The following is a 144,179-nucleotide window of genomic DNA, read 5'->3' on the forward strand; positions in this document are numbered from 1 at the left end:
CACGGCACAGGGGTGGAACATCCACAGGGCGGGGGGTCCTCAAACTGCGTTGTTTGGAAGTGAAAACCAAACAACAGAAAGGATGCTTGTAAGGACTAAGAAGGGAAGGTGATCCATTTAAGGCTGCAGTTCTATAAGAGACCTCAGTGTATGCTGAACTAGATATGAGCAGGAGATCTGGCCATTTTTCTAAGTCTTTACACAACTCGAAGTCAAATACACAGTTTGCTAAACTATCCCAAGTCTATCATGGTTGGAGTCACACACCTAGAAAAACTGAAGAGAGATTTTTAAAATATGCAATCCATTTTAGGGAGCCAAGAGTATTTTCATTATGTAGTTTTTATTTTAGACGAACATTATTGTAAAAAAAAGTTCACCTGGAATAAAATCCATTAAAAAAAAAAACACCACAGCAACAGTATCAGTACACAGTTAATGAATTGGCTTAAACAAGATTAACCACATAACAGGTCCACTTTATCTGCAGCTTTTCACATTAAGCCGTTGGAATAAAAATAAGATATGCTGAAACATACACAGTAGGATAATTCTATAGAAAAACTAGATATTTCTCATTAGGGGCATGATTTTAGTCAAATTGTTTACGGTATTTTCCATTAAAGGAACTGCATTGTCAGCTGCAAACAAAATAAAACCCATTTGTAAGGCCATAGGAATGAATTCTAATAATTAAATTCACATTTTTAAAAATGATAAGAAAATGAATCAAGAAGTTCTATTAGTTCTTGGCAATAAGAAATGCAATTGCATATGGCACAAGCATTTCAAAAAAATGAAGTAAAATTTGAAAATCTCTCTAAAATAATTGTTTGCTAATTTTCATTTCTGTAAATTTCAGTCATTTAGATGTTTTTCAGAGTGAGTATGACACCCATTGATTTTATTAGTCTAAAAAAAAGACTGATTCTACTGTAAAATTGTGCTAGCATTTGAAATTTTATTAGCATATCCGGTCTCTTCAGGTCCCTCTAGGACAAGGAATTTCATTTTTAGACATTCCTTGCCCTGCCCCCACTTCTTTAGATATTAACAACAAGGAAAAAGGAATATCCTGTTAAAAGAAAATTCTAAAAAACCCGATGGTAGAAATGACTGCGTAAAATGGGGGTTATGTAAACCAACATAATGAAGTGCTATTTCAAAATTTTAAGCTTAGAAGCTCATCTTTAAAGATTAAGAACTAAATTTATAAAGAAATCTAAGTCATGAACTAGAAAAGAAAGTCTGCTTAAATGTATCACTTTCTGTTCACAGGAAAACCTTTATGTAAGCCTTAATACAGATTCTCAGCATTAGAACCTGTAAAATGGAGTTATAATCTCTTATTTAGAAATTTCTGCAAACATTTATCTATATTGCACAGCTAAATTTATTAATGGAGACAGGGAGATAATACTTTTGTTTGCACTATGGGATATGACATGTACGTTCTATTCTAAACTAAACTACTTCCTACCTTTCCCAATGATGCCTTTAGCTCAAAACAAAACATATAATTTAAATTGTGTTGGATGCTTAAAGGCTGGCTCACTGTTTTTCTACCAGGTATTAGAATACTAGTTAGCTAAATGAGGTATAATTAAAAAATAGTCCTTCAAAGTATAGTCTTTTGAAAATTTATAACAAAGACTGCACAAAATGTTCATGTAAATAGTAAGAAACCCTGCAGCACCTCCTAACTGATGCACAGGTGGGTTATTTTCTCATAATTCTGTCTGAAGTAAAATATAGCTAAAATAAGTTCCCAGCGAAACATTTTACAATCAACTGATTTACATGCTACTTAGTCCCAGCACATTTCCATTGTCTGAGACCCTCAGACTCTATTTGAAAAGGTCTAGTCCAATCACTGGCAAAAATTACCACACTGATAATAAAGTGCAGCCACTGAACCACTAATACTGCTGCAAAAGTCTTCATGTACCTTATCCATAAGACGACAAAAATGTTCACACAAAACTAGATTTCTTCAGTTTCAGCAGGGAACAGACAATTATCTGTCACTAAATTCATCTACAAATAGAAAAAATAATGCACTATATGTACATTATTAAGCAAAGTGGAATATTTATTGAGTCATTTTACCATGCAGAAAGTGTACTTCCTATGGTCTTAGCTCAAATTATATACAATTTAGCAAGACTAAATGTAAGAAAATAGCAAGGACGATTTATTTCTATATAACAGAGCATATATCCCCAATTTGCTGCTACTTCAAAGAGCACTTTTAGACTCATCTAACTTTTACAGGCTCTTTCAAAGGGAAATTCATGGAGACTAGTTATTAATCCATAAAAGACAAAAGAAGAGAGAAAGAACAAAACAAAAGTAAAGCATTCTATTAAAAAGAAAAAAAAAAAAGCTCACCACAGAATATGTCAGTTTTGGTTTGCAGACAACCCCTGAGATAGAAACCAAAGTGTTAAGACACCAAATAGTCAGAGGTAAATTACTAAGAGAATTACATTCATACATGGTGTCATAGCACTTGACTTTTAGAAACTACTTTGTTACCATCCAGAAGCTTAACTGCTTGGATCTTTTTTCAGAAAATTAGTAAATACAAGATATTTCTAAGAAATTATTTTTTCTTTCCAAAAATGTATCTAATTTTAAGAGAGCAGACTTACAACCAACTTTCAATCAAGGAATCACTTGATTATACTGGACACCAACAGGTGCCTTTGAGCCTATAGGTAAGTACAAAAAAAAAAAAAATCAAATCAAGGCAGCCGAAATTTATCAACAACAAGTTTAGTGTACCCACCAAAAATAGCTCTGGTATATTGGCTGCAGCTAAACTGTGCATACGTTTTCAAAAAGTAGTAAAGGTTGACTGGTCCAAGCATTCCAATGATACATCTTAATTTGAAGCAGAATTCTCTGTGGTAACAAGGAATCCATTTCCACTTTCATTTCCCATTCTTAACTATCAAGCAAGATGGTAACCTTTGTGAGACAAAACAGGCCTAACAGGAAGAATAATTATTAACAGAATTAAGTTCCCTAATCACCTTTATATCACTCCCTTTTGTGTTATGACACTGAAGGCTAGAATAACAGCAATGACATAATGATCTGAATTTGGCACATAAGTTAACACTAAATACCTTTTTTTCTTATGTGATGGTTTCATTTACAAAAGGTATGCCAGTACCAGTGTTTGATGAGAAAGGCAGCTAAGCTTTTGGTTGGCTTTGGCCCAAATGACTAGACCAAGTTATCTAACAATGAAACTGAACAGATGGAACTGGGTTCAACATATCTAACAACAGCTATTTTAAAACTGAAACCTTGCTCATATTTTCTGTAATGAAAAGGCAAGACTTTTCCTAGAGGCTGCACTAGGTCTAATTACATTTAAAAAAAAAAAAAAAAGCCCAAATAAAAACAGAACAAAAATCATTATTTTCACCATCGCCAAGAGCTATCTCTACTAAATTTATATTCATAAACAAGTTAATCTCTCTCCCTATAGGTTAAGCTTTCTATAAACTAAAATCTAAACCTAACTCTTGTTAGCTCTTGCTGACAGGGATTATGGTAGGAATTGGGTATTGCAACTAAACCAGCAAGCTAAGGAGTGAACCTAAGGAAAAATATATTATGTATGCTAATGTGACAGAACCACAATTAAACGCTGAAATAAAACCCTAAATGGTACATCTCTCTGCCTATGTAAAATTCTGGCTAAAGTAGTTCACAACTAGAAACAGACAACAATGTTCAAAGATGTTAAGTTTTAGATAACTGAGTGATTACAATAGGTCAAACACAGGAAAAAATAGCAAATATGAACCCAAGGAAAAGTGACATTAAAGTGATTTCCAAATGCAGTTTCTATAGATTAGGCAGAGGGAATCAACTGAGAAAGTGATTTATTCAGCTACCCAGACTCTGGCAAAAAGATCAGGAATGAAGCAAAGCTCTAAACAATCTGAAGAAATAAAGAAATTGTGGCCTTTGATGAATAGATGGACATTTTTATGAATTTTTAAGATAACTCTTATCAGAATTTAACGATTCCTATTTAAGAAAATAACAAATCAGAGCCCTTAAATAAACACTGTCAGAGCAATAACATCTGGCCATAGGAAACAGACCAAATGTCTTTTACTTTTAGTATATTAACCTCTGCTTTAAATGTTTTACTTTTTTAAACATCCCCAAAAGCACAAGTTTGTCTAGAACTAACTCTATGAGACAAAAGCGTGCAAATATAAGTCTAATTGTGCTATAATAGGGAAAGGCTAACACCGATGTGCAAAGTGAAAAAGAAAGATAGCAGCTTCTGCAACAGGCAATAAAACAAAGAAAAAACAAGTCTTGCATGTGTCTCCATTTCATTGCTTCCATGTTTGAAAAAAGGAGCCTGTTATCTTGACAGGCCAAGAATCCACGTGGCATTCTGTGTCAAGAGGTCTAGGTTCAGTGGTGCTCTCAGCAGCAGCCTGGTGGTATGAATCTGAGGCTGGGTGACCTGTGCTTTCAAAGAAGCAGGAAAGGGTCCTCTAGGTGTGCTGCAGTCTCTCAGAAAAAGTTCATCAAAGTAGCGAACAACGGAAGAAACTGGTCTTCTTTGATCGGTTTTCTGTTATTTTCACTGGTCCACCTGCCCCTGATGAATTGCTGTCATTCTACAAAACAGAAGATAAAGTTACCAAGGAAACAAAACTCTCATGGTTTGACCCCAATTATCTAAAAAATAAAAATATCAAACCATACCATAGATGTGGATTCAACAGAGTAGTTTATTAGAAAAGGAACCAGTTAAGCTCTGATGTTCTAGGTTTCTTTGGAAACGACGGATTAAAATGAGAAAAATGTTTTTAGGACAGCACCTTTTAGATGAGTAATATATTGGTTAGGAAGCTCCTGTTTCCAGTTCAAAGAAATTATAGCCAAGGGAGCATCGTTTCAAGGATAATGATGCATATTAGTATAGGCAATTCTCTTGTTAGAGGTAAGAAGAATAGGTAACGAAGTTTGCAATTATATTCAGAATGCAGGTTAAAATAAACTTTCAAGGTTGTCCTAATGATTCATCACTGCAATCATTTCAAATTTTAGGCAAACATAACAACTTCAAGATCATAATTTTATATAGACATAAATATGTCACATGAAAACTCAACTAGATAATTTATGGCAAAAATTTAATGTGTGCAATTATTGTTTTAATTATTCAGATCAAAATTTAATTAAGGTCCACTTAAAGAACCAGATGAAAAAACTGAAATAGCTGCTGTTCATAAATAAGATACCTGAAGAAACAGAAATAAGAACCAAAGTTCAACCAGGTGAATATGTCAGTCAGGAAAAAAAAAGAGTTAATGTGAATATATTATCGTCAGGCCTATCCTTGTAATCAAATAAACAATATAAATAAAACAAAATTTTAAATAGCATAATGGTAATAAAAATTATAAATAATACAAACCATTTTTCTGTTGAGCTTTGTCATTATATCTCGTGCAAGTGTAAAAAATGCCTAAAGGTAAATCAAAAATTTCATTATTATTTATTTACAATATATTTTAAAATAGAAATGTACAGTTTTTATTATTTCATTATAAAATATAAATATATTGTTTTTAATTAAGAAAAAACATAACTGTAATCATGGTGTACACATGAACATTGTATTTTGTTTTTCAATATCATAAACATTTCCAGTGTTATCAAATTGCCATTCATTCATTCATCAGATATTTTCTGCACATACCATCTGGCACAAGCTCCTGATATGACACTTGCTGAGTTATGGGTGGCTTCCTCAGTATACAGAGAGCACAGGGAAGGCAGAGGCTCTGTCTGAGCCACCCCTGCATCCCCAAAGGGGGACACAGTGCCTAGTCTAGGAGATGCTGAATATCTGTTTAATAAGTGAATGAGTCAATACATATTACCCTATAGTTCTAAAACCTGTTTTTTTACAAAATCTCTGCCTTTTATTTCCAATGTCCTCTCTTTCAAATTGCTTTCCCGACAGTTCCTACAGTTCAGTTAGATCCCCCACTGTGGAAATCAGATCAAATGCAAGCAGGACAATCTCACTGATTAATCTCAGTGACATTTTATGCTTAGTGTCTCTTGACCAAAACCAACCCTTTTTTAAACCTATCATCCCTTTGTTTCTATAGAGCCAAGACTCTTACGGCGTCTTCAGTTGTTTCCAGGCTAAGCCCACTGTCATGTCAGTCTCTTTGTTCCCAGCCACGCCTGATGCCCCAAAAATGTTCAGCAAAGGATACTTTCCAATGAAATCAAACAGAAACAATACAGTAACTACTATTCTCACTCACTGTCGGTGTCTTGTCACACTGGTCACCTGTGAGTCTAAGTTACTAAAGAAGCCCATCCCAGTTTTCATGAGGCTAACCACACTAAGGTAAAGCTCTGAGAAAATTGCTAACTTCTGCAGAATGCTGGGCCAGAATAAGCAGCTCGGACAACTCTACTGCCCTAACTCAATGCTATTTCTAAGCCACAGGTGTGATCGGGGTAGAGGTACCAACAGAGACTAAGCCGTCTCCACTAAGCTGGTCACCAAGTTCGTTCTGTGGGAGCAACCCTGTGCGGGCCATCTCAGTGGGCAAGCTGTTCTCCTATCCTCACCATTAAAGCTGACTTAAGAGGCTCCCCGCTTTCTGATGGAAGGAAATCCTTTTGTGGCAAGCAGAAGGAAGCATTTTGCTGCTTATCTATGCTGTATAAATAAATCAGTAGAGGCTTCCTGTTTCTTAACACCCATTAGCCAACCTGAAAAAACAAGTTTTAGTTATTTAAAACAAATAAAAAGTTCTGATCAGTGTCCATTAGCCAGTGAAGTCAGTTAAGTCTCAATTTTTAGCCATGATGTTCTGGTGCACAGTGAGTAGCCTGAGAAAGTAAATGTTTATGAAACCATCAGTATTATTGTTAAGTGAATAACTGTATTAGCACATATTACATGCGTTATTTTTATGATCAGTTTTCAAAATGTTTCTAAAAAAAATATTATCAATAATTCTGCCCTTGGAAAAGAAAATCTGTTATTAAAAGACTTTAGATGATTTGGTTTTCTTTAACAGTTAACTTACTGAAAATTTATTAAACTACTCTCTGATAAATACACTGTTTTATTTCTACTAAATGCCATTGGGTTACAATGTGTAATGCCAATCTACTTCACACGTGAATACCTAGGGAATCTGTTCAATAAGCTAACAGTTTAATTCTCTCTTGAGAGAGTACAGACATGAAAATAATTAAGAGTCTCTTGCTACAGGATGATGTGAACGATGATAAATGAGCAGAGGACACTGTGTTTGGTCGGCTAGTGCAGGATTTCCAGTTTCCCAAAGGGCAAAATTGAACTTAAACTAAATTTGTATCTTCTGTTTGGTGAATCTTAATTGACCGATCTAATATACCCTATGTGGAAGCTGGGTGCTGGAAATTCAACAACCAGGGTCCACATAAAAGTCAGAAGCACAGAGGTTCACGTAATGGAGGTGGAGCTTACACAAGGCACTCACTAAGTCAGAAAAAATCAAGGCTTTGACACGGTTTGAACACAGGCACCTAAATAAGCACTAGTGCTACTATATGACAAGTCCCCAAACATTTCTTTCTTACCTCTTCTACATTTGTACTGGATTTTGCACTTGTCTCCAAGAATTTAATGCCATAGTCAATTGCTAACTGAAAGACAAAAGAAACATTTAAATTCAGTGTAAGTTTCTTGAAAGTATAAAGCATTTATATTGTCTAGGTTTTTCAAAGCCCCCAAAGTAGAATATCTAGTTCAAAAGTCCTGTAGTTCTCAAATCTCTTTGCTTTCTTCTATTGAGTTTGAAATTTAGATGTCTAACTTAATCACCATAAGTAACACGGTATCACTTACACACAAAACAATTCAAGTACCTCTTTTTCTTTCTATTATACTTTTAGTTCTCTAGTATACTTAGAAGAAAAACTGACACTCACCCCTACCATTAATTTGGATTTGTTACTCCTTCTATCTGCTCTGAAAGTACAATTCTCCAACAGTTACTTTATTGACTTTTCATTATTTTTTAATAAATCGGAGCTTAATAGAACAAAAGCTTAATATATTAAGTATTCATTGCTTTGGTTTCTATTGATTGTGACAAATGTGAACTCTTCCGTATTTCGATCTACTCCCAAAGAGTTCCCAGTTCATTTATAACACCAAGATTAAGAGAATGCTTTTAGGGGAAAAACATTTGCAGTCAGATTGAAAACCAAAATGCATTTTGCATGTATCACTGAAAAAAAGAAAAAAGGCTAAAGCAAAATTCCAAGAGTTAAAAATTGAAGCCTCTCAAATAGATGGTGATAGAAGGAGAACTGACTCTGGGTGGTGAACACACAATGGGATTTATAGGTGATGTAATACAGAAATCTATGTAACTTTACTAACAATTGTCACCCCAATAAACTTAAAAAAAAAAATTGAAGCCTCTAAGTCAGTTTAAATGTCACAGAAGTAAATATGTACATGTAATAAACTCTTCTGCTTTGCAGGACACAAAATAGAGAAATGCTTATAAATGACCTATAAATGACATCCATGTCTCGATGAGTTACAAGTCACCAGTTTATCCATAATGACCTAAATCTAATGTGTTGTACAATATTCTTAGAAAAAAATAATGAATTGGAAAATGATTACTGTTGAACTTCATTCGCTGTTAGGTTTTTTCAGAGAATAAATTACTTTAACTTCAAAACTGGGTATTTTCACACGAATATGGAAAAAATAGCCTGAACTCTAAGCTGCAGGAATCTGAGAAAGAACCAATTTGTATCTCCCAGAAAACAGCAAATTCTTTAGGAATGAGTCATGACTACACAGTCTATAGAGTTGGATCTCGAATACTAATTCATACCATTCAAGTAACGATTACATCTCTGTTATTTTTTAAAGGATTAAAATACAGACATTTAAAAAACTTAAATCAATAATTACATTAAGAAAATTAATGCTTAATGTGAGTAGATTCCAATTCTTATGCATTCAGTTCAAATTTACCTTCTCCCCTCTTTCTTTTGACACTTGTCGTTTGTCATTCATATCACATTTGTTACCCAGGATCATTCTTTCAACATCTGAAGAGGCATGCTGCAGGGAGAAAATAGTATGCTATAAAAACTGGTAAGGGAGTACGGGGGTGCTAGATGAGGGTAAAGGGGATCAAATATATGGTGATGGAAGGAGAACTGACTCTGGGAGGTGAACACACACTGTGATAATTAGATGATGTATTACAGAATTATACATCTTAAATCTATATAACTTTGCTAATAATTGTCACCCTAATAAACTTGAATTAAAAAGAAAAAAAACTGCTTGAGAAAAACACAGTTATTCAATAGACAAATCCTAACCTGTTAGAAACATATCCATGAATTTAATAATAAGACACATAATATTTCACTCAACACAAAGCATGATTCAGAGAAAAATTTAAAAGATAGGAGGAGGGGAAAAGCTACAGCGTAACAGGCTACGCAAACTTTTTCTCAACGGTTTTCAGTCATTCTCATGTCTTTGTTTTGTACATGAACAAACAGTAATAAAACATGGTTATCTAATGACTTCCAAATATTAGTTTGGGTCAAAGAAAGGAAAAAACGTGGCACCGAGTGAGCCAGTGGGGAAAGTATTCTGGACTGTGAAATACTTAAAAAATAAATTCATGTTAGCTAATATAAACGTGTACAAAATTATTTCTGAGTCAGCTTTCTTTCTAAAATGTCAAGGACACACACACAAAAATCTTAATACCAATCAATCTGGAATTAAACCAAATTTCAAATATAGTAAAACTGCAATTACTTTTACACCAACCTAATATCTAAGATGCAGAAAATGTTAGAAGGGCAAAATGATTAAGTTTGTTTAAAGAAAGACACATTTTTGCCAAACAGAATGGTGGAATGGATAGAACATGGAAATCAGATGTTTTAATCTTGGCTCTGCTTTTTAAAGGCTATATGAGTACAGGCAAGTCACTTCTTTCTGGCTTCAGTTTTCTCATGTGTGACATGGGAACTTGGATTAAATGATTTCCAAGATCGGGCCCACGTTTAAAATTCCGTGAAACTGCTCCTGTCTAGCCCCGCCCACCCACCCAAGTCCAGCAGGGCAGACAGGAGACCTCGCTGTCCCAGGACTCCTCAGTGAGGGCCTGCCCTGCCCGTGCCCTACTTCTTAGCAGCTCAGCTGCCTCTTTGAGAGACAGAAGGAGCCCTGTACAAGCACCCAGCAGGTATCATCATTCTCTTGCCATATATACCTCTTCAATGTTTCTGATCCAATTTTTAATATTGTCAAAGGACTTTTCATTTGTGATGTCGTAGACCAGCATAATTCCCTACAGGAGAAAAAAAAGATCTTTATTTAGTACTTTATATATTTAAAGTTATAAAATATAATGTAAATGTACTCTTCCCTTCCAGAAACCTTTGATTTGTCCTGCATTTTTTTTGGTTTTCTTTATAAAAAGGATTCATAACAATATTTTAAATTACAAAGAAGCAAAAATAAATTCTTCCATTGTCTTGCCATGTAAATGAATACTCTGTTAACATTTTCACTGTTAACCTTTAATGAATTAGTGATTACGGTAAAGGTGATACACCCTCTCTACCTGACCTCGCACGATAAGAATCGGCACCAACTGGAGCTGAAAGCGTGTTTAGGTTAAAACAGAGATAACACTGAGAGTAAGAGGCAATCACTTCTGTTGTGCATGTGTTTATTCCAAGTAGAAATTATCTTGCTTCTTATTTGTATACTAAGATTGTAATCATACTGCTTTAAAGTTTTTTTTTTTATGTGGGCTGATCAAAATGAGGGCTGATCTATTTAAATAAATCACAGACACTTAAAATATAATGCATTTATATAAATATAATGCATATTATATAAATTATAATGCATAATATAAACTTGTTATACAAGTTTAATTAAAGGCATTGCCATCATATTTTTAAAGGGTTTATTTTCTAAATGTTTCAACTGACATCTGTATGCTAACTATTCTAAAATCTTTATCACCAGACTACACTGCTGTATTAACTGCTAGATGCACCCACCCGTCCAGCCATTCAACAAATATTTAGTGAGCACTTACTATGTGTCTGATACTATACATACTAAGTACTACCATAGTGAACAAGAAGTGAACCAGAAGATAGACAATGTAGTTAACCAGAAGACAGACAAGGCCCCTTCCTCTCATGGATGGCTAGCAGAGAAAACAATAAACCAATAATTATACAATTAATTATAATTTTGACAACTGCTATGAAGAAGCACGGGGAGCTCTGAGTACAAATGCTAACTAATCTGGCTGAGGGCCTGGGGTGGTCAGGGAAGGCTTCCAAGAAAATGACATAAAGCCAAGGCCTGAGGACTAAACAGACCTGAACTGGGCAAAAGAGTTGAGGCTGAAGTGAAGAGGGGAAGCCCATAGTCCCTGGCACATAGCAGAACTGTTATAAATATCTTGCTGACTAGGAAGCCCCAGTCAGAACCCACTGTATTGAGTGAAAGAAAGTCAGCTTGGCAAGAGTGCACAGACCCAATGGGACAAGAGCACAAGATGAGGCCAAAGACACAGCGGTCAGGCATGCCTTGGAGACCACGGTTAGACATCGGTTCCCAGATGTCCGGTGTTAGTCACTGAAAATCAACTAAGTAAAACAAGAGGTTGTCTTCCTCCTCTCCAAGTCTTCTCTTCCCTCTTGCATTTTCATTTTGACGAAGGACAATACAACCCAGCCAGCCAGCCCCAGCAGACCCCTGGGAGTAATCTCCTCCACAGTCAGTCAGTCAGTCGGTTGGCTGGTCACTAAGTCCTGTAGGCCCAATAATATCAATATTTCCAGAATCTGACACCCCCCCCAACCCCCCCAAGAATGGCCTTATTCATACTCTCATCAATCAGCCTTTACCTGGATTACTGTCAGTCTTTAATTGCTCTCCTTGCTTTCATTCTTAACCTCCTCTAATCCACTCGCCATAAGAGTACCAGAGTTATCACTTTAATGCTTAAAATCCTTTAGTACCTCTCCATTGCACACATAATTAAATGAAAATTCCTTAGTACGGTAGGCAAAGTCCTTCAGGGTCTGGTTTCCAACTTTGTAAATAAATATAAAATATAAATGTAAATAATTATAAATCATATAAAACCCACATGTACACATGGATTAAAAAAATCCAGGAAACAACAAAATGTTAACAGAAGCTATCTGGGAGGTGAGATATTGGATGATTTCTTACACTACACGTAACCTTTCGACAAGCAGAAAAATATATGTTATCATTTAAGTGACAAATAATATTCTCTGCTATCCTCCTTCCTCCCAGTCTCAATTGCAAATGTTTCACTTTGGCTACACCGTAAAAAAGATTTTACAATTGTCAGTGTAAAGAACTTTTTAAAAAATCAAAGTGGAGAACTGTACACTTCAATGATATATTTTATGTTATGTATATTTTACCACAATAAAACAACTTGGAATGGAATCTGAGTAATTCCTGATTCAAAGTGTTTACGAGGACTGTCATACTAACATTAAGTTAAAAACTATCGTAGCTCTACGACCCTTTGGACTACAGGGACAACCTTGATCCTTACGGCTGTGTGTCTCTCAGGTGGCATTCAGGGTGGGCTGTGAACACAGGGGAGTCAGTGGTTAAGGGCACATGCTCTGGAGTCAGAGGCATCGAGCCCGGGTTCCACCATGTACTGACCTGGGAGATGTTATTTTATCCCTCTCCGTCTCCATTTCCTCATTTGAAAAACGAGGACAGCACATTTTCCACACTGGATTCTTTTGAGAATCTACTGAGACACTGTGTGTAAAGGATTTAAGCTAGAACCCAGGACACAGCTTGGACTTAATAAATGGCAGGTATTTTTAATTTATAGCTTTGGTTTCAGTAGCAGGAACCCCTTGACTATTTCCAATGTAAGCTAACTGGTATTATGAATCAGTTGGGAATACAAACTCAAGTATACTAGTTAAAACTTTATACATCTGGTATATACTTAAAATAACAACAGCTTCCTTAGAGTTTGTCTAAGACAGTGTTCATCTATGAGAAATATTGATAATGCAATGATGCTTCTTTTCCCACAAAGCCCAACTGTCCATCGGGGTTACTGCTATGCCTGCAACTGTTACTAAATAGTTTGAAATAGACCAAAGGACTCCGCCATGGTGGCAGACTTCAGTACAGTGCTTATCAACATGCTGCATACCTGAACCAAACAAACTAAACTTGCCAGAACCACCATTTGCTGAAATGAGAACACGCCCCCGTGAGAATACAATGGTCGTACATCCCATTGGAGAAAATGACCTGCAAGATCCAAGACTCCAGTAGAGTAGAATTTCCTCTTAAGAAACCTAAGATTGTTTCCAGGTCTGAAATTTTGCAGATTCACCCTTTCAGCAAGTATTTATTGAGCATCTACTATGTTTCAGGCGCTGGCGTTACAGCAGCACAAAAGAGACAAAAACCGCTGCTTTCAAAATGGAAAGACGTTACTACTTAGAATAGTAACACTTTCTAATTATTTAAAGTAATATGAAGAAAGACTACACAGTAGATAAAGAAAAAAGACAGAAAATCCTCAAATCTAAATTAAGTAACACATTTCAGTGACCTCTTCCTTCATTCCAAAGGAAACGTGCCCCACATTCTAGTGTTCCTGCCCACTCTCCAGTGAAAACAAGCGTGCAAGCGGTCTCAATGCACCACTCCTGGGAAACCAAAAACTGGTCTACAGAAAGATTAGGTTTATACGATGCCTCTAATTGAAGTTACCTGTAAACTACTCCAAATCATCCCTGTTAACATGCTCTTACTTACCCCTAAAATCCTTCCTGGGAGAAACAAGCACCAAACAAACACACTTGTTCCTTGCCTTTGATTCCAGTCTAAGCAACACAGAGAGGGGCTGACAACTGTTTCTAAAATGATGACCTTTCACAATCTTAAGGTATCGTAGGGCAAAGTATGGAGAACCCATACGTAGAAAATACTTAGTGATGTACAGTGCCAAGGTGGCACAGCTTTCAAAAGGAATCCCCCATATTTTTGTGGGGATGAGTTATTGGTACTCAAATAATAGAGGGTGAATAGCAGTGGAGGAAGAAGGGAGGGCAGTGTGGCAATAAAGGGATCTGTGGATTCAGGTCACATCTTCCTGAGGGCAAGGGGACAGCTATCACCCCTATAGTTCTATCACTGACACCACTCCCAGGAGCACAAGCCTTTTAAGCAATAAGCTGGGTACAGACGACCGCTGGTACCCCACAGTCCACTAGGTTGAGCTTCATAATTTCAATTGCTCGGCCTTCCAAGACTCTGAGCACACTGGGTTTCATCATAATTCAAAGCTCCAACTGTGCTTGGATTAGGCCTAAAAGGCAGAGATAAAGCCCCGGTCTGGGCCTGACGTTCTAGGCATGGGTCAGTACAGCTCTGCTTTTAAGCTGCCTTATTTACCAGTGCACTCCCAGCACCACACAGAATCCGCTCTGAGCCAACAAGCAATATAAATGGCGTGTATAGATGAAGCATCTTAGGATGGAAAACAGCCAAATGAGGTTATGCTAACAAGGATAAGGCTAGGATGCAGGCAAAGAAGGACTTCGGAGTCAAGATTCACCAGATTCTAAGCCTCAGAGAGTCACAGACCATTCAGCTACTTCCTAGCCAGCGGGCCGAATGCTGGTGGACGAGACTCCAGAGGGCTGAGCCATTACAAGTGGAAGTCGTGGACCTGGTGAGAGGTCAGGAATGATGGTGGCAGGGCTAACTGATGAGAGGGTGCCACAAATAAATACTTAGGCACAGAGCTTGTGGTTTGCTAAGATTTGGCAAAGGTATTAATAAAAGGGGAAATCACAAAATTCCACAATCACTCAGAGTATGTGTGGAGTGCTAAAACATCTTAGTTTATGATGTTACTAGTAATCAAGCTAATTACCTGATTAATATTATGAAGACCAATGGCAAAGTATATGGTTACTAAACACAAAACATAAGAAACCCTTTAAATGTCTTGTTTTGACATAAAAAAATCTATTTTCCCCATTGTACTAGACTTCAGCTTGAGTCCTATAAACTTGACAAAAGAATATTCATGTTTTACTTTCACCTGAAGAGTTACAAAGCCCCAAAACACACTCACCATGGCTCCTCTATAGTACGCTGTCGTGATGGTTCGAAATCTTTCCTGACCTGCTGTGTCCCTAAAATTCGAAACAAAGGAGAAAGTGGTTTTAAAAATCATTACCAGCATTACTGAGGAGGGACTCTAAGCTGTAGGAGATATAATTCTGGTCTGCTCACAAATGTTTCCGGGGGACGGGGAATGAGCTACAAAGGGAGCCTGTTTGTGTCTGTGAGTTGGAGGCGGTGGTGGCCACGGGGGCCTGTCAAGAGCTCACAATGACCTGGGTGAAAAACCTGGACTTGATAATAAAAGCGGCAACAGGAAAATCCAGGGCCTGCTAGGAACTGGCGTGCTGGTTTAGTCCAACCCATGTGGGAGAGAACAGAGAATAGTTCTAAATTCTTGGACCCCTAGAGGCAGTTCTAATCCTTTTATAAATGCCTAATGATTGAGGCATTTTGCTCACTTGACTGAAAGTCTGCTTTCTGTACAAAGCAAGCAGTTGGGCTAGACTTACTGCTGTGTAAATTCTGCCTACCAGAGCACACTAAAATGGATCGCCTCAGGAACTTTTTTACTCATAGCTACGGAACCTGTGATTAAATGAAAACCTGGAGTTCAACACATGTCTGTACACGTGCTGGGCACCTGTTTGGTACACGGTAAAGACATGATGGGGAAATATAAGCCCAGCACCTTTAAGGAGACTAACCGCATTTTGATTCTAATACGCTACTTGAATTAGAACCAGTTCTGCAGCGAGGATGGACGGAGAACCCTACCACACTAAATGTAGGTCGTGAGGACTAAGTAGAGACTATTTTGCTGCTGAGAGTACCCATAAGTAGTGCTGTGATGTTATATCAAATTCTAATTAGCTGATCACCCTTCAAACTTTTTTATATCTTTAAAATATTTGGCCTCTTACTACATACCAATAAATGAAAAGGGCAGCCTGTGGTAACCTTCACAATATTTTCCAACGCCGTATACTGGGAACCACTGTACTGGGCTAATACATGAAGCTGACATGCCATTCCAGGAGATTTGGGTAGTTGTCTGAGCTTTATCACTAACCCAGATACATGCCCTCAGATGGACTTAACCACTGTAAGTGCTAGTTTCCTCCTCTGTAAAAGAAGGGCTAGCAAATTTCAATATAATGTTCTACTTCTATCCCTGTTCTCAGATTCAAAGAGGAAAAACAACCTAAGAAAAATGTTCATACATATTACTTTACTACTTCCCCTGTGTAGTCTGTGTAGCTCTAAACTGTTAAGCTTTGTCTACTGTTGTCATCAGCACACATTAGATCAGTAAACATCATAGAAAACCTTCCTCAAGGCTCCAAATCTATGTGTCTTCATGGAGAATCCTGTATTAAAAGAAATTAAGCCAGCTTATAGGAGGTTAAAAGAAAGTCTATGGAGAGTTTCTGGGTTCAAGCCAAAAATATTCAACCTGGAAATCTGGAAGAATCATATTTATTCACTGTAATTTGCTCAATTCTTTGGGAATTAACCAGTCGCAGTGGGTGACCCTAAGGAAATCTTTGCCTTGCATATTGCAACACGACAGATGAAAGGCATGACTTTTCTCTCCCTTATTTCCCAGTCCCGTGTTCCTCACTTTCTTATTTAATGAGAAGAAATTTGCAAAACAATTATAAAATCTCAGAGCTGGAGGGGAACTCAGGTATCAGCAGTCTACCCAGTGAATTTACAAGTGAGGGAAAGCAGGCACTAAGAAGGGGGGCAGCTGCCCCCCCCCCCCCCCCCCCCCCCCCCCGCCCTCCACTGAGGGAGCCGGGCCAGAACCTAGATCTACACTTCCTGTTCAGGGTTCCTACCACTTGACTACTTTGCCTTATTGGAGTTCACAGCTGCAACTGCAATGAAAACATAATTTATACGCTAGAATTCAGTTTCTTCCCCTATAACGTTAGCGTTTGGAAGAATGAGTTCTCAGATCTCTTCTGGCTGTGAGTTACTGCTATCATTCTTTACCTTCCCACTCTTTGTGGGGAGACCTTTAAATACCCATTTCCCCTTGGTTCTGCTAAAGAAAAGATGTTTTAGGTTCTGTTAAAGAAAAGAAAAGAAAAAGTTAAAGGTATCACAGAATACCTTTAACTTATCACAATGCACATTTCAATTCCCACTTTCAATTCCCGATTGAGGCAGAAACTCTGCATGTGCATGTGTGTGTGTGTTTTACTTACCATATCTGAAGTTTAATTTTCTTTCCATCTAGTTCTATCGTTCTGATTTTAAAATCAATTCCTGCCAGAAAAAGAAAGAAAGACATGCTAAATTTCTTCAAATATAATCCAAGTCTTATTAGGAAAAGGACAAAGATTTCTATTGAAAAAAAAGCTCTCCAACGCACTGGAAAATGTGAGCACAAGAGAGGGTGTGAATGGTATGTTTCCTCTGAATACAGGCTGAAGAAAGGAATGCTAATTACTCTGCAAAGAATTCCCACACATGTTAAATGCAATGTATTATATGCCTCATTATTTTGACATAAAGGGATCACATCCCTCAAACTTACATAATTTAAATAGATTGAGAACATGTTACATGTCTACTTCCTGAAATACACATAAACAGTGTCCTACCCCTCATGCCCCATCCTTCCCTAAAGAAGGCCGTGGGACCTCTTCACAATGTCTTCCTCCAGCTCCTTCCATTTGTTTCTTCAGAATCTGCAACTGGCTAAACACACACACACACACACACACACACACACACACACACACACACACACACACACACACACACACACACACACCCCCCTCCCCGCCCCCCCAACCAACAAAAAGCCCATCTAGCTCCGGGCTCACAGCCTCTGTGCCTACTCCACTCCGACATGCAAAACCGTACAGTCCTACAGAGACTGAGCAGTGCATCAGCCTCTGATGGCTGTTTTCCAGAAAGATGCTGGAAAGGGCACTAACAAGTGTAGTCTCTCTGAGACTGAGCTCCTAAGCTTCATGAATACACACCTGGTTGCCTTCACAAAGAACCAGAAGGAACCCGGTGTCCTTGACCACATGATGAAGAAACTGGACCTCAACTGTGATGGGCAGCTAGATTTCCAAGAATTTCTTAATCTTATTTGCGGCGTGGCGGTAGCTTGGCATGACTCCTCTACCCAGTCCCAGAAGTACATCTGAGGAGCCCTGGGAGCTGGCCTCCAGACCACACCTGCGCCCAACGCACCCACCAACCCATGCAGGCCACTCCTGCTGGTAGCAATAAAACATCATCGTTTTTTAAAACCACACACACACACACACACACACACACAGACACACATGTCTATACAGGGAATGGAAAGCTTGTATTTATTTCACACAGTTAACAAGTATTTTACGTACATTTTAATAAATGTTCCCAGCATCTTACTGGCTAGAGCTGAAATAAATAAAATGGTTTTTAGTTCTAGCTGCACTTTGGAATTACTTGGGGAACTTAAAAAAACAACAACCAACAACTCATAACTAGGCCTGCTCCCTTCCCCAAATTCTGAAACTCTGACTTAAATGGTCAAGGGTGGGATCTGCGCACTAGTGATTTTCAAAACTCCCTAGGTAATTCAAAGCGGAAGCCAAAGTTCAGAAGCGCCCGCCCAACTGGGCCTGATAGGTAGCATGTGAAAGTCGTTTGGGGCTCTGGCACTCAATTCAACTCCTCCCTCACTCACCTATTTTGAGCTGCCACTATGGTAGCTCAAAATTTACTGAGCAATTTCAACTACACAGAACCACAGAGTCCTGGACAAATATCAGCAGGTTGTATCATTTATCAGAAACAAGCTGCTACTCTTTCTGAAGGCACCAATCAGTGATTACAACTCCGTTGCAATTTGCAAAATCCTCATCATCTGGCTACTCAGCTTAGTGTTAGGTTTTTCAATTCTTTTGCATTCTGTACAGAACCCTGGAAAGTGGTTTCCAAGACATTTTAAAAAAAGTCAATTATGTATCCTCTAAATTGGCTTGGAAACATTAACAGCAGTTACTTGAGGCCGAGCAAAGCCTTCAAGGCTATGTTACCACAATGTTTCTACATATCAACACTAAGCACCCAAAAAACCGGCTGCTTGCCAGCTCTGGCTTCATATACAACGTCTAAGCATTAACCAAGTGGGTTTTCCCCTTCTTTTCAGCATAGCACTTTCCCCTCAGGGACCTTTTTTAGGTACTCCTGTGCATCCTGAAATACCAACAATCACACCCAAGCTAATCCAGCAGGACAGCTTCTCAATCATTCTTTCTCCACACTAATAACCACTGTTATCGCTAACAATTGCAATCTGAGACCCTATATCCCCAGGTTCTCAGGCTCACATTTCCTCCAGGGTGCCTCAGTGCGGCAGGGCCTGCGAAGCAAAACTTAGCAAAACAGCATGGATAGTATTTAGCGCCACACTGAATTTACTGTGGCCATCGTTCATTTAAGACAATACACATTGATTTTTATTGTGATTTATGGTTTTATACATCTCCAAGTCCAGTGTAACAAAGACCCTCTAGGGATTCTCCACTATCTTTTATCTCTTTTTGGTTCAGGCATCAAGAACAATGCCCAATAGGTGCTCAATAAATGCTTCTTGATACTAACATTTTAAACCAATTCATCAATTTTCCACTCATAGAAACAGAAAATAGGACGGTGGTTACCACGGGGCTGGAGGGAGGGGGAGAGGAGAGTTGTTGTTTAATGGGTAGAGTTTCAGATCTGCAAAAGATGGAAAAGTTCTGGAATCTGTTTGACGACAGGGTGAGTATACTTAACACTACTGAACTACACACTTAAAAATGGGTAAGATGGTAAACTTTGTTTTTTTTGTTCTGTTTTTTACCACAACAAAAAAGAAAAAATGCATGACCTTCAAATACTGACTTTGTATCTGGAAAATTGGAAGGCTAATGACCGACATTCCATCATTTAATAGTCATTCACATTTTAAATAAGAGATGATGTATACCAAAATGCCTGCTCAAATGAAAACTTTCCTTATTCTGGCTTACTAAGATTATAACTCCTGTTCTTTCAAGGTTGTTTTTGCCTGAAGTTGGGAGTCATGGGCAACTTTTCCACCTTCATTCAACAAAGCCATTTTGAGGTTCTCTTCAGGTCTCAGTTACTCCCCATTCATTAAAAACATTTAGGAAACTTGCTACTGACCTAGCGTTTTGTTTTTTTGTGTTTGTTATAAGGATTACCTTTCTGTTATCTGAGGAGGTTCTATCACTATCTGCGATCCTTAACCATCTTTTCACTATTCAGAGGTTTTCAATGTTTATAAGAATTGTGAACTGGTATTTAACTTTTGTTTATGTGGCTGCCGGGAGCCAGTCGACAGACAAAGACTGTAGAGAACAGTCAAATTAGCACAACTTTAACTTCACTAAAAATGGAAAACATTGTTTATATTATTATTGAAAAGCACTAGGCCTGGAAGTCAAAAGACTTAGATTGTAGGTTGAGTTCCGTCATTAACAACTTTTGGGAGGTTGCTTAACACTCTGAACCGCGGTATCCTCATCTGTGAAAGGCATTGAGAGGGTCTAATTAGATAAATTAGATATTTGTATGATTGTGCTGTGAGAACTCTGAAATCCCATATAAATGTAAGATATTACACATTCGGATTCTATTATCCTGTAGCTCTTGTCATGTCATGTATGGTTTATGATAATAGCTGCCCAGGACGCTGCACCAAACTCTTTCCCTGGTCTAATTCCCCTGCAAGCCATTGTGAGGATAACGTTCTACAATGGTAATGTCACCTCACTGTTCAAGAAGCCGCGGATCCAACTTCCTCAGCCTGGCAATCCAGCCTTTCCTACCGGATACACCCCTCTCCTACTGTGGCCTTCTGTTTCTCTCTGTGGGCCCCACACCTCCCTCCCTCCTGCCCCCCCCCCATGTGCATGGCCACCTCACGAGGCGGCCTCCTGAGGATGCCACTCTACCCAACGGTCCTCTCCGTCCTTCCTCCCTCAGTCCCCCAATTAGCCACGCCCATTCCTACTTCAGGCCTGGCTTTGGTACAGTAAGTAATTCAATCCTCTGTTACTGGGTTCATTCACATAGTGTTCTGAATTGCTCTCACCTCAAACAAGGGCTCCATCCGCTGCCAGTTAGGCTGCACACAGAAACATGTACATAGTAGATACTAAATGAAAGGTTAAATACTCTTATGTAATTAAGGTTAAATTCTAAGTGTGGAGAGAGCTAAGAAAACCATGGAAGTACCAAGTTTCCTTAGTATACCATAGTATCAACAGTAAGGGTGCTGAAAAATCTTATTACGGAAAAAAGTGAAGCTCTTTATATTACAATTAGTTTGACAACACAATATTGTAGAATATCAGTAGATTATATAAGTAGAATATGTAGTAGATTAATACTCATTTTAAAATTTAAAGAAAAGACAACTTCCTGAGGATACTCCAGGATTAAAAAATAACAAGTCATAAGAATAATAGTACAATTATATCAATTAGGATAATCTCTGCTGCAAATAACAGAAACCTCAAATCAAACTTGCTTAAGGCAATTTGTTGATTCATATAACAAGCCCAGTGGTGAGCTGGGGTTCAGAGATGGCTCAGTCCAGTAGTTCCAGCTCATTTCTCTGTACCTCCTTTGGCTCTACCTTCCTGTGAATATCAATTTCATCTTCTGACTGATAGCACTTCCTGACGACAACAGCAATACCGAGAAGAAAGGAGATCATTTTCCTGTGTGTCTTTCTTAAATGTGAGGAAATGTCTCCCCAAAATCTCTAGCGACCTTGCCTTCATGTCTCATTTTTGGATTTATAACCATGGAAATCTATGTCGTGTTCTGGGGGCTAAGGCTGAGGTCCTGAACCAGTCACTGCCAAGAGCAGTTACCAAGCCTGAATTAATCTAAACCTATCCCTAAATTTAGATGAATTCAGGCCCATCCCTCAAGGTCCACAGGGCTGCTAAAAACAGGAGAATGGAAAAGCTGTTGCATCAATCATAATATCTGTTAGAATAATATTACTCAAACCTAATAAAACGTTATATATTCATAGCTACATGACACCGACAAATCAGTTATCCCTTACTACCCCGGCATGAATGTTTTTAAATTTCATGATCACTACAGTACTTTTCTGAAGGTGATTTCATTTAGTGTCCGGCCACGAATGTATACAGGAAAAAGATGAATAATGAGCAGCCCAGGTAGCTGCCAGGCCACCTCCGCCTAAACTGCGCTCTCACTGCCAGCAGCGGGCCTGAGTCCTCAGTGCGAAAGGCGGGGCTTGTGCTCTAGCCCCACAAGATTAGAGACTGCTAAGGAGGGGGCGGTCATCCAACAGCAGCAAGAACCACAGCTCATCCATCTTGCACTAAGGGAGCAACCCCCCGACCCCAACACACACACACATACACCATTCAAAAGGACTACACAATCTCAAAAAACTTAGCTTCTGAAAGGCATTACATTTTGGGTAAAAACACCCTTCATATTTCAATAGCCTTTTAGAAAACATCATTTTTTGGCAACACATTCACGTTCAAAATGACGACCCTGAGTCATCCCAACTCATGAGCAATCCACGGGCCCCCGGCTACAGGCAGCCTGCCCAGCTAACAGAGCCCAACATCTACGCTGCAGCAGAGAGAAGACTCCAACTTTGCTTCCATGTTGGTCGAATATGCGCCGACATTAATTTTGGTATGGCTTGAAAGCAGTGCCAGTTTTCTCATTAATATTTATCTAGTCAATAAAACAGGAAATCTCAATTATTAAGAAAACATTCCCAAGGGACTTGAAGCCATTTTCATTCTGAATACACACACACACACACACACACACACACACACACACCACAGACACACACACACTTTAATTTTTTCTGAATTGATTCTCATGCTAAACAGTTGCTCATAATTGATACACATTATACACTGTAAGGAGGCAGGGAATCAAGTATGAAAGAAATCACAGAATTCTAGGCGTGGAAAGTACCTTACAGACTGTTGCGTCCAGTCTTCCCTATGTGCCTAAGAAAACTGAGGCCCAGGGAGACAGACTTAGCAACTTACGCAGATTCACAAAGACCAATTCAAAAATGGGTTAAAATAGAATTTTGGCATTTAAAGACCAGGCCTTCCCAAACAGACATGTACAGAATGTCCATGTCTCCTGAGGAAGTCTTCTTATCTTTAAGGGTCATAGCAAAACCCTAGCAACAACAGAAATGTCCACAGTATGAGAATACCTTGCTATACGAGGGAATGCTCACGACTAGTGAACAAGTGCTACATGTATTGACACAGTGAATCTAAAACCAATGCTAAGTGAAAAGAGCAACTGCAGAAATTTACAGAGTCAAACCATTTCTGTAAAATTTCAAAAATACCCAAACCAACAGTATGTATCATTTTATATACATCCAAGTGTGATTCAAGTATAAAAACATGCACGAGAATGATTATCAACAAAATCAGGATGGCTGTTACCTCTGGAGAGAAATGGAAGAGGGATCAGGGAGGGGTTCCCAGGGACTTTGACGCTATTTATAATTTATTATTTCTAAAACTGAGCAGTGGTACATGGACATGGACGAGTTTTATATTAGGTATGCCTTTGTACACCTGAAATTGTTCATAACTTTAAAAAAGCAATGATTAGTTATCTAGAAAAATGACATATGGAGGCATTCATTCATGGAGGTAGAAAAATCAAACCAAGTTTTTGAGATGAAAGGCACTTTAGAAGATTTAATGGGGGTGGGGGGAGCAGGCACTGCCCCCTTTCCCCCCTTCTTCAATATTAAGAGGGCCTCTGAGCCCTTGGTGACCAAGTATGGAGTGACAGCAAGATTGGATCAAGTTCAGAAAGTGAGGGGGCATATCTGGGTCTTGGAGTAGTAAGGAGTGCTGGCCACTCAGATTTTAAGCAGGGGATTCAGGGACATTTCCCTCCCTGCCTGGAGGAAAAGGAGCTTCCCTTTGGGCCAAAGACAACAGAAGAATACACATTTGGTCACTGATGAGAGTGGCGCTCTGGGAGAGGATCAAAGGAGTTCTGATTTTTTAGTCCAATGGCTGAAACTAGGGGGCTGGGGGAGGGGGCTCTGCCCTGCCTCTCTGAGGAGCAGGTAAAGCTGTACTAGAGGCCTCTGCATTGTCCAGGCTACTCACAGGAATAAGAGCTGGCAGAGACCTGGCAGCGAGGCTCCAGGAACGGCTATGGAGTCAGCATTTGCTCAAGGCACTGCTTATCAGAAACTTCTCTGAAACCAGTGGTACAACTGGAGGCCAGAGGGAAGGCTTTCCCAGTGGTACAGAGGATAGGAAACTTTGAGTTTGGACCAAGCCCACAGTTAACAGACCTAACAGGGAAAAGGATCTTTGGAATGACCAGTACTGGGTCACATTTCATTTCACAAATTAGATCATTTAATATGGAAAGGGAACAGATTGACAAAATTCTTTGACACTAAAATCAAATTAGTCAGCTAACAGATATTAATAACATAACCTTTTCTGTTTCAAGAGAATAGGAAGTTGCCCCTGGGTTTGTGAATAGGTGAACGGATACCATTGCTGGAGTGTGGGAAAAAGGAAGAAGCAGGACTTTTCCCGGCCTTCAGAGCTAACTCTCTCAGGCCAGCCAGTCATCTTGACCTTCAGCCTAAGCTGTGACTTGATGCATTTTTGCCCTGTGGGTGGTGCAGCACACAAACAGTTCTCTCTTCTATCTGGGTTACTATCTCAGCTTACTTGGGAAAGTCTGCTGCCTGGCCCTGGAAAATCATGGTTGGAGAAACAGCAGGGACTTTCAACTGAGGTTTTAAATACCTGGTTCCCACTGAAGTTCTTTAAAAGTCCAATCTAGCTGCAGTCAAGAGAGCCGTGAGAAAAAGTTTCCAATTTCTGGGACATTGAGCCTTTCAATGAATGATAGCAATACAAGATTCCAAGGCTGGGTTTAACATCAACTGAGAAAAAATGTGGGTTATCTATCCCCTTTGACCCACTTTAAGAAGCAGAAATTTAACACTGCACTTTTACAATAAGAAAGAAAAACATGTACTTTCTTTCCAAAGTACATTTGGAAACATTTGTGATCCCAGGCTATCTGAATATAGGTTATGTGGTCTGTCTATTTCAGTGATACTCCAGACATAGAAGGAAAAAAAAGTTTCCCAAATATTGAAATCCATTTTAAAGAAATGTTCCTTCCTTATTCATCTTTTTATTATTAATGATGAAGATACAATGTAGACGGATACTTCCAGTTTTGAAATTTTGACAACCACATTTTGCTTATGCTTTTTTTCTGTACCTGACTTTAACTAAAATCTCTAATTAGGAAAACAGATTCTTGCAATAGGAAAAAATATGAGTCATATATTGAAGCTTTAAACTATATATTTTTTTCCAAAATAAAGGTAAGTGAAAGCTAAAAAGAAAAAAATATACCTAAATAATAGAACTAAGTAACAACGTTACATGGCGCAACTAACTAAAACAATTGATATTTTGGAGAAAATGTGTAGAAGTATAGAAATAAAGTTAAGAATGTTACTTAGATTGAAAGTGAGGAGTTTAAGGCATTGTTCTTTGGTAAATAAATACATATTCTGTAAGTTCATGAAAGCATATTTTCACCAAGTACTAATTTGGTGGCATATATTTAGGACCATTTGTTTTTTGTTTCATTTATATTCAAATTTACAATCTGTTTTCTTATTCAAAAATGAGAAAGTCTAAAGTGTAGGAGGAAAAACACTTTAAAAGGTAAATTTACCCTGTTCAAGAAAAGCATCCGAGGAGCTGGTTTGGGAAATGAGGGGTTTTTTGAACACTTGACATGCTAATCATCATTTGAATTTCCCAGCGCCTTCAGGCCTGCTCGCTTCAAACTGGCCGGCCCCCACTAGCCAGATTGACACATTGCGTTTCTCACACAGGGATTTTGTACAACTGGGATTCTCAATTCAATATACTCTGCAATGGCTAAGAAAAAGTAAAATAAAGTGAAAGGTACCCAGGTTAAAAAAAAAAAAAAGGGTCAATTTAGAAGACATTTTAACAACAGTTTGAAATGATCCCTGGCAGCCAAATGTTAGTTTTGTCAAATCCAACATAGGACAAGGGGGACTTTTTTTTAAGTGGACTAACAAGTAGTCTGTGAATATAATTTGCCTCTAGAAAGGACACCTGACTTTAAAAAAGGAAGATAGACTAGAATTTTTCAGATTTCTTTGGTTCTTCCATTCTGTAAACAGGAAGTGATAAATTAAACCCCATTTATGGTGTAAATCAATAGTGACACATATTACCACTTCCTGCTGAAAAAGCTGCACATCTTTACACTGTTTTATAATTTCCTACTTGTTACTGAATTAAACTCAATTCTTGGCATTCTTCACTACACAGTTGTACCCATAAAATCTAATCATACCAACAAAAGATAACAAACTCATAAACTAATTCTACAATTAGGCAGGATGTACTAATTTTTCTTTGAGCTATTGAGCTATAAACATGCATGACAGATACAAAAACAGTACAGTTAAGAATAGTTTTAAGTAATATCTATATTTGAGACTCAAGGGCTTATAGATTCATATATAAAGATCTAATTAACCCTTTAAATGTCTTTGGGAAATAAAAGGCCAAAATAACAAATCACTATATACCAAATAATAACTACTAAAATATAACTACGTGTTGAATCACAAATTAAAGGTTTCTCAATGCTAGACCTACCAAAATGTCAAGAGAGAAAAACAGAAACAGTAAAGTGTAATAACAGCTACAATCAAGGAAGGACTGAGAATTTTAAGTCTGATTAAAGAGCCAGCAGAGATAACCCAGCATTCAGCTCACCATTTGAGAATGGCCAAATGAATGCATGACAAGTTTCTTTTGCAAATCGTGCACTTTCAAAAGGAAATGTATTTTAAGTGCTACTCAATCTGGAAGTAGCAATGTGCTTGAAGTTGTCAAAATGTGGATTTTAGAAGTTGTCAATGAACAGATGTTTTACCTTCAATAAAATTTCTTTTATAAAGAGCCCAATTTATGAACTAAATTTTCTTGAATAAAAGTTCAGAATGCCTCTGAGATTTCCATCCCTTTCCTTTATTAATTCATGAGCAGTTCAAGAACCAAACTGTTCCTAAATGAAACCAGTTGCCTCTCCTGGCAGAAACAAATCTACTGTTTCTGAGAAAGTGTACCTTTATAGCAGGCAAACTCGTTCAGGATGAGTCACTACCACTTTCCTAAACCTGCAATTTCCTTGTTTGTACTTTGACAACTCAAGGTCAGTTCTGTTTCATTTAAGGGTGAAAGGAATATTGTAGATATTCAAAAGATTAAGATAAAAAAGCAAATCCCTGATTTTACACACAATTGCTATGGGAAAACCATATTTCCAAATCACTGGAATTATCACTGGAAAAAATTACAACTACATTCCAATGATGTTGCACCAAAAATGCAGTGAAACTGATCCCTTAGATCTTTCCAAGTATTGACTATGTATCACATTTTCCGTTCATCTGGAGGAAAGTGAAAGCTAAAAAGAAAAATATTATAAAGTAACAGAACTAAGTAACAACACTACATGGTGCCACTAACTAAAAACAAATGAATTCTTAAAAGAGGAAAAACAAAAATGATCGTTACGTATCAGTCAGCGACTAGCATAGGGCTGAAATAACCTTTAGCTACAATTTTATTACCTTCCAGGAAAATTTCCAAATCATTTGTTTAAGAAAGACTTCATCTTATATTGGTGTAAAATGTAAAATTTAGTAATTTTCCTCACCTAGTTAATACAAATCAACTTTTTTTTAGGGTGCGGTGTCTGTACCAAATTACTGAAGGCTGAGGAGAATCATCTAGTCATACTCTCTGCAATACCCACCTCACCCCTTCCCATTCTCTTTCCCACTGACTTTCCTCTAGATTAAAGGAAAGTGATCAGAGATTTTCAAATAAACAAACATAACTGCAAACAGTGTTATGAATCTCATTAGCAAAACAGCCTTTTCTTGATCAAAACCAACATTGATGCCACAAATGTATAGTCAAATGAAGCAGCACTTACAGCTCACTGCAGTGACAGATGGGCAATTATAATAAGCTATTGCTAATGAGTAGGGTTAAAACAAACAGATGGAGTATATGCAAGTAAAAGGATGAGACCAAAAATCAACAAAAATGGTACAGAATGTAGTTTTTTCCCAATCAAAAATGAAAAACTTCTACTGATGATTACATCATCCTGATTTGTAAACACAACCCTGTATAATACAAAAATATAAGGCTGACAACACTCTATTACCTTCATGTATACACTTAACACTTCCATGAGCTAATTATGCATTTTTCATACATATAGCCATTGTCTCTAAATACTTGAGACATTTTTCTCACTTTATAGGGTGATAAAAGATTCCGCCACCTACTACTTCCCTTGGTTTGGCTTTTAAAACAGAATACATGTTACAACCAGGCTGGGAAACCCAAGACATTCTCTAACCTTTACTTCAGATGTGGTCTGGACTAATGAAGGAGCTAGAACATGTCATCTTTTCTTTTGTCTCCATTGTCCCCCAGCTAATTGCCACTTTAAACTTCAAATACACAAAGGACGAGTAATAATTATATTCAAAGCATAAAATGAGTGGGTTGTAAAAGTATGCTACTGAGGACTTCACATTTGATCATTATTTTCCCGCTTCCAAATCCTAGTGTTTGTGGGGGTGGTGGGGGGGCGTGGAGGGAAAAAACCTAAACAATATTGACAAGAGACTGTTTTTAACAAAGCTATCCTGGTATTTCAATGGCTTGGAAAATCATCCACTACCACATAAAATAATTTCTCTAAAATTGACCAAAAAATTATTTCAAATTATACTTTATCAGCTTGTTTTTATACAACATCCTATTCAAGGCTCCACCCACCCTTAATAACTAAGAAAGAGGCCTCAAGGGTTAGAGCAAGAAACTAACTGCAGTTCCCAATGACTGGCCCTTAACCTTGGATAGAATTATTTATGTGATGTTTCTCCCAACCACTTCTTCCAAGACAGACAGTTCTTTCCAAATCCTGGAAAAGCCTGTCTTTCTCAGGTAAGTTTTTCAAAGTTACAAATACAAAATATGGTTTTTAAATAGGTCATAATCAGGCAGTTGCCCCAACTGACAGGCATGTAAGATACAAAACAGTCATTTTGAAGTCTCTAGTCTGACCCAGGACCCTGGAGGGCAATGACCCTTATTTCCTCAACAGAATGCCTGGGCGTGAGTGACCAAGAGCTAAGTCTTCTCTTAAACAGGTACGGACACCCTTCCTTGAAAATACCGTCCCTCCCACATCCATGGCCCTTACTTCCCAATGTGAGAGTAGCCACTGAAAGCCTATGCGAATTTTTCATCATGAAGGATTATTTGAAGCTATTAAAAGTAATCCTTGATCATAATCAAGATTATATAGGAACTTGGAAAATATTTATGTTATAATGTTATAAAAGTAGCAAAATATAAAATGTGCTATGTAACTATGTATTAATAGAAAACAAGCACATGGAAAGCAACATGTAAAACAGTAAAGTAGTTATGTTAGGGTATGTAAGTTACTGTGAGATAATTTTCAACATGATGAACTTAAAATTTCCACATACTCTTTTATTACCTTGGCATTAAACAATTTTGAAGAAAATATTACGCATGCTATAGTTGAAATAGTACTCACTACAACCATCCTCCAAATTCTGGATTCAAGCAACTTTGGGGGATTGCTCTTGCAAAATCCTACCATTGAATATAATGCTGTTTCTACGGGGGGAAAAGTATAAGAAAGTGCACCAAACAACCAATCCACACACTCCATCTGAAAAAGCCCATGTTAACTGAAGACTGAAACCATTATTTACCAAACAGCTTGGATAAATTTGTCCCTCTTTCTTTAATTCCTACAGTGCCAGTTTATTTGCAATAGAATCACCTGCAATAGAATATGCAGGAAGAAAAAGAAAGGGATAAAGAAATGTGAGCTTGCTTTCACATGATGTGTCTTTGTGGCATCTGCAGAAACAAACCCAGAAGGAAAGGCATCACTTGCAAATTTCATTTTTCCATGCTATCCCTGTCCCTAATTAACACAGATAATTCTGAGTTTGCCATACTATAATTTATTAATCATATTCAATTAATCTAATCAGTTGTAAACCAGGAGAGGGCAACAGTGCAAGCTTTAATAAAGTCAGCTCATTAGACTTTAGAAGCTGCTCAGCTAGGGATCGCAATGAATTCCCATACACCCAAAGGGCAAAAGTGGCCTTGGGGAATAATTTGCTTTGTCTATTTTTAACTCATCTTTCTATTCATAAGGCCCTATATTACAATATGGATTAGAAAAAAGAAACAGCAGGAATATACAGTTGAAAAGTAAACTCGGGTACAGAAGGGAAAGAATTCTGGACTTCTGGGTGTGTAGGGGGCAGATGGAGCCAGAGTGTTGCCACATATAAACAGCTGAGAAAAAACTAAAAACAAATGACCAAGTTGAAAAATTTACCTCTGCAATTGAAAAGGGAGTGTTTTACAATGTTCAATTCATTTAGCCGGTTTTTGACTGATCCAAAAGCACACTGACAGCACCCTAACTGTAGCTCTCAGTTACTAATATGAAAAACAAAAACAGAACTGTCCACTCACATGATCATTTTACAGACACACTGTCATTTCAAGGATGTCCTCAGGCAAGCCTGGGGCAGAATTTCCACATCTGGTGGTCACAATGTTATGCTTCCAGTTTGGGCAGCGTAGTCATTAGGTCAGGAAATGCATACGACAGTGATACAAAGAAGTTAAGAAACATGATACCCAATGACTGTGTATTTTTAACCCCAAATGGTCTGTCAGCAGAATGAGAAGGAGGATGAAGGAAAATGTCACTGGCCATTTAGGAACAGAAAAGATCACAACACTTGGACTGCTGTTATTTGCATGAATTTCTGAACGTAAGGAAAAAAAGCAGAAAAAATTTGTACATTCAGAAAAAACTGATATTTAATTTACTTCAGATGAGCCTTTGCAGGCCTCAAGATTGAAGTCTACGTTGCAGACTTTGCAACCAATTCTTCAGCCTATGTGTGAGTATAATCCATTACTCAAATTATAGAACAGAAACGGAGACTGCTTTATTTAGGCCATACAAAAGATGTGGTAAATATTTTTCAACCACATATGAAAGATATAACAAGGTTTAACTTAGTCAAATGTAAGTCACGCTTAATGAAAATCAACTTGACTAATTCAAGGGCAACTTTTAATATTTAATTTGACAAGAAGCGTTGAGCCCAACGTGAGCCAGACCCTGTGGTAGCTACTGGAAAACAAGGAAGAAAACTTACAGGCCTCAGGGGGCTGCTAGGCTAGCAGTCACTAAAATGTCATAATGTGAAAATCCTACACCACAGTTGAAGCTTTTGTTAAAGATACTATTCTAAGGCTTGTTCTTCCGGAGCAAGAACTAACAACAGATGATGAATCCACATGATTTCCTGAGATACGAAACTGCCTGCTTTAATTCTGTCACTCCCACAAGCAAGCATATAATTATCTCCCTAAAGGCTGAAAGTAAACAAGTGACATTTGTCTATCACAAATGGCAAAATGGTAATAGTGATTTTTCACTGTTATTTAGAAACCAATTTGGCTTAAGATTTAAGCCAGTTTCAAAAAAAAAAAAAGTGCTCACTATAGCATCATCTTCACATTTCCTCCCTGCACTCCAGTATGTAAACTATAGCCTTGGTCAAGTTTGAAATTCTCTCTGAACTCTAAGAGACATGATGACTCGCTGAAAATCAAAATGGGCAAATATCACATTTACAAAGAATGGTCATATTAAAAATTCTGACAGCTTCAAGTTATGATTAGCAAAGGCTAAGGAGTGCAGCAAACCTCTGGCTCAGCTGGAGATTCTTGAGTCCCAGACTGCAAAGCCCTTTGTCTGATAAACACGATGAAATTCTATTAAAGAGCTACTGTTTATGATGTACCTACTATGTGCCAGGTATAACCCTAGGAAATAGCCATTATTATTATCCCCCATTTCACCAGTAAAGAACCTGAGGCTCCAAGAGGTTAAGTAACCTGTCCAAGATGACACATAGTAAGTGGCAGAGCTGGGGTATTTACCCATGTCTCCCTAGCTCCCTTCACTGGGTGATACACTACGCTGAGGAGGAGAATTCTGTGACTCAGGTGACACTTACAGGGGAATCTCCTTTCAGGGTCCCCCCTGGAGGTATGAACTCAGATTGCAAAGGACATGTAAGGAACCATTTTCAAACAGAGCACAGAAAGCTGAATCTAGCTCTAGGTCATCACTAGATCACAAAAGGAGAATGGGTCCACTCTGGGTAGACCTGAATATTAAGTATTAGTTCTTTGAGACTTCTGAGTATAGCCATCCCATAAAACATTGTTGTTCTAGATTAACCCGAAATAGAGCTCATCATCCTGGCATCTTTCAAACTGGAAAAGACTCCATCACTGCAAGTCTGTTTTGAACCAAAGCAAATCTCTTCCCCAGGCCAAGGCCCAAAATAAGGGAAGTCCAGGTGAAGGGGCAAGAGGCTCTGATGACAGGAATCCATCCCGTTAGTCTGAAAGACAGGGATTGGAACACTCGATGCTGCCCCAGGGAACATGCTCTTGTTTCTACAGGAAAGCTAGGAAGAACCACAAACGTGCGGGATACAGAGGGTATTAGCAGTGGTCAAACGTACTTCTTGGCCATTTGGAGGATACCTTTTAAATAAATTTCTTCCAACATGAGATGAATCTTTTATATAACTTTTCTCTAATTATAGTTGCATCTTCCAATTCTGAGTTTCTAATGAGAAAGAAACTATATTGGAAACCACTACAAATACTCATAAAAAATGAAAACATGATCAGCGGGTAGACTGACTGCTCTGTGACATCACCGGGGCTCCAAACCCAGTGCTCTTTTCCCTGTATCACCCTGTATCACACTGCTTCGTCACACGCTTTGTGAGATAATAACATAGGTTGTTTTCTACCATTTCTGAGACGGCACCATAGGAAAAAACAACATCAAAGACAAAAGAAGAACTCCTTTTCTGGAACCATGTATCTATCATTCAGGGTCTAATCAGGAAAAAGATACCACTTCCAGAATTTACCACAGAAGGAATGTAATACAGGGAATTGGCTGCACAGCCGCAAAGTTGCTGAGAGCCACACAGGAGATAGTAAAAGGTGAACCAACAGCAGGAAGCCACTCCCACCCCTAAGCTTGAGAGACAAGAGAAGTCTTGAGATGGTGTTATTGGAGCTGAAGGCCTAGAGTCACCTGACATGCAAGTGGAAACACGTGGGCCTGCTCAGTGGGAGCTAGAGCCCCAGAGGAGCAACCCAAGGCACAAAGGAGCGGGAGAAACACCCTGGTTTCTCCCTTTCTCTTCCTCTCCAATCTCCTGCCAGTATCTGATTGGCTGAACCCAGTCTGTAGCCACCTGACCCCAGGGGCCGGGGCAGCGGAAGAGGGAGGAGTGGATCTGAGGGAAAACTGACTATGGCCAGGATTCAACTTTAGAGGCAAGAATTAAATGTGTGTTACTGTTGTACGCCACTGAGACTGTGGGGCTGGGTGACAACAAAAGCTGACTGACAGACACTGCCACAGACATCAAGCAGGTAATTAAATAAGCAGACAGAAAAATCAAATAAATGGAGAATCAAATGTGAAATAATAATTATTTTCAATCATAATTTTGAGGAAAACATTTCCACCCTTAATTTGTGAGCCTGGGGCAGTGGGCAAGCAGCTCGATCCCCAGCCAGGCCCTGGTCCTGAAGAAGCACATTCGAGAACCTGTCTCGGGATGCACAGGATCCCAGCTGGAGGCGGAAAGTAGCCCTCGCCATTAGTATCCTGCAGCTTCATAATCCACTGGGCAGTTCAGGACAGGATGACCAGGTGAACTGGGAGTGTCATATGCTGGCAAGTCCGGAGCCAGGCCTTCCAGAAAGGAAGTCTGTCACTGAGTCAGCAGTGTTGCGAAGCCCTAAGCCAGAGCCGCACCAATACAACTCAAGGGTCCACAACATGGACCTAGAGGGCATTATGCTCAGTGAAGTAAGTCAGACAGAAAGACAAATACCACATGATCTCACTTATATGTGGAATCTAAAGAACAAAAGAAACACGAGCAAACAAAATAGAAACAGACTCATGGATATAAACTGATGGTTGCCAGAGGGGTGGTGGGGGAGCGGGAAGCTCGGTGAAAAAGGTGAGGGGATTAAGAAGCACAAATTGGTAGTTACAAAATAGTCACCGGGATGTACAGTACGTCATAGAGAATATAGTGACTCAGTAATGTCGCAACAACTATGTATAGTGCCGGGTGGGTACTAGACTAAGCAGGGGGATCACTGCATAAATTACATAGATGTCTAACCACCAGGCTGTACACCTGAAACTAATGTAAAATGATATTGAATGTCAACTTCAATTGAAACAAATAAATAATAAAAAAACATATAGCTCAAGGGTAGCCACGGACACGGCGACGCCAAGCTTTGTGCTTATACTACTTCCGTCACAGTACACAGCTCCATTAGTTACTTATAATCCCTCCTTTGTCTCAAAGGAGACTGGAAGCGCATTCAGGATGTGGGGTACCTTTTTAGCTTACAGAACTCTACAATTACCCACCTTAAAATACAGGACCCCATCCCACATATCCAACCCCCCTTTTCACGGTTCCTCAGTACATACCCTCAGAAATGCCTCCTTTATGTTCTACTCCGGTATTCCCCACCTCTAAGCATTTTTCAGGATTCCCCGACTGTCTGGAATATTCTCCATCCTTCTCATTAAAATCCTGACAGTGGTTCAAGACTCAGTAACTCTACTTCATCTGTCCTCCAGATATCCCAGCGAGCCAACTCTGCTCACTCTACAGAATTTAGAATAAATATCACTAGATATGTTATCTAATTATTCATGGTTCACGTAAGTTTTGCCTTCCCAATTAGACTTCAGGCAGAGAATCCAGCACAAGTGCACGCTAACTGCGCAGGTGCTCCAAAAATGGTTAAAGGGATGAATGAAAGACAGCCCTTTAGAAGCAGGAGCCTCGTCTTTTAATTACAACACTTCTTTTGGAACCTCTCTCCTGTTTGCCAAGCATATCACAGATACTCAAAATACACTTGACACTGATTAATTACTTCTGAATACAATCAGATTCGTGTATCTCTAAACTGATCCTACTTCAATGATACATCTTAATAACTGATGGATTAAGTTACATATTTGGGTAACTTTAGATGATAAATGCAACAACATTAAAAAAGAAACACACAAACACTAAAATAATTATTGAGAAAAGACCAAATCATAAAACACAGTATCAAGCACTCATAAAATAGATGTCTTTTATTTTAGAATGCAGAAGAGACACATGCAGTCTCTCACAGAGACATGGAATTGAGCTAAAGGTTGTTACCACTGTCTTAAACCTAATCCTCAAAAGATCATATGTTAGTTTAGACAGACGTAGGAGTCTGGGTGACTTTTGAAAATCCCCACACACAATGAAATAAACACTAATTTTGTAATTATATTAGGAGGACCAATGTAACTGCTACCACAAGTGGGAAAAAAAGAATTGGATATTTCATGTTGGTTAGACAGTTTTACTTTCTTCAGAAATCATAATTTTCTTAAAACTTTGGCAGCAACCACAAAACCGTATGTTGTAGATGCTTCTGCTGTGTGGAAATTCCTGCCATTGTTCCAGCCACCAGAAGGGCTTCCAGGGTCCACTTAGAGAAAAAGCAGAAAACCAAAAAAGCAGAGACAATAGGCTCATTACCCCAAAGACCCTAACAAAAACATAGCAAGTCAATCCAGCAGCCAATGCCCTCCAGCAACAAAGGCTTGATAGTTAAAAGGCTCAGTTTTCTTTCATGGAAAAAAAGGGATTTGTCCGATTAAATACAGCCTCCATGGAACAGGTTAAAAAAATTTTTTTTTAAGATTCAGTAGCAAATCCAGCCACAAGAGTAACTTTCTAGCATTTTTGACCCATGTTTAAGAAATACCTTTTATATCACAGCACATCACATATATACATACACAACTGAAACAAAAGTTTCAAAAAATAGCACTTGACCCTTACTCCTTGTTATTCCTGTACATGCAATGGATTCTGTACTTTCTTTTCTACTCTCTTAAATTCTGGTCTATTCTCTTCCTCTCCAATAAAAAAAAAAAACAAAGTTGATCTGGACACACTGAATTGACTTCATGACCCAATAATGGGTTGCACCCCACACTGAAAAACCTTGGCCTAAAAAACATTCTGGAAGTCAACCAAACGTCACATACTAGTTCTTTCTTTTTAAAGAATCCATGGTGATAAAGAAAGGCCACTCTACCTTCACTTTTTAACGAGAGAGGAAAAAATGACAACTTCAGAGCCTTGCATATATAGTAAGCACTAAAATACCTGTTAAATTTAAGAAGCCATTAAAAAGTGTGTGTGTGTGTTTCTGTTTTGTGAGCAAAGTAACAGAAAGGAACAGGGATGCTAAGACTTAAAGGAGCAAACGGAGAATTTAAATAATAGAAATACTGTCTGGGTAACATACCCAATTTTGTGATCCTGACATCGCCAGAGGTTCTGCTGCCTCCATTACCTGAGATGCTTTGATCCATGCCAAGGCCAAGAAGCAAAAGAGAAAAAGGCCCTTCACAAAAGGGCAGAAGAGTTCAACATGGTTTGTTAAGTGACCTTATTTCAAATGAATGCAATGGGACTATATCCTTTAAATGAGGGAATAATTGCCCGCAGAATCAAGGACTCTAGTTTAAATCAGTCCAGTATGGTTAGGGCACAGATTGTCCCAAAGAGCAAAATGCAGGCAAATAAAATGAGCATCAGATTCAACAACCTGTATAATGGAGTCAAATAATATCCCTCAAGATACTCTTCTGAGACCCCCTCACCCCCTCAGAGATAATGCCGTGACAGCTATAATGGGATAGGCTATGATGAATAAAAATAGCTCTCACTTCTCAAGAGCCCACTTAGTGCCAAGCACTGTGCTGGTACTTAATATACCTTATCACTGTTCTCAGTGCGAGCCTATACGGGGGCTATTACCCCTGTTTTACACAAGAGGAAACTGAGGTCCGATGGAGGATGGCAAAGTCTAAATCAGAGATCAGGAGATTGGAGGAAGGATGGGTATTAGAGAGGGAAGGGCCCGGGACTGAAGTATGCAGACCTCAGTCTTCAACTTCCAGATACCCTGAGGCCCAGCTGGTGCTTTGAAACAAACATGATATTGAGCCACAGGCAGCAACAGAAGGTAGCTGCCATGTCTGGAATGGAGAAAGGGCTCAGACTCCTGTACAGACTGCAGCCGCTTGACTCTAACATAATGAGGTGCGAGGTATGAGGACATAAGAGCTCTAGATACCCTATCAATTTTAAAGACCTTAATAAACAAGAAAAAATATACAAACACTATATAGTATTCCACAGAAAATATTTTTTATTTTTTCTTTAGAAAAAAACAAAACAAAAAACCCCCACTATATGCAGTTTTTAAGTTAGGAGGAAAAAAACCAGAAATGTGAACTTTCAAAAGCAGAAAACTCACATCTCAAGGGTTACACAAGAGAAATGAACTGAGGCTGAAATTGGAGGCAGGAGATCTCGCCCTGGTCACTTCTATTATCAGAGGCACGAGCTATGTGAACTGTTAGAAACTGAGCACACCCATTTCCAAGGAATTCAACACCACCACAGAATTCTTTTTCAAACTGAAATTATGCTCTTCAAAACTGCATTAGACAGACCCTTTACCTTCCACACTGTAATACCTGGAAAGGAATGACCAATTTGGATTGTTAAGCACTGGAAATGCTGGAGAGAAGGAAACCACTTTCGTTTTGTTCTTCAGAGCAGATATGAGAACCAGGAATAAACGGAAAATGTAGAATGCAATTTGGAAGACAGAATTTACCCATTTTCAGTTTCCATACTCATACGCAAAAGCAGTTGGAAAGAACTCATGTAAAAATTCCCCTTAACCAGAGGAAGACATTTTTTTAGTGTCTATATTGCAATATAAATTTACAACTTAAGCTTTTATCATTATTTTAAAAATGAAAGCTGCATCATCTGTAGTCATAAATGCACAGCCTACTGAATTTAAAACAAGCACACATTATAGTTTTAAGTATAAGCAGAATAGCTAACTGAACGAGACATTCTTTATGCACTACAATGGCTTTTCTGGGCAGTTGGCACTATTTGGAGGACCACGAATTTACTAATAAGCATCAATCCAATGACCTAAGTCATATTATGATTGCTCTCCTACCACAACCGCTGGCTCCCTTCCCACATGCCACTTCTGTACACATCCACCTGTAATTTTTGTTTTTTTTTTTGTCAAATAGTGCCTAGAAGACATTTATCCTCTTCAGATTTTATTTGAAGAAATAAGTCAGAAAGCAATGATATAGTATAACTTAGTTACAATCTCAGGTACCAGCTAGGAAGCAGAAAAATGAAAATTAATCTGTGTACAGGTTGAAATTGTCCCTAGTTTTGAAAAGAGATTAGTCAAAACCTGAGTTTTTCTTTTTGATTCCAAAGGGAAGGAGGGGAAGAAAAAGGAAGAGAGGGAGAGAGGGGAGAGGGAGGAAGACTTCAGACACTGAAACACTTCTTAGGTTTCTGCCAAAGTCTTACAAAAACCTAATACAAACCTCATAGCTAACCAATGACAGTGACATGTGCTTTTAATTATATTCTGAAAATGTGCAAGCAAGCAAAGCAAAATTGTATCATGGTTCTCATTTACATTTATCATTCCCTCACTATGGGAATATATAATCACATAGACATCTGTGGCTGACTGCATATGAAGATGGGCCTTTCAAGATCAAGTTTAAGAGTTCTAGCATTTTTCTTTCTATTCATATACCAATTGTGAGGCAATTCACTAGAGCTGTTTTAGTGAATAGGGAAACGTGGGGAAGTCCAGAGGCTATCTCCCCACCATGTATGAGAATGTTACAATAATTTCCCTGATTCCCCCACCCTCCTTCCGACAGTGAAGTGCACAGGTGATATTTCCTTTCCCCTTTCTGTTTATAAGAATCACTTTGTACTTTATAACACTTTTCTTTGTAAGGATTCTCTATTTTTTCCTGAGTCAAAAGTGATGCAAATTATCACTACCATATCTTGACTCTTCTGATGCTTAATCAGAATTTCCCTTCCCCCAGCTGAAAGTGACATTTTCTAGTACAAAACATTTCCAAGCAAAATGGGGTTAGACTTGAATAGATATGAGTCACTGCTGAACATGAACTGAAACAGAAAATGTGATGGTAAAATCCCTCCCTTAGAAACTTTATCTCACAACCCCGGATGTTTGAAAACGATAAACACAGTGACCTACGCAACAACAACCTGGATATCTAGTTTTTGTTGTTGTTTGTTTTTTGCTGTGAACTAGTTCGGCATGTTTTGCTTGTTGTGTGCCGAGAATGCTTCTACACCAACTACATCCACTCAGAAGGCAGGACCACAATGCACTGTGCCAGGAAAACAGGGCTCTGAATGATGGTGAACAACCAACTGGGGGCATTTCACCATCGGATCAGATGGATATGAGCCGTACTGGTCGGTCAGTATGTGGCAATACTAAGGAAAATGTGGTGGTTGGCAAAGACTCCACCCAAACCGTAACTGGATTTAACTGGAGATTAATTTTGAACTCTACCATACTCACTTTTACTTTTAACAAGATATATTTAAAGGAAGTATTTGCTAAATACAGTACCAAGAATTTTTATAAAGAAAATTTCAAACCAAGGCTTTCTCTTACACATTCTTTCCTGTTTGAACGGCCATCATAATTAAATATAATAGGGCTAAACAGCCTGTCAGTGAGAGATACAGTCAGTGTATGAGCACACAGCCTGGAGCAGAGCACAGTTATAATGTCCCAGTAAGTGATGAGACAAGAATCTCCCAACCTCCCAACACGTCAAGGAGCAAGAATTCACTCAACTTGGCTGTAGTTTCAGGAACATCTGTGAAACATTTCCCCATAATCTCAATAATTTCTATACTTCTGATCTACAATGGATATTCTTATTATTTGTTCCCCTGTCAAAAAATAAAAGTTTTGCCAGAAAAGCCAAGAGATTTTAATGCAAAACGCTTCAGCCAATGAAAGCAGAGTTCATCATTCACTTTTACCTGGGCTTTTGCAGATAAGACACACATCTCATACAAACTTCAGAATCCTCCCCTCTTTTCCTGCTCTTGTCTTTTGATATTGCAACAGCTCCAATGGGTCACTGTGTAGTGGTATCTCTTGGCAAAAGAACTTTCCTTAGGTTGAGTTAAGGCCTGGTTTTTTTAAAGCTAATTAGAGTATTATTAGTATGCTGCTAGAAAATGCCTGTGTATGATGTTTGGCTTTCAGTCTCTTGAAGAGACAATTCAATTTCTCATTTTTTATTTAAATACCAGTCATTTGCAACGCAAAGCCAGCCTACAGTTTAGAAAAGGCCAAGAACTGGCCCACTGGTTCCCGCCCACTGCTGCCTGGCCACCATTGCTGTCACTACTTACAGCCTCCACCCTTTTCAGTAGAAAAGACAAGAGAGAAGAGGCAGTGGCACACTCTTCCTTCTCCATCCAGGCTCTTCCACGTCAGAAACCCTGCCTCTTTCCCCAGGTCCAAAACGATCTCAGAGCTTTAATGGCAAAAGTTGAAAAATGGCTCCACCATAGGTCAGAAGCCCAAAGGTAGAAGGGGGTTTACACTAGGAGGCCTAGCTGTGGTCCCACCACCTCTCTCTCATCCAGGTTTTCTTTTGCACAATTCAAACTCAGGAACAAAAGATTTGGGGGAAGAGGGGAGAAGGAGACAAAGCAGCAAGAAAAAAACAAATTTGTTTAAAAAAAAAAAAATTTTTTTTTTAAAAGAATGAAAGTGACAGCCTGTATATTACTCAAAGATGACGCTCTATTAGATACAGAGAAAGCCTCTTTATCTGGATCAGGCCAATGTTCCCAGGGCGTTGACAACTCTACAGAAGACCAGAGGCAAAGAACTTGTAGCCTATCACCTGGGAGGAAAAGATCTTCAGGACCTCCTCTGTCAAAACAAAATCACTTTTTCAACAAAGGTTTCACGGGAGAATGTCAAATGAAATACGTAAATTCTCAATTTAACCACCTCAACTACAGCAGATCTTAATTCCATGCTGAGACATCTAGAATTGTGGGCCAAGATTATTTTCTCTTTAAAAGATAAATGAACATTCTTAACTTGTAGTAAACAACTGTAAGTCTAATTCCAGAATCATCAGAAAAAATTCTAAGCAAGTACCTTTTAAAAGACCTGTTCCCCCAAAGATGAGAGCTTTATTTATCCAAATTTAATCATCAATATCACCCTGAAATTTCAGTTCAATGACAATTTTTTCGAGTACCAAACATGTTCCAAGTACAATACTTGGCAATGCAAAAAACACAAAGATAAAATAACCTTCGTTCCTAAAGAAAGTTACCATGGAAGTGGGGCAAATTGGGCAGGAAGAAGATGGGAAATGCCATGCAGAAATCCATGCAGGGTTTAAAGTACCACTGAGAAAGGAGAAAGCACCTTCTGATGGGGTGAGGGGGCAAGGAGAAAGTCACATCTGAGGAGCATCAGGAAGGAAAGGCAGGATGTCAACAGGCAAATAAATACTAGCTTAGATGTGTTCATGGAACCATCCATCCATTCTGGGTAGTGCAGTGATTCCTAGCCTTTTAAATTCTGTGAATTAGTAACATTTCCAGAAACAAACATAGAAGGTGGTTGTGGTGAGGAGAATGAAAGAATTTAAAAGAAGAAGTATACTAAGCTAGGAACTGTGTATTCCATAAAATTTGCTTGGGTAAAAAATTGGGCTAGAAATAGCCTTTTCTCCCTCAGAGAAGATAGCAAAAATTCCATTGCAAGTTTTTAAAATTTGCAAATGATAGTGAGATAAATAATAACCATCTATTATTACCATTACTTCATCGGAAGCATTTTAGTTCTAAAAAATATAGGAAGCACATCATCTCAGAAACTTAAAAACAGCATTCCCTCTCATGAATGGGGCAGCTAGTAGCCTTACACTGTTCAGGAGAAAGCGTGGCCACAGCCTGCCAGGCACGTCTGTTTAGGAATCCCTGGGTTAGAGTCCAGGACTCCTGCAAGGAGCAGGAGGAAATCCAGCTGAAGCCACACGGTAGGGAGTTTAGAATGGTAGACTGATGAAGATATATTTAATTAGGCAAAGTGAAAACTAAGACTTTCCAGAGGAGTAAGGAAATAATAGGATATACAATCAGAGCTGTGCTCTACAACTAATTTTTAGATCAAAGTGTGTAGGATGGAATGAGGGCACAGGGTGGGGGGGGTCCTGCTCCAGTGAGACTGGAAGAGTTCAGGCCACCTAAGAGGATATCGCAAGCACGAAGTGAGAGGTGTTGAGGGCCTAAATTAGGGTGGGAGAAGAATAGACAGAACTTGGCAACAAATTACACGTAGGACTTAAAGCGTCAAAGGTGACTTCCAGGTTTTTAAACTAGATAATTAAAAATATATATATTGGTAGTGTTAAGAGAAATATGAAAATTCATGAAAAGGACTAGATAAGAGGAAGAAATGAAATCATTTTAGGAGTTTGGGAAAGGCTGGGGATATAGAGTTAGAAAATTGGGGAGTCACACGTGGAAGGTTTAGAGGGAACAAGCTTACTTCCTTCATCACTTGGGGATTTCTGAATCCTTACTATGTGCCAGGCACTGTACTAGGTGCTGGGATACAATGAAGAACAACAAATCTGGTACCTGCACTCACAGAGTTGCAATCTGGCAGGAGAGACAGATACTAATACAGTAATCACACAGATGGGTGTGATTACAAATTGCATTAATGTGTCCAATTTCCAAAAGACCAAAAAGGAAAAAACAGAGAACAGATACTTGGAAACTGACTTTAATTTGAAATGCAAAAGGAGATTACCAATGGAAACAGAAGGCACAGGTAGAAGAGTAGGAAGCAAATCAGAGCAGACAATTCCTGGAAGCTGGTGGAGGAACGAGTTTCAAGGACCAAGTACTAACCAGTGCCAAACACTGCTGAGAGGCTGGGGGAACGAAGACTTGCGAAAAGGCCACCGGCCTGTCCAATAGGGAGGACATGATGACCTGGATACAATGTTGAAGCAGGCAGAGCAGGATTTTAAGGTGTTAAAGAACAAGGAGATGGTAGAAAAGTACAGGTGACAAGAACTCTCTTTCAAAAATTTATACAACAAAGGAGAAGGGAGATGGGTGACTTGAAGCAGCGAATTTAAGGGCTCTCCTTATTCCAATGGGAATGATTTCAACAGGATTGAAAGGAGAACAGAGAGGGCCAGCAGAGAAAGACAAGACAGAAGATGTAAGAAAGGAGGGGGACGACGGCCAGAGCCAGGTCCCAGGAGAGTGGGAAGGTATTATTACATCAAGAACATCAACCAACAGGTCACCACTGGCTCCTCGGAGAGAAGGGAACAGGAAATGCATGAAGGTGAAAGTACCCAGAAATTAGAGATGGTAAGAAAGAATGCTGAGGAAGCTCTTGTTAGGGAGTCATGGGGTCTTTTCTGGAAAATAGGTGCGGGGGTGGGGGTGGGGTCATTTGCTGTGATCTGAGCGAGCCGGGAAAGCTGGACTTGAGGACCTTCCAGGCACTTATGCCTGGGCATAAATGAAGTTAGCAGGCATTTGTTTTTCAATTATAGTTGACATTCAGTATTATTTTATACTAGTTTCAGGTGTACAGCATAGAGTTTAGACATTTAAATAACTGACAAAGTGTTCCCCCCATAAATCTAGTATCCACCCAGCACCACACTAGGCGTGTGACTATAGATGAATACTCCGGGTAAAAGAGAAACGGGGTCATTTTATCACTCTCACATCTAGAAAAAGACCATAAGCAATAACGGGTGAAATTTATACGTCCTTTGACGCGTATGTATGTGCTAATGAATGAGGTATCACTATCGCAGGAGCCCCAAATCCATTCCTCAGAAGAAAATACATGGTGTTCATTTATTCCACAAACAGATACTGAGGCCTGAGCATCGGATAAATGAGCTCTGAAGAGGCACGGTTCCTGTTCTCCAGAAAGTGACAATCAGATGTGATGTCCTGAAAGCGTCTGTTCTTCCCACCACTTGGGCACACAGCCTTGCTTGAAGCACTAACTGAACCCACCAACACAATCTTTATGCTTCACTGAAGGCAAGACTCTGGGCATCTGAACATTTTTAGCACAATACTTTTCTAGATGCAATATAATTTGAGGGAATGGTCTGGGCCATAGAGTTACAAGGCATGGTTTTTCAGTGCCATGAAACCCCAAAATGAACTCTTAAAACCATGGCAGCTTTCAAAATCATAAATCACATGTGTCACTTCCCTGCATATGTCCTTTCGACTGTAGTCAGAATAAAATCTCTCTCTATCCTGGTCTTCGAGGCGTTTCATGACTTCATCCCTGTCACCTCTTGTACTATCCTTGTATATATATTGTTTTAATGTTTAAAAACACTTTTAGGGGTGGCCAGTTAGCTCAGTTGGTTAGAGTATCGTGCTCTTAACAACAAGGTTGCTGGTTCGATCCCCACATGGGCCACTGTGAGCTGCGCCCTCCACAACTAGATTGAAACAACTACTTGACTTGGAGCTGATGAGTCCTGGAAAAACACATTTAAAAAAAACCCAAAAGCACTTTTAAACTAGTGAAAAGCATCCCACCTCACCTTCCTAGTCCAAAGCAAGTTCTGTACAAACCAAACCCAATTTCAGATTTTTGCCTACTTTGCACATGTAATCATCATGTACTAAACAGCACAAGATGGAAAAGTGTTAAAAGGGGTAAAATTGTGCTTTACACCCATACTCACACATTTATTTCCCTAATTCTCTTGATGAGACAGTTTAATGATTAAAAAGAAATTAATAGCATGTATAGAGATTGTAAAAATATAATTAATGACTTTTTTGAAATTAAAGTATCATCATCTTGATTATTAGGTAAAGAAAAGCCTATTAACTAACTTTCAAGTTGGGTAATTTACTCCATTAAAATCTGCTATGGTGCTTCAAGATTTAATGTATTGTTCAAATTCATGTATGCAAACAAACTCATTAAAATTCAGGAGACTTCACTCAGAAACTCACTGCACTTAAAATTCAGGGCCGTAACAGAGGACTTTGAGCTGGAATATTTTCATTGAAACATTTGTCCTTTCTAGACAGGGCATTCTACACTGACTTGGGTTTTGTTTTTGTTTTCACCCCGAGGAGGAATTCCAGATGCCCTGAGTTTGCAGCAGCTGGAAGGCGGTGAGGAGCTTCCTCCTCAGTTACACTGACGTTCTGCACCCCAGGCCAGGGCTGCTCTGGACACCTCCTTACACCAGAGGTGGCCACGGATAATCACCTTCTCTCTGGGAATAAGTTTAAAGACAAATATTCCTCATTCTAGCTTTGTAAAACGTACGTGGTCCTCAACTTTAAGAATTAATTTTCTAGAAAACTGAAGCACATCCCATAAGTAACCAAAACGTTCCTGTTCGTATTTTTTATGGAACTCATTCTCACAAGTTACCTGGAAAAAAATAAAACACATCACAATTTCCTGAGCCTGACCGTGCGCTAGGCCCTGCGCTAAATGCTTTATTACAGCACTTCATTAAAGCGCCTTGCAACAATCCTCAGAAGAGGGAACTGAGACCAAGGAGACTAAAGGATTTGGTGACATCACCCAGCGGGTAAAGAAAGAGCAATACCACAGTTCATCTTGCATCGCCTCCTTAAAGATAACTCACCTTTTTAAAAAATATTTTGAGTGACTATTGGGACAGAAAGGCATCGTGGTTAAAAACACACTCTGGAACCAGACTGCCCGGATTCAAATCTGGATTGGTTCCACCACTTACTAGCCTTGTGACCTTGAGAAGTTATTCCACCATTCCGTGCCTCAATTACCTCATTTTGAAAACAGAAATAACAGAAGGCACCTCAGAGGTTGTTGTGGAAATTAAACGGGTCAATCCATGAAAAATGTTAATTCATGTAAAATGCCTAGAATTGTGTCTAGTATACAGTAAGCATGCAATAAATGTTGGCTCTTAGCATTAAAAGCAAGTGTAATAACAATGACACACCCCCAGGAATTACCAAGCTGTCAGGACCGGCCCTGAGTTAACTGGGACCGAGTCTACTCACACACATCCTCCTACTCGTTTTCATTCTCTCTCTCTCTCTCTCTCTCTCTCTCTCTCTGTCTCTCTCTCTGTCTCTCTCTCTCTCTTTGTGTCTCCCATGTGCCAAAGATGTTATACACACAATGATTCATTTCATTCTCAAAATAAAAGGAAACAAGGGAGCTACTATCTTTTATCAATAAGGAAAATGGTTAAATGATTTGCGCCAGTCTCTTAAATAAGAAGTAACAGTCAGGATTTGAATGAGAGTTTCTGTCTCAAAAAGCCCAAGTTCTTTTATATACGCAATGTTATTTTGAGTTCTTATATTCACTTTTTCTATTTTGTCAGGGAGTTCGTGGGTTATCATTTAGGAGCAGAGTTTTGAAAGGGCCTTCCGGGTGTACGCAGCACATTCCCTTATGAAGAAATGCTTATGAAGAAATGGAAGCCTAGGAAGTTTACTATTGAGCTGCCCAAGTCATATAACACATGCCATTGCTGGATACCACACTGCCACTTTTTCCTCTTGGATGTTGTTGGCCTGCCTTAGGAGGCCCTCCACCCTGCTCCTAATCTCTCAGGGGCTCAGAGAAACCAATGACTACTGTACAAATTAAGAGTGCACTGGCTAAGTGAGGACCCAGGGACTCCCCTATGAGGCAAGCACATGAATTTCAGCGGGTGGACTTGATCATATCAAGTTAGCTCCTTGGGCCTTTCTGCTTGCCAGCTCACCCCAGCATTCCGCAGACTCAGGGTGATCAAACAAATTAGGTGTAAGTCTAGTCTACAACGCACTGTGATTCTGAGGAAAACTTCCAACCGGGACTTTACAAACAAAACCCGGAGTAGACAATTTCATCCTGAAAAAAATAAATAAAGGACAGGCTAACGTGAGGTTTAAACTTGATTTGTCAAAGGAAGGAAGCTGTTCTTAGCACATTGCAGTTTAAGACCAACAACATACAAGCATAACAAACCAACGGCCCCATGTGGAGAGGCAATGCTGAGATGTCTGATATGGTTCTCCTTCCACAAAAGAGTTGGATTAGTAATTAAACTCTGTCCCCTCCTGCCCACATTCCGCTGGGCATATATCTGATTGCTTCCTAAGGGACTGGGGTAGAGGCCAAGAGAACCGAAACCAAAAGTCCGCTGACCTCCCACGGTCAACAGGCAACGTGACGCGCGTGTATTAGCTGTTACTGGGGCCTGTCCAGGGAGAGGTTGATTTCACCTTCCACTCAACACACTTCTCAAGGGTTTGCCAGTCAGTTTACACAGTTCTCAAAGACCACTGGAAGTGACCGCTACTACAGGCTAAGTGCCATCGCACTGAGTTCCATGGAAAACTCCAGGACCCATCAGAGAGGAGCAGGTTGTCACGGACAGACTGTGGTCCAGAACCCAAGTGCGAGGCTCAAGTCTTGGCTCCTCTCTACTTACTTGATTGACCAAGTCAATTACCTTCTCAGAACCTGAGCTTCCGTGTGGACAACATGGAGATGAGAATAATTTCTGTCCATGGACAGGATTATTGAGTTTAAATAGAATGTAAGCGAAAGTACTTGTAAACAGTACTCTGCAAACAGTAAAGGTCCCAGAATGAAGGTCAGGGGCAACTGACACTGTCTGCCAATCTCCTAACTGGTTCTGTGTGTAAAATCCCCAGGGACTCCCCACTGCTCTCAGGATCAAGTCTGGACTCTTAAACAAGTTTAAAATTCCTTCACGATTTGCCCTCTAATCACCCTTCAACTTTGCATCTTGTCGCAGGCTCTACTCACTTCACTTGATGCTTCAGCTAAACAGGATTTCTTCAAGTTCCTCCAGAGGCTCTGCTATCTCACACCTGCAGCGGCCAGCCCCCCCTTACGCTCTCCCATTCTATCCAAATAACTCGGGCTGTGGGTTCTGATTTTACCTTAGATGTCATTTCCGCCTAGAAGCTCTCCTCTACCTCTCCTCTGTACTTTTATAAAATCTTCTGTTTATCCCTCTGTAGCCCTTCTCATCATTGTGTTAAAACTGCCTGGATACTCATTACTCTTCCCCCTCTCAAAATTTTATGGATTAAATAATGTTCACTGAATGAGTTGAATTTAGTGAAAATGACTCAGTGTCTGACATTATTAGCCTGTTAACAAATCACTGCATCTCCCCACCCCCCAGCCGCTCCTTTTCCCTGATTAAAAAAGCTAAGGCAAAAAAAAAAAAAAAAAACCATGAGAAGCTTAAAGACTTGTCCAAAAGCAACTGGCTAACCAAGGGCAGAAATGCAGTGCTTGGACTCTACATCTCCTAGTTCGCGCTCTGACTTTTCACCTATAAAATGTTGATTATGTCCAGATTTTATGCTATACCATCAATGTCTGTTCAAGAGAACTGAAGGCAGATGAGGTGTAAGAGAAAAGAGACTTGAAATCAGAAAACTAACACTCAAGGTCAGGCTGTGTGTGACCTGGAACAATCTCCTTAGGAGCCTCAGGCTCCTCATCTGTCAAAAGGAAATGTGCATATCCATTATTTTAGATTATTTTTCACTCATGCTGTGTTTTATATGAAGAAAAGGAGATAATTGGAAAATACTTTATAGATCTCTCAAAGAAATATTTTTACAACTTTCAAGTGATTATTTTTCTGGTGACATTCAGTTTTATTTAAACCACGGCATTTTTAAGGATGGGATTCAAAAACATTAAGTAGTTACTTTAGTACTACAAAAACTTTAACTGACAAGATTAACACAGGCTTGGCTTGAATGAACTAATGCTACTATTTCTTCCTTCTGTCTTCATATCATCAAAACACTAGTGTCCACCTGCAAAATAGAACTCTTGTCCACAATCATTAACTAAAGAACGCAAAGGACAAACCCTTGACCCTGAAGATCATGAAGCCTGCACTTGCCTTTCCCCAAGAGGAAACAGGCCTGTCTAATGCCCTTGGGAGGGGCTTGTGACAACCCTGACTGATTGGAAACATTCATCAATTGTTTCTCAGAGTACTATATACTGTATTTTGTAACGATAAAGAGATGATCTGAACAAAAACTGTGGTAAATCATATAATGAGATCACAACATAATTTAATAATAATTGGATTTTATGGAAATGAAAGAAATTATTTCCCTCGTCCCAGGAAGTTTTCATGCTTCCATAAGACTGGAAAATTTCAATAGCAAGTAGAGAAACCAGGAAGTGCACTCACTCAAATTATTTTGTTTGTGGATGACACTCTAATCTGTATGTCCCTGCCCATTACCGGTGGTGACTGAGGCAAGTAGCAATTTTTTAATATCTAGTTCTAAACAATATAGGAGAGCAATGCAGTCAAAGATCACTGTCAACTCTCAAACTATTTTAGGCAGAAGTTTCTAAACCCAACAGTTCACTCCAACTGCTAACAAAATCAAAAGACTTAATAAGTAGCTAAAGAAATCGACAGGGGACGAGAGCAGAATGTTGTTTTTCTTCTTCTCTTTCCAACACAATCCCCTCTCTCCAAAACCTGGTATGGGTGAGGTGTTAAAGGAGAAAGTGGTCTGAATCATATTCCAAAAATGGAAGTTAACTCTCAGTAAAGAATCCTTTTCCAGGCCATCTCAAGATTTTACTCACAGACCTTTAGAAGCAAAAAAGTTTAAAATTCCTTATTGAAAACCATCAACAGTTACTCCATCCAAATTTATAGGCCACAAACAAATTACAGTTGGGTTAATCACTGACATCTCACAAGGGAAAACTCTTTTTTGTTAATGGATTTTGTGTTTGTGTAGTTAAACAAAAATTTTTTCACTTCCACAGCTGAGAGTCTTTTTAAAAGAAAGAGTTTTAGTGGGCCATTGCTAGCAAGAAAAAAAAGGACCAGGTTCTGGGGCGTGAAGTCCAAACCACCAACAACGGCACCAGGAGGGAAGGAAAGGCAACACGTCCACCGTCCTGGGGTTGGTGAGCATTTTTATACATCAAGTAGGGCGAGAAAGATGTAAGTTCTTTTGAAAGAATTTACATTGGCTATAGATAAAGGGGGTGGCACGTGAAGTGGGCTAGTTCTGGGGTAGGCACAGAGTCCATAAGGAAAAAGTGTTTGTTCCTTTGGATGGGTTGGGGGCAACAGTCTGGAAAGTTCATGTGTAAACAAGAAGCGGAGGCTCCAGGGGTTTGATGGCGCCTGGCTATCCTCTCTTCTAGATAATAGCCACCTGGAAGTTAATTCAAAGTTCCAACATACACTCAGGAATGTGAGCAGTCTTGTTAGCTGGCCCCCAGCTACTAACAGCCTAAGCTCTGTCTTTCTCTCACTCTCCAGCCCACTGTAATTTAATTTAGAACATCTCGGAATTGTTTTTCTTGTCAGAGTGTATGAGATTAGAATATGTTGCAATACCTACTCCAGATAAACAAATACTGCATAGGGCCATAAGAAACGAACCTTAAAACTCAGCTTTTAAAAAGGTCAACCTAAATTTTATGGCAAAACTTGGTCATATATTTTAGAGATTGTACTTCTACTTTATACATCAGGAGAATATCTATGAGTTGCTAAAATAATTACTGCCAGGTTCTTTGCCAAAACAGACAAAATAATAATGTGATGTGGGGACAGTCACATCAGTCCTGGCTCTGCCAGCAGGAAGCTGTGCAACACTACATGCTGCTCAACTGCTTTGTGGTTGGTTTGTATCATGATGAGATGGGTTCCATACTTGAGCCAGCTTTTGCAAAGTTCTGTGAAATCCTGCAATGCTGTCACCGGACTGCAAGTAGCACTGTCATCTAGTCTATCTCAGTGACAGCAAGCCTAAATTTGATGAACGTGAGGACATGCAGAGCTTTAGCATTTTCTCCTGGGAGCCAAGAATTAAAATTCATGCCCAAAGGTTCAGCAACAGGTAAATACTAAAACGTCTAATTAAACTGACGCTGAATGCTACAGGTAGGACAGCCAAGTTACCCAGCTGCTGCGGGGACTGTTTCCAAATTGTTCCCAAAGGAAGTCCTGAGTAACTAAGTAACAAAAAATAAAATTAAAAATAAAAAGCAGGCTTATTTCTTCCTTTACAGACCACCAGGCATTTACTTCCTTTTAAGGCTCTGAATAATTCAAGACAAAATAAGAAAAGGACTTTTTTATGTTCCATAGGAAAAGAAGAATAGGGCACATCTATATCCAATAATCATTCACCAATATTTTTAATACTGAAATTTAGACATAATGCATTGGATAATAAATACCGTGTTTCCCCGAAAATAAGACCTAGACGGACAATCAGCTCTAATGCATCTTTTGGAGCAAAAATTAATATAAGACCCAGTCTTATTTTACTATAATATAATACCTAGTCTTATATTAATTTTTGCTCCAAAAGATGCATTAGAGCTGATTACCTGGCTAGGTCTTATTTTCAGGGAAACAGGGTAGCTACCTATTCACTCTAGAAAATAGACAGCATATGTGTGCCACATTGCCACCCACACTCTCCCTCCATTGCCATGGCAGACACCAGGAATCCACGAGAGCCCTCCAGCTTGCTGAGCTCAGTTCAGGTAGGACCACAGAATTCTATGCAACACAGCATTCCAGGTGGCCCCCACCAATCGTCAGTATTGGCATTTACGCTGAAGCCTACTTCACCCGGCTTTGCATACTCCTCAACGTACTAAGCCAAAATATTGAAATGGATCTTCAAAGAAAGCCACTTCTTCATAGTTCCAAGGCTACTACAGTATAACCTTCATTTATACTCTAAAATGTAATTTTTCCCCCTGTAATAAGAACAGAGAACATAACCGCAAACATTGGTTTTACTTGACACACTATGCTATTCCAGTGAGATATGTAAGCAGTTCTATATAATAAAGGTTTATATTCATCTTGTTAAAAATAGAATTTGGCTTTATTCAACCCAAACACCCAGCCCAGTTCTAATCCACTCACTACCCTGTCACTCAACCGAGTGCTGGGCAGAACACAAACACAAACACAGCTCCATCTGCTAATTAAAACTGGGCACCGAAACTGTTAACAGGCATCTGTTGCATTGTTTGAATCTAATGGACAGAGACAAAGATGAAATGGCTCTTCCAAAGCAAATCCAGTGACTTCACTCATTTTCTCTTTGGTATTCATTCTAGTGGGGGGTTGGAAGCAGGGTGTTAAACAGCTTTTTATGGAACCTGAAAGTTAAATATCTTGCATATTTTAAAGCATCCCTTTAAAATGATTATTGAAAAATAGGCGGCATTTTATAGGGAGGAAATCCATTTTTGTGTAAAGAATTCAAGTTAAGCACTTTTAATTTTATCTCAGGTATCATCTAATCATCTATAGTACTAGAAAAGATAATAACTGAAATCCAAGCAATGCTTTACAGTTGATACAGTGCTTTCACAATCCATCCATCCATCCATCCATCCAGCCTTTCATTCATCCAGTTGAGTGGTCATTTAATAGAGGCTTTGGAGATTTAAAAGGTGAATAAGACTTGATTTCTGCCCTAGGGAATTCACAGCAACCCTGAAAAGTTGGTACTGTATTCTTACACTCTATTCTGTATGAAGAAATGAAGGCTCGAGAAAGACAACTGATTTACTAAAGGCCAGAAAGCTCTGAATGGCAGATGTCAAGACATAAACCCAGATCTGACACCACACACATTGCTCTTAATTCGCCATGTTATCTCCCTAATACCAAACATGAACCAGTCCACTTCATCGGCTCCTTACACGTCAGAGGCTCCACATTATGTTATGTTCCACGATATTATTACTCACAACCTAAAACCTATGTCCCCATCCCCGCTCCAACCTTCTTCCCATCCTGCTGGGAAAAACTCTTTTCCTGCAAAAATTTTCCAAGTAGCAATTCTAACACACACAAGAGCTCGAGCTGGTCCCCAGGATGGCTTTGTGAGCAGGCAAGCAGACACGAACTAGAACCAGCTTCAGGCTACGCCAGCAGCTAGCTCCCTGGTCTTCTACTTCTGGTTCCAAGGTTCTTTTCAGATTCAGTTACCAGATTCAATTCAAAAACCAACTGCTAAAATTCTCTTTGTCTTCAAAGACTAGACTTATTTCACTCTACAACAACATGCAAACCAATTTCCCTCCAGCTTTTCTCAGTGGATCCAATCTTGGTGCTGCTGCCAAGAGAATCTCCTCCCTGATTTGCTATCATGCAAAACCGCTGGTCAAGCTCTTTATTAAAGTATACTTACGCTTAAAACATATCCATATCTGTCCGAGACTCAGTTTCCCACTCCCATACTTAATTTGTTAAGTGGCTTTTTTCCTTCACTAGACCACTGAGTGAGGAGATTGATTTAACCCTTTATTAATCAGGTACTAAATTCTACTTTTTCTGAAGTAGTGTTCTTTTCAAAGCTATTACTTAGATGGGAAGGCTACCGACAGCTTTGAAAGAACACAATAACATTAAATAAGGTTTTATGTACAAAATGTTCAATTTGAAGATGCATGTTCCTTGTATATTTTTGTTTGCAAGGATGAAACCAGTGAAAACAACTATGAAAATTAAAATCAACTTGCTCTACATATCTCAATTATGCTCAGCCAAATGTTGATATCATCTTGGATAAAAATGTAAACATGACAAAGTTTGTTTTTCAGTCAATAAGTCTTGATAAAAGTTTTGAATTGCTACCAACCAAAAACAGTTTTTAATTTTAAGCTGGGGTCAGCAAACGTCTTCTATAAAGGAACAGTTAGTAAATATTTTTAAGCTTTGTGGGACACATACAGTCTCTGTTGCATATTCTTCTGTTTTGTTTGATTTTTAACATAACCCTTAAAAATGTAAAAATCATTCTAAGCTTATAGACTGCAAAACACAGGCTGCAGGCCACATTTGGCCGATGGGCAACAGTTTGTCGACAGCTGATTCTGAGGACAGTGAATCCAAGAATACAAATGCGATGTCATAGAATAAAATGTGTATAAGCGCTCTGGTGAGACGAGGTGGCAACAATTACCAGCATACCACCACTATTAATATTATTTCATCAGTTATGTTGCACATGGAAGGAATTTTAATGACAAAATGGCTTTTGATCTCCTGAGTTGAAACTACAGACAGAAAGAAAAGGAAGGGCAAAGGACGCTATAGGATGCTGATACATCCCAGCATCAACTCCTACAGCACTCGGAGTCATTGTATGAGCATTTACTATTTCCCAGAACAGATCTGGCTCTTTCATCCCAGAAAAGCCTATGTGCAAAATCGAATTCCTGACTTAAATTTATGGAGCTGGCACACTGATCCGAAACAGCAACAGGATGATTGTGAAAAGTGACACAGACTTGGATTTAAGGTTCCCTGGAGGCTCTGCCTGCTACAACCAGCGGCGTGATCTTGACAACTTAACCTTACTTAGTTTTCTTATTTATAAAATTGGGGCAGGGACATAAAGTAGACAACTTCTAAGACTCTTTCAGTTGTCAAACTATGACTATACTAAAATGAAACCACTCAGGAAATACCCTAACAGGAAGAAGGGGGCAGGGCAGGGGACAGACACCAAAGGGAAGAAGCTTCGATTGTCCCGTTAGGGGACAAGGCTGAGTTTTCTTTTTGTTCTACCAGTACCTTGTTCAGTACAGGCTATTCCAAGACATCAAGATGCCCTGGTATCAATATTAAAATGCATCCACATCCCACAGGAAATATAATACATACCTACCTGTTGCTGTTTCCTGGTTGTCTTAATGTTACATTTTATAGGCATTTAATGAAATATTAACTATGATTATGTAAGGAGTTTGAGAAAGCCAATCAAGAAACTGTGTTCAGTTCTCAGACATGTGAACTGAAAGGCTCCTATGCACTGGGCCTACAATTTCAGATGGATAAAACATCCCTACCCAACAGCTGACATATATTATCTGACTGATATACTGGAAGATTCCCAGCAAGTCGGTTGAAAGAAAATGTACCCTCCACCACCCCAACAGCAGAAAGAAAATGAGGGGAGCCAGGATATCAGAGAAGATAGCAGAACCTTAGAGAAGTAAGAAGAAAGTATCTGTGAGACAACTGTATCTGTCATCAAACTGACTGTTTCCATCCTTTCATGATGGCAGAACCCCTATTAAAAAACAGTGCTTAAAGATGGCATGATGTCCCTTTTTAAAGGTACTTAAACTTTGACAAAGCAAAATTAAGACTTAAAATGTACCTTCATAAGAAGAAACAGGCACATAGTATACGTATCTACCGACACACACACACACACACACACACACACACACACAGGCGTTAAGAAATGGATCTTTCCTGTGACATATACCTTATCAAGTTCTGTCAGCAGTGCTGTGGCAGACCTTGTCAAAACCCAGTCAGAAAAACCCAGGAACTTACACACCGAGGTAGAAATAATTATGACTGGTAAGAGATGGACCACCAACTCTTACCTCAACAACTTCGCATCTCCTGGAGATGGGATAGGGGACGGGTTAAGGGGGGGTGGGATGGACACTCCAAGCCTATGTTTGTGGTCAGTGAAGAGTGTGTGGAAATTTTTACTAGGATGGTATTAACATTCCCTTTATTTTCCTAACTTAATTTCAACTGCAAAGCATTCGGTTTCAGATACATAAATTCTTCTGCTGTTTGAAGGTGTGCTACCACTTCCTGTCGGGGCTCTGGGGCTAAAAGGCATGGAAGATTTCCCCCTCCTCCAAGTCAAGCGAAACACAGCTCACAGCCTCTTTTTACCACATCCACCCCACAGAAAATAGAAAGATCAAGATTATTCATGAGATTCACCCCATTTAACGTCTACCACCTGTTCCAAACAGTTTCAGGACACTATTTTTCATGCCTCAATAGCTGCAACCCTCCATTGAACCAAATTTCTATCATTAAAAAAAAAAAAAAAAATCCACACAAGAAAGATCCTAATCCTTCAGAAGGAAAAATAATTTTTAAAAGCTACTATTGTAAAAGGAAACTGTCACCCTTACAGGAAATGTGGGACAAAAATTAAGGCAAAAAAGAGAAAACTAATAAAATTATTACAAATAAGCAAAGGTCATCCAAGGAGCTTCACAGAAAGAGCTATGAGACTCACTTTCAAAGCAGGAGAACGCTTCTGAGAGGGTCACACATAGAATGGACAGAAGGCTACCCACTCAACTTGTCAGAAATTGTCCCTTACTAACTGTCCATTACTAACTGGAACAGGCATTCAACAATGAAAAAGGGGTACTCAGGGTTTTGAAGTTAGTACCAGCATCAACAAGTAATACCCTTTCGTGGCTGTAACAGCTCCCACCAAATCTCTTAGTATACTTAAGATGTGCCATTTAAAATCTGCTTCCTCAGAAAAGAAAAAGTCCCACTCAAGACTGACTGCCAAGAACTTGCAATTCAAACTTCCCTAAGCCCAGACATCGTAACACCCAGGTTTCAGACCACTCAATCCATGTGAAAGAGGGCAGAACAAACAAACCAACCATAGCCTTTCCTAGCACTTGATTTGAGGCGCACTCCATACCCAAATACTTTCTTTAGAATGATAAATTAGTCTTAAGACATACAAATAATCAAATATACTTATTACCACAGCACAGGCCCCCTAATAATCCCAGAAATTCGTGGTGAAATATGCTGTAAGAACTAGTTGAAAGATGCGTAAGTGAACTACTATTAGAAGCCACGAACATCACCCAGACAACCCAAAGCTAAGAATCTTAAGGTACATAATTAACCTGCAGCTTCTTAACAATGGCAATGATGTTAAGGTCACTTGGACAGGCAGCTTACAATCAGCTTTGCTTTGTGCTTCAGTTTATGGGAAGTTAGAGAACTTGTTACCTGAACACCAAGTCTTCCAGTACAAAAGTAGGAAGGACAGCTCCCAGCCAAGAGAAAACAAAGAAAGAAACAAACCTAAAACCCCTAAATCGATTGAAAATAATTGGGGGATATATTGTATGTTGTGATTCACTGAGCGAGTAATAATTAAAACCAAAGCAAAATATACAGGGAGACAGGCAGCATCCTCAGCTGAGAAGTTACTAAATATTCAAGACCAAGAATTGAAAAAATTGAGAAGTGCTGCTTCTCAGGAGATGTTAGCAAAGGAGTGAACCCTATTTTCCCGATCACACCATTCCCCAGAGTCACCAATTCTCTTAATCCCTGTGAACACTCACAGAACAATTCAACGCTCCATAGATATCATTCCATCATTAGTTACCTTTTTTCTTTCCCCTGCACTTGAACCAAAGGAAGTAAGGAGAGAAAATGGTAACCAGTGCTCCCAGTTACTGAAGAAAGTCCTACTTTCCATTTCCTCTCCCTTTCCCACCTCTGGCTTCTCTGCTCAACCTCTCTACTCTATATTCTGCTTCCCTTTTTTCTTTTTATCTCACACCCAGCTTTCCCTTTACTTTCTCCACCAAGTATCCCCATTCCATCCTCTGGACCCTCGAATGCTTCTCCTACCTACAGTTCTCTTCCGCCCCCTCCCCGACACCTCTGCCCCGACCTCTGGCGCCCCTCATCCCTCACCTCCTGACCACTCATTTCCCCCGATTGCCGGGTTCTCACCACTCTCGACTCTTGTGTCCTGTGTTCTTTTACTTCACTTCCCTCACATTCCCCCAACCCTTCATTTCCCTCTTTCACATTTCCTTCCTCTTTCCAGTCTTTTAATCCATTTCACACCAATTAATCCTTTCTCTCTCTCCACGAGATTTCCTGTATCCCCCCACTTTGTCCCTCTAAGGCGCTTCCCTGTCATCCCCTAGCCCTTTCATTTCCCCCAATACCCTAGTCCTTGTTCCTCTGGATCCTCTTCCCCTTTCTCTGCCCCCAAGTTTCCCCTTCACCTCCCAGCCTCACGTCCCCGCCCGCCGCTCTCCCTCGCGTCTTCTTCACCCTTCCCCACTGCCCTCGCCGTCCTGCTGTCCCCGGGGTACCCTCCCTGGGGTGCCCAAGCCCTCCCCCGCCCCACTCTCCCGGGCCCCTTCGCACCCGCCTCCCATTTCCCACTCCCCGTTCCTAGCCGCGGCCCCTCCCTCACCGATGGTGGAGATGAAGGTGGTGTTGAAGGCGTCCTCGGAGAAGCGGAAAAGGAGGCAGGTCTTGCCTACCCCCGAGTCGCCGATCAGCAGCAGCTTGAACAGATAATCGTACGTCTTCGCCATCTTCTCGCTCGGGCCCTCTGACCCGGGAGCAAGAGGAGCGGCGGATCCAAGCGGGGAGGGGGCCGCGGGACAGGGGGCGTGCCCGCCGGGCCGCCGCCGCTCGCCCCGCCCCGCGCTCCTCCCCTTCCCTCGGAGAAGGCCTGCGCGCCCCGCCCCGCGTGGCCAATCCGCGGGGGTTTTGTCATCACCTCCCCGAGCCCCAAGGCTTCATGGGACTTGTAGTTCTTTCGAGGAGCTTCGGGCGTGCCCGGCGCTAGTAGTCTGGTTGCCCCAGAGGATAAAAGAAAATCCGCTTTGGACAGGGTGACCGGGTGGAGTAGGTGTTCCCACCTGAGCTAGGAAGGAAGGCCGAGTTTCCAACTCTGCGCGTCACGCCGCGGGTAATTTACTTCGTCGTTCCTTTGTGTGCGGGAGCCCTGCAAATCCAGGACCTCGGAATCCGAGTCCTGCGGTTCCTGCATCTCTTCCGCCAGGACCCGGAGCTGAGATGCTTGCTTTCCTTCTCGGTGCTGTGGCGCAGCCTGCGGATTATCTGCAGAGTGCATCTGGCTTTTCCAGTTCCAGCATCACCTCTAAGCCCCCGCTTGTAGCCCCTCAGTTACCGAGCTCGAAAAGAATGATTGCCGTTCTAACTTGAACCCCACTCCAGTTCTCTTCTTCACGCCTCCAGACCAGATCCAAATACGATGGGTATTTTAGAGGATCTGCTATGCAGACTGCTACCCTCCCCCTGCAGGATAGATTTAAAAAATCTGGGAATTGAAAGTATTACGGGTTATGCTACAGGTCTGTGCCCTTAAAAATTGCAAGCGTTACGTGAGGCAGGAACTATGGCCATGGGAATCTAGAGACAGATTTGAAATTTGTCTTGGCTCAGCTGCTTAACTGCACCTCGATTTTCTCATCTGTAAAATGGGTGTAAAACAAGCTGTTTCATAGGGTTGTAGGGAAAATTAAATGAGATCCTGAATGTGAAAGCTCTTTGAAATTCGTGACATTGTAGAAATGTTAGTGGTGATGGTAAGCCCCTTCAATCCTCGGTAGGCAGGCTCTCACTTAATGGATTACAAATGAAGGGGGGAAACAGCATTCCGTCATACTCAATATAATCCTTTAGTTTCTGTCTTAGACTATTCTTTGTTTTTGTGGATGTATTGTTCAGACCTCTTTCATTCGCTAGTGGCAGAAACCCAACCAGATCAAGCTCTTGGAAAAGGAGTTTACTGGCTCAGGTAAAGCCAAAGGACAAGTGAATAGCAAAGAAGGTCTGGGACCAGAAACTTCATCCAGTCAGGGCTCTCTGTCTCTCATCTCTTCTTTTCTCTTCTCAGTTTTAATTCTGATATGTCAAATACTGACAGATAAAACCCACATGAACAAAAGCTCTTTAGGGTCCTCAATGTTTAAAAAGATAAAGGGATCGTGAGGCCAAAATATTTGAGAACCACTGGTCTAGGCATTTACCTTAGATCTAAGGAGGTTATTAAGGGAACCAGTGGACTCAACCATTAGTGGAATAAGGAAAAAACGTGGACAGTTAGTTGAACAAGACAGCAGACTTTTATAAAACACATCTTGAGTGCTGTGTGGCTTCGTGGACAATGACAGTGATAGTCCATTCTTAGTCTTGTCATGGAAGAAGATTCAGTTGGCCCTAGTATCAGCCTTCACATTCTATGCGGAAAGAACATGAAATGTTTCATTAATTCACACCTGTTGATCATATAGTACCCAGAGGGTTGCTGCTAATCTAATGTCTAATTCCTAGAGTCCACTTGATAGGAACAAACTCTAAGGAGGTCAAAGTCACAGTTTCTGCTGCCTAATCAGGAAGGAGTCTGCCCTCTGGCACAGGGTGAGCCTCCTTGCCCCAGCCAGTTCTTGGGCAATTCTGTGAACTTGACCTCAGTGGGTCTGAACAAATGTGGACTGCTCAGTTCTACACCTTCATCTTCATTCTGGGAAAGAAGAAGAACAAAATCTTCAACTATCAGTGGAATCTTCTTTCTTTTATAAAGTGTGTGCTGATTAAAGTAACTTTTAGTCCCACTAGCTACTTGCAACTGTTGGCATTCTCTTTCTGTATGAATAAGAAGACACTGATGTGGTAACGAACTTAAGTTCAGAAGAGAGGCTAGAGTTAGGAATTTTAAAGTCCCTAAATTTCCTTAGGGGAATTTCGTTGATGGGAAGTTAAAAAAAATTCTGTCTTAATTTTCACTTCCCTGGTTTTTCTCTGTTACCAAGTGTGCATAACATTGGGACTTTCTAGTTGTCTGTCCACCACTGTTGAACCATTCAAGCATTTTGATCTATTAACATTACTTCAAGGAGAATCCAATTTTTTCCTTTATGCATTATTAAATTTCATATTTTGTACAACAATATGCTACTTAGAAATGAGATTTTGGTGGTAGTAACAGTACTATTGAATCAAGGCTCTTTACTCAAAAGACTGGAAATAAGTATACTTGTAAATCCAAGGGTACCACAGGTAACAGGTTGCTGGTTGCCATTTTCTTTCTCCAAGTGGCATCAATAAATCCTTTCTAAAGGAAACCACATGAATACACATTTGCAGTTGCCCAAACCCACCTTCGAAATGCTCCATCACTGCAGAACACTAGGTAGACCAGTACATTCAATTTGATTCTGTGTTTATTGAAGTCCTTTGATACGGTTAACATGTAGATGGCAGCTTGATTTACAGAAATCCACATGTCTAAGGAGTTTACCCTCTGTGGTTTTTGTCAGGCCAGCATTCTTTCCTTCTGTTGTTGGGAAGCTGCTCCTCCCCCACTGGTGGATGTGAATCATGGTACTTTATTCCTCCAGCCACAGAGGTCGGCATATGACCAGGCTGGGTCAATGTGAGTTCTTCCTTGTGAGTTTTCTAATGATGCGGAAAGGAAGTGTGTCTGGTGTGAGGTCTGTGTGAGCTTTTGGTTTTGATCACAGCTCTGGTTCATTTTTCTGTATTCTCTTGTCGCTGCCCTCCCCTATATGTTTAGTTCATCCTCAGGCAGGCTTTCTTCATAGTAGCTAGCAAGACTGCCATTTGCACAATTCCAAAGCATTATTCACTTCTTACAGTAGTTTATTCATCTTGGGGGTCAAAGAACTCCAAGAATATGCAAACATATTCTTGAGGGTCTGTGTGTTCTCTAAGCAAATTTTCAAATTAATTCAAGCATTCTTCAACTGGTTTAAATTGCTCCATGACACTTGAGTGCAAAAAATGTCACCTTTCTTAATTGCTTAAATGAAATGATATTTGGCTGAGACTCCTATTTGTCAAGGGCTGGTACAACTGGTATCAGTTATTATTGGGACTTTTCTTCCCCTTAATTGTATCCTACTAGAATCCAGGCACTTACATGGTCCTGAAAAATTAGGGGCAAAGCATCCTCTGGCCATCAGCCTGCACCCATCAGTGTTGATGTTTCTGCCCAAGCACTCTTGGGCTCTGGTCCTCTGTCATCTGTTGAGCACAGCTGTCCCGGTGAGCTACAAAGATGTCCTTCATGGTGATTATTTTCACTGACTGATGACTCAGCCATCGAATAAGTTGTCTCTCTGTTATCTAATAGTTTGTGTACTTCTTTGTCTTCTCCCTTAAATCTTGAGCTGATTGAGGAATGAGACATTGCTAATTTCTGTTTTTCCAGCACGCCTAGCATGATGCCTTACACTTAGTAGTTACTCAAATTGTATTGTTGAATGAACCTCTGACTATCATTGCCTGAAGTCTAGTTATTCTGAAAACATCTGGGATACCTTATTATTTGCCATAAGACCTAGGTATTTTTGGCCTCACCAATATCTTTCTGGTTGTACTGCATAGAGAGTTTGTATTTGTATGTTACTCATTCTCTAAGTATACTATTCATTGTTGTGTTTAAGAAATCAATGTGATTATATATTATATCAAGATCATATTGAATGATATCACCTGTGTACCATCCAAAAACATGCTATTTGTTTAGTGATATTCCAGTGGGATAATTGTATAATTATCTTTATCAGAGAGGGACAAACTGCACTCTTTCCACCCACTGATGTTTCCTGAGCAATCACTGGGTGAATAATGTCCACTTAAACAAATATTCATTAGGCTCACACTATAAAATCAGCTCAGCAAGGCCACCAGGAGGAAAGAACCCACAAGTGAAAAGTTTAATGATAAATGGGAGGCAGATGCACACTTCATTTATTCTGATGGGTCAGATGTCTGTTCTGATTGGTTGTTCTAAATTGGATTGATTAGAAATTCATTCTGATTGGTTGGATGTCCATTTTAATTATTTGGGCATACATTTGATTGAGCAGACTTCCGATCTGATTGGTCGAATGTTCATGTCGAACTGAATGTTAAATATTTTGCTTATCACCACTGGATGCAAAAGTTAAATAAAAATGACATGATAGTACAAAAAAGTTGCTACATGAAAGTACAGTATCTGGTTAATTAACAAATCTCTATAACACCGCATTTCTTCTAACAGAGTCAGCACGGTGTAGACGGGATGACAGGATGCTCTGCATCCCTCAGGCCTGGGTTTAAAGGACGAGACGGAATGGGAGAACATCTATGGCATAGGCCCCTAGAACATAGGCCAGGGCCATGGCCAATGCCCAGAGGAAGGCAAAACGCTTTTCTTGGGAGTTGGGAGGAGATACCTAATCACACAGAATACAGAAGAAGCCACCCAAGTTGCAACTCTTCTGGGTGGCCCCATTTCTGGGTAGGGTCCAACCCATAGAAAGAGGAGGTAGAGAACTTAGCTTGCATTGAAAGTCAGCTCAGTATTTTACCCTACTAAAGAGTGGATAGAAAGGAATCCATTCTAATACCTCTTGTATTATTTCTTTCCCTGATAATAAAGTTTCTGACAATAAAATATGTTAGTAAAATTCATTCCTTTCATTAACCTAGGCATTGTTATATAGGATTTTGTGTCAAATAGGGCATATGCAGTAAGTACTAGGAATTCTGAGTAGAGTGTCTTACAAGCTTGAGTGATTAAAGAAAGCCTTTTGAGACCAACTTTAAAATGGACTCTGATCCAATGGCAAAGTCAAGATGCGCTGAAATTCACAATTAGCATCATAACAGGTATAGGGAAGCTTATGGTAGTAGATAATAGAACACTGAGTGGCTTAAATAATAAAAGTATTTATTTAATCACATACTAAAATAATCAGATATAGGACAAGTGACAGGTGAGTAATCCAGTAGCTCAAATGACATGCTTAGGACCTGGTTTCCCTCTTTTGGTTTCTTAGCAATGCTTCCTCAAAGTAAGGGTAGAGGGGGTCAAATACAAGGTGATGGAAGAAGAACTGACTCTGGGTGGTGAACACATAATGCAATATATAGATGATGTATTATAGAATTATACACTTGAAATCTATATAGTTTTGTTGACCATTGTCACCCCATTTAAATGAATGAATGAATGAATGTAACACTTATTTCAACAGGCCAGCCCCAAGTGGTTGCAAAATGTCTTCCTGAAACTCCTGGGACTCCTTGCTTCCAGATTCAAACAGCAGAATATGAGAAATCCTCTTCCTTAAGAATTCAAATAAATACCCTAGAACTGAGTTCCGGAGGCCTTGACTGCCCTTCCATGAACCAATCCTAGGGTCTAACAGAATGACATAGGCCAACTGGTTTAAGCCACTGGAGGTAATTGTGGGGTCCAACTCTCCCTAAATCATAGGGCTCTGTTAGAAATAGAGAAGACAGGAAGAAACATGGCTGCATAAGCAACAAAAGAATACTACCACCTGTTTCACTATCAAGTGCATATTGATGTTTGTATCGAGTACTGCTAAGCACTTGGTTATGTTGGAATTTCTGGAGAAGTCATGGAGTTGAATACAGGAAAATTCTGACTTGTTATTCTCTTAGACAGATCTTGGCCTGGAAAGAAGAGGCAAGAAGGAAGAAACACTGTTTCCTTAAGGAGGGTATAGGTGGTCTAAAGCTAGAATTAACATAGGTACTTAGATACCTGGTCCCTTTTCTACTCTACTTCAACAACAAGCTAAGGTTAAACACCAGCAGCCTTGAACTTTGTAAATTCTCTATCAGGCTCTGACAAATCTGTCCTGGGATTTTGTAATGGAAAGAGGAGTGGACTAAGCATCCGGTGACCTGGGTTTTGTTCCCAGCTCTGTCACTAACTAGCTCTGTGACCTTAAAAAAGAACAATAACCTTTCTGTGCCTCAGTTTCTCACCTATAAAATGAGGGGGAAGGCTGAATTGATAATCCTTTCTGTCTATAAAATCCCTTGGCTCTTGAATCCAAGCTCCCATGATCTGAGATCTGCCCCGGGGGGTTCTGGTCTCATAGACGAAAAAACACCCTGGTGAGTCAAGGGGATTTATCAACACCGTCCAGGCCTAGGTGTCCCATGGAGGCCAGGCCGGGTGTGGTGCTGGGAAAGAAGCCCAAGACACCTAGTTCCTTGTTCTAAATAGCATTCAGTTCACCCTATGACTCAGTTATCAGTACTTCTCTCTTTCCAAGGAGTGCAAAGTTTCAGTCCTCTCTGTGATGGCAACAACAATTTATTGGGTTGCCAATCTATAGGGTTAAGAGAAAAATGAAATTCTGCTTTGCATTTTGAACCATATCCAATCAGATTCCTGTCTCCAATTGATACTTAATATGGATAATCATTTCCTGAATAACCTTAAACACAGACTTTTTCTAATTTAACAGCAGCCAGGCCTTATAGACGGAGTTAATCAGGGAGCATGTTGAATGCTGCAGAACCTATGATAAAACAACCTATCTCAAGAGTTAATATCAAGCAGGACGCTTTGATTACTCATTTTTAAGATTTACAATTATAAATCATGGTGACAACCTAATCGAATGCTGATGAAATAAGGCTGAATTGGTGGTTCTTTTGGGCGAGGATGAATATTCAGATTAAGAAAAACTGCTAATGAAATCCCAATCACGGAATTTCCCACATATTACTTTTTGAAACTCGAGTAGGAATAGGGCCTAATGGGGCCTGTTTGGGAGATTATCACAACATCTTATTTCTGCGGTGGATGACATCATTTGACATTTAATATTCATTGAGGCTTTTATGAAACAGAGAGGTTTCCATATGTTTCTAGAGCAAAACATTTGTGTTTGCCATCTGCTACTCAAGAGTAGTTTTGTAGAAAAAGGATGCAAATCGCTCGGTTCTTTAATTACTTCAGGGTTCAGCTATATGGTGGTTGGGACTGTGGGGGCGGCCGATGCACTGCTAGGAGAAGACTGTTGTTTACGTAGCCACTGACTCAAAGCATTCTTTCCAAGCAAATGGCATGAAAAGAAATTGAAGCCTAAACTTATCTTTGTCCTTTTAACTCAATGCAAAGACCATTGTGAAGTGATGTGTGAGACATTTTAAAGTTGGCATTAAGGCGACACTGCCTAGGACACTGGCCTTTAAGGTCAGTGTGGCAAGTATTAGTTCTCTTAGTCCTGACACCAAAGAAATATATAACTCAATACTTTTTAAAACATCAAAGGATCTCCTTGAGCTCATTATCCAAAAAAAAGGTAATTCAGTCTTAGTCATCCAGGAGCTAACTACCTGGGCTCTGGACTCTGTGCCATTTGTTTCTCCTTCCTCCCTTCTCGTTAGATTCTTGAATTGTGGGTAATTCTCTGCTCAGTAACATCTCCACTAGCCTATGGATACGTACCATTAGTTTTGATTAATCAGAAGCAACTTCAACCAACAGAGTTTAACCAAAAGTGGAAACGCTGGAGCTTAGAGATTATCTGTAGAGTTCAATTATTGATGCTTTTCCTAGCCCTCCTCACAGTAAAATTTCATTTATTGGGGTTATTAGCACATAGAGTGTAAGAAATCGACCAATGAAAGAGAGACCTAGTTTGGCCACTGACTAGCTATGAGATTTTACCTCACGGATCTCTAATGTCTAAGACTAGTGTCTGCTTTAAGATGCTATAAAACAAATAAATATAGAGGTAGTTTAATTTTTCCAAAGTTCATACCTCAGAATACTAAGTAAATCAGCAGACGTCAATAGGTGAAACTAGAAGAAAGGGTTTCATGGTGAAACCCGTTTGAGAAATGCTGCTATCATAGCGTATGGATGGTACAGCATCCCAGAACCCACACTATGCTGATGTGTGACTCTCCACAATGGGGCGCCGTGCGCAGCTTTCCCCACACTCCTGCCTGAGGCCCCTTTTGATGGAGCACCTTATGGGACGGGTGTCCTGCAGAATATATGTTGAGAAGCTATGATTTAATCTAAACCCCATAGTTTTAGATAGGAAGATCTCAATTATTAAGTTCTGTCGTGATGAAAATCAGCATGTTTACAGGAAGCTGTTGGGGAGGGAGGCAGCCTCCATGCCCAGAGTTCCTGACAAGTGGACTGAGAACATCCGTCCTTGCCTCCCAGTTTTCTCTTGAATTCCAGGGCAGGGCTCCCTCATGTTGCCTCTGTCACTTGTCACACTCACTGGAAGATCAGCCCAGGGGGTGGGGGCGCTGCGATGGCTGTTTCCTCCCTAGCTGGGACAGCTATTTTATCCCCAAGTCCTGGGGGACTGGTAGACATTCAGCTAAATTGAAGTGAAAATCACCTTATGTGCAGAAGCAAATTTACTCAGAATTTTGAAAGTTAAAAATAAAACTAGATTCTTAAAAAAATATAAAAAAATTAAAATTAAAATAAAATTAAAAAAAAACTAGGTTCTTAAATTGAACATTCTGGATGCTGCGTTATTTTTTAAAAAAGCAACAACAACACTAATGTCAAGTAATTACACTAACATTCATTTTTTTGGGGTATTATTCTGTATTTTGAGTGAGTTATAGGATATGTGAAAGGGTCATATCACACCTAGGCTAATTTCCTACAGTGACAGCTAAAGTTCTGTAAAATGATCTGCACAATAAAATGTTTTTAAAGATTAATTATTTAAATTTCTTGAGGACATTAATAATATTCACATTGTATCCTTAATGAGTAACACGGGGCTTGGCATTTATTAGACACATAGTAATAAATATGCTTGCACTAATTAGTAAATTATAAGCTGGTGATTGGACCTTAATAAAATAATGGTAATAATATATTAATGGTACTAATGATATCCTATCCTACCTTTTCAAAAATCTCAAAGATAAATTCCTTGACCTGGTTAAGATTTATAAGCTAGTTAACATTCCCTATATGTAATCTTTTATTTTCATAAACAATTCCACTGGTGTGGTGTTTCTTTTAAGTAATAGTAAATAGGATCACTTCTACATTTGATCTTTAAACACGTGCACATAGACTTAGAATTGGAATGAGTCAGTAGATATCGAGTCCTAACTTCCAGTCATTATAGAATTCCCCTTTCAGCCACTTGGCCTGTATTAAACATCCCCAGAGATATCACACCTAATAATGAGCCTGAAGAAATGTGTGATCCTGGAGGGCCTTCTGAGTCATCAAAGAAGGACGAAGTAATGTTGGTAAATTATAGTTTGTGTTCCATATTTTCATTCATTTAATAAAATTTATCTCCATTTTAAAAACTTTTTTTTAATATCTACAATCTATAAAACAACTCGCTAGGTACTATCAGGGGAATAAAGATGAAACTAATATAGATCATCTCTTATAAAAACCGATGGTCTTGCAGGAGAGGTGGGGCACACACATAAATAATTATAATGCTAGGTAAATTATGATATGCCAGTAATGTGTTGTTGCATTAGTTTATAGATCTTTCAAATTAATTTATTTGTCATTCAAAACTAGTAGTCTATAGTTAAGCAGATTCCTTAGCCATTTGGGTAAATGGAAGGTTACATCACTTGGTATCAGTGACATCAGGTTTCACTAGTGGTCATCAGTGTCATCCACCAGCCATGTTTCTCATCAGATGGCAGGACAGGATCATCCTCGCAAGGTCTTACTGACCAGCACTAAGTCACTTTCTTTGGACTTACAATTCACCTGAACCGGATGGGCAAGGAGGATGAATCAGAACGACGTGGGAACCTGAACTGTGGTGGGGAGGCTGTGGGCACATTTTCAGGAAGTTGGATACTTTTGTGGGTGTCAACAAAGTAGTCGACGGGCCACGTTGTCAAGTGACAACCAGAAAGGAGGTCAGTATAGGCACACAATTGTCCCTGGTTCTGCAGAGTGGCTCTGCCTACACAGATAGTGGATCTGTGGGGGAGAAGGCGATGGGGCAGGAGGAAGCCCTGTCTGTCCACACCCCAGAAATGACTACTATCACCTGATGATGTGAATTGGCTCTTTTATTCTGATTTGGGCTGTATTTTTATCTCCTTTTTAAAAGCAAAAAAATTTTAAGGAACTATTTATATAACCAACATGCAAAGATCATTAAGGAAACACGTTCTTTATATATTAGGACAATGCTGTTAGAGAAGATTGGACTAGAGCCTTTATCTGAGCCAAGAATCCAGAAAGTAATGCTGTTAGCGTAACACGACAACAACAAATTAGCAGCAAAATACACAGCTTACACATTTCCTTATTGGCATCTTTGGCATGAATTGATGATAAAAGTACTTTTTATATGTGGACATAGTTCATTTAAAATTAAATGTTGTCAATCATTAAACAAAATTGAGATATGAGTTAATAAGAAAGGTCATCATTTTCACTTCTGTGCATGTCAAGCAAGAGCTGGGATCATGACTGATTCTGAGGGAAATGATGAGGACTGAGGGGTCTGTTTTGTTGGCTGACCCAAGGACCCTTCCACAAAGAGCAAGGCAGCACACGCCCACCCGGTAGCCCAAGGGGTCATGCTTCTCTTCTTCCTCCCACTGGGTCCATTTCAGGGAGGCAATAGCAAGGGCACCCACCCTGGGATCACCACCTAGACCTTTGCTATCTGGTTTTCTATGGGAGCTCAACCTTTCCAGTAAAATATTCAATTATGGAGCTTATTCATTTCATTTCTGGCCCTTCCATCTACTGGAGACCATGCATCCTGCCCAGAATAAGTAAGTTATTTGTGAGAGGCAGCAGACGGAACACTTGAAACAGTTCATACCCTTGTGTTTTATAGTGGAGCAATTAGTTATGGCATCCAGATTTGTGCAAATTCTAGTATTAACTCACACTATGGTTTATTACTTGGCCAGACAGTCATTTGCTCTTAGTTCTTGGCAAGAAGGGCCCCTCCCTGTAGAAAACCCACCTTTAGAAAACCCTATCCTTGCCCTCTTCTGGTCACTTCTTCCCACTGGGCAAGAAATCCATAGGCCAAGTGGATTTATTCTCTCAGAGCCATGCTCCCCTCTTCGGCCACACTCCAGGTATCCAGACCCCAGAATTCCTGCCGAAAGCCCTGCTTCCAGGATTAGCGTGGGCCTCTTTCTGATCTATCCTTCTGAAGATGGACTGTACCATTAGTGTGCCCAAGCCATGGGCAAAAAGGGGTGGTGATGTGGCCAGAGCTTGAATAAATGGGCTGGGATCCTCATCGTGTGTGTGTGCGTGTGCGTGTGTGTGTGTGGCCTTTCACGGCGCAGGTCTGGCCTGGGAGTTGGAAAGAAGGACATCGGTCCTGGCCAAGGCTGCCCTCTGTGAACTACCGCATCCTGCTGTGGAGCTCTGAGGGGCTGGAATATTTGAAATTCCAACTGATTTTCTAGGTCATTATAAACATATATCTGTCAAGGTGGGAAACGAGCTTGTTAGCTTCAGCTTCACTTTTTAAATATTTAGACATATGATATGTGGGCCTCCATTTTGGCTCTTGCCTCAGGCCCTACATGTAGAGGACTAGGCCAGTCCTTGAAATAGGTTCCATTTTGAGTTCATTTAAAATTATAGTGTAAAGAATCTGGTAACAGTGCTGAAGTGTGGGTAGTGGGTAGGCTGCTTTCCACCAGGTCAAATGTGGCATTGCTCTCAAGCAACTTTCCAACTATGTCTCAATGTCCTTCTCCCTGACCTGACAGGAGAAATTGTGCGTGTGTGTGTGTGTGTGTGTGTGTATGTGCACATGCGTACTTAACATCCACTGAGAATCAGCAGAATCTGACTTGTTTATTTTCAGATAATTCAAGCCCACACTGCTGCTCTGGTCTAGATTGCTCCTGTTTCCCTGCCAAGCAACCTTTCCCAGTTGACTTCCTTAAACTGCTTAGAGTTAAGAGCGGGGCGCTTTGAAGGCCTCTTCCAAGCGAAAAAAGAATGAACTAGAAAGGGAATTGGGCCAGGCGTCTTTGATTGAACACCACTTCACTTCAGCAAATCCCTAGGCCTTTCTATCTGTTTTGTCAGCTGTAAACTGAGCAGACTAATGCAGCCCTACCACAGAGTGGCAGGTTTAATTAATGGTGATTGGGACGGGCTTTGTAACGTCAAGTCGTACATAAATGAAAAGGAGCGTTTGAGCTATTTCATCCAAAGTCTGGAGTGCATGCTGCTTTCTATGGCCACAGTGAAGCCTGTAAGTCCTGAGCACAGACTGCTGCAGACCTCAGGGGTGCTGAAAAGCCGAACTGGGCTCACATTACCTGAACAGAATGCAGAGTTTGGTAATGGGAATGGAGCGCACAGCGAGTAATCAGTGCGTGGTTCAGATTCCTAGGTGGCAGGCAGCACCTAGGTCCACTGGGTCTAGCTGCAGCAGATGATGGGCTGGTTTCTGCAATTTAAGTACCAAGAACAGGTGTACCCCTTTGTACTTCAGGAAAGATCCTTGAGCTCCAACGTGTCACATTGAGGGGAGAGCTCCTTCTAAAGATCTTCCCTGCATTTCTTCCTGTTGTCCCTGGTGCAGTTTGCTGGCTGACAGCTCACAGTAGAGGTGTTTTCTTCAGGGACAGTGTTTCCTGAAAACATGCAACAAGGATCGAGCCTGGCTAGGATCCATTCCTTCCTTTAAAGTTCTGAGTCTTATTCTTAGGGGTCAGATTCCAGTTGATTTAAAGACATGGTTACATGATTTATTGGACGTCACAATGGTCCTGCTGAGAATCACACCTGGGAATTGTTGATTTCGTTGGCTTACATGGGATTTTTGTCTCTCTCACAAGATTCATCTCACAACATTCATATGCAGCAAATCATAACTTTTATATACTTAGTAGACATGCTCTCTCTTTCCCTTAATCTCCTGGAGCCTTTGTGTTTCTACGTAGGATGGCATATTGTATTCAGTGGTAGGTTATCACTATATTTGTACAGCTTTTTCCTTACAGTAGATGACCTTGAGCTCCTTGAAAACCCCAAGAGGGTCTTAATCATTTTCTCATTGCCCTTGACATCGTACTTTCCTTATAGAAAACACAAAAAAATACTTGCTCCTATGCATTGAAAATGAAAAGACCTAATAAGTGACAAAAAATGATAGGAAGGCCGAACGTCCATTAGGGAGCTTCATTTTCAAATATTTTTTAATGTCTTGTTGGAAGATCTAAGTATATTATATTGGTTAAGATCAAAGGTCTTCAGCCAAACTCAGGCTTATATATTGGTTCTGCATGTTACCATTCGTGGGACCTTGGGAATGGTACTTAACTAGCTCTGTGCCTTAATTTCCTCATCTGTAAAATGGGGATAACAATACCGTCTATCTTATAGAGATGCTGTAAAGTTTAAATGAGATAATTCCTGTAAAGTGCTTAGTACAGTGCCTGGTACCAAATAAGTGCTCAGATGATACCGTCATCATCGCCATCATCATCATCACTGATTGTCAGGAAGGAGTCTTGGTTGCTCTCAGAGCCTAAGAATATAGCCTTCAGATGTAACAACCTGCTCCATAGTTCCCCCAATGCCACCTTATAAATCTGAAGAAGGAACCCATTTACGTCAGAACCTCCAGATTTTCTGCTACTAGCCCCTGATTTCAAACTTTATTCTTTGGATATTTAAAGCAGTATGAACAAGGTAGTTTTCATTGAGACATAAGATGAAGGCTGTTTAAAAAGGCACTTTGCAAATTAATGACTTGTGCGTATGCCTGAGTAATTTTGTTGGTCGTAAAATATCTTGTTAGGCAACGTGCATCCTGTAAACAGACCCAGTTCCAATGTACTTGGCATGTCTTTAGGTTAAACTGGTTTCTCCCCTCCACATGTGGTCCCTAGATTTGATTATTCTACATGGAAAAAAAAAATGTTTTTGTTGCGCATATTCATCACCAATTTGCTGACGCTCGTGAAGGGGTTTACAGTTAACAATGTCTAGCTAATGTTCAGTGTTTCAGGGAGAAGGCGGAGCCACAGAGAGGCAGCTTGAAGGGTGAGGACTTAGACCGCTGGCTGCCTTGCCAAAGGCAGCAGTGGCAGCAGCTGGCAGGGAGCAGTCAGCCTATGGGGGCTTGGTTCAGAACTACACCTCCTTTCCTAAGAGCTTTCCCCGTCCCTTCCCACAGTGATTCAGGGCTGGGCCCTACGAATCACTATCGCCCCAAGTGCCCACAGATGATTGGGATAGATACTCCTGACCCAAGCTGAGACAACCAGATTCTTTCTCCCGGGCATCTGGAATTGGGACACAAGCCTTCTTTCTGGTCAGTCACTACTGGCCCTGGAACTAGGACAGCATATAACAGGGCACTGGCATGGCCATTTCCACTATGTGCCCTGGGAGGCAGAAAAAACTGGGATGTAGAGAAAGGAGACTGAAACAGTGTCAGGGAGAAGCAGAGATGAGAAACCAGGTCACCCCTGAGAAAAAAAGGGAGGTGGCAAGAGAATAGCCGTCTCCATTCCCAGCGGCCTCCCAGGGCTTTGTTCTGACCCCCATGGGGCCTAGCTGCCCTTCCTGCCCTGGCCCGTGTCCAGTACACTCTCCATTTTAGCTCAGGCAAGCTTGCGATGTATCTGTTACATGAAACTCAAGGAGCCTTGGCTGAGTGAGTGAGTGAGCCGGCACTGAAAGAGAGGCTAAGCCAAGGGTTCTGGCTGCACAGGCAGAGTCTGCCTGAAGACCACCTGGGTGGTCCCATCACACTGGCCTGCCACAATCAGACATGCACACAAGTAATTTTTGCTGATGATAAAATTGAATGGAACAGATTCATAGTTATTCCTGAAACAATATTCTCTCTTAGTCACTTCCTGATACACTTTCTTGTGTGGGTGGCAGTAGAGATGGCACACCCAGAACTTTGTCTAACCTTGAATACTTCTACAGTGGTGCATGTAATGGAAGTACCTGTGGCTGTCACTGGTCACGCATGTTGCAGCAAAAACAAAAATCACTGGACAGGTACTGGTCTCCTCTAACGGTCTGTCAGCCCCCGTGGCTGGGCCAGTTGTCAAGCGTCCACAGTTCTGGTCCTGCCCCGATTCAGCAGCATATCCTGTCTCCAGCTGGAAGCTTCAAGGAGCCCTGTTCCAATAGTTCAGGGGACACAGGCTACCCTGTGTCTTGTCCTGCCCTGATCCAATATCCTGGTTCTGACTTCTGGGCTTCTGCTGCTTTCATCCACTGGTCTCGGTTCTAATTCCTTGTTGCCAGACCTGAGTCCTTGATTCCTCAGGCGTCAGCCCCTGTGCCCATAACCCGACAAGGACCCTGGTCTCTTCAAAATCAGGACTCCAATTTGCTTACGTCTATTTTTCCCAGGTAACATACCTGAAATGCAGACAAAGCTGGGAGCTTGCTACCTGCCCTTGTCCTGTGTGACCCACACTGCCAGTCTGGGTCATGCACTCTATTCTTCCCAATATCTCCCCACCACTGCACCAGCCCCACTTTCACCACTGCCAATAATCAGATTTGCTCCACTTATGGGACCCCTGCCTTTTGCTGCCTTCCAGATCTTGCTAACCCTGAATCTCTCTAAATCACCGTATCACCTGTTACTATTCTGAGGGTCCACGTGGTCCTGAAGCTCTGGTAGACCTCCTCCCATGGACATTGACTGGGTGCCAGTTACAAAGCCTAGCACACAGCAGGGTGACAGGGAGGCAGTGTGCTACGGTGAAGTGAGCATGGCACGAGCATGGGCGTCCTGGGCAGACTTGGGTTCAAATCCTTGCTCTCCCACTTGCATGAGTTTCTTAATTCTGCTAGAACTAGGGGATTGTTGAAAGTATTATATGAGACAAAGTGTCTGGCAACATTTAGTAGCTATTGAATAAAATACAAATTTTAGTATTTAACAAAACACATCTGCGCTTGCTTCCTGCACTTACATTTTTAACAGCTTCATTGAGATATAATTCACATATCCTTCAACCCCCTGATTTAAAGAGTACAATTCAATGGTTTTTAGTATATTCACCAGACTTAGATTCCTTCAAATGCAATTATAGCATAAGGGATATGAGGTTTAATAACAGTTACAAAAGCAGGATTATAGTCAGCTGTAAGTTTATGTAAATCAAGTGTGATGCTATTACATTGCCAAAAAAACAAAAAAACAAAACGTGGTATTAGGCTGTATTGATACATATATGATGATTAGAACAAGACAAGTAATACTTCCCTATTACTCTAAGCTGGCAATGTGTTCAGTCATTGGGCCTATTTTAAGAGGGATATGGACAAATTGGAGCATGTCCAGAGAAATATGAAAAGGGTGATGAGAAACTGCAAATACTGTTTGTAGGAGCCTGTGATAGTCATCCTGAAGAAGTAAAGCCATCCTCAATTAGCTCTGGGGGTGTCATTTTGAAAATAAATGACATGTATTTTCTCTGTTTCCTTCCTAGGCCAGAATCTGAATAGATGAATTTAAGTTAAAAAAGCAAGCACATTTTGACATGGTATAAACAACAATTAAAAGCTGTCCAAAACTGGAGCAGACTGTCGCTTCCTAATCTGAAATTCTATATTTAATATATTACCTCTTCATTAGCAAGTCAGAGAGCAACATCTTATAGAGCTCTTACTCCGCTGTGTGTTGTGCTCAGGTGGGTAAAATGATCCAGCAGGTCAACTCTTCTTTATTCAAGGCCAATCATCCAGTTTGGGTTAGACTAGTACGTAGTCCATTCTTTTTCCATTTTTCATTTCCACTCTCTGCTTTTTGATCTGAGGAAAAGACAAAAGTAAGCCCAAAACTGTCAATATGGATATTTTATTAGCAGTTCTGATGAGTATGGAAATCGTCCTAAAATAAGTCTTTGGCATTATCTGAACAGGAGATTATGCTCATCTCTTCCCCACTCTGTTTAAAGTGACTTCATCTTAGTACTTGACATTGGCCATGGTGGAAACATTTATGGAAATTAGCAAACACTACAGATCAGCCTCACACTTTCCTTCCAGCTCACTTCCTAGTGTTCCACTGCTTTAGAGTCTATGCTATCCAATAACCACCGTGATGGCATGATTAATAATGAAGACATTCTACTAGGTTTTTGGACGATGTGTTTCTATAAAAAAATATATTTAGAGCCAATGGTGTGTACTTTCATGTAAGGGCAATTTGGAATTTAAGTAGTTTAATATAGTTAACTAGTTTCAAATGCGTGGAATATTTAGGGGAAAATATTCCGGAGGACTAGTCCCTCTCCCCACTGTTTTCTAGGCCACTTCTCTTTATTCTCTAGGAAAACCCGTAACAACCATGGTCTGCACAGGTACTTATGCAGTAACAGAGTAACAGACTGAGAAGGCATCTCTAAGGCAAAGGCCCTCTACAAATGGGGAGGTAAAGCTCCCTGCTGGCCAGTTCCTGTCCTGCAGGAGAAGTGGCTCCTTGTGCCACCTGTTGGCATTTAAAAGAATAATCTCTCAGCTTTCCATGAAAGGCAAGACTCCAGCAAGTATGTTCTGCAGATGGAACATAGTCATAATATTCCTTAAGGCAGAACTATTGTAAAAACATTGCATTTTACAAGTCGTTATAGGGCAATCACCATCAGCCCAAGAGTCCCAGAGCCAACTGATTTCTGTATCACCAACAAGCTCCAGCAATTACAGTTGGCATGTTTTGAGCACTTGCAGTATACTATTCACATTACAAGCATTATCTCACTTTATAGTCATACAACCTTATAAAATAGGTATGAATATTTTCATTTTACAGATGGGGAAACAGCTTAAAGAGGTTAAGTGGCTATTAGAGTTAAAAAGTTTCTGTGCTCTTAGGAAACAGTGTTTATATTGCCTACTGCTTTGTATATAGCAGACATTCCATAAATAGTTGAATAAGTTTTCTAATATGAATGAATAGAGCACCATTCTTCTTAGTACTTTGAACCTTTTGACCCGTTAGCCTTTTAATCAATTTTTATCTAATGGGAAAACAGAATGATTTCATTTATTTTTGCCTATACACACTATCCAAGGGAAGAACTCAATCTAATGTCTCACCAACGCTACGACTTAGAATTATTTTCACAAGTTCAGAAACAAGTTAACTGAGGCTTAATCAGAATTCAGTGGTCTTTTGGTCTTTTCATCACACCAAGTTGAGGCAGAAGAAAGATCAAAGGCATGCATCAAGAAGGACCTAGCAAAGTTCTGACGGGGGAATAAAAGGGCTGTAGGTAAACTAGAAGTGCAATAGCCATTCAAGAATGACTGGCATGTCGGTTCCATTGAGTATGGCACTCAGCGGAAACATTCCTGGGCTTATTATGCACTGTACTAGGCACGTGGGGAGTTGAGACCAAATTCTGATCTTCAGAAGCCTATGGACTTTTAGGGAAGAGAAGACATAGACACAGACACAAGGAAAATGAAACTGCGGTACAAGAGCATAAAAAGAGAAACCCCACAAGACAGCAGTGGTTATTAGCAATGATTAATGTAGGCAATAAGTGCTGCAGGAGTTCAGAAAAGGGAGTGATTACATTTGCGTACATATTTTTGCTGACCTCAGCATCTTCATAAAATAGCCTTGGTATGAGCTGGGGGAAGGCAATGAAGTGTGAGAGCGCCCCTGGCCTCTCAGTATCTCACTTTCTCCCCTGGAGACTCAGGCAGACAGTGGGAGGGCGGAGAAATGGGGAGCGACCAGAGATGTGATCATCACGGCAGGCAAGACAGAGCTGGGAAACCCCACCTAACTACTGAGTCTGGGCATTTTGCATACTCATGAAGAATTTTTTTCTGTCTTTCTACCTTTAAACGGGAGTAGCCTGTAGTTCTTTCTAGGCTTTGCTTTTGACATTTTTGGGCCCTCTGGAGAACTTAGAGCAATAGTTCTCAACCTTGGTTCCTTGTGGAATCACCCAGGTAGTTTTAAGAAAATCCTGCCATCTGGGTCCCACCCCCAAATACTCTAATTTAATTCATCTTTAGGACGCTCCTTTGATGATTCCAATGTGCAACCAAGTTTGAGTGTCATTGATTTAAAGGGTTCCTAAACATAGTAAGAGAGAATGAGATTTGCTGGAATGAACAAAATATCTTGGAGAAGCCAGGGAAGAGGAGAGCTTCCCTGCTCCAATTTAGAGAAATAGCCTTGACTTATTACCCTGGAGTAGAAGGAATCTGGGTTCTGGCTGCGATAGCCCCACGGGGGAGATAGGAAGACTCCAGAGAGAATGACAGTGTGGTGTATCTAGGCCAGTGCTTCTCACACTGGGATGGGCACACCAATCACCAGGGGATTTTTTTTTTTTGAGGGGATGTTGTTAAAATGTAGATTCTGACTCAGATCTGGGGTGGGGCCTGAGGGTCTGCATTTCCAAACAGTTCCTAGGTGATCCGAAAGCTGCTGGTCCACAAAGTGGCAAAGATCTGCCTGGCTAGGTCTCTGGGCCATCTCCCTTAAGATTCCCACATCTGTCTCAAACCACGACCTGTTAAACCTTCAGGGTTCCACAGGCAGGGACAATGGACATCCCTGTGGTGACCTGGTTGGATTGATGACTGGAGTAAAGCCTTCCAGGCTGAAAAGATGCACATCCCTGCATGGGATCCCTATGTCAGGGTCCCGGCAGATCACAGACGGCCCACTCAAAAGGGGTAACTGAAGATAGTTTCATGTAGGGACTATTTTCAAGGTTGAGGCAGGGTTAGCAGATACTAACAAAAGATTGTGAGGCTCCACCCCTTGGGCAGAAGGGCCGAAAGGGGAGGAAGTGGTGACTGGAATCCCATGAGAGCTGTGGGAAAGGGACACCTGCAGCAACTGATACCTTTAGAGAAACACAGCCAAGTGGGAGAAAGTGAGTCATCAAGGATAAATCCAGGGGAGTGAATACTCCAACGCTGCTTTTCTGCCACTCTGTGATTTCCTACTAATGCCTCCCATTGGTCCATTCCAATCAGACACCAGGGGGGCAAGAGAACCCAGCTGCTGCTGCCCATCAAAGTCAGCCTCTTGGGCATAGAACAGGGTGAAGGATGGAAAGCAGATCAGGTGGGGGACACATGCAGAAAACCTGGCACAACCCCAAGAGTGAGGTGAAATGTTCTGCCTGCTGCCTTAGTCTGTTCAGGCTGCCATAACAAAATACTATAGGTTGTGTGGCTATGTCATACAGGGTGTCATGCGGGGTCTCTGGTCCTGCTCCTCACACTAGAACGCAGGATACGGTGAGGCCAAAAAGGAACACCCATGGAGCCATAGATAGGGGAGTCATACCACTATATTCTCGCTGGTGGCTGGGTTGGAGACACAGGAAGCAGGAGCCACACGATCCGCAACCTGCTGTCCACTTCTCTGCAAACCAACCTCACTTGCTACTGTAATCCGCCGTGCTAACTGCAATCCGTGCTTGCTAGCTCAGCTACCATCCACTGCTTGCGTAGCCACGGCAGTTATATTAGTGGCCAATGGCTCCCTGGTTACAGCTGACGGCCAACTAGCCACAGCTGATGGCCATCCGATCACAGTTGATGGCCATTTACTACCTGCGCCAGTAACTTCCCATGTGAGGCCGAGAGTCTGGAAACTGCTCTCCTGGCTCTGTCCCCACATGCTGAAACAACAGACATTTATTCCTCACAGCACTGGAGGCTGGGAAGTCCAAGATCAGGGGCATCAACAATTCTGGTGTCTGGTGAGAGTCCCCCTCCTTGTTCATAGACAGCAGTGTTCTCGCTGTGTCCTCACATGGCAGAAGGTATAAAGGAGCTCTCTGGGGTCTCTTTTATAAGGGCGCTAATCCCATTCATGAGGGACCCACCCTGATGACCTAATCACGTCCCGAAGGCCCTACCTCCCAATGCCATCACATTGCGGGGTAGGATTCAACACATGAATTTTTGGAAGACACACACATTGAGTCTATAGTACCAGCCCAGTGGGGGCTCAGCCTGAGTCAGAAATTTGTTGGTATGGAAAATAAAGAAAATGACAGCACAATCTACATCTGAGACTCTTATTCCTTATAGATGGGAGCTTACCTGAGAGTGTCAAACATCCTTATAAATGACAGATGGATTTCAACCCCTACAATGGAGTTTTTGGAGCAATGGTTGTGACCCTGTTGGAGAACTGGTGTACAGAAGAGGTGGACTTTCAGAAGTCATTGCTGATTTCCAGAATGTGTTGAGAATAAGCCACATGTGCTTTAAAACCTGCCAACTGGTGAACAATAGAAGGAAGAGAAAAAAAATTCAGCCTTGTTATAATTTGCTGATGACAGATTCCTCTCAGTTTCTCAAAAAAAATACTTAGAAAGGCAGGAGTGTGAAAAGTTATCTTTAGAGCCCCAACTCACACCCTAAATTTCTTTAAAACAAAACTAAACTAACCCTCCGACCATCCTTCTGGGGAAAGAAGGGAACAAGCCTGAGGAACTCCAACCCAGGGGAAAGTGGTATCTGACCTATTTAGAACCAATCTTGGCCAGCTTGAAATTTAGCACCAGTAAGGTTCCCAGCTTAACCCAAACACCTGTGAATTTTCCCAGTGTCTGAAGTCGGTAAAGGGGGAAGGGAGAGGAGATGGCTGCAAACTCCGGAGGTGAAGGGAGTCAGGTGCTGAATGGGAGAGTTTAGCAGCACCTTCTCAGACCTGACCAGACAGAACAGCTGGAGTTTTCAGGCAGTAAATAGAACTGCAACTGACACTTCATGGTTCTTTAGGAAGCCAGGTGGGAGCTCCTCCCGCAGAATGGGCTGCCAAGGCAAAGGGACTCTAGGTCCTTGCATCTGCCTGCATGTCCCTTCATCTGCCATCAGTGCAAGGGCCTGGGGACATTTTAGAGAAACTGGGCTCTGGAGAGGGAGGCAGAATTACAAATAGAGTGCCGATCCTCTTGACCTGGAGAGTTTTATTTCTCATGGTACCTCAGTGTCTCAGAAGTCGGAGGGTTTTGGCACTGTACTGGGCATTGTTAAGGAACCGAGGCAATAACTAAGACTGATCATTAGAAGTTGTTCTGAGACCTACTCTATATCAAGTGCCAAGACAAATTCCAGGTTAATTAAAAAGTTAAAGATTAGGGCCGGCCTGGTGGCTCAGGTGGTTGGAGCTCCGTGCTCCTAACTCTGAAGGCTGCCAGTTCGATTCCCACGTGGGCCAGAAGGCTCTCAACCATAAGGTTGCTGGTTCAACTCCTTGAGTCCCGCAAGGGATGGTGGGCTCCGCCCCCTGCAACTAAGATTGAACATGGCACCTTGAGCTGCCTCCCGGATGGCTCAGTTGGTTGGAGCGTGGGCTTTCAACCACAAGGCTGCCAGTTCGATTCCTCGAGTCCCGCAAGGGATGGTGGGCAGCGCCCCCTGCAACTAAAGATTGACCATGGCACCTTGAGCTGAGCTGCCGCTGAGGTCCAGGATGGCTCAGCTGGTTGGAGCGCGTCCTCTCAACCACAAGGTTGCCGGTTTCGACTCCAGCAATGGACAGTGGGCTGTGTCCCCTGCAACTAGCAATGGCAACTGGAAATGGCAACTGGATCTGGAGCTGAGCTGCGCCCTCCACAACTAAGACTGAAAGGACAACTTGAAGCTGAACGGCACCCTCCACAACTAAGATTGAAAGGACAACAACTTGACTTGGAAAAAAGTCCTAGAAGTACACAGTTCCCCAATAAAATCCTGTTCTCCTTCCCCAATAAAATCTTTAAAAAAAAAAAAAAGTTAAAGATTAAATACCACAACAAAAGAATTAGAAGAAAGCATAGGCAAATATTTAGCTGATCCTATGGTGACCAAGTCCTGTGTAAACACAACAAAAAGGACAAAACAGTAGGTTTGAAATATATAGGCATACCTTGGAGATATTGCAAGTTAGGTTCCAGACCACTGTAATAAAGTGAGTATAGCAACAAAGTGAGTTGTAATCTTTGGCTGGTGGAGGGTCTGCCTTCCATTTGTAAAAAACGCAATGCCTGTGGAGCACAATAAACTGAAATGCAATAAACAAGATATGCTTCTATTATAAATATGTATATATATAATTAAAATTTACTGTATGGTTTTTCAATCACGAAAAAAACAAAATTAATAGGAAACAAGTTGGGAAAATATTTGGTTAATATCCTTAATATAGAAGAACACTTAAGGAAGAAATAGATGATTATTCCAAAAGAAAAATGCTAATGACCAATAAACATATGGAAACTATTAGTACAACAGTGCAATATGACAAAATACCATATAGTTTTTCTGGATTGACTCAGGTAGGGGGAAACATAATATCTAATATTGTCAAGGGTGCAAAGAAAAGGGCATTCTCAAACATTTTCATCTGGAATGTAAATTGGTTTGATTTTCTGGGAGGTAATTTGGCAGTTTACATTATAAACCTTAAAATGTGCAGAACTTTTAATTCAGTAATTCCTCCTTTAGAAATGTATCCTAATGAAATTATCAAGGCTGTGCACAAAGACTTACCTGCAAGGATGTTTACTACAGTGTTATTTTACTAGTGAAAAACTGGGGGAAGGGAGTATTGAATGTTAAGAATTGACAGAGTTAGGCGGTAGGTACACAGGTCTTCATTATTGGATTAGTTTTCTATTGTTGCTGTAACAGATTACCATACAGTAACTTAAAACAACACACATTTCTTTTCCTACAATTCTATAGTTCAGTCTGACCCAGGTGTAACGATGAGTGGGGAAAAAAAAAGGGGGGGAACACACACTAGAGTGGAGCTAATGAATTTATTTTTTATTAGCAATATCTAATCAATTTATTTAACAATATACAATAACAAAAGACAAAGGCAATTAATAGAATGTACTAATGACAGAAAGTAAAAGTGGTTAAGACAAAACTATATACATTGATCACAATGTCATGTCAAAGGAGTATACATACATATAAGTTTAAGAGATCCCAACACATGTTTACTATTGATCAAAAATCACTTGGCTAAATACACAAATAACATCAGTAAGGAGTATCCAAAAGTAGTAATAAGCTTTATAGGATAGTAACTATTACAGTAGATGCCAAAAGCTCACCAATCCAGGGTGGGGAACGGTACTGGAAAAGTCATGAATCAAAACCTTGCCAGATCTGTAGCTGAGAGAAACTCAGGCATCTCCCACACCACTGCTTGTTAGTTCCTAAGAATGCTGCTGCTGTTGGCGTTGTTGTTGTTGTTGTTGGAAGTAAGGAAGTCTTCTGATACTGCAAGCTGCATACAAGTTCCCAAAGATGCTAGAATGATGACAATTCACCAACAAAAGAAGTCTCTATAGTCCATTGAGGCAAGTTCCAATCTCTTACTCTGAAACAATCCAATCCTGAAAAGCAGTCCTGAAACAGCAAATCTTCTGAATAGCAATGTCTTGAAACAGCAATCAATCAATATCCAGTCCAACTGAGCTCTGTCTTATATATCTCTTTAGATGCACCCCAGAGTCAAATTTTGTGTTTCTGCCTCCCCTCTCAAGGAATAGCCAGTTCCGGGAGAGTCTGGCAGTCAATGATAAAAAAAATAAAATATATTACTTATCAGGCTGAAGGGCTAGTTCATCCAGACAAGCAATGTCTACTGTTCTTGCTTGGGACCATCAGCCCAAGGTCTTCCAAAGCCTGGCAACGTGCCTGTCACGTCATCCTGATATAACTTAGCTACTTCTTCACTTCATCTGCTGATGTGGGTGAAACAGACAGAACAAAGAGGGAATTCTCTCAACCCTGATCAAGAATTCCTTTAACCCTAAGCTAACCCTCACCTCACAGCACAGACAGAAAAGCGACCTCATCACATGTCTCGCCTGCTCGGGAAAATGAGACCAAAGGGGGAATTTACTCAACCTCTGATCACAGCACAGAAATCACCTCAAATACAAGAACAGACAAAAGCTAATAGACATCAACCAGTGAAGGCAAATTTTCCTCAACATCTACCCTACACCAGGTCTTACTGAGTTAAAATTGAAGTGTTGGCAGGAAAGTGTTTCTTCCAGAGGCTATAAGGGAGAATCCATTTCCTTGCCTTTTCCATCTTCTAGAAGCCACCACATTCCTTGGGTCATGGCCCCTTCTTCCGTGTTCAAAGGCAGCAACATAGCATCTCGGACCCTTCTTCATCACCGTATCTTTCTGTGATTCTCTTTTTCTGTCTTCCTGTTTCACTTTTAAGAACCCCTGTGATTACATTTGTTCTACCCAGATAATTGAGGATAATTTTTCTGGTTTAAAGGAAACTAATTAGTAACCTTAATTCAACTTGCCATGTCGAAGGTCTTGGGGGGTTGGGACATTGAAATTTTGGGGGGTCATTATTCTGGCTACTCAATTGTATTATTCTATATACATATCCATCTGAAAATATGTAATACTATTTAAAATGTTAAATATTAAAAAACCCAAACCTAATTCCAATTTAGTGTATGATGAAAGGAGGCTATATATTCATACGATGAATACCATGTGCCCATTAAAAGATGTAGTTGAGAAAATATGTAGTAATATGGTACAATGTTCATTGTACAGTAATTAGGGGGAAAATCAAGTCTAAAAAGGAATATGCACAAGATGATACCAATTATGTTAAAACCCAAAACAAACCTACACACAAGTGAATACAAAATGTTTGTAAGGATATAGGTCAAAATGTTAACAATGTTTATCTCTGGATGGTGATTTTAATTTTCTTCTAGTTTTCTTCATTTTCCAAAATGTCTATTATACATACACTACTTATGCAAACAAAGAGAAATGTAAGGTGATTGAGAACGTCTATCTAGGACAGCTTCCTGGTCAAGCGTCTCCCTGGTTTCTTAGCTTTCTATTGCTCTCTCTCACATCCATCCCTCAAGCTTGTCCTCCTCATCGAAAATATTTAATATCTGGCTAGTGGTGACATGTCATGTTTTCAGGCTTGAGTTGTCCGTTCTGGAAAGTTCGCCAGCACTCCTCAGAGGACAGGAAGGATCCTCCCAGTGAACGAAGCATGACAGCAAATCTGGGCTTCTAAAAAACAATTGGTAGCCACAAAATTGCCACCGGGATACCAAGGACAGTTGGGGAGTATAATCAGTAATGTTATAAAGATTTTGTAAGGTATCTGATGGACACTTGTCTTATTGGGGAGGCCACTTCATGGACAGTGTAGGTGCCTGACTGCTGCGGTGTGCACCTGAAGCTGAATAGTGATGGGTGTTGACTGTGCCTTAATATATACATACACACATATATATATATATATATATTTATTTATATACACATACACACACATATAGTCATGGGATGTGGAGTGTAGCACAGGGAATGGGGTCAGTGGAACTGCAAGGTCTATGTGCAATGTCAGAGGGGTGGTAGATTGGGGGAAGGGGGTTGTCACTTTGTGAGGGGTATAAATGTCCAGCTATTACATTGTTTTGTACACCTGAAACTAATAATAATAAAAATTTAAAAAAACAAAACAAAAAAAGCCTTTCCAGGGCAAAGCAAACTCAAGGTACAGCCACATCCCACAAAGAACTTAACCGGTACCTTGGAAACGGGATGCACAAGTATAGGAGTCTGTTTCATAATATTGCTGGTACGTGTTAACAGTTTTAATTAATAATAGTTTCTAATACACAAAAGAACACAGTGGCATCGCCCCGTGTGCACGCCCGCAGAACGAACCGAGAGCGGACGGGCTTGGCGGCAGGACCTTGGACACGCGGCTCATGGTACCTGGCCAGGTCCGCCCTCCGGATCCCGCGATGCCACCGGCGCTCCATCTCCTCGGCCCAAGCTTGAGGCGACTTCCCAGCCAGGCAGGCACACACCGCCTGAGCCTGGCCCCGGGCACCGCTGGTCCCGTGCGGAGCCCTACAGCCAGCGGCCAGGGCCCTGGGGCCCGTTAGGTTCGCGGGATCCGGACCTCGGAGCAGCACTACACTCAGAGGCCACTTGGTCCGGAACCCGCGGACGCGGAGGAGGCGTCCCCCACCCACCACCGAGAGGAGCGCCTAGAGTGGAGGGCCAGCCCGTCCCGCCCCTCCGTTCCTCCCAGCCTCCTCTATCCCGGAAGTTGATGCCCCGCGCCCGATCGCGTGCTGCTCGCCAGGGGTGTCGCCTCAGAGATCAGTTCGGGCTGGGCTTGCGAAACGATCAACATGCCTGTGAGTTGTTTACTTTCGGGCTTCGCGTTTGTTTCGGGCTGCCTTGCCCGTGGAGGGGTCCGGGGGCGGGCTAGCCCGATGGCCCCGCGGGCACTTGGGGCTCCCTGCGGAACGCAGCGACCCTGCTGGGATCGCCCACCTCTTTTGCGCGTGGCGGACTTGTCGGGACTTGCCCGGGCCGCGCAGCTCGCTGGGCCCGGCGTGAGCATGGAGTGGGGGAGGACGGGGGCCGCCTGGGCTGCGATCTGGAGTCGGTGGCTAGGAGGGGACATCTCCCCGGGTCACTTACTCAGCCCTGTGGATCTTTGGTGGGTGCCCGCCCGCGAGACTGTGATCTTTGGAGTCTTCGTGCTCTCCTTGAGTTTAGTGGTTCTCGCCCCCTCTGCCTTCTGTCGGAAGCGATTTCCTGCTTGTTTCCTTTTTAAAAACTATCTCCGCAGTTGCCTTACATATAACTCCATGAAGGACGGCCACACCGGCCACGCAGAGTTCACCTCCGATCAGATGTTGAACCCTAGGAGGCAGAAAACATCCCGGGTTGGCATACTCCGGTCTAACCTTCCCGATTTCTGTTCTTAGCGGGTCCAGGGGTCGGGGTCACGTTTTGGCACCACAGTTTTGGTTTTCCTGGAGACCGTTAATTCAGTTGAGTAAAAAAGAACGGGGTTAACCTTACCATATGTTTCGTGGTGGTCAGAGTCCCATTACCGGGATTGAGAGAACGCAAGCCTTACAAAAAGTATTGATGAAAGTTAAGCTTTATAAAGTTAAGATGTTATTTAAAAATAACATCTGAAGTGTTGCCTCTGTTAAGTATGACTTTTCATTGTTGCAATGAAAAGTCATTGTGGTTTCGGTTCTAGTAGTAATAATATGTTTTTTTACTCAGTTGGCTAGAGATTTACTACATCCGTCCTTGGAAGAGGAAAAGAAAAAACATAAAAAGAAACGGCTAGTCCAAAGTCCAAATTCTTATTTTATGGATGTGAAATGTCCAGGTAAAATTTCAAGTTTGATTCCTTTCCCAAGGAAAATTTCTATAGGGATTGCTAGTGTAGTGTGTATATTTGGACACATTAGGACCTTCTGTTGAGTAGAAGTGGGATTACAGAAATGGACATTTTCATAATAAGCGTATTCAAGCCACTGTAGAAACTTTTGAGGGGGGAGGGTGAGTAAAGACAGGACTTCAAAAGGGATCTGACATTTGATTTACTTTAAGCTGATGAGTTTTCTTTTTTATGATGCAATGAAAACTATGTTGATTCTTTAGTGTAAAGCTGTGCTGCCCAATATAGTGGCCATTAACTATATATAGCTACTGAGAACTTGAAATATAGCTCGTCAAAATGGAAATATTCTTTAAGTGTAAATTATACACTAGATTTTGAAGATGTAGCACACACACACACACACAAATCCCTACGTATTGATTACATGTTGAAATGATAATATTTTGGAAATACTGAGTTCAATAAAATATATTACTAATACCACTCGTTGTACTTTTTTTTAACTCTTATATGTGGCTACTATAAAAGTTTAAGTTATATGGCTTGCTATTGCATAGCTTTAAAGTACTTAATCTTTTACTAAAGATCTTTAATATAAGATCTTTACTGGAAATATGTTGAATAAATGCTGTCTTTTCTTCTGCTTTTCACTTCTAATATTGCCCCCCTCCCCCTTTTTTAGGTTGCTACAAGATTACCACGGTTTTCAGCCATGCTCAGACAGTGGTTCTTTGTGTAGGTTGTTCAACAGTGTTGTGCCAGCCGACAGGAGGAAAGGCCAGACTCACAGAAGGTATATCATTTGGCATTTTCTAACCCAGTGATGAGATTGTATGACTGTAAATGCGTCTATCTTAAATTCATGATAGCCAAAATAATTTTCTTTCATTGTGTGCTCTTTCAGTAAAGAGTGCCCTGTTCAGTTGGATAAGTTTATACTCTTGACCTTGTAAAGAACTTCTTTGAATATTATTTTTCTTAGTTTGGAACATCTAATTCTGTTGTATTGAGTCACTTAGTTTGCTTAACTTGGCATATTAAACGTACAGCAGAATGGAGCAAAAGAATAACTATGTACTATAGGAAATGGAGTTTTTAAACATTGGAATTTAAAATTTTCTCTTGTATTTTGTTTTATGTATTTGGTACATAAGACTTAAGACAGTTGTTTTATATTGCTAGCTAAGCAATAATAACTAATGTATAAATTTAAATACTAGAGGTTTGGCTTCCGTGAGTAGCTATTTAGTGGTTAATATAAAAATCTAATTTGAATTCCTCTTTCACTTTTGTGCAGTAAGAAAAAAATAATTATGTATATAATTTTCCATGGTACTACTTGTAGATTTTTACTTCCATAATGACATTTGAAATTTGCCTGTGATATTTTGGGGAGCTGTGAATTTCCATGTTGTTTTCACTGGAAGACTTATAAGTGGATTGGCAACAAATCCAAGATCTAGTTGGTGTGACCTGGTAAGATAAAAGTAGGAAGCAAGCAAACGAAATTTAAGTGCAGTATTGCTCTTAAAAATGTACTTGCAAGGCTTCCAAAACTTTTACATCATGCCAACATTAAAGTTTTAACTGTTGGATTCAGGCTCATGGTCTTACATAGACTCCATTATAGCATTTGAGAAATACGTAGGAGTGACAATTATAGTCACATCAGAGTAAATTCAAATATAAAAGATTATAGCAAACTTCTGGTATAAAAGGATAAATAAACATATATGAATAATAACGTAATATTCCTAAAACTTAAGTTTTTTACTTAAGTACTTTTTGCCATTAAAACTATACCAAAGATAGAATAGACTTGTGTTTTAATGTGCTCTTGTGATTCCTTTGCAGGGTGTTCATTTAGAAGAAAGCAACACTAATGATCCACACAACTTCCTGAATTTGTTATATCACAGAAAGCCTTATCAGTTCAGTAATTCTACTTAATCTAACAAGATAATGTAATTGCATTTAATTTTGTAAGTATACAACAGTGATCTCTCCTATTTTGGTGTCAGTTTTTCAATAAAGTTTTAATTATGGGCAAATTCCTCCTTTTTCCTTTTATTTTTTAAAGTATGTGCGCATATGCTATACATTTATATATACTTTGTGAATTAGGTTTAAACATTTTTAAAAAAATGTTTTCCGATTAGTTTGTGCCTCATTTCAAGAGTAGAAACCCCAATTTGATTTGTAGTCCTTTTCTGAATTGTTATGAATGGGACTAAATAATTACAAATAGAAAGAAGTTCATTATTTGTTAATTCTAAATATAGTTTTGCTATTGTAACTATGGAAACACATTTTAGAAGTACATATTTAATGTAGTAACAATCACAGTGTAATGCCTTGGATTTGTGTGGCTCTACTGTACTGCATCATTAGGACAATACAGTGGTACCTTGGTTTTCGAACGGATTCCGTTCCCGAAGAACGTTGGAGTTCTGAAATGTTCAAAAACCGAGGCACAGTTTCCCATAGAAAGCAATGCAAAATTGATTAATCCGTTCTAGACCTTTAAAATCAACCCCTAAAACAGCAATTTAGCATGAATTTCACTATCTAATGATACCATAGATCCATAAAATGAAACACAATGAAAGCAATACACACAATATACTGTACTGTAAAAGCAATAATAAATAAGCAATGTAAAAACTACTATAGATAAAAATAAAAATAATTTTTTTCTTACCTGCAATGATGATAGTCATGGTTTCCATGGGGGGGGTTCCCTTCAATAATCACAATAGGTACTGTTGTTCATGTGTTCTGTAGCCCTCTTCTGTAATCACAATAGGTGAGTGTTGTTCAGGCGTTCTGTAGCCCTCTTCCGGAATCACTGTAGGTGACTCCTCTCCTGCCGTTCCTTCCCTTGATTTTTTTTTTCACCACTGACACCTGGTTTAGACTCACTGGATCTTTTCCTCACTAAAAATTTTTCAATTGACACTTGCTTTTTCCAACGTTTTATTTGTCTAAAGACAGCATTATCATAGAAAGTGTTAGTGGCATGACTTACAGCAGCTTTATCCGGGTGATATGTTTCAACAAAAATTTGCACTTCAACCCATTTTGCACACATTTCTTTGATCAGTGCAGTAGAAGCACTTTCTCTTCCCTCCTCCTCCGAAGACAGTTCCTCAGTTGCCGCCTGTTGCTGCTCCGTCAGGATGTGCTGAAGTTCTTCTGTGGTGAGTTCAGTCCTGTGGTCCTCCACTAACTCCTCCACGTCATTACTACTCACTTCCCAGCCCATGGACTTTCCCAGAGAGACAATATCCTCAACAAAGGCGCATCCTCTTCAATATCCTCAAATGCATGTTCAGGGACAGCATCTGGCCACAATTTCTTCCATCTGACTTCATTGTTCTGTGAGACACATCCCTCCACGCTTTGTCTATGAGATGTAAGCAATGTCGGATATTGAAATGATTCTTCCAGAACTCTGAGGGTTAGCTCTGTGTCCGAGGTCACCTCAAAGCACTTTTGGAACAGTGCTTTGGTGTAAAGCTTATTACAATTAGATATGACCTGCTGGTCCACGGGCTGGATGAGAGGAGATGTGTTGGGGGGCAAAAACTCACATTGATAAAACTGAACTCTTCCATCAACTCGTCCACCAAGCCTGGGGAGTGAGCTGGAGCTTTATCCATAACAAGCAGGCACTTCATTGGAAGATTTTTGTCTTGGAGGTATTTTTTTACACTTGGCCCGAACACTTAAGAACCCACTCAATAAAAAATGGCCTGGTTACCCAAGCTTTCCTGTTTGCCCTCCACATCACAGCACTTGTTTCAGGGGTGTTTTTGTTGAGGTCAGCATGCAAATATAAAGCTTTTTCACAAATTATGCTCTCAGAAATGCTGTCACCAGCCAACTGTTTTTCATTTATCCACGTGAAAAGCAATTTTTCCATTTCTTCAACTGTCTGTATTCTTTGTCTTGTGTTTTAACACCTCTTGCAACACTGGCTCCTTTAAGATGGTGCAAATTGTAGATTTGGCAATACCAAGCTGCATTGCCAGATCACATACACTTTCATGTTTGGAAATAATTTCCTTCTTCACCTTTATTGTTGTTCTGTTAATGACTCTCTTGGCTTTGCAGCTTTTATCCATTTCTCTCAGCAAGGGGTGATTGGCAGAGGGCTCCTGAGATGACATGAACACAGATTGATTGCACACAATCACAAAACAAATTGGTTGCAAAGATCTCCTGAGATTAGATGAACACAGATTGATGTACTGGGTTCCACACAGTCACAAAAACAAATTGGTTGCAAAAGGGCTCCTGAGATGAGATGAGCAGAGATTGATTGCACACAGTCACCAAATAAGGCCAAATATCACTTCTGTGTTGCACGGGTGCTCAGGACTCAACAGCCGACAGCTAGGCCTCAGGATCTTGCACTCAGCCGAAGCCTCGTGACATGTTCAACTTCCGAGGCGTGTTTGAAAACCGAAGCATTTACTTCTGGGTTTATGGCGTTTGTAAACCGAAATGTTCGTCAACGGAGATGTTCGAAAACCGAGGTACTACTGAAACTACATTTGGGGGTCTGAGTCGTAGGAAGCTCCTTTTGGGATAGAAAATTTGATAGAAGGAATCAGGAATAGCATGGTTTACCCTAGGCCGTCCTGGTTGGGGGAGGTAGATGGTATTGAATTCTCTGGTCTAGACAGGTAAGCATTCCTGACTACATTATGAAATGACCCTGGGGGCCTAGGAAGTGGAGTGTATCTTTCCTTCTCTAACCACTATAGGACTGCTCTTTGGACTAGGGTAACTACTTCTATTTGTTGTTACCTTTAAGGCATGCACTTAAGAAAGGCATTTCCTATCACGATGTGTTCCTACATATACACCCCAATCTAAGAGATTGATCCTTTAACATACTGATTCACATATCATAGGAATGTTGCAAGAGAACTGAAGAACTATGGAAAGTTTGGGGTCTGTTTAATGTATGGAGAAGTAGATAACCCAGAGGTTCCCAAACTTCCTTGGTTTATGGCATCTTTAGTTGCAGTAATTTTTTCAGAGTCCTGTGGCCAAAAGAAGTACCTAACAGTTACATTAATTAATTAAGTTCTAAAAACCTTAGTAGCCATTTGAAAAAATACATGTAAATTAAAAGCAAAAGTGATCATTTTTATGTTATTCTTAACCACAATTACTAATGGAATGGGTATACCTTTTGGGCACTGCAGAATTTCTCAAAATTGGGATCAGGTTGGACATTGAATCCTCCTTTCTTCCACATTGATTTATGCATAGTAGTACTCGCTCTTTATCACAGCAATGGCCCCAACCCAGCTCCAAAAAGACATCATCATAGGGAATGTGGTACCACCTAATGTAACTGAACTACCTGAACTAGAAGTTTGCATGGCATTCAAAAGATGTCAAATACTGGTGTTTTCCCAAGGCACCTCCGCTTGCACAGTTGGAGAACCTTGGGCTAGAAGGAGAACCAGTGGGGATGACAGGCTATTGATAAGGAGAGCAGCAAAATCTGTGATAAATCTAGAGGGCAAATCCCTGAAAATTTCCTTCGAAATAGTATTGAAAGAAAGCACTGTACTTTAAAGAAAATATTTAAGGATTATATTATAGAGATACTTGGTACTGGGAATGGAATGGTGTATTAAATTTTACTTCATCATTAAACAGTATACTGGGTTTGAGAAATGCTCAATAGACTAGTACTTTTCTAAACTTCAAGGTCTGCCATATATTATTGATTAAATGTTTTTCATTAATACTATTATTTATATTGACTTTTTTTTATATTAGTGTTTTTAAAGGAAACATCTCTTCCATAAATAGAAAAACCAGTTACATAAAAATAACTAAAAATAAAAGGAAATTCTTCGCTTCTGACCTGATCAGATGACAAATGGTTTCTTAGCTGGTTGTGCCTGTTAAGTCATCCGATAAAGTTCTAATTTTTTTGAGATATAATGTAAATACCATGAAATTCAACATTTCACAATGTAAAATTCAGTGGTTTTTAGTACATTCACAAGGTTGTGCAACCATCACCACTAGACCATTTCATCACCCCAAAAAAGAAACCCCACACTCATTCACTCCACATTCCTTCCTTCCAGCTCCTGGCAATCATTAATATACTTTATCTCCATGGATTTGCCTATTCTGGACATTTTATATAAATGGGATCATAACAAATACGTGGCCTTTTGAGTCTGGCTTCCTTCACTTAGCATGTTTATGATGGCCATCCATGCTGTAGCATGTATCAAGTTATTTTTTTTTGACTGAATAATCTGTTGTAAGAATACACAACATTTTGTGTGCCCATCGTCAGTTGATGGATGTTTTCGCTTTTTGGCTACTAGTATGAATAATGTTGCTATGAATATGTATATACAAGATTTTGTGTAGACCTATTTTAAATTCTCTTGGGTATATACCTAGGAGTGGAATTGCTGGAACATATAATTCCGTGTTTTGCTTTCTAAGGAATTTCCTGTTTTCCAAAGAGATTGCACCATTTTATAATACATTCCTACTAGTAATGTGAAAGGGTTTCATTTTCTCCACATCCTCGCCAACACTTGTTATTGTCTGTCCTTTTTATTATAATCATTTTAGTATGTGTGAAGAGTTGTCTCATTGTGATTTTGATTTGCATTTCCCTGATGACTAATGATGTTGACCATCTTTTCATGTACTTATCAGCCATTTGTATAGCTTTGGAGAAATGTCTGTTCAGATCCTTAGAAAAGACAATTGGGTTGTCTTTTCATTGTTGAGTTGTAAGATTTTTAATATGTTCTAGATACAAAGTTCTATTTTTTCTCCCAAATTATTTACCCACCTTGTTACCACACCAGAGCATAGCTGTGTTAACTCTTGTTGCAAAGCTAGCCACCTCAAAATTTAGTGGCTTAAAATATTGATTTATTATTTCTCATGATTCTGTGGGTTGATCTCACCTGGGCTCACTCATGCAGCTGCATTCAGCTGGAGGCTAAACTGGTCTAGAAGGTCCAACATGGCTTCAGTTATATGTCTGGCAGCTGGTGCTGGCTGGCAGCTGGGGCATCTCAGTTCTCCTCCATGTGGCCTCCTACGCTCCAGTAAGCTATTCTATTCTGGCTTCCGTATTACATCACAGTCTTGGGGCAGTGTTCTTAGAGGGTGAACACAGAAACTTGAAGGCCTCTTAAAGCCTAAGCTCTAGAACTTGTGCAATATCATTTCCACCACATTCTTTGGGTCAAAGCAAGCTACAAGTTCAGCCCAGATTCAAGCTAGTGGAGAAACATTACACCTTTGGCTAGGAAGAGCGACAAAAATCATACTGCAAAGAAGGAGCGTGCACAAGGGAAGGAATCTGTGGCCATTAAACAATTTACCACACTTTGGGAGGACGCCAATATTTATCCAGATTATTCATTCTGTAATTCATGTACATATCCACAACAAATTCTTAAAGAAATGGTTTATTTGTTTGTTTCCTCTATTCTGGATGAGCACAGAATATAAGTGGGAAGTTTACATTAGAGGAAATCCGAATGGCCAATGAACATATGAAAATATGTCTAACTTTACTAACAATAGGTAAATGTAAGTAAAAACAATCAGATACCATTTCCCATACATAGTATCATCAAAAATTAAGTCAGATGTTAAACTATTGGACTACAAACAACGGAATTAGGTCTAACCATATGAAACTGTACATATTCAAGCAATTTTGACCAACAGAAACAGCAATTTCATATGGCTAAACCAAAGAATAGAATGTTCCTTGCTGCATTGCCTATAGTAGTAAAAAGCTATCAATAAGAAAATGGACATAATGTAATATAGTCATGTAATGTAGTAATTTACAGCAGTTAAAATAAACTAGATTTATATTTGTCAACTTGACCAGATCACAAAAACATGTTAAAATTAAAAAGGGAATAGAAAACATGTATACTATGTATGATACTATTTGTATAAATGTAAATAATGTAATATTGTCTATTAGATATGAATACAAATACATGGCTATGAAAGTATTAAACAAGGAACTGGAAGAATATATACCAGTTTTCAGGGCAAAAGGAGTGGGACTTTGGGTGGTGATTAAAGGGATCTTCAGCTTTATCTGTATTTTATTATTTTAATTAAGAAAATTGCTAACATTTTAAATTCTGGATATTTAGATTATATGGGTATTTACCAAGTGGATCTTTTATGTTTTCTAGTTGTTGTTTTTTTTAATTTAACAAAGTAAGAGATCAATTTAAAACAAGGAAAGCAAAACAAATTATTTGTATGCAATGATCACCTTGACAAGTTGTAAATTTCAGGGAAAAAAAACACAAACTTGTGTCAAGTTCTCTTGAGTTCTTTCCCGATATCAAGGATCAGCTACAAAAAGAGATACCACTTTGGAGATGTAGAAATTTATCAATTCTACTAGTATTAAGTAAGAAAAGAATAGCAATTATTTTGGCACAATATCTAAGACAGGAATTCTTAATCTGGGGTCTGTGAACCCCTGACTTTTGTACATAGGCTCATTTTCTAATAAGTTCTAAGAAGTTTCTAAGAGATTCAACAAGAATCCTAAAAAAAAGATAAACACAACTAGTCTAAAGCAAGTGCCTTGTTCAGAATATACATTCACTAAATCCACAGGGCTCTTCACATTTTGTGGATCCTCCTGTACCTCTAATTCAGTCACACTGCACTTGTCCCTGACCCCCAGATAATGCTCTTTCTTCATCCTTTTCTCAATTTAAGTATCACCCCTTTGGTGGCACTAAGAAGATCACTCTGAGGTTTGTGCAAATGTTCAAAATTTACATTCATATCACATGACCAAATTAAAATCATATATATTGCAATATTAGAAACATTAAAAAATGACCATTAATTTTATTTGTTTTTAGTCACAATATTTAATGTTTAAAATTTAAAATAACATGAAAGGAAGGTATGACATTTTTATGTTTATCAAAGTGAGCATGGACTGAAAAATTTTATAAACATGAATATAAGATCTAGAGATCAGGAGAAGCCAGAAAGAAATGAGATGAAATGGATCTGTTTTAAAAAGCTGCTTTTTCTATATTTCAATCAATTCCATCTACTTACCTTTAAAGATCGAAGTGGAAAGTGAAACAACAGGCTTAGGACTCAGATTGACAGAAAATCCTTCTTTTATTAGAGTGTATAAAAACTTTGACTTCGTTTTGAATTTTTCTGAATTCAGTGTAGTCTCCAATATATACCATCTATGGCTGTTACAACAAAATTTCCCAATATGTAAACACTACAATGAGCCATTTGTCTCCAAGACGGCTCCCAATGATCCCTACTTTCTGGTATTTAGCATTTGTGTAGTCCTCTCCCACACTGCATCAGGGATGGTCTGTGTGACCAGTAGAATTTGGCCTAAGTGATGGTATATGACTTCCCAGGCTAGATGATCCCCAATAATCTCCACCTTCTGATATTCACACCCTGTGTAATCCCTCCAAGATTGTACCAGGGTTGGTCTGTGTGATCTAGGGAATATAGCAAATGTGATGTAATATGACTTCTGAGGCTAGGTTACAAAGACACTGACTTCTGCCTGGGTGGCTCCTCTCTCTCTCTCTCTCTCTCTCTCTCTCTCTCTCTCTCTCTCTCTCTCTCTCTCTCTCTCTCCTCTCTCTCTCTCTCTCTCTCTCTCTCTTTTAAATCACTTGCTCTGGGGGAAGCCAATTCCCATGCCATTAAGATTCTCAAGTAATCCTCCAGAGAGACCCACAGGGGGAGAAACGGAGGCCTCCTGCCCCCAATAAGCCAGAGGACTGATTCTTGTCACCAGTGAGTGACTGAGCCATTTTGTAAGCATTTTTTTCCAGCTCCAGAGAAGCCTTTAGATGACTGTAACATCTTGTTTGCATCTTCATTAGAGACTCTGGTGCCAGACCCACCCAGCCAAGCTACTCCTGAATTATTGAGCCTCAGAAACCATAAGATAATAAATGTTTTCTCTTTTAAGCTGCAATAGATAAACTAATATACCACTTCTCATAATCCTGTGTCTGTCATATTAAAAGAACAGGGGGTCCAAGATGGCAGTGGCATAGGAGGATGCTGAACTCACCTCTCCCATGAGCACACTGAAAGACACACCCACATAGAGAGCAATTACTCCTGAGAGACAACGGAGGTACGAATGAACAGCACAATGTAAGAGACCAAATAGATAAGGCGGGGAAACTGCAGGAGCGCTACAGGAGCTGTGGGAATTCTCTGGGGTTTGAGGTGCTAGTGAGCACCATAAAATGTAGCATGGCTATGCAGCTGAATGTTTATCAGCCTGCTTTCTCCTTGTAAAAATGGGGGTGCAAAGTCCTCGTTTTGGATCCCCTGTCCTTTCAGCCTAAGTTAGCAATGTTTCTGACAATATAATTAAAAAAAAATTTTTTGTGTGTTTCCTACAAATCTCATTGGGATTCATGCTATTAAACAAAAGCCATACCCCCAAATCTCTTCAAAATCAGCCCCCTCTCACTTGGGGTTCTGCTGAGACAATTGAAGAAAACACAGATGACACTGTGAACTTTGCCTTTTCTCTCTTCTCTTAATCTGAGGGAAGCCCTAGGAGAGTCAAACATACATACCTACGGAGAGGCCCATGTGAGGAGAAACCAAGACCGCTTGCCTAAATCCAGTAAGTAACAAAGCCCTCTTGCCCATAGCTACATGGGTGGGTGAGCCATCGGGGAATCAGATCCTCTGGCCCCAGTCAAGCCTTCAAATGACTGAAGCCCCTGTTGACATGTTTCCTGCAACCACATAAGACCCTGAGCTAGAATCACTCAGCTAAGCTGCTTCCAAACTTACGAAACAGAAATTGTGAGATGGAGTAATCTGTTATGTAGCAATACAAGTAGATAACTAATGCACATTATACTAAATGAAAAAAGCCAGACACAAAGACCACACATTGCTTGATTCCATTTATATGAAATAAATACATACATACATACATACACACATACATACGCAAATAAAAGAACTCTGTGAGAACTATCTGACTCAATTAGACAGAGCAATATAAGAACAATGGATATACCAGAAGGAGAGAGCCTATTCAAACAAGTAATCAACAAGAACTTCCCAAACCTATGGAAAGAACTGGGTCCTTGAATCAAAGAAGCTAACAGAACACTTAATTATCTCAATCCAAAAGGCCTTCTTTAAGGCACATTATATTAAAACTGTCAAAAATTAATGACAAAGACAGAATTCTCAAGGCAGCTAGGGAAAAAGAAGATGATAACCTATAAAGGAAATCCCTTTAGATTATCATTGGATTTTTCAGCAGAAACCCTATAAGCTAGGAGAGAGTGGAATCAAATATTCAAATTATTGAAAAAGAGAAACCACTAGCTAAGAATAATATATCCACCAAAGTTATCCTTTAGATATGAAGGAGAAATAAAGGCTTTTCAAGACATCCAGAAGCTGAGGGAATTTACCACTATAAGATCTGCATTACAAGGAATAATGAAGGGTGTTCCACCTGAAACAAAAAAGACAAAAGGATATAAAACTACAAATAAGATGACAGACAGAAGCAACGCTTGTTCATAATATGGTATCAAACACTTAAATATAACATAAAGGTTAAAGGAGGTAAAAACATTAAAAAAAAAAAGAATGCTGCAATTTGGAAATGAATTCACAGCATAAAAAAGGATAATTTGTTACAACAAAAACATAAAGGGGGAGGGGGCAAAAGACTTTTAACTTACACAGGTGAATGGAGATAAGACGCAATAGAAGAAAAAGGACTACTGTATATATAAAACTTTATTTTGCATGAACCTAATGGTATCCAAAAAAAAATAAATCTAGAACTGAAACACATAACATAAAAAAGAGGAAATAGATGGGAAAAAAATCATAGAATACCACCATACTAAAACAACACACAGAGACACAAGGGAAAAGAAACAATGGAGACACAGAGCTACCAGAAGACAAAATATAAAATGACTACAGGAACTTTTCATATATCAATAATCACACTAAATGTAAATGGACTGAACTTACCAATTAAAAGGCACAGAGTAGCTTGTTGAACCAAAAACCAAAACCCAACTATATGCTGCCTTCAGGACACATATCCCAGCTGCAAGGACAAACATAGACTCAAAGTGAAGGAGTGAAAAATGATACTCCAAGAAGATAGAATCCAGAGAAAAGTGGGTGTAGTCATACTTATATTTAACAAAATGGATTAAAAAAAGTAACAAGAGACAATGATGGATAAAGGGGATAATACATCAAGAAGACAAACAATGAATATATATGCAAACAATGAATATATATGCACCCAACCTGGGAGCACCAAAATACATAAAGCAACTACCAACAAAACTAAATGGAGAGGGGCAGCCAGTTAGCTCAGTTGGTTAGAACTCAGTGCTCTTAACAGCAAGGTTGCTGGTTTGATCCCCACATGGGCCACTCTAAGCTGCGCCCTCCACAACTAGATTGAAACAACTACTTGACTTGGAGCTGATGGGTCCGGGAAAAACGCAAATAAATAAAAGTTAAGAAAACCAAAAGAAAACTAAATGGAGAAACTGACAAAAACACAATGATAGTAGGGGACCTAAATACCCCAAACATTTAAAGATTTAATTTCTATCCTTCTCAAACTCTTCCAAAAACTTGAAAAGGCAATACTTCCTAACTCATCCTATGAAGCCAGTATTACCCTGATATCAAAACCTAAAAAGGACAACACAAAAGAGAAAATTACAGACCAATATCTCTGATTAATATAGAAGCAAAAATTCTCAACTAAATAGTAGCAAACTGGATTCAGCAATACATTAAAAAAATAATATATCACAATCAAGTGAGGTTCATTCCACATGTGTAAGGATGGTTCAACATATGCAAATTGATTAATGTGATATCCCACATTACCAAAATAAAGGATAAAAATTATATGATCATATCAATAGATGCAGAAAAAGCATCTGACAAGATACAATAGCTACTTATGATTAAAACACCCAATAAATGGGTATAGAAGGAACATACTTCAACATAATAAAGGCCATATATGACAAACCCACAGCTAAAATCATACTCAATGGTGAAAAACTGAAAGCTTTTCCTCTCAGACCAGGAATAAGACAAGGGAGCCAACTCTCACCACTTCTATTAAACATACTATTGGAAGTCCTAGCCACAGCAATCAAGAAGAAAACAAAGTAAAAGGCATTGAGTTGGGAATAAAGAAGTAAAACACTCACTATTTGTAGATGACATGATACTATGTATAGAAAATCCTAAAGATGTCACCAAAAAACAATTAGAACTAATAAATTAATTCAGTAAAGTCGTAGGATACAGAATCAATATACAGAAATCTGTTGCATTTCTATACACCAATAATGAATGATAAGGAGGAGAAAGTAAGAGAACAATCCCATTTACAATTGCATCAAAAAGCATAAAATACCTAGGAATAAATTTAACCAGAGGTGAAAGACCTGTACTCTGGAAACTATAAGATACTGAAGAAAGAAATTGAAGAAGACACAAATAAATGGAAGGATATGTATACCATGCTCATGGATTAGAAGGATTAATATTGTTAAAATGTCCTTACTACCTACAGCAATATACAGATTCAATGCAATCCCTATTAAAATACCAATGGCTTTCTCCTCAGAACCAGAACTAATCCTAAACTGTATATGGTACCACAAAAGACCCCGAATAGCCAAAGAAACCTTGAAAAAAAACAAAGTGGGAGGTATCACACTCCCCAATGTTAAACTAACTATACTATAAAGATACAATTAAAACAGTGTGGTACTGGCATAAAAGCAGATATATAGATCAATGGAATAGAATAGAGAGCCTAGAAATAAATCCTCACGTATATGGCAACTAATCTACAACAAAGGAGGAAAGGATATATAATGGGGTAAAGATAGTATCTTCAATAAGTGGTGCTGGGAAAACTGGGCAGATAATGCAAAAATAAATGAAATTTAACCACTTTCTTATACCTTATACAAAAATAAATTGAAAATGGATTAAAGACATAAATGTAAGACCCCTAACCATAAAACTCCTAGAAGAAAACATAGGCAGTAAACAATTGTCATAGCAATATCTTTTGAGATAAGTCTCCTCAAGCAAGGTAAAAAGAAAAAAATAAACAAATGGGAATACATCAAAATAAGAAAGCTTTTGCGCAGTGAAGGAAATCATCAACAAAATGAAAAAACAACCTACTGAATGGGAGAAGATATTCACAAATGATACATCCGATAAAGGGTTAATATCCAAAATATGTAAGGAATTCATACAACTTAACACCAAATAAACAAACAATCCAATTAAAAATGGGCAGAGGACCAAACAGACATCTCTCCAAAAAGGACATACAGATGGCCAACAGGCATATGAAAAAATGCTCCACATCACTAACCATCAAGGAAATGCAAATCAGAACCACAATGCAATATCACCTCACACCTGTCAGAATGACTATCATCAAAAAATCAACTAACTGCTGGTGAGGATGTGGAGAAAAGGGAACCCTCATACACTGTTGGTGGGATTGTAAATTTGTGCAACCACTATGGAAACAGTATGGAGATTCTTCAAAAAATTAAAAATTGAGCTGCCATATGGCCCAGAAATTCCACTTCTGGGTATTTATCCGAATAAAATAAAAATACTAATTTTAAAAGATACATATACCGCTGTGTTCACTGCAGCATTACTTACAATGGCCAAGATATGGAAGCAACCTAGGTGTCTATTGATAGATGAATGGATAAAGAAGATGTGGTACACACACACACACACAGGAATCTTATGCAGCAATTAAAAAGAATAAAATCTTGCCATTTGCGATACATGGACGGACCTAGAGGGTATTATGCTAAGTGAAATAAGTCAGACAGAGAAAGACAAATACCATATGATTTCATTTATATGTGGAATCTAAAAAAACAAAACAAATGAATAAACAAAACAGATCCATAGATATAGAGAACAAGCTGATAGTTACCAAAAGGGAGGGGGTGAGGGGGTGGGTGAAAAAAAAAAGCAAAAAAAAAGAACAATATTTACAGGTTCTTATTAAATGAGATTTCTCTATATTCCATATTCAAAAGTACATATTTTTATCAGAATGTTTTATTTCGAGAGTTAACATTTTTTTTTCAAAAAGTAAACACAATAGTTATACTTCCCTGAGTATAAAGCACTAATCCTACAGTAAAAGACAATTACAAAATTAAGCAATTAGAGGTATATAACTCTCTGCATTCAATTATACTCTAGTACAAATTTATTCTTAAAAATCTCATGTGTTTTGGAACTTTAGTTAACGTTTTAGAAAACAAAACAGTTCATTTTACACCTGTGATGTTAAGGTATGTCTGATCTGTCTTTATCAAATTCCAGAGCAATCTTTAAAGCAGTGCTATTGAGGCCAACAGATTGCATGTTACATATAATAGAAACAACTATTCCTCTTGGGGGAACCTTGTTATTTATAGATTCTGCATCCAGTTCTTCAGGAAGGATCAGCAGGACACTACTGGCACCCACTGCACCTCCAGTATGGGAGGCATAATGCCGCTGCTTCCTACAAGAACCGTATGTTTGTTTCTTTTCCACAACACCCCATGCCATTGCGTATTTACCCTCTTTATCCCAAGACATCTCCGTGTTAGGGACTGGTGTCCAAATCATAACCATTGTTTCTGGTTTGAGATACCCAGGTAAAAGATTTTCATTTGAGTTCTTAAACAGCCCGACCTGGTAACCATACAGCATTGCATTCCCAAATTTGATAAGGTCACCCACTGTCGACAGAAATCCACCACCAGCCCATTTATAGGAGTTATCCACGTAAGGTGTGTTGACAAGACGTCTCTTTTTATTGTAAACATAAAATCTAAAATGAAATAAGAATGGTCATTAAAAATTTAATAGTCTATTATTGACTTTACACATGAAAATGAATCGGAAAATGTATACATCAGACAGATTATATTTCAATATAGTGATCATACATTGTCAGAAGCCAACCACTAATTTTTACTATGATTCAGATACTAATGAAACACTGATAACTGAGTAAGCTAGTCTAATTACATGTGAATTTTAAAGCATAGGAAGTGGGGTGTTTTTTCTATTGGCATGGCTTTCCCATGCTGTTATCAAAACTTTTAATAACTGCAAAAAAGTGTTATCAAACTTTTAATAACTGCAAAAATTTAACGAAACTACACAATATATTTTCCCCATGCATATATAGAACCTCCTATGGTTTGGTAGATATTCCTTGGGCTTAACAAATCATGTGACACATAACTAAAAGTGTATACATCAGGAATAAGGTTAATATTTGTAAGGAGACAGGTACTATTATAATCCCTATTTTACAGATGAGGAAACTGAGGCACCGAGTATAAATAACTTGTCCACATTCACACAGCTTGTAAGTAGTAGAGTTGGATTCACAGCCAGGAAGTCTGGCATCCCTATTCTATGTTGCCTCTCTGCTTCAGCATCCTACCTTGTAAAATGAAGACAAAAACATCTACTTTGCAGAGTTAGGAATATATGCAAAGGAATATATATAAAGGAATATATATATATAGGAATATATATAAAGCAGCTTGCATATTTCTGGCAGGTGCTTAGTAAGTGATAGCTGTGATTTACTCACGCACTCAGCAGTTACTGATGGAGCACTCACCATGTGCCTGGTACTGCTTGGATGCTGGGATAAAGTGTTAAACAAGAGACAAGGTGCATGACATCACGAAGTTTCTATTCTAATTGGAGGAGACTGGACCACAAATATTAGGTAAATATAATGAAATCGGAAAATAATTAACCAAAAAACTGAAACTTGGCTCATGAGGATCCTTTCTTTCAAGATTCAGAATAAAACAACGCTCTGAGGTTTTCAGTTTGCTGACCGTCTCACCTCTAACGATCTTCATTCTACTTTGGATATTTATAAGCACTGTCAGACTGGAATCTCACCATTACTTTAAACTGCTTTCTCTCTGAGGTCTCAAACTGAGAAATTTCTTCCTATCACTTCCAATTGTCCCAACGCTCCAACTGAACATGCTCTCGGCCCTCACTGTGACCTCCACCTATTCCTCCTGGACTCTTCCCAGTTTCCCCAGTTCTGTTAGGTCCTACTGATTTCACCTGCTTTTCTGTTCTAGCCTGAACTGTACCATCTGCCATTGCCACTATTTCAGCTGTGGTCTCACTAGCACCTTTAGGTTCCTCACTCTTTTGACCTTACTCTACACCAATCCACCAGTCGGGAACACATCTCGGTACCCCTTTCCTTGTTTCCTTATCTGTCAAGAAAGGCTGTGGAAATTCACATAACAAAGATGAGATATCAATCTATACTCTTGCTAAGGGTCTTCATTGCTGTTAACAGATCTTTCCCTGGTCATTCCCTGGTATATTCATAATAGCTATTCCCAATCTCTTCCACCCTCAGCCTTCTACTCTACCTCAGGCCTAATCAGCAGATAACTATATCCTTTGTTATACTGAGAAGACTGAAGCCCTCAAAGGGAGCTGGAAACTCCTCCAAAGTTAGCTGGAAACTCCCATCTTTATCGCAAAATGTATTTACATCATCATCCATTCTTTTTGCCTTCTCTCTAGAGTCACTTAAGAAATTTTCCTGTTGTTTTGAAGACTAATTCCACTACCTACATCTTTGCCTCTACAACTTTGTTTCACCAGTTATACTTCTAGATTATTTTGCCTCTTTGCAGTGCATTCTCTATGCAGAAGCCAGAGATTATGTCTCCCTCTTCTCCCAAACATTTAAAACCCTCTAATGGTTACCACTGCAATGATAATAAAACCCAAATTTCTTACCACGGCCTACAATACAATCAGTGGTCCTCAACAGAGGCAGTACCAACCCCATAAGCAAAAATTGTGGAGGAATGTTTTCAGTTGTCACAAGTCCTAGAGGGCCCTGAGTGACACAGAGAGGGGCCTAAGGGGCCTGGATGTCCTGCGATGTATAGAAAAGTCCCACACAATGGTGCATCCTCCCATATGGTGCGAGACCTGCAACCATCACACCAGATATTCACGTAAATAAAAATCTGTTTGTAACAAGGTGAGCTTAGAACCCTCTCCGTGTTATATAGTATAAACACAAAGTACTGATTGAGCATTTTTACTCTACAGTGAGTTTTTGTTTTTTTAATGTAACCACTATAAAAATTGAAGAAAGACTGTATTTTATTTTGCTCAAACTTTAGCCAGAGTTGGCCACCAAGGGCATGAGTTGAAGCACCAATACGATGTACCTGTGTTGGTCTGCACTTACACTTGTCACCTTTACAGTGCTTTTATGTATTAAGTTGCATGTGATTGTCTTCTAATGTTGTCATGAGTAAACTTTAACATTGAAATATCTACTATTATAAACGATACTCATTTTATTTCTTCTTACATTCTAGTTAGAGTACTAAGTGTCAGTTACATGATCTATGATTTTCATTTCAGGGCATTAAAGGAGGTGTTATAAAATATTTGTTAAATTAAGGAGCAGTGGGTCTAACAGCATTGAAACTCACTGTCCAAAATGATTTACCCCCTGCTTACTTCTTTGATCTCATCACTTATAACACCTTGACTTGCTTCTTTCACATGCGAGACTTATTTCTGTATTTGCAACAAAGCAACCTCGCTTTCCTTGTCATTCATGTCTCAGCTCAACTAACATGGCCTAAAAACAGTGTATGTTAAATAAATCCCACTCCCCATCCTCTCCTTGTTACTCTATATCCCATTGCCTTGTTTTATTTTCTTCATATCAATATCTGAAAATTTTAATTAAATTGTTTGCTTATATGTCTGTCTGGCTCTTCCCGTAGAATATGTTTCACAAGTGCAGGAACCTCTCTACGTTATGCATTGATGAGTCCCCGATCCAGAACAGAAGTGCTCATTAAATGAAAGCTGAATGAAATCATTTGTTGGCCAAATCTTTAATGGAGAGACACTGGAGAGATTAGTAAAACCACATACTGTGGTTGCTCTCAGGGGGCAACAGTCTTGTTGGACAGTTCTTAAATTTCCAAGCACCATATGAGTCACCTGGGGATTTTGTTAAAATGCAGGTTCTGTTTCAGTGGGTCTAGAAAGGGGCCTGAGACTCTACAATTCTAACAAGCTCCCAGCAGCTGCCAATACTGCTGGCCCCTGGGCCACACTTTGAGTAGCAGGTTGTAGAATGACTAGCAGAGATGGACACGAGGAATCCTGAGCTCAGTGAGAGAGCTTGGCTGTTCACAGAGGCCAGCCTGCGGATCAAAGCAGTTCAGTTTGGCTGAAGCAGAGAGCTTGAGGGGAAAAGTGACAAGAGTTGATGCCAGAGGGGCAGACATGGGACAGGTGACAAAGGACTTTCTGTGCCATGCTAGGAACTTGGACTCCACCTTAATTCACAAAATGCTCTAGTTTCCTCGATCCTAAGGGGGGGAAGGGGAACTTTTATCTTTTTATCCTCGTTACATCTTCCAGTTACCAGTCCTTTTTTTCTCCTCATTTACTGCCTACCTACATAACACAGTCCACACCTGCTGTTTTTTCTATGTACTCAACCTCTGCGTTCATTCAATTCCTTAAAATCTGGCTTCCGTGCCCCCATCACTACTACCAAACCGCATTCTGTGGGTTACTGTCCTGTGGGATCTTCTAATCCCCCTTCCAGTCCGCATGCTGTGTGCCCCCTGCAGCACTTTGCTGACACTCCCACAGCCCTGCGCTCCCAGCTCTTTCTAGCTCTCAGTCCTGTGACTCCCCGAGCGCTTCCAGTCACCAGTGGTTCCAGTTTCCCAGGCCTCTTCTATACAGATAACTATAAATCTGCATCTGTGCCACAACCTCTGTTCCAAATTTACAATCAGATTTTCGACTAGCATTAGTCATTCTCAAACTTGGTTTTGGAGAAGGGCAGGAGAGTTGTTTATCAGAGTGACCTCTGGGTTTCCTCCCTCCCAAAATTATATCCTCCCTTCAAAATTCGTAACTTTGGAGAGCCTGTGGGCATATATAGTTTGAAAAATGACTCCTCTTCCTTCCTTCAAGATTCTTATATGTCCCCTAAAAGCCCAAGTCATAATATTGGGTGAAGCAGGGGTGGCCATTCGCATGTGCTTTGAAGATTTAAAAAAAGTCTACAGAGAATCTTAATATGCTCTCTTGAGAACCAATGACTTGATATGTGGACTTCTCATGTCTCATAATGAACATGACTAAAACTAAAACTAAACTAATCTCTTCCCAACCTTTTCGTCATATTTCTCCTCTCCATTAAAACCTTGGCTGACTCTCTTGCCCTCAACTCTTATATCCATTAGGACGCTAACTCCTATTCTTCAATCTCTGCTTTGTGTCTTGCTCTTCTTCCTTCCATTCCTGTAGCCATTATCATATTTTAGGTCCTCATTACTTTTTGCCTAAATAGTGATTACACTTGTAATTCTAAGCCAATCAAATCTAAGAGAAGCCAAATAATAGAAAATACATTTTGTCACTGAGACACATACTTCTTAGAGTGAACCCCAAGTTTGTAAACTAGGAGAGAACTACCGGTATATTTTGGCTAATAATCAGCTTTGCGTAACTTCCTTTTAACAGTGAAGCATTTTAAACCACTTACATCAAGGCTGGAAATTAGGACTCCTCAGTCATTCCTCCTTTAAAATAGGAAACGATGGAGAATTTCCAGACTTTAGTCTAGAGTTCTAAACTTTAAGTAGCCAAATTCTAGACTTTAATCCCTTGATTCCTTTTCACAGAGGGCAAATTAATGGCTTTTCATGAAAATAAGTTTTTTCAGCTGGATGATTATTTCAAATTCTTAAGGAATTTCTGCTCTAAAAAGAATGGGATATAGATACAAATTCTTGAGTAAGTTACTAGGACATCTTCGTAACTAAACTGATGGAATGACGCCAGATGACAAACAGCCTCTTCCTACTTATTTAAGAATCTCTAGATTCTGCACCATAACATTATATAACTACAGAAATCTACATCTCTGCATTCTGTACAGCTAAGTGTGGCCTGTGGCTAGAATTCTGGCCAAAGTAATCTAAGTAATATTTTAGAGTAGGATTCTGGGGAAATACCTTGAATAGGTGACAGACACTGAGAGGCACTATTTTAAACACACACAAATACACACACAGACGTGATAAAGACAATAAATATTTACTCCTGAGATACGATAACTCTAAAAGGCCTTGGTCAGGACAGCATATTTAATTTATGATTATGACCAAGGAGTCAATAGACTAAATAACAAAGCTGAAAACTTTTGCTGGAAATTTTATAAAACAAATGACTAGAAATATATATTTACTAAGTTTACTTTAAGGGTTTTTTAAAAAATATGTTTGAAATGATTCCTTTTACTCCCTGAACTCTCCAAAAAAGGTGGTCCCTGTAAGCTCTTTTCAAATAATTACAAAAAAAAAAAAAGAACCAGAGTTGACTTTTAGAGGCTCACATAGATATTGTATTAAGTAAAATAAAAACAAAGCAAATGGACAGAACATTTTTCTAGGTAACAATATTTCCTTCTTTTTTCTGCACCTAATTTTATTTCAGCAGCCCATTTAATCTAACTAAAATGAACCAACTATCCCTTTAGCACCATTGGGTACTACCAAAATCTAAAGAAAAAACCCAGGGCAGATAGGAACCTTTTACAATATAAATGGAAACCCACTGCCGTTTTCCAAAGAATGGGAGATAAAATAAAATGAACTCTTCATCATATTCTGTATTTTGATTTTTGTGCAAGTCAAATTAACCACTCATTAAGAAAACAGAAAATAAATGATAACTACTCTGCAGTCTGTATATTCATAGCCTTAATTTTCAGTTTAGAAAAGAGGCTCAAGGATACATAATGTTCTTTTCTCCCTTACATGCAAGTCTAGGCATTCATTATCAAATGCCTAAATCTAAATCAAAATAAGGTCATACATCTATGCCATGTTTATTGGAGAATCTTTTTTAGATTCACTTGACAACCTCTGGTAATTGTCAATTTTTCTTATGTTCCAGTAGGATATAATGTTGGACCTAAAAATAATGAACACTAATAGTCTGAACTAGTTGAGAACTACAGGCCATTTAAAAAATTAAAATTCATTGCTTGCAGCTAACCCAATTTCCTTTAGGTCCAGAAAAAAAAAAATCTCTTTCAGGCCTGACTGACAATGCGCATTTAATTCCTTTAAATAAGCTGGTAATTTTAAAATGGTAATTTAACTAAATACAATAGAAGATTAAACAAAATTAGTGTGGAGATAGGAAGATAAAGCTAAAAAAAATTCCACCATTTCATCTCTTTCAAGTACCATTAAGCCATTTAAAGCATGTACTAATGGAAATATGCAAGAGTTGATTTGTTAAATGTTACCTTTCTAACAAACCAAATAATTTGAGTAAAATAGAAAACACCGTAACCATAAAATTCTTGTTAGTCATTAGCTTCAAAATTCTCTCCCAATGCCCTTTTACAAATTACTGGTAAAAATTATGATAAATTTTTCATTTGATATAGTTCAATGAAATGACTTTCACACTTTTACAGTGGAGAAACCTGGCAGGTACCATCTCAACAAGGTGATTAAAATTACCATCACCAGTAATGAGACAAATTGACATCATGAGACTTCTGCTATAAAGGACATTATTGGGACACCTGACAAAATTTGAATAAGGTCTGTAGATTTGATAAAAGCATCGTATCAATATTAATACCCTGAATGTCCTTGTTTTTAGAACATACACAATGAAGTATTGACAGGTAAAGGAATACCATGTCTGTAACTTATTTCCAAATGGCTCAAGAAAAAAAATATATTAATACATAAGACAGTTAAAGTAAATGTGGTAAAATGATAACATATGTGGAATCTGGGTATATGGAAGGGTATATGGAAATTCTTTATACTATTCTTTTAACTTTTCTATAAATATGAAATCATTTTGAAATAAAAGTTAAAACAATTAAAAATAAGAAAGTAAACAAAGAAAGCATTAGCTTATAAAACATATAAGAAAAGGGATGATTGAAGAACAAATTATAGATGCCCACGACAGGTGCCATTTTGGTTTAATTATTCATGTGTTTAAATTATTATTGATGCTTTTCATCTAAGGATCTTGGGGGTACTTTACAAATATATTTTGTTTCTCTCACTTTATAGATGGAAAAACAGACATGTAGAAAACCTCCCAAAATGTGGCAAGTTGATTTTGGAAAGGAGACAAGGAAAATTTGACTTTCAATTGATAACACATTTTTAAGATGTAATATAGCTAGACACACCAAAAGTCTTTATTTACCTTGCTCTATTGTAAATCACTGGTTCGTTTTCTTCCTGCACAGTTGTCAGCATATCCAAGTCATGGAATATTTTCTGCATATAGTCCAGATACTTATATCCTGAAGCTCTTTCAACTATGGCTGCCAGTAGGGTATAGCCAAAAGTTGAATACAAAAACTGACTACCTTGAGGCATCATTGCATGGAGGAAAAAAAAAAGAAAATGATTCATTATTATTTAAAAACATGTAAAATAATTTCCCACTGAAAACTGGTATACCTTAAAACTGGAATAGTTTACTTCGGCATTCATAAAACATGGATATTATATTAAATTTAGTCACTTTGCAATGGCCCCGCTTATTCCATGTACCTGACACATGAATGAAATGATCAACATACTTAAAATTTCACATAAATCGACTCCTTTCTATGAAAGTGAAACAAATAAATCCTACCTTAAACATCACAAAAATCCTTCAAACTGGCAACAAAATAGGAAGGGAAAGAAAAGCAAATTTGGATTCTTGAGTCAATTGTCTTGTTCTTAATATACCTACTACTCATTGTTTAAGACATAAATAGCTGTATAAGTTATTTTAATAAAATATATGTAGATATAAAACCGTTTCAAATACACATTAAAATACAAATACATACTCAAGGATATGTACTGCTTCAAATATATACCTTTATCTCATTTTGGATTCTGGAAATGTACATTGTATCATTTATAATAAATATGGGTGAGAACCTTATTTTTTAAGACAAAATCCATAATTACATTTCTTTGTCCTTATTAGTTATACCTACATAATATCTATTCATGGTAAAGACAACTTTTAAAATGAAATGGAATAAAAGTAAATAAACCTATGGTACGTTTAAAGATATTAAGTGGTTTCAATAGGCATCATATCAAAAAATATACAAAAACAAAGATATTTATTTTTATAGATTAGCTCTTTGGGAAATAAAATTAAGTTGAGGAACACTAATTTCTTTAAGGAATGAAGGCACAAAATAAGTTGAGCAATTTGAATTCTAACTAAATAGTAAAATACTAGCAATACTTTATCACGTCAACTTTGGTCCAAATTTTATTTGGAGAACTATTATTCCAACATTTCTCCATAATTTTTCCACAAATATCCTGATATTGAGAATCCACTCAATTGGAAGCCTCCGTGAGACTAAATTTAAATAACTACCTGGATGCTAGGCAGGAACTACATGTTAAGTTCTTAACTATTCAGAAACACAGACAAAAGGCAGGCACTGGACTGACAGCAAAATCCATGCCACAATCTTCAGCCACATCAAATGCCCTCAGGATGGTATCATTTTGGATTTCCTAATAATTAACACTTCAGTAATGATGACTTTGTTAAGAGAAGGAATTAACACTCACCAGGTTTAAAGAATAAAGGATCATTTTTAAACAATCTTAGGGATTCAATTGAATTTTCGAACTTTTCTCTCAAATATAATTCACCTTGTTCAAAATCATTTTTTTTCTTGACAGGTTTTGAATTCCGGCCTTTGGCTTCATTATCCTGCTCTATCTTAGCTTTAGCAAAGTCATTCTTTTCATTACTTTTGCCTCCTTTTTCTTTTAACTCTTTTTCTTGGTCAGAGTCCATCGTCTCTTTCATCATCTTCAAGGCTTTATAAGCTTTCTCTTCTTTCACTTTTTTCATGTCCTTTTCATAATGACGAATTCCACTTAAATGGGAAATCAATAATCTTGTTGTGACAGAAACCTAATTGTAAAAACATGAAAATTCAATTACATTATTAAATTATAATTAAAAAGTTCATAGCCTTGGAATAATACCTCAGTAATATTCTCCATTTTAAACTGCTGCTAGAAAAACACGTCACGTACAGATCTTTAGCCTCAAATTTCAGAAAAATACCCACTTGATTGTCATCTGGATAAAAAAAAAAATCAACAGGGAGCTGGCCCAGTGGCTCAGGCAGTTGGAGCTCCGTGCTCCTAACATCGAAGGCTGCTGGTTCGATTCCTACAAGGGGCAGTGGGCTCTCAACCACAAGGATGCCGGTTCGATTCCTTGACTCCCACAAGAGATGGTGGGCTGTGCCCCTTGCAACTAAGACTGAACACAGCACCTTGAGCTGAGCTGCCGCTGAGCTCCCAGATGGCTCAGTTGGTTGGAGCGGGTCCTCTCAACCACAAAGGTTGCCAGTTCGACTCCTGCAAGGGATGGTGGGCTGTGCCCCCTGCAACTAACAACGGCAACTGGACCTGGAGTTGAGCTGCGCCCTCCACAACTAAGATTGAAAGAACAACAACTTGACTTGAAAAAAGTCCTGGAAGTACACACTGTTCTCCAATAAAGTCCTGTTCCCCTTCCCCAATAAAATCTAAAAAAAAAAAAAAAAAAATTAACAATAATTAAAAACAAACCAAAGAATCCCATGCAACCTGTTAAATCATTTAACATGTCATTTGTCAAATGAACTGTGGGTTTCATTACCTTTTCACCCTCATATTCTTTTTCTGGGAATTCAGGAACATAATGTTGTACTGGAATATCAAGATCCAGTTTCCCTGCTTCCCACAATTTGGCAAGAGCTACCATGGTGAGGCTCTTGCTGATACTGGCAATTCTCATAACCGTCTCTGGTTTGCATGGTACACGGTTCTCAATATCGGAATAACCTAAACCTTTGGGAGAAAAAAGAGCAAAAAGAATCACTATTAATAAGCTTCATGGTCAAAACGGTCTTGAAAAACTGAAACAATACTGTCTTAAAACATCCTGTGTATTTATCTAAAGGAAAAAGTATTCTACCTTTATAAGTTAATGAAAACTTAATATGTAAGGGATGACAGTCTTAACAACACCGACAACAGTTAAGTCAACCAATTTAACCTTATAACTAAATGGAATTGTACCTTGTGCACAATAGCAATTTTCCACCTGGTTCAAATACTAATTTTTTTTAGCTTATCTTTTGGTTATTCTACATTTTAAATAAATTACATCATTGTTCTTGATTATATTCATTCTTTATTTTTGAGTGAGTTTCCACTGAATTCCTTAAAATAGCCATCCAATAAAAAATAAATATGAAAAGGGGTCCCGCAAACCCAATCTAGCTATCAATTCAATTCAGCTGCAAACCAGAAGAAAAACAATGTACTGCTAATTTAAAGCTCCTTCTAGAAAAAATTGTAAGTTCATCTTTTGCACAGGCTGAAAGTGTGGAAATCTAAGAGATACAAAGAACTGAGATCTGCAAAGAAAGAAAAGGTATACAATGATTGTTTTTAAACTGTAAATGTGGGTTATGCTGAAAAATATTTGCATTAAAAACAAAGTCTTCACCCATAAATCTGACATTTATATAATTTTTGATTATAATATTTTTCATAAATTAGATATATTGATTAGTCTATACTTGTACTTGGGGGAAGAATCATTTTTCTTTAAATTCAAGACCCTACTGCCCCCATTGTAAGTAGTAACTGCCCCCATTGTAAGTAGTAAAGAAGTACTACTTTGTTTAAGTGATGTCTGAAACACCATTTCCTAAAAATATGGTTCCTCAAAACCTGGGATGACAAGCTAAACCAATTTGTGTGAAATGGAGAAGTATATCAAGTTATAAAATGTGATTTGATAAAAGTATAATAAAATAATCGGAAATCCCTCTCCCAATGCTTCTAGCTTGTTGTTTCAAAAAATAGCTGACACCTCTAATGCATAATCAAAGAAAGTAATAAAGTTCGTAAACTCATTAAGGACCGGAATCATGAATACACCCAGTTCTTACTACAGTGCCTTTTACAGAACAGGTGATTCAACAAATTGTTGACTGAATTAAAAAAGAAAAAAATCCTGACACTGTATGTACTTACAAGGGTTACCTACAAACATGCAGTTAATAGATTGTTTTATATACAACTTTCAGAACAGTAACTCTAGTCCTTACAGAAAAGGGGGGGTAGAAACAAGCCATTTTTAAGACTGCAACTTATTCATTAGTCACATTTTAAATCTTGTTTACAGAAAACCCGATACTTTATTGTTAGACACATTCTCTACAACATGGGTGGTTTCATGTAAACTGACCAGCATTTCACGGGATTCACTCCAAGCAGTAAAACAGCAAGATTTCATTCACCAATTGGCACAAAACAAGCCACTAAATAACACTGTTCTGAGCCTACCTTCTGACCAGACTTCTTTTCCATCTACAGAGACTCCAACCACTATACCAGGTGCGCCCACCTCATCCTAAAAGCGAAGTGGAAAGGAACAGACAGTTCACAGACAGGTGGAAACACCTCGCACACCAGCGCTCTCACCTGGACCACGCTCCAGGCTCCGCCCCGCCCCCTCCACCTGGGCCCCGCCCACATCGGCACTGGCCGGGCCGGGCGCTAACGGTGAGGGGTGTGCCGGGTTGGCACCCAGACTGGAAAGAGGCGGTCCCCGAGGAGGGCGGTGACCTCCGCCCGGACTTGGGCAACCCCCCAAGAGCGCCTGACTGAGGCCAGGAGGTCAGAAAACGGGAAGTCTTTCTCGGAAGCTGACCGCGGGAATCCCATTGCCCGGGGTGGGGTCTGCTCGGCCCGGGGAGATGACCACCGAGGGGCCCCATGTCGGGGTGACGCCCAGGATGGGGAGCCGGGTTCCCGGTTGCCTCCGCCCCGTTGACGCCGCACCTTGATTCTGTGCAGCAGGTCACGGCTGCTGTCGATGGCTCTGGCGAAACGCCTGGAGGTGGGCGGCGCTGGTTTTTGCGGAGACCATCCGGCGAGGGACTCCTCTTGCGGGGGCGGCCGCTCGGCCAGAGGCGACGCCTCAGGATCGGGGGTCGCGGGGGGCGGCGCGGGGGTTGCACCCCTAAGCCCGCCCGCCAGCTTCACCCCGAGCGCCAGCCCTAGCCCCAGCCCGAGGCCCCCGACCCAGCCGGGGCCGAGCTGCGGCAACCTGGCGCGCTGGTGAGCCCCGCGCCGCCCGCAGCCCCACGTCCAGGCCCCGCGTGTCGCAGCCCGGGCCGTTACGGCTGACAGGAGCCGGTACATGGCGTCTCTGGCGAGCCGGCAGCCACCTAGCTCGCACTGGCCCGGGTGGTTACAGATGCGCTGAGGAAAGAGAGGAGAGAAGGGGAGGGGAGAAGAGGAGAGGGGGCGGTGACGGCGCTCAGACCCTAGCAGTCGAGCCCCGATAGCCGGAGCGCCGATCACATCGAGCCCTTCCTCCTTTCCTCTCTTTCTCCTTTCCTTGTCTCTTGATGTTTCTTCATCTTTCTCCCCCACCCCCTTCTCCCCATCTAACTCCCCCCAGATCAAGGGTCACCTCCTTGGAGAAGTCATCCTAGTCCCTGTCCCCTTGGGAGTTTTCGCCACAGCTTGACCACCAGTGCGCACACTTCCTTAGTAACACTTAACACTTCGTTTCATTGAACTAATCTGATTCCTTACTAGACAGTGACCTCTCTGGAGAGCAGTGACTTTTACTTTTGGATCCTCAGCTCTTGGAACAGCGCCTGGCACATTGCCTTAACAGGCATCTTCTTTTCCCTCAGAACTCACTTTTCTCTTGTCATCTCCATTCTTTATCTCATTTCAGCTCATAAGGCCCTTCTAAAATCTCTTACTTCCAGAGGCCTAGCTCCACATTACATCAAACATATTAAGTTACATCCAGGCCTTATATTAATTTTTTTGTACTGTAAAAAAATTTTTAAAAAAAATTTGCACTTGAAAAATTTTAATAAAAATACCTCATATAATTTAGTTAGTTATGATTTCTGACATCTGTAGATGATCAGATATTCTTGTGAAATAAGAATCCAACTTCAAGTTGCTACAAAATGTAAAACGTGTTATCCTAATTGAATAATTAATGACAATGTTAATTTTGAACATCCACTCCAATTTTTCAATTTTTTAAAAATATTTTGGGATAAACACACACACACACACATTTCTGTAAGATTTTTGAAAGCTTGTTGGGTTTAGGGGTTGGGGCAATATACCCACTGTATAAAATCCTGTCTTTTCTTGCAGGTGGAATATATATAGAATTCATTGGCTTGAACTGACAGTCTATCGTCAGGAGAAAAAAACTCTAAACATCTTGAGCTAATAATTGTTTAACTGGAGGAAAAGGCAGTAACGGTAACCACATCCAGTCAGAAAATACTGGGGCTAACTAATTATAAGGTGCTGGAGCTGCTCTCAAAGCCCTCAACCCTCAGGAGATCAGGGTATCTTAAGACTCAGGGTTTGGTAATGGAACTCAGAGGTTTCTGGAGCACCACCTGCAGTTAGAGTGGACAGGTGCACTCTGTCAAGATGGTATTGGAGGTTCGTATCATAGAGACCCCACTCTTCTAAGCACATGACAGTGAGAGAAAACAATATAAAGAGAAAAATGTGAAAGACAGCCAGTGGTAATTAAAATAAGTGCTCACTTTATTATTTTTTTTACAACTGTATTCTTCTGTACCTCTCCTTGGATCAGAAATGGAATAGAAAAACAGAGCCATATAGAGAGCAAAAGCCAAGGTTTGGGTGGACTTCCACCAGTTTAGAAGCAGGTAGAGGCCACCCAAAGTATAGTTTCTGTGAAAGTAACAGAATAAATGTTCTCCATGCAAGCTGAGAGCCTGAGAGGCCACCTGAATAAGCAGCTAGCAGACATGTTGGTGGGATCTTGTGAGGAAGGAGCCCAGAGTGCCAATATTTTAGCTGGCTCTGGACTGAGAGACACAAAAGCCAGCCAGAAAATTAAGTCACCAGACAGGATAGGAGTAGGAAGACAGAAAGAGAAAGGAAAAGGAGAGGAAGGAAATGGAAGAGGAAAATAATTTTCCACTAATAATGAACACACAAACCAAATTTCCAAAACATATGAAGGAAAATATTTCTAAGAACACCTGGCAACAGAATTAATAATCAAAAAGTGAAATGACCTTAGACAAATGAAAACAGTAAAAGAGAAAAAAACAAGCCATTCCCTGTCTAAAAAATAATATGTTGATAGAAAACAAACAGGTATGTTTTTATAAAACAACAATGAGATACACAGCACACCTATTAGAATGGTCAAAATCCAGAATACTGACACCACCACCACCAAATGTTGGTGAGGATATGGAGCAACAGGAAATCTCATCAATTGTTGGTGGGAATGTAAAATGGTATAGCCACTTGGGAAGACAGTTTAGTGATTTCTTACAAAACTAAACATAGTCTTATCATTGATCCAGCAATCATGCTGCTTGGTATTTATTTACCAAGAGGAGTTGAAAACTTATGTCCATACAAAAACCTGCACATGGATATTTACAGAACCTTTCTTCATAATTGCCAAAACTTGGAAGCAACCAAAAGGTTCTTTAGAAGGTGAATTGATACCATAAACTATGATACATTCAGATAATGGAATGTTATTCAACAGTAAAAAGAAATGAGATATCAAGCCGTGAAAAGACATGGAGGAAATTTAAAAGTATATTATTAAGTTAAACCAATTTGAAAAGGGTACGTACTGTATGATTCCAACTTTATGACTTTCTGGAAAAGGCAAAAGGACAGAGACAGTAAAAAGATCAGTGGTTGCCAGGGATTAGAGGGGAGGAGGGAGGAATGAATAGGTGGAGCACAGAGGATTTTTTTTAGGGCAGCAAAACTACGCTGTATGACACCATAATACATGGATACATATCATTATTTATTTGTCTGAATGGACTTTGTGTGATAATGATGTGTGTATGTAAGTTCTTTAGTTGTAACAAATGTCCCACTCTGGTGGGGGATGTTATAGTGGGAAAGCTGTGCATGTGTGTGGGCAGGGCGTATACGTGAAATCTCTGTTCCTTCTGCTCAGTATTGCTGTAAACCTAACACTACTCTTAAAATAGCCTATTTTCTAAAATGTAGGATGCAAATGAAATAGTGATGAATACTGAAGTGAGTTCAAATTATTGCTCTGGTACTGTGTAAAAAAAAACAGCAAATAAACCTTGTCACCCTTAGAATGTTTTCATGTCTTTCCCTGAATGTAATTATTGTACAGCTTCCAAAGCCCAACTCAAGACCTGTCTCCTGCAAGGAAACTTCTTTTATCAATATCAGTCCTAACTGTTCTCTCTTCTCCCTCGATCTTTTGTTTTTTAATTACTGTCCATGTTGTTTATTCTGATTTCGATTGCAAACCATTGAAGGCATAACGTTGTCTTACACGTGTCCCTCATCTATGAAGCTCAGGACTTATTTCATTGTTGGGTGGGTCTGAATTTGGGTGATGAGTTCTGAACCTCAGTTTCTTCATCTGTAAGTCAGGGCTAATAATAAAGATTAAATGTGCTTCAACCTGTAAAAAGATAAAATATGAGACGTCATCAAAATGGCAGTGTGAGGTGAGCTTCTGTAAACCTCCCCTGGAATTTACAACTAATCGAACAACTATAACTCCACAAAGGACTCCCTGCACAGCAGACAGGCAAGACAACAAGGCCCACTACTGAATTCATCTAAAGGTGGGCGAATCGTGCGAGCAGGGGAGGAGAGAAGGTAGAAGTGCGGAGATGGAGCCGGGGGGCGCAGGACGCAGACCTAACTCAGTGCTCCGAGCTCACTGCATCCTGGAACTACCGCAGCTGTGGGAGAGGGAAGAACTTGGACTGCTAGGGCTCCGTTTATGACCCACAGGGCTGAGGGGACAGCATATAACACGGCTGAACCCAACGCTCACGGCAGAGACCTCTGAGCAAAGACTGAGGGAAGAAGCCTGAAAATGGTGGTTTAAGCCCTCACTGCCAAGCAGAGAACAGAAGCCTTAGGCACTGAGACTAGCCGCCTCCTCCCTACCCTCCCAGAGCTGGCCCCGCCCCCACCTGCCCGGTGCTAGACGCAGAACAGTAGCAGTGTCAGATCAAAAGAACAGAATATTTGCTTTTCTGAGAACTGTGGACCACAGACACAGATTCGCAGCCCAATTAGTTCTGGCAAAGGGGAGGGAGCTGTGGAAACAGGTCCAGCTGTGGTGGTGGTTGCAGCCATTGCTTTGGGCCACCTCTCACAACTCACCCTGCCCCTGGCCCCACCTATCTGGGCAGATCCCTGCAGGAGTAAACAGAACTGCTGAAACATACGGGCTCTGAATCTGGTGCAGGAAGAGCTTTGGAACTTCAAAAGCTCTCCGCATACCCACAAAGACATTGTGCCCTGTGACCCAGGCAAACTATTAACAGAGGAGAAGCCCATCTCCCAGGGAATCCCCCCATTGTGTGAGAAGCTGGAATAGTACAGAGAAAACATAGCACTACCGTGTGATAGAGAAAAAAAGGCTGTAGTCGGAGAGAAAATAAAACATTCTACCAACAAGTACTGGAAAACAAAAGAAAGCCCTCTTCCTATCAACCTGTTGCAGAAGCCACTCCTGTAGATATCAAGGAAGAGAAATAATAAATCAGTAATTGCCATGAATAATCAAGGCAACAAGACAGCTCAGAAAGAAAGTGAAAAGTCTCCAGAAAAGGAACTTAAAGATATGGAAATATGTGACTTAAATGACAGAGAATTCAAGATTGCAGTTCTGAAAAAACTCAACGAGATGCAAGAAAACAGAAAGGCAGTTTAATGAACTCAGAAACACAATCAAAGAACAACATGAGCATTTTACGAAAGAGATTGAAATTTTAAAAAAGAACCAAATAGAATTTCTGGAGATTAAGAACTCAATAGAAGAAATTAAGAATGAAATAGCCAGCTTAGATAGTAGAGTTGACCAGATGGAAGAAAGAATCAGTGACATCGAAGATAGAAACCTGGAAATTACATAGATGGAAGAAGAAAGAGACTTGAGACTTAAAAGAAATGAAAGAACTCTACAAGAACTTTCTGACTCCATCAGAAAGAGCAATATAAGAATAATGGCCATACCAGAAGGAGAAGAAAGAGAGAAGGGAACAGAGAATATATTCAAACAAATTGTCGAGAACTTCCCAAACCTGTGGACAGAACTGGATCCTCGAATCAAAGAAGCAAATAGAACATCTAATTACCTCAGTCCCAACAGGCCTTCTCCAAGGCACATTGTATTGAAGCTGTCTGAAATCAACAACAAAGAAAGAATCCTCAAGGCATCCAGGGAAAAGAAGACAGTAACCTACAAAGGAAAGCCCATTAGATTACCATCAGATTTTTCAGCAGAAACTCTACAAGCCAGGAGGGAGTGGAACCAAATATTCAAACTATTGAAAGAGAAATTATGAGCCAAGAATAATATATCCAGCAAAGATATCCTTTAGATATGAAGGAGGAATAAAGACGTTTCCAGGGATACAGAAGCTGAGGGAATTTTCTAATACACGACCTGCACTACAAGATATACTAAAGGAGGCTATTTGACCACCATCAACAGGGACAATTTGTGGCAACCAAAACATAAAAAGGGGGAGAGTAAAGGCCTGAACCGGAATATGGGAATAGAGAAAGTAAGCGTGCTGAAGAAAATGGAATACTCTAAATATCAAACTTTTTTAACATAAACTTAAGGGTAATCACTCAAAAAAATTCCAGAACTGAAATATGCACTGTAATAAAAGAAGAAACAGAGGGAAACATCATAGAATACCACCACACAGAAATAATAGACAACAACAAAAAGGCAAAGAAACAATGGAGACACAGCCTTACCAGAAAACTAAAGATAGAATGACAGGAAATCCTCACATATCAATAATCACCCTAAATGTAAATGGACTGAACTCACCAATAAAAAGGCACAGAGTAACAGATTGGATCAAAAAACTAAACCCAACCATATGCTGTCTCCAAGAGACATATCTCAGCTACAAGGACAAGCATAGACTCAAAGTAAAAGGTTGGAAATTGACACTCCAAGCAAATGGTATCCAGAGAAAATCAGGTGTAGTCATACTGATATCAGATGATACAGACTTCAGGGTGAAAAAGGTAACAAGAGACAAAGATGGACATTTCATAATGGCAAAGGGGACTATACAACAAGAAGACATAACAGTCCTCAATATTTATGCCCCCAATCAGGGAGCACCAAAATATACCAAGCAACTACTAACAGAACTAAAGGGAGAAATTGACCAAAACACAATTATACTAGGGGACTTAAATACATCATTGACAGCTATGGACAGATCATCCAAACAGAAAATAAATAACGAAATAGCAGCCTTAAATGACACATTAGATGAAATGGACATAATTGACATTTACAGAGCACTTCATCCTAAAACATCAGACTACACATTTTTTTCTAGTGTACATGGAACATTCTCAAGGATAGACCATATATTGACACATAAAATCAGCCTCAGCAAATTTAAGAAGATTGAAATCACACTGAGCATATTCTCTGATCACAAGGCTTTGAAATTGGATATCAACTGCAAAAAGAAAGCAGGAAAAAACACAAACACATGGAGATTAAACAACATACTTTTAAAGAATGACCAGGTCAACGAAGAAATTAGAAGAGAGATCAAAAGATACATAGAAATAAATGACAATGAAAATACATCCTACCAAAATTTTGGGGATGCAGCAAAAGCAGTTTTAAGAGGGAAATTTATATCATTACAAGCCTATCTCAAGAAACAAGAAAAATCCCAAATAAATAACCTCATGTTACACCTTAAAGAACTAGAAAAAGAAGAACAAATGAAACCCGAGGTCAGCAGAAGAAAGAAAATAACAAAAATCAGAGCAGAACTAAATGAAATAGAGAACAAAAAGACAATAGAAAAAATTAATGTGACAAAGAGCTGGTTCTTTGAAAAGATTAACAAAATTGACAAACCCTTGGCTAGACTCACTAAGATAAAAAGAGAGAAGACACTAATTAACAAAATCAGAAATGAAAAAGGGGAAGTTATCACAGACAACACAGAAATACAAAGGATCATCCAAGAATACTATGAAGGACTATATGCCATCAAATTCAATAACCTAGAAGAAATGGACAAGTTCTTAGAAACATATAGCCTTCCTAGGCTGAACCATGAAGAACTGGAAAATCTAAACAGACCGATCACCAGTAACGAAATTGAATCAGTCATCCAAAACCTTCCCAAAAGCAAAAGTCCGGGACCAGATGGCTTCATTAGTGAATTCTACCAAACCTTCAAAGAGGATCTAATATCAATCCTGCTCAAACTCTTCCAAAAAATTGAAGAAGAGACAGTACTCCCTAACTCATTTTATGAGGCCAACATTACCAAAACCTGGGAAGGACAACACAAAAAAAGAAAATTACAGACCAATATCTCTGATGAATACACGTGCAAAAATCCTAAACAAAATTCTAGCAAATCAATATACAACAATGCATTAAAAAGATTATTCATCATGACCAAGTGGGGTTCATCCCAGGGGCACAAGGATGGTTCAACATCCACAAATCCATCAATGTGATACATCACATAAACAAAATAAAGGACAAAAATCATATGATTATATCAATTGATGCAGAAAAAGCATTTGACAAGATGCAGCATCCATTTATGATTAAAACACTTAATAAAATAGGTATAGAAGGAAAATACCTTAACATAATAAAGGCCATATATGACAAACCCTCAGCTAATCTCATAATTAATGGTGAAAAATTGAAGCCCTTTGCTCTACATTCAGGAACACAACAGGGCTGTCCCCTATCACCTCTGCTTTTCAACATAGTGTTGGAAGTCCTTGCCAGAGCAATCAGGCAAGAGAAAGAAATAAAAGGCATCCAAATTGGGAATGAAGAAGTTAAATTATCACTCTTTGCAGATGACATGATGCTATATAGAAAACCCTAAAGACTCCACCAAAAAGCTATTAGAAACAATCAATGAATACAGTAAAGTTGCTGGCTACAAAATCAACGTACACAAGTCCATTGCATTCCTATATGCTAACAATGAAATCTCAGAAAAAGAAATACAAAAAACAATTCCTTTTGCAATTGCAGCAAAAAGAATAAAATACCTAGGAATAAACTTAACCAAGGATGTGAAAGACCTGTATGCTGAAAACTATAAGACATTTTTAAAAAGAAATTGAAGAAGACACAAAGAAATGGAAAGACATTCCGTGCTCATGGATTAGAAGAATCAACATAGTTAAAATGGCCATATTACCCAAAGCAATATACAGATTTAATGCAATCCCCATCAAAATCCCAATGGCATTTTTTAAAGAAATAGAACAAAAAATCATCAGATTTGTTTGGAACCACAAAAGACCCCGAATAGCCAAAGCAATCTTAAGAAAAAAGAACAATACTGGAGGTATCTCATTCCCTGACTTTAGCTTGTACTACAGGGCTACAATAATCAAAACAGCATGGTATTGGCAGAAAAACAGACACATAGACCGATGGAATATAATTGAGAACCCAGAAATTAAACCACATAAATATGGACAGATAATTTTTGACAAAGAAGCCAAAAACATACAATGGAGAAAAGACGGCCTCTTCAATAAATGGTGCTGGGAGAATTGGAAAGCCACGTGCAAAAGAATGAAACTGGACTGCTATCTGTCACCATGTACCAAAATTAATTCAAAATGGATCAAAGACTTAAGCATAAGACCTGACACAATAAACTGCATAGCAGAAAACATAGGTACTAAACTTATGGACCTTGGGTTCAAAGAGCATTTTATGAATTTGACTCCAAAGACAAGGGAAGTAAAAGCTAAAATAAATGAATGGGACTATATGAAACTTAAAAGCTTCTGCACAGCAAAAGAAATCATAGACAAAATAAACAGGCAACCAACTGAATGGGAAAAGATTTTGCAAACAGTGCCTCTGATAAGGGGCTACTATCCAAAGTATACAAGGAACTCATTAAACTCAACAACAGAAAAACAAACAACCCAATTGAAAAATGGGCAGACGACCTGAAGAGACATTTCTCCAAAGAGGACATACAAATGGCAAATAGACATATGAAAAAATGCTCAACATCACTAATCATCAGAGAAATGCAAATAAAAACCACAATGAGATATCACCTCACCCCAGTCAGAATGGCTGTCATCAACAAGACAAATAGTAACAAGTGTTGGAGAGGCTGTGGAGAAAAAGGAACCCTCATACACTGTTGGTGGGAATGCAGATTGGTGCAGCCGCTATGGAAGGCAGTGTGCAGGTTCCTCAAAAAATTACGAATAGAATTACCATATGACCCAGCAATCCCTCTCCTGGGTATCTACCCAAAAAATCTGAAAACATTTATACATAGAGACATGTGTGCTCCAATGTTCACTGCAGCTTTGTTTACGGTGGCCAAGACATGGAAACAACCAAAATGTCCTTCGATAGACGAATGGATAAAGAAGTTGTGGTATATATACACAATGGGATACTATTTGGCAGTAAGAAAAGATGATATAGGAACATTTGTGACAACATGGATGGATCTTGAGAATATAATGCTAAGCGAAATAAGTCAGACAGAAAAAACAGAGAACCATATGATTTGACTGATATGTGGTGAATAAACAACAAAAGAACAAGACAAAGAAATGAGAAACAAAAACTCATAGACACAGACAATAGTTTAGTGGTTACCAGAGGGTAAGGGGGTGGGGGGTGGGAGATGAGGGTAAGGGGGTCAAATATATGGTGATGGAAGGAGAACTGACTCTGGGTGGTGAGCACACAATGGGATTTATAGATGATGTAATACAGAATTGTACACCTAAAATCTATGTAACTTTACTAACAATTGTCATCCCAATAAATTAAAAAAAAAGATAAAATATAAACTTTAGTGAATAGACTGGAGGATTAGGAGTAGAGATTAGAACTGTTTATTCCCCCCTAACAATATTTTCAGTCAAAAAAAGCAAATGTCAACTACTAAAGTCCCTAGTTCTTTTCCAGAACTAATCTTCCAGTTTATATAGTTTGTCTTCCTTCCCACATCTCTTTCCTTCAACTTGTCAACTTGTTTGGTCACTGCCTCAGTGGTTAAAAACAAAATAGGAATTCAATTCCCATCATCTGAAGAGCCAGCCTATGCCTCCCCTGAATTGGGACCGATGGAGTTAACAAATGTCCCTGTTTTGAAATGTCAGAATGACCTTTTTAAAAGAAAGCCATCGTCATACATGAGTGCATTCTCACTGTAGTTATGGGAATTTTAAACTGGGACCAAACCCTGCAGCCCTTCCACGTCTCATCTCTGCTGATAAGCATGGAGTCTGAAACACCACTCTGTATGTAACTCTGTTGCTGCAGCCGACTGTGTCTCCTGAATGACAGCCATGAGGGTGTGGTGGGCGTCCCCACCTCACTGATGAGCAAATCGTGCAGCAGAAGGGATCCAAGGAAGGGTCTTTAAGTCAGGTGATTTCTCCTGTGGCCTTAATAACAACTAGCCCCAGACAGATTTGCCTCCTGGGGAAGTGGGAAATAATTTTTTTGGTTTGTTTTTATTTTTGTTAGAAAAGGCAAAGAATGAAGTAACAGACTGCTGTAGGCATCTATTTTAGTCTCACGGATCTAAACAATTTCCAGCTGCAAATGTTAAAATACCCAGAATCCATGGAGAACAGAAGAGATGACATTATTCATCCCGCCTTTGCTGCTCTGAAGGCTTTCTGCAATTCACAGCATTTGAGACTCGTGTGTGGAGCAACTCTGCCTGTGTTCACAGGCTGCATTCAGTTCACTTCAACTTATAAAACCTTTTACAGAGAGTCACTATGGGGACAGCTTATATGCTGGGGACATACAAAGGTGAGCAAGTGCCAGTGAATCCTCAGGAGCTCACAGTTAGGAGAGAAGACATGTGGAGGGGCCACGCACATGGCGAAGCAGGCTCTGCCCTGCACGAGGGTGCCTGGGTGCGGGGACATGGGCTTAGATTCAGCCTGTGCTCCTATTCTCAAGCTGTGTGTCTGGCTCTGGAGGAAACGGTGCCTTTTTCTAATATGCACAAAGAAGCAATGTGTGCTCCCAGCAGCCCAGGACGGAGGTATAGGCTTAGAACTCATTAATAGAGGGCTATAATAGAGGCAGGTATCAATAGCTATGGGAAGGGAGGAGAGAGCAGGTGAGTCTAAAGTTAAGGAGAGTGACAGAGAGTGAGGGACATTTCAGGAGGGTCCTGGAAGAGGAACAGGAATTTGCCTTGTAGAATTGATGAAAGAAAGGCAAACAAAGCAGAAGAAACAGAGTGAGCAGAGATACAGAGGCTGACCTGTTTCCACCTGGCTGGTAGAGGTGAGGCCAGAGGGAGGCAGGGTCCGATGGTGCAGGCCTTGGAAGCCACGCTGAGGATCCTGGGCTTCGGCTCATAGGCTGATGGTCCTTAGACTTCAGTGTGATCTGAAACACATGGAAGGCTTGTTACAAGTGTCTGTGATTTCCTTGGCCCACGCCCCAGAGATGGGTTCTGATTCACCAGGTCTCGGGAGGGTCCCCAAAACAAACATTTTAAATGATTTTCGCCTAGGGTTTTGCTACAGTGGTCAGAGGTGACACATGCTGAGCTAGAAGTGTGCTCCAGGGGTTTAGGCAGCAGAACATCTGCTAGGTTTGCTGGAACAAAGATCACCAGCTGCAAAGTGGAGCGTGGAGGCCGCCGGGGGCAGCATGAGCCAGTGCACGCTCTTAGGAACTACCACAGGGCCCAGCCCTTCATCTACCTTCAAGTGTGAAGGTTGGGTAAAAGGCTAAAATGTGAAGAAAGAAGGCAGGAGGGACAAGAGGCAAGGATTTCAGGCCCAGCTCTACCTCCTGAGGGTTGGGTCACTTCAGGCTAATCATTTCCCCTCCGAGTCTCTATCTGTACACCAACAGGAACTCAGGCCCTCAGGCCTCCGTCACATGGTACAAGACACCCATCCCTCCCAGTGAGAAGTTCAATGCGTTACATAAGAGGATGCTGGGTAAGACTTAAAACAAAAGAAAACACAACAAAACAAAAAAATTGAAGGGTGGAAGTTGGAATAGGCTCAGAGTTGTTTGGGGGAAGGGAAATTCTTTCTGAAACCTTCTCAAGCCTCTCTGTGCCTCATAGCACCCAGCGCAGTACTCTGCACCTGGTAGGCACTCAATACATATTGCTCACTAAGGAACAGCATTTAGGGTGTGAGAGCTGGGCACAGCGGAAACTCCTCCTCTGCTGTAGCCAGCCTATGATCAGCAGGCATTTCATATGGTGACCCACCTATTATCCAGACTTTTATTAATTAGGGTTCTTCATTATCTGGATGTTTTAAAATATCCTCAGGTAATGATAACAAGGACATAATGATAACCCCAAGGTGGCTGTCACCTGTATGTGATTGGGTGGGGGAAAGAATCAGAGATTTTAAAGGTGATGAAAAGTTTTTCTTGGACTTAAACACTCTTGACCATATACAGACTGTAGCTTTAAAATTTGCCAAATGGAGATAGTTAGGTGGGCTATTTGAAAGTATAATAGGAAGTGTATAGCAGAGAAGGCAGCCTGTGGCTTGCCTGGGAAAGTGTGTTCCCTCCCATTCCAAATCAAAAGACAGGTATAAAGTTTCTTCGTTTATCAGTTTGCAAATTGAAAGAGACTGCAGCTAGGATGAGTTAGTCCTGAACAATGCAGTTAGTCCTGAACAATGCAGTAGTATTGGTTAAGGAAAGGGCCGGAGCAGAGTTGGAAGGCCGGGCATTTACAAGATGCTCCTAAGGCAGCTGCTATTGGTATCCTGTCCACATCCCCACGCTGCCCCGTCCAGCTGCCAGCACCTGTATCCCTGTGCCAAGGATTCTCTGGTGCTGGAGCCTGTCTGGACCATGAGTGCTACAGACAGGAGTTGTCGGGAATTATTGCCACCTTCCCTCCAAAAGAGAAAAAAAGATTGATGGGACGAGGTGTATGCCTCAGCTCCCCTGTCCCTTGGATGGGATAACTGTCTCCCAGAGTTCCCGGGGGGGTTAAGCTCCATGTGGTCACAGTGGTAGCCGGCATGAGCACACATCTTTCCTTCCTGTGTTACCTCTCGGCTGGTGTTCCTGGGACCATCTACCAGACAAACTGTCTATACTGGAATCCATGTCTCAGGTGCTACCTCTGGGGGAACCCCAACTAAGACATCGGGCCACTGGGAGTGAGATCACTGAGGTCACTGATTTGAAGCCAGGGGGCTAACAAAAGACAGGGCCAGCACGAGACTTACAGCTATAGAGGGAGTAGCTGGAGTGTAGGGCCTAAAAAGAGATGAGCACAGGCGCAACTCATGGCGGTGGAGGGCAGAAAGGAGAGAGGAGGCGACCTCGATGAGATGCCAGCTCTGGCTCTGCCCCTGCGTGTCGTGTTAAGACATATTGTCAGTCCATACAACAACACGATAACCTAGGAAGGTGTCATCTCCATTTTTCAGTGTAGGAAGCCATGTTGGAGGAAGTTAAGTAACTTCTTTATGATCATGTGACTATTGAGTGGCACAGAAAAGGGATTTGAACGCCTCTCTTGGTGCCAAAACCTACACTCTGTTCCGAAGAACTCCCCTAATAGCCCACACATTATGAGTAATTATCAGTGAGCAGTGTGGTGTTTACGAAGAGGCAGCAGGTTCCTCAGGCCAGGCCAGGCTGCCCAGGGTGGAAGGACCTTAAGGAAGTTGAGGTCAGGCACACTGGTTCTCAGCAGATACAGAAATTTGATTGGTCTACACCCCCAGCAGTGATTTGGCCCAAGGGAACTGAATGAAAACACCTAAACTCTCCAGAGAATAATGTAAGATCCAGGCACTAATCTGTTGACAGATATTCATGTTAGTTGGTATATTACTTTCCTACAGCTGTTGCGACAAAACTACCACAAACTTAGTGTCTTCAGACAACACATATTTACCTTATAGGTCTGGAGGTAAGAAATCTGAAATCAGCTTCACTGGTTTAAAATCAGGGTGTGCGCAGGGCGGCGTCCTTTCTGGAGACCCTAGGGGAGAATTTGTTTTCTTTACTTTTCCAGCTTCTGAAGACCTCCCTCTTTCGTAAAGCCAGCAGCATTGCGTCTTCCAGTCTCTAACTCTGTGCTCCTGCCTCCCCCTTGTGGTTACATTTGGTTTATCTAATTAATCCAGGGTAATCATCTCAAGGTCCTTATCAATCATATCTGCAAAGTCCCTTTTGCCATGTAAGGTAATGTAGCTGCAGTTTCCAGTGAATATTTTCGGGTGACCTGAGACCAGAGCACCGGGGGGGGGGGGGACGATCTTCATGGACAGTGTCATCAGGTGCTGTGAGCCAGCGGGGCACCAATCCTCCATCCAACAAACAGGGAATGGGGAATTCTGACACTCGGGCCTCCCTTCTTGTAGATGTCATGCACTTTCATCAGGCAGACTGTCAACTACTGCTCTTTTCTGACACATTTGGGTGGCTCCCAACGCCCCATCCCTGGCACATTCGCGAATCATCTTTTACGGTTGCTGTATGGGACCTGTCTCACTCTGGATCCCCTTTAGCTGTGCCCGTTAACATGGTCTGAGAGACCATGTATAATACAAACTAGTCTCTAGAGATAGCATTTGACCCAGGACCTCTCTGCCCCCTGCTCCCCTCTCCCAATTGCTCTGATTTTTGACTATATACTCCAGGTTCCAAAATCTGTTCTGCCCTTTCTCTGTGGTTTTGGCAAGATGTTAGGACTTTTTCCTCTGCATTCTGTGCTCAGATAATCTCATCCATTACATGTTGATTTTGAGTAACCTAGTCTTAAAGTTTGGGGAATAACTTACCTTAGCCTCTTATGTGCTGACCTTTAAAAAAAAACAAAACCTGTGACTCACAGTTGTCTGTGTTTCCCACTCAGTGTCTACCTCTCTAAAATTCATTCCAAGAATGTTCTGTGATGTGTTAGGCAGCGGGTAAGGGCCTGGGGATACAATGGTGAACAGACTCGCCCCTGCTCTCATGGAGCCTGGAGACCAGTAGGAACGATGGATCTTTATCAAATAATCACACTCATGAACGTGTAATTAAAAATGGAGGTAATTGCTCTTAAGGAAAGAAATATGGTTAATGAAAACTTAAAACAAAGAGATCTGTCCTAGATTGGGGGTCCTCAAGGGAAGCTTCCTTAGGAAGTGCCATCTAAACTGTGATCACTGGGTGGGTGGAGGGGAGAGGTGGGAAGCGGGGAGGTTAACGTGGCTGCAGGCAGAGATGGATGGACAGGGAACACTCTTCACGGTAGGGGGAGGAGCTGTCTTTAAAACCAAATCATGAGCCAGAGGAGGTTGACCTTAGAGTGAGAGGTTTACAGTAAATTAGAAAATTCTGGGAATCCAACCCCAAGAATGCTGGTGCCTTTCCCCACTTGTGACTGTCTTTTGAACTTTAGGATTTGGCAATCATTCAAACCAAATAACTCTGGGGTGCAAAAGCCAACTGAGTCCAGAACACTCTCTGCCTCATTGTTTCAAATTAAATGTCTTTAATGGGTATGTCTCAGAATTCTTGCCCTTTTCCTTTAGAACAGACTTCGGCATAATGCATAAACATTTTCCTCCCCAACATGCTTTTTCTATAACAAGGCATTTTGTTGTTTCATTGGGAGTGAATTCCCAAGATTTTAAACTTGAGTCTCTGGTCCTAAGTTTCCTGGTGGCACCAGTTGTCCTAATTAAAGTCACTTGTCAAAGTGAGTTCCTTTGGAACGTCTTGTCAGCTTCTGCTCCCAAGGATCAGAGACCTGGCCTGCCAGTTCAGTAGAGGGGCAGTGGGGAAAGGAGTAGGAACCCTGGGATGAGCCCTCAAGGCTCCCAAACAGGAAGCATGGCCAGTGGGCTCTGACCTAGGCCATTACTTTTGTTCAACTCCACATTATGAAAAGGGGAAGGAATGAGGAAAGCAAATTATTGCTTAATAACTATTGCAACCAAGGCACATCTAAAGCTCCAGCATCTCATGGTTGAGATCTATTCACATCTGACCCGAGACCATTACCACATCCCATTCTTCCTCATTAACATCTGTGATTCTCAACCTGCACTTTGAATCATGGGGAGTAAGGGGATGGGCGGTGGGGATGTTAAAAAACAAACAATGCCTTTGGTAATTATTTCATTCATTACACTATGATATGTGAATCACCCCAACTCAGTCCATTTGTATCTTACCTGATGGTCTACAAGGCAAATTGTGGCCATTTCACTTCTGTTCTGTGATCTGTTCTACTCCTTACACCAATAAGGCACTCGCCTGTGTTTCCTGTTTGAGCCCAGTTCCCACACACTGTCTTAGCGCTGGAACCTTATACTGTTTAAGAACATGGACACTCACTCACCCCTCTGGCTCTGTCCTTTCTGGCCTCCCCTAATTCTGGCTTCCAGGAACCAGATCATGGCTCTGACTTGTTTGGTCAGTGCCTACACCTCCCATTGGGGGTTTGAGGCAGCTACTTAGATCCTCATAAGCAATTTGTAAAGTAGGAACTAATACAATTCCCATTCTGTAGATGGGGAAATTAACGCCCAGAAAGATTAAGTGATTTATACAAGATCACCCAGCTCTGGGTTTTCCTGCTTTTGATTCTGTGATCCAAAGAATCCATTATTCGATACTAAGTCAAGAATGGGAGAAAAGCGTTGGCAGAAGGAGACTACGGCAATGCTACTTATATTCTTGTAGTAAAACTAGCAATGCATCCATTTCAAGAGAGTCATCATCTCAATTTCAATTTCTTCCCCTCAGGAACAATTTGAATCTCTTTGGTATCCAAAGTCTCATAGGTTAATAAAGCTCCTGCTAGATTCTTATGCCATTTTGCATGAATCTTCAAGATATGTTTTGCTCGTTCGTATGAGTCCCTTAGAAGGATTCTGATTTCCTGTTCAATAGCAGATTGTGTTTCTGGACTCAGTTTCCCTGTATCGGTGTAGGTCATAACTCCAAGCTTTCCACTCCTTCCAAATTTGGTAACCATCTGCTTTGCTATTTTAGTTGCATTATCAAAATCACTGAAAGCACCTGTTGTAATATGGTCATTTCCAAATATAAGCTCCTCTGCCAAACTTCCTCCCATACTAACACCCATTTGTGCAAGCAGCTGAGCTCTGGTTTCATTCCATCTGTAAGTCTCAAGCAACAGGGACACATGTCCAAGTGCTGACCCTCAAGGCATGATTGTAGCTTTTTTTGACAGGCATTGCATCTTTAGTGTAATATGCAATAAGAGCATCACCAGACTCGTAATATGCTGTGATGGTTTTATTTTTGTTATCAGTCTCCACGCTTCTACGTTCAGGCCCCATTAGAATGTTATCTTTGGAAAACCATTTCTTTTCCATCAACAACTGCCTTTAATGCAGCTTGGTTCACAAGATTCACCAACTCTGCTCCAGAAAAGTCAACAGTGCCTCACGGTATGATTTCTGGATCAACAGAAATCGAATGTTCTTTTACTGAGCTACCATTTCAAAATTTCTGTTCGACCTTGCACATCTGGCCTTGGAACTGTATGTAGCCGGCATGTCAAAATGACCAGGACATATTAGGGCATTATCTAATGCCTCTGGGAAGTTTGTGGCTCCTATGATGATAATTCCTTCATTGGGTTTAAAATCATCCATTTCAGCAAGAAGTTGATTTATAGTCTGCCTTAAATATGGATGCATTGGAGATTCGATTTGCCTTCCACCAACAATAAATATAACACAGGGAGCATTTGCTTTTGCTTCCCTAAAAGGATTTTTTGCCCCTTTGGGGCTGCATGAAAAAATAAAATAAAATAAAAGGATTTTTTATACGTCTGGCTCACACACCCACAAATATCTCATTAAATTCTGATCCAGAAATATAATAAAAAGGAACATCAGCTTCTCCAGCCGCAGCTCGGGCAAGAAGTGTCTTTCCTGTTCCTGTTGGTCCAAATAAAAGAATTCCTTTTGGAAGTTTGCCTCCAGTAAATTTGCACAGTAAATTTTCCAAGAATTCAACAACTTCCTATAATTCTAGTTTAGCTTCCTCTAATCCTTTAACACGCTCAAAGGTGACATTTTTCATCAGGACAGGATCTACTGCAGAATCAAGCCCCATTGTTGTCCAGAAGTGGACAGATAAAAATGGGTTTTTTAAGAGTCTATAAATGCCAAAGAGCAGCAAAACAGAGAATCAGATGAGCTCATCTTAGAGACTTATTGGTTTTTTTGTGTGATAGTGTTTGAGCATTCAGAAAACCCTCTGGAAAACCAGTTTTAAGTGCATCTTGGTGAGCTTCAAGTCTGTTTTTGGTTTTCGTGAGTTTGTCCAAAGTCTCAACATCTGCTCCCCTGTCTCACAAAAGAAATCCCTTCACAAATGATGGTGCTATCTGCTGTGTTTCTGCCGATCTTTCAGAGGTGGACTGTAGATGTTGTGTCCTTGATTTCAAAGTTTTAAAACCCCGAGACTGTGTGAAAACTGGCCAGCACTGAAGATCTGAACAAATCCTTTTGAGTTCTTGAATGTTGTCTGTACAAGCAAGAAGAATGTAAAGTACTAAATACATCTATGCAACCATATTTATTTTCAAAGAAGGACTGTGCAGAGAAATGAGATACACAGGTATGCCAATGGGGAGAAATGTTTTTGCCTTTACAAAGTCCAGGAAGTCGACTGTCTACCAATTGATCGATCTGTCCGATTTTTAATTCAGATAATCCAAGGCCCCTTAAGTTAAGCACAGGCTCATTGCTGGGAGCCTCATGCTCAGGAACTACATCTCGATGCTGGTTTTGAGAAACTGATGCACTGACAGATACAGATGTGCTTTTTGGTGAACGGAAGGCATGGATGAGATGCCTCAGAGGAACAGTCACCGGGGGCTGCACCATGCTCCGTAGGGAAAACATCTCCTCCCGGCCCTGAGCCACCTCACCGCCTGCTGAAACTGCCCTTCTGTCCGTCACTCAGAGGGGAGGTGCTGAGCCCTCACCCCCTTTTTCTCCCTCATTTTACCTTCATTCTTCCTAGAAAGAAAAAAAATGGCCTCCCCTTCCTACAGGGGCCACAAGGGCAATCTCCGCTCCCCTTTGTTTTATTGGACTTGTATGGGGCTTGCCATGGTTGCACGTACCGGATTGCAATTCCTTGTTGTTCCTGAAAAGGCCCATTTTTTACTTTTTTTTTGCTGGAGAAATAGCTATCTTGCTGACTTTTTGTTTGCGGTCAACATACTTAACCCACACAACCAAAGGCTCTTTGGGATTCTCAATAACTTTTAAGAGTATGAATGGATCCTGAAAGCAAAAAGATGATCCTTGGGCAGGACTTTATCCCTCTGTGTGACATGGAAGGGACATGCTGCACACCTTTCTCGGATATTTTTGCTTTAAAGAATTCTGTTTTGACATGCCTATACCTCACGGGCTGTGTGATAATTCTGTATACCCACCAGTTTTCGTTCTGTTTGAACAACTGGGGAAGTTTTCTTCATACAATGTTTTGTGATGTCCTTTGGCCTCTCCCTGTTTACTTATCAAATACATCTCTATTCTTCTTTCCTCTAGTGTGACAATTCAAATAGCATTATTTGACCCTACTACTATGTAAACACAGTGCCAATGTAGACATTGAAATCATGTGATGGTATTCAACGGCTGTCCACGACCCAGAATCTGCAAACATTAATCTTATTTTAAATCGGCTTCCAATAAAGAGATGACATATGAAAGTTCTTATGGAACCCTCACAGAACCCTGAGGGGGAGTCTGCAGATCCCAGGTGGGGAAGCCCGAGCTAGCTGGCTGAAGCACAGCGGCCTGGAGCCATTTGTTGAATGAACCTCAGAGATACAGGCAGTGCTGCTGTTCTTACCACCCATTACGTGGTTACTTCATAGTTTCTGAAGAGCTGTCCATACCTCAATACATCTTAAGAGTTATTCTTATTTCTATGTCCCAGGTCTCAGTTTGAAATGTTTCCCTCTCAAGCTTCCTTGATTACTAATGAACCGAAGCTCTAAGTCCAGGTCCACCCCTAGTTCTTCCTCCCAAAGTCTCCATCAGGCACTTCCTTAGCGGGCAGCACTTGTCTCCCTCTAGCAGATGTCCTTGTTCTGGGTATCGAGGACCTGAGTCATCTTCCCTCAACTGTCCCACACTCTGCCTTCACCACCAACAGGCCATTCATTGTGTGCTTCTCCTCAGGTATGCTAAACATTCCTTTCTTCCCTTACAAAGTCAATTATAAAAAGTTAACAGGATTTTCTCCATAATCCCTATACCTCAGAGCTGATATGTAGACACTTACTGAGAGTCTGGTCATGTCCTCTTACATCAAACAATTGTCAAATATTTAGTTCTAGCTCTTTCACTTACTAGCTGGGTGAACTGGGGCACATCACTTAGCCCTCTGAGCCTCAATGTCCCCATCTATAAGATGGTCATAATCCTACATGCACTATCTGTCATGTGGAGTTGCTGTGAAGCTCAAATTTGATAAAGGATGTGAAAGTGTTTTGAAAACTGTAAAGTGCTAGTCAAAGGCAAGTTGGTAGTAAGACAGACACTAACATATTTGTCACTTTATGATTCTTACCATTGAGGCTAGACAAGAGTGTCATTTCAGCATAGGTCAACATACTGAAGATGTAGGAACACGAGATTACTAAATAGAGGACTTTTTTTCAACACGGCATTTGCTTCTTCAAATTGCAATATATCATATTTGAACACTGTGGTGCTTGATGAAATTTTTTTGCAACTGATGGAAATGAGAAATCATTATCCTTTCCAAATAGATCACAACTGCCTCCCTGTTCCAAAAAGAGGTGCTCTATAGAGTAACTAGATTCAACTTAGAGACTATCTGCAGCCAGTTTTCTTTTTATACTGTAACCATATTAAAGACAATTTGGAAATAAAGAAATAAAAATAATCCAGAATCCTACTATCCAAGTACAACTCTTTGTATACTTGCCCCTTATAGCCCAGTTGTCCTAAGCACAGGTAGCTTAAGATGGCTGTAGTTAGTTATAATGTACATACCATTTGGCATGCTGCCTTTTTTGACTTAACAGCAAATATTTCTCCACAACTCCACATATATAGCCTCTGTGTTTATCACTGTAATGGAAAAATAATTTTCTATGAATGTAATTCATCGTAATCCCCTTTGGATTAGGATTTAGGTTGCCTCCAGGTCTTTCTTTTGTTACTTCTGTTAACGCTGCAATGGACAGATTCTTAAATACTATAGCTTTTTGCCTTTGTCTACAGATAAATTCTCAAGGATAGAATTATTAGCTCAAAGGGTATGAAAAATCTATAGGGTTCTTGCAAATATATTTCTATTGCTTCCTAAAAGGAATCCACAAATTACAATACCATTAGACATATTTGACTTCATTACACACATACCAGCATTGAGCAATTTATTATAAATTTTACTAATTGAATAGGTGTAAAATGCTATCTCAGAGTTGCTTTATTTTTATTTCCATAAAGGAAAGAAGAGATTTTCAAAAGCTACTGTTTAGAGGAGTAAAGTGTTGGCACCAAAAAGAGAAATCCAGGCAGCAGACAGTATCTTCATTTAGCACTAGGTCCACGCCAAAAAAAGTGAGAGGGTGAGTTGGTACCCAACCTCCCTGTTTGGATGGGAACAGCCAGGCCTGCCCCTTGAGTCCACATCACATCCAGGCCTACAGTATGCAGTGGAGTGAATAATCCTGAAGTAGTTTACATATACTTGCCAGAACTCACCAACAGAGAGTTTCAGATTTGCTGAACTTCTCTACCAGCAGTACAAGTTGCAAATGTTCCAGGCAGGAATATTAGATTGGCAACAGGAAAGTTGATTGTCATCCAACTCCTGGCATCTAGGCTCAGTCAGAAGGAATTTTCAGGCAAATAGAATCTGGTGTGATGTTTATAGCTGCTGAGAGGGAGCCAGGCCTCTTCGCTTTGCTAGTTACATCAGTTCCCAAGGGAACTGGAGTGGAAAAAGCCCACTCCAGTTTTCTCAGTTTTATGTTGCCCATTTGCTAGACAACTCGCCTGAAAGAAGTGATGTGAAACTTGTGAACCAGAATCTTGGAAATAACTCTGACAGTCTTGAAGGAAGGGACAATTTGAGTCATGAAAGCTTTTCCCATTAAAAAAAAAATTGAATACCTTTTTCACTATTTCATATTCTGGCTCAAATACTCTTAATAAAATGCCCAGAAAATGACTTGAGACTTAATTTTGAAAAATTCAAAATCAGTAGCAAAATATAAAGGGAAATGCTTTACTACGAAAAAAAATTTGTAGTTGTTAAAAATGTTAATGTAATTAGAGGTGATTTTAGGTATTTAGGGACGTTTGTTCCCCATCCTAGGTAGCCTTTTACATATCTAACTTTCTTCTGGTAGGACAGTAGATTGTAGAGGGAAACTGAATCTCATTTCATCATAAAAACAATTGTATGAAGCAGATTATTATTGTCTTCATTTTACCGATGAAGACAGACTCAAAGAAGCAAAGGGCCTTGCTTCAAGGTGGCCAGGCTTTCGGAAGAAGCCCTTGGATGGAGAATGTGTGAACAGCAGGTGGCAGCAGTGTCCTTGGAGCTCGTGGTTGTCCCCTCCAGTCCCTGGAAAGCAAGGCCAACAATACCCGCCAGCAAAGGCGTGGATCTAATGCCTGACTTCTGATCTCTGACCTGTCTCCTACCCCTCATGCACCTCCTGCTGAGCCAGGCAGACAATTGTGTTCTAGAAGGTTGTATCCGCGAGGAATGTGTGGAGGAGAAATTTGGGAAAGATGACCCTGAAACCACTTGCAATAGAAAGGCTCCCATCTAGATATCAAGGTCAGGTTTAGTTATGTGACCTTGGCATATTACCCCCTGTGTTCCTCGATTGCCTTTTCTGTAAAATGGAGATAATACTGGCTACCTGCCTCGCAGAGTCACTGAGATGATTGAAGGAACACGATAGGCACAAAGCCTTAGAACAGCACAGTGAAAACAACACATGCTACTGGTTACTATTTGTCTTTGTAGACTGCTTTCTCATTAGCAGGGAGCTTTCAGACCTATCATCTCATTCCATTCTCTCTCCATTTTTGAGATGTAGATATCACACCCATTTAAAAGAGAAGGACTCTTAGGTTGAGCCAGAGGGAATAAAAATCTGCAGGAGCTTTGAAGTCAGACTGGGAGTCAGAGTCCTCTGAGGTGTGGGACATGAGTTACTTAATGCTTTGGAGTCTCAGTTTCTTTGTCTATAAAACGATGATAATATTACCTACGTGGTGCATTTATTATGAGGATTAAATAAAACAGCTTATATGAAACCATCTGGTATAGTTCCTCCTACATAGTGAACACTTAAAACTCCTAAAACGATGTCTTAAAATGAGACATGTAGAAAAATTATAAGAAAGGGCAGTAAAGTTACTCACAATCACACCATCAGAAATAACCCTGTTATTATTGTGATGTTTTCCCCCAGTTTGTACGTCATATGGCTGAGATCACATCACATATGTCCAAGTAACTGAATCAAGGTGCTGCTTCTAAAGAAAGTGGCAGAGCTGGGCCTGCACACCAGGCAGCCTGGCTCCAGATCGGGGCTCTTCTGTGTAACCACTTCTCACATTGCTTCTATAAAGTTCAGGCTTAAAGCCCTTTTGAGAAACTGATGAAAAAATATTTAAATGTTTCAAGTTTGGAAATAACACACACTCAAAAGCACGTAAAGAAACCAGATGAAGCCAAAACAATCCTATCACAGTGTTCAAGGCTGGAATTTTGCCTGGAAAAGTAATGCTTCATGTGGAAAAAATTTTAATTTCTACATATTTGTTTGGCTAACATTTTAATTGTTAAAACGTTAGTGTTCAAGCTGTGATCATTACAATGGGTAAATTTGTAAATTTCATTTACAATGGGTAAAACCAGTAAACTGCTCATTTGACAAATTGACTAAATTGACAAATGGAGTGAACCGATTACTCAGCAATTGGGTTTTGGAGTGCACTGATGTTTGGTAAGTTGGCTTACATCTATGGGACATGTAGTAGTGCTCAACATATAAACGTGACGAATGAATACATGAGTGAATTAATGACTAAATGAGTGCACTGAATCTTGCCGTAAACGAAATGATCTTTCCCTCTAAAGATCCATGACTTTACATGATGTCAGCATTTTAAGAGCCTTGACAGAAATTCTGGTTCTCGGATCACTCCTATTCACGGTGTGTGTACCCTTACTCCAAATCCATGCTGGTGACCAGTTGGCTGCTAAGTGAGACCCAGTGCTTCCCTGTGGGTTCAAGGTTGAAGCCCACGTTCTATGCGCTTGGAGTCAGAAGAACCAGGTTCCAATCTCACTTGGCTCACACACTTCCTAGCTGCAGAACGCAGGCCAGTCAGTTCACTGTTAAACTGTTTGTTTCCTCATCTATAAATTGGGCATAATTCTGGTGTCTGCCTCACCTTGTTCGCAGCGGCACCGTCAAGATCAAATAAAACATGTAGATGTTCTCTGGGAGCAGGGAAGGGCTAGATGAATGTGAGCTCATTATTGTTAAAACTATTAGACTTCAGGGTCCCCAGTGATCGTGCGCTAGTGTGGTAGAGGGTGCACTGGCAGGGGGTGGGATCTCCTTGGGGACGGAGGGAGAGGAAGGTCACTCTTCCCTTTGCTCTTTGGCCTCTGCCTGTCTGGTCACTGACATCCATTGACAGAGAGACACACAGACCAGGTCAACGGCAATGGGAGCAGTCAAACACCAGTGGCCTTACCACACCTCCTTCCTGGTCACTTCAGGGCTGAGGTCATGAGCTGAGGGTGAGGAGAGGAGCCTGGATTCTCTCACAGCCACCTCTGGCTCTACAAGGCCAGGCTGGTGATGTCCTGCTCACTCTGGCCTCTTCCCTCTCTACAGCTCTGAAGCCAGCCTGAGAGGGCGTCTACCAGCCACCTTTGCTGCCTCACAGAACGAAACCCAAAGTCAAGGAAACCTGCCTGGGGAGGGCGGCTGGGGAAAGGGAAGAATACAGCTGGGTGTGTTAGGAACAGGCATGGAATGCTATAAGCCTGGGAACAGGACCAAAGACAGAAAATGAGGGATGAGAGAGATGACTGGAGAGTGCTGTTTTATCCTCTTACCCTTTTCTCAAGTTTTAGAGTGAAATCATCAAGGGGAAAAAAAGGCATCCTTTAAAGAGAAAATAGCAATCAGTGTCAGCTTTTAGTGATTGAGTGGGTGACAGCACATCCCAGCTGCCATCAGGAGACCTGCCGCTGCTAAGTGACGCTGTGGGCTGCTGGTCTAGGCCAGAGGGACACCCAGTGCCTCCTTGCCTCACACCCAGACCACCTGACCTGGGGAGGTCACTGTCACAAGCCGAGTCGTAATTTATCACCCACTCATTCTGGTTCACTTTCTCTTTCATGAATTATATTTGCCCTAGTGGAGACTTAACATAGCAGTTTACTACACTTGAAAGGTGCTTCCTCCTTCCAGAGACCATCATACCCTTCATTTAAAAGCCCACACACCTGAACAACCCTTCAGGGTCGAAAGCACCTGAGTACAAATGGCCTCTGAAATGGAAGGGTCCGAGTTCACCTAATTCAGTTATTATCTGATATCAACTGGGGCTCCCATGTCACCCCTCAGAGACCTGGTTCAACTTGGCCTAAACCCCAATTCCAGGGAGTGTGAACAGCACTGGTTTCGGACCCTTTTGGGCCCCAGGGCCTTTTAATTATGGAATCCACATTCCACATCACATCAAAGACACTAGAATATATCTATATTTAACATTAAATATAACGTTTTTGCCGTTATATTTAATAATCAAAAGGGTTTTAGTAATTTTGCTTTTGAAATTATTTAACCACCAGTCATTCATTCATTATATGATTGGCTATGATTTCTGGGCTGTCATCATACATTCGCAGGAAATTTTATAGAGTGAGAAAATCAAACCATAGCATTATTTTCAAATATAAGAGAATTTATAATACTAAATCTTAAAATGAAGCTGACATAATTATATGTTTTATAGACATTTAACTAAAATGCGCTACTTTTAATTTTATACTTTTCTCTTTGTGTTTTGGATCCACTACATTCTTTTCTCATCACATGTGTTTTTACAGGCCTTTGGGCAATCTCATGTGCCAGAGGCGCTGTGCCAGTGGGGCCTGCTGACCAGATGGCCCTGCTTGTGGTTGTTCAAAGCCCTTCCCAAGGTTTTGGCCCCGTCTCACCTCACTTGCAGCATCTTGCTGATTCCTTGCTTCTGCATTGCTGCTCATGTTTTGGTTTCAGCTGGTATCAGAACAGTCACAAAGCTCAGCGCCTTCACTGCCTCCTACAAAATATCCAGTTACACTGGACAAGTTGATAGCTTGACGGATTCTGAGGGCCATGGAGAGAGGTCACTCATGTTCCTTGCGACCTTTGGCATCTGGTTGGCTCCGCCCTGTGCCCACCCTTCCTCACCGCACATCCTCCAAACGGGCTGTGCCAGCAGTGTGGCCACCCTGTCCTGGGCAGCTCTCCAGGGAGTCTTTGTCACATTGTCCCCTTCCCTTTTCTGGCTGCTGCTCTCCAAACAGAAGACACGCCAGGAATGCCTGTACTCTCTACCCCACCGCCCGTCCCCCACCCCCCCCACCCCCCATACACACCACTACCGAATTTTCTCCACTTCCTTACACAACGTTACTACTTAATGCATCCATGCCCTGAAAGCCCCCTGGGCAGGAGCCCCCTAGTAGACACAGGATGGGGACCTCACGATCTCTCAGTCAAGGCTTTGGCTTGCCTTTGGTTTGTTTTCACCATTAAAAAGTAGTAAGATCAATCTCAATTCTGGCCTAATTGAACCTTCACTCCCACTCCTGGTCCTGCCTCTGTCTCCTTGACCGTCAACCTACCACTGAGAGACAGAGTTGTCTCTCCCTGGGACAACTGAGGAGTCAAGTGGTTAAGTCCTAACTGAGACCCAGGCCTCTCTAGTGCCAGTCCTGGGCTTTCTCAGGGTCTTCCCCGTTGCCCCCACCCCACCCCACCCCACCCCACCCCACCCCACCACTGTCGTTTATTCCTTGGCTTTCTTCAGGGAAGACATGCACTGCTCTGTGAATTTCCTTCAGCCAATATAAACCCTCCGCTTGTTTCAGCAAACAGGGCGTGGAGGGTGGGATGAAGTATAGGCTGCAGGGTTGCGCAGCAGGGCCAACTTCTCCATCAGGCACAGGAGGCACGAGGCTCTCAGATGCCCACAAAAATGGTTTCATTTCTTTTAAAATTGAAGAAAAAAAGCTTTTAGGTCGAATAAAATGTTTTAGTATATAATAGTAATCTATTTGCCTTCATACCAACGCAGACTTAAAATATAATTTTAATATTGTTTTATGGAGGAATGGAGAACACAAAGGCAAGAGAAGCCGGGGTCCACAACAGTCATTGTGCAGTCCTGGTGGGAGGGGTCTTCACACTGAGCTCTACAGATCTCCCAAGGCCTTTTTAATTTCCTGAGTGTTAAGTGTATCTTATGTTCTGATGAAGTGACTCCTTTTTGTGTGTGTGCATGAATTTGAGGTGCCTCTGGAAGCCTGGAATACATTACCTACTCATATTGTGAGTATTGAATAAGATAAACTTGAATCTTGGATGGGATAACTAGAAAGACCAAGCCACAATCAGAAGCTTGGAACTTTCAGCTTCACATCCTGCCCCTCCGCATTTTCTGGAGGGGGCTGGGAATTCATAATCGACCATTCCTACATGACGAAACCTCCATCCGAATCCCAATAGTACGGGCCCTGGGGAGCTTCTGGGTTGGTGAACACAACTAGCTGCTGGGAGGGTGGCACACCCCAACTCCATGGGCACAGAAGCTCCTGCACTCGGGACCCTTCTGGGTCTTGCCTTATCTCTTCACCTGTCTGTTCATTCATTATCTTTATTATATCCTTTATAATAAACTGGTAAATGTGTTTCCGTGAGTTCTGTGAGGCATTTTAGCAAATTATGGAATCCGAGGAGGGGGTCACGGGAACCCTGATTTATAGCTGGTCAGTCAGAAGTACAGCTGCCTGAAGTGGGGGCGGTCTTGTGGGACTGAGCCCTTAATCTGTGGGATCTGATGCTAACTTCAGGTAGATGGTGTCAAAACTGATACGAATTGTAGAACATCCAGCTGGTGTCAGAGAATTGCTTGATATGTGGACAACCTACACCTCTGGTGTCAGAAGTGTTGTGAGTGTGGTAGTACCTTGATTTTATGATTCTGGGCAAATTCAAAGTTTCTTCATGTCCGAAAGAGATCAGGGATTGTTTGTTTCCTTAAAGGTATTGCATGACAGACACCGCATTACACTATGAAAATGGGGAGATGGAAGCCTGCTGCCTTGCAATAACTCTCCTCAGTTCACATCTTGAAGGTGGAGTTGACTTTTCAATTTCTCACCAGCAACCCAGAGGGTGGCTGCAAGGCTCCCATCTGCTATTGGCAGCGCCCTGCTCTGACACTAAAGCG

The 144,179-nt window shown here is 40.2% G+C and overlaps 3 protein-coding genes, 2 long non-coding RNA genes and 1 pseudogene across 7 annotated transcripts; 1 reads left to right on the forward strand and 5 right to left on the reverse strand.

Moving 5' to 3' along the window:
• Positions 1 to 324: 324 nt before the first annotated feature.
• Positions 325 to 58,926, reverse strand: RAB8B (RAB8B, member RAS oncogene family). Its single transcript, XM_033108677.1, has 8 exons — positions 58,698 to 58,926; positions 17,458 to 17,518; positions 15,252 to 15,312; positions 10,332 to 10,409; positions 9,065 to 9,154; positions 7,645 to 7,710; positions 5,465 to 5,515; positions 325 to 4,661 (listed from the first exon to the last, which is right to left on the reverse strand). The coding sequence occupies exons 1-8, from the start codon at positions 58,819 to 58,821 to the stop codon at positions 4,569 to 4,571; spliced, it is 624 nt and encodes a 207-aa protein (XP_032964568.1). The 5' UTR covers positions 58,822 to 58,926; the 3' UTR covers positions 325 to 4,568.
• Positions 58,927 to 75,258: 16,332 nt separating this feature from the next.
• Positions 75,259 to 82,020, reverse strand: LOC117024106 (uncharacterized). The gene is made up of 3 exons (XR_004423308.1): positions 81,946 to 82,020; positions 80,133 to 80,313; positions 75,259 to 75,857 (listed from the first exon to the last, which is right to left on the reverse strand). It is a non-coding gene; the product is annotated as an uncharacterized LOC117024106 (long non-coding RNA).
• Positions 82,021 to 86,098: 4,078 nt separating this feature from the next.
• Positions 86,099 to 89,312, forward strand: RPS27L (ribosomal protein S27 like). The gene is made up of 4 exons (XM_033109603.1): positions 86,099 to 86,248; positions 87,138 to 87,246; positions 87,944 to 88,054; positions 89,116 to 89,312. Exons 1-4 carry the CDS (start codon positions 86,243 to 86,245, stop codon positions 89,142 to 89,144), a joined length of 255 nt encoding a protein of 84 aa, XP_032965494.1. The 5' UTR covers positions 86,099 to 86,242; the 3' UTR covers positions 89,145 to 89,312.
• A 12,997-nt stretch (positions 89,313 to 102,309) lies between these two features.
• On the reverse strand, positions 102,310 to 115,826 carry LACTB (lactamase beta). Of its 2 annotated transcripts, none has more exons than XM_033109169.1 (6): positions 115,395 to 115,826; positions 114,897 to 114,963; positions 113,197 to 113,387; positions 112,191 to 112,458; positions 110,716 to 110,881; positions 102,310 to 103,237 (listed from the first exon to the last, which is right to left on the reverse strand). In XM_033109169.1, the coding sequence occupies exons 1-6, from the start codon at positions 115,755 to 115,757 to the stop codon at positions 102,706 to 102,708; spliced, it is 1,587 nt and encodes a 528-aa protein (XP_032965060.1). In that variant the 5' UTR covers positions 115,758 to 115,826; the 3' UTR covers positions 102,310 to 102,705. The 2 variants fall into 2 exon arrangements, with proteins under 2 accessions (XP_032965060.1, XP_032965059.1); XM_033109168.1 differs by having other exon boundaries at positions 102,457 to 103,237; positions 112,107 to 112,458.
• Positions 115,827 to 117,850: 2,024 nt separating this feature from the next.
• On the reverse strand, positions 117,851 to 130,783 carry LOC117023671 (uncharacterized). 2 transcript variants are annotated; one of them, XR_004423237.1, is made up of 3 exons: positions 129,557 to 130,783; positions 126,923 to 127,050; positions 117,851 to 119,055 (listed from the first exon to the last, which is right to left on the reverse strand). It is a non-coding gene; the product is annotated as an uncharacterized LOC117023671 (long non-coding RNA). The 2 variants fall into 2 exon arrangements; XR_004423238.1 differs by lacking the exon at positions 129,557 to 130,783 and adding an exon at positions 127,895 to 128,035.
• Positions 130,784 to 131,164: 381 nt separating this feature from the next.
• On the reverse strand, positions 131,165 to 134,843 carry LOC117023748 (ATP-dependent zinc metalloprotease YME1L1-like; annotated as a pseudogene).
• Positions 134,844 to 144,179: the final 9,336 nt, after the last annotated feature.

The sequence above is a fragment of the Rhinolophus ferrumequinum genome, chromosome 6 (assembly GCF_004115265.2).
Source record: "Rhinolophus ferrumequinum isolate MPI-CBG mRhiFer1 chromosome 6, mRhiFer1_v1.p, whole genome shotgun sequence".
In the NCBI taxonomy this organism is placed as follows: Eukaryota; Metazoa; Chordata; class Mammalia; order Chiroptera; family Rhinolophidae; genus Rhinolophus; species Rhinolophus ferrumequinum.

Coding starts and splice junctions, on each gene's coding strand:
- RAB8B (XM_033108677.1), bottom strand. CDS start 58,821: ATGGCGAAGACGTACGATTATCTGTTCAAGCTGCTGCTGATCGGCGAC. Junction 15,313..17,457: donor AAAATTAAACTTCAGATATG/GTAAGTAAAACA, acceptor TTCGAATTTTAG/GGACACAGCAGGTCAGGAAA. Junction 10,410..15,251: donor CGTACTATAGAGGAGCCATG/GTGAGTGTGTTT, acceptor TTTCTCCTGTAG/GGAATTATGCTGGTCTACGA.
- LACTB (XM_033109168.1), bottom strand. CDS start 115,757: ATGTACCGGCTCCTGTCAGCCGTAACGGCCCGGGCTGCGACACGCGGG. Junction 114,964..115,394: donor ACCTGCTGCACAGAATCAAG/GTGCGGCGTCAA, acceptor CTTCGCTTTTAG/GATGAGGTGGGCGCACCTGG. Junction 103,238..110,715: donor GTGATTTACAATAGAGCAAG/GTAAATAAAGAC, acceptor ATTTCATTTTAG/ATTTTATGTTTACAATAAAA.
- RPS27L (XM_033109603.1), top strand. Junction 87,247..87,943: donor TATGGATGTGAAATGTCCAG/GTAAAATTTCAA, acceptor CCCCTTTTTTAG/GTTGCTACAAGATTACCACG. Junction 88,055..89,115: donor AAAGGCCAGACTCACAGAAG/GTATATCATTTG, acceptor ATTCCTTTGCAG/GGTGTTCATTTAGAAGAAAG.